The sequence below is a fragment of the Ambystoma mexicanum genome, chromosome 4q, assembly GCF_040938575.1.
Source record: "Ambystoma mexicanum isolate Mex_15411 chromosome 4q, UKY_AmexF1_1, whole genome shotgun sequence".
In the NCBI taxonomy this organism is placed as follows: domain Eukaryota; kingdom Metazoa; phylum Chordata; class Amphibia; order Caudata; family Ambystomatidae; genus Ambystoma; species Ambystoma mexicanum.
Window position 1 is genome coordinate 375,213,612 of NC_090928.1, and position 144,179 is coordinate 375,357,790.

The following is a 144,179-nucleotide window of genomic DNA, read 5'->3' on the forward strand; positions in this document are numbered from 1 at the left end:
TAACTTGTTTAAACACCTCTTTTCAATTTAAAATACTATTCTGTTAGAATTATGTATGTAGCTTGTTTTCCCCACTGAATTGAAAGGTTTGTGCCTCTGAAACTTTGGCCTCAACACCTTTGGGTTGAGGGTCCACTAGGAAAAGCAGGTCTGTTTCATTAAATCCAAAGAAATACAACAGTTTTAGATCGAAAGTGTGGAAGGGTCAGATAAGCCAGCCAACATAATTGACCTCTTGGACTAGCTGGACCCCAATAAAGTGCCTCTCAGAGCCACTAAAGGATCTTCAACGTTAGTGTAGAAACAGAGCCTACTGATAAGCAGATGGCATTTCTCCCTGACGAAAACGAGTGTGGAAAACGAACGCTCATATCGAAGGGCTCACACCAGTTGGCTAACGCGCTTCCTGGAGGAGGCGGAGCTGGGTTTGCTCACGTGACCTGGCACGTGACTTTTTGTGCCTAGAAAACATCAAGGCCACCAGCACAGCGGCGCATTTCTCCCTGACGAGTGTGGAAAACGAACGCTCATATCGAAGGGCTCACACCAGTTGGCTAACGTGCTTCCTGGAGGAGGCGGAGCTGGGTTTGCTCACGTGACCTGGCACGTGACTTTTTGTGCCTAGAAAACATCAAGGCCACCAGCACAGCGGCGCATTTCTCCCTGACGAGTGTGGAAAACGAACGCTCATATCGAAGGGCTCACACCAGTTGGCTAACGCGCTTCCTGGAGGAGGCGGAGCTGGGTTTGCTCACGTGACCTGGCACGTGACTTTTTGTGCCTAGAAAACATCAAGGCCACTACCCTTGCGGCGCTAAGCCCGTCAGGAGCAAAGGGCGCCGACTGTTCTACGGCTGTTCGACGGCGCGACCCGTGATCAGGAGTCTGCGGAGGACAGCCATCGAGACACCTTACTTAGCCAAAAACACAGGGTAAGTAGACACGGCGCAATAATTGTTCTTCTTACTGTACTTTCCTCGCCGCGTATGGATGAGGATATGCGCTTGCGAAGCTCTAAGCAAGGGGAAGAGTGTCCACTCAAAGAAGACCTAAGATCTTTAATGAAACATATCTCACATCCTCACACACCATGTGGAATCAGTCCACAAGCGACGAGAGCGGAGGGTAGTCTCACCACCGCAATCACCACACAAAAAACCTGTCTACCAAGAGACCTTACCACGAATTCAACATGCCCATTGGCGGCTATGGACACACTTGGGGAGAAGGAGAAACAGGCTGTTAATGAGACAATACAAGTCATAACACCATCCGACGCAACACACGGCGCAGTGAAACTGGCCGAGTCGCAGTCTTCCGGAGGGGAGACTGGACAAAGCCTTACCCGCGACCCTGTACAAGTTAGGAAGTGTGACAAAGACCTAAGCATTGCACTGGCCTCCAGCAGTAATGCGCTCACGAAGTCCAAACTGAGCACAGTGTCCTCATCAACAAGCACCGATGGTCACAAAGACAATGCTGAGTGCATACAGCAGCAGCAAAACACAGGAAATAAATACATTTCAGTTTTATCAAGCAATGCGAAGGCACAAGGCCATGTTCCCACTGACGAAGACACGGCACAAGTCTTGTCAGATCAGATAGGGACACCACCAGAATCATTAACATCTATCGGTGAAGCCAGCAAACCTCTAACAGATCAGAATTGCAAAAAGAGATCAAGAGACAAATGCATAAAAAGCACTAAGAAAAAGCCACCACTATATAAAAAACAACAAGCTATCAGAGGCAGCACGACTCAAAACCTAACATACACAAGACTGCGGAAAAATCATTCTCTACGAATTTTGACTGACTTTTTCGAATTTCAGCCACACACAAAAATCAATATATGTGACGAAATCTCTGACGCGGAAATGCTCGCAGTTGAGACTGATTTGCCACCCCCGGCAAAACAAAGAAAACGCGAGCATACATGTAAAGACTTCCCCAACTTACCAACAACGCCTGACTCTCACCATGTAGAAGCAATGGAGCCGCGAACTACGGAGAAGCCAGATGAACTTAACAATAGAGAAACACCCTCGGAAACGTCTGCTCATAGTGGAATTCAACCTCTGAGCAACATTCAGAATCAACAAGACACGGAAAAACAAATCACAGATGAGCAGCAAACAATACAAAGTCAGATTGGGGATGAAAACACCGCACTGAGCAATGATCTCTTACTCACCAAAGACACCCACACTAGGGCTCCTTTGGCACAAGAATCAACACCAATGATCACACCGTTAGGACAAATGGATGGTGCACCAAGAAAAACAAATTTATCCCACTTCCCAGGAATTGATAACGGCGAGAAGCCCACAGAAGGCGATCGACAACATCTAGCAACCCCCAAGGATTCAACAGAAGCACAGTCCAACAGCCTAACAGATGCACAAGTGCTTGTGCTCAGAAAAGTGACCACAGAAGTAAAGACAACCACAGACGGACATGCAACACAAGACTATTCACTTACGAAATCAATCGCCTTTGCGAAAACCAACAGCACTCCTAAAGATAGGAGGGCGTCGTTAGCGAAAGAAATCACATCCAATACACAAGAATTAAACATATATCGACCACTGATAAACACCATAGCACCCATAAACACAGAGAATGCTAGTCATTCAACACAAACACCAAGCAAGCGGTACTCTGCCTCCGGGTTAATACATCACGAAAACATGAGTCAGCAAACAATACACACATCACAAGAGATGAACACAAAGAAAACGGATCTTCAAGGCATAATGTCAGTGATAACTATTGCCCTGAACCCTTTCTGCAAACTTTACGAAACAATGCAAGAAACAGTGAAAGATCAGCAGGTGATGTTAGCTATGATCCTCACAAAAGTATTGTACTTGGAGACCTATATAACAACAAAAGAAAACGTTCTAGAGCCAAAAGACAAGTTGGACACGCAAGGTCCACTAAAAAACAAAGGCGCAGCCTCACATCTTCATGCTCAAACACAAACAAGGAAAGAACATACCGCATATGAAACTGGAACACAAACCAACATAGTTATTGACCTCACAGAAGAAAAGCGCGCCAGTGACTTGAGGGCAACGCAAGGTTCAGTGCAAAACCAAACTGACGAACTCATTCTTAAAGGAAAGTCGCCGTTATATTTAACACGCCAGGCCTCCAATACACTGTTCGTTCTAAACAAGACGCCTGTAAGTAATCAGGTTGGGAAAGATAAAAATGAGCTTACCTACTCTATTTTTGACATGACCAACGGCAAAGACAAACTGAGTCTTGAAAACCCGATGGCAAACTCGAACCATAACCCCATTACGAAAACAAACAACAATGCATCACAAAAAAATACATCAAATAACGACAGTGCGCACAGAAGACAAGTACAGGCAAAAACATCGGCCACCGATAAAAAAACAAGCCAGCAGGCTACAACCAGTAACAACATCAAATATTCTAAGTCGAATGAAACAATTGAAAAACACAATGTCAGAAGTAGCTCAGCGGCAAGAAACTATTTGTCAGACTCCGACCCAACAGACGCATTATTAGATCTTAGTGTCTACTCTGCTGACGACTCTTGCTCAAGCACAACACCTGACCAACTCAAAAATAAGGCAAGATCTCACCATAAAAATCAGCATACTTCCGTACCCCCGGGAGCAAGCAATAAATCTGACAAGGAGCGTGACTTCGAAACCCTAGAAGAAAGGCGTAATCGCCTAGAATATCACTTCAAATCTAAAGAGGCAGAAAAACGCACGGAATCAACAAATAAGACACCGAAAACGGCAGACAAAGAAATAACCCAGAAGAAATCAAAAACTGACAGCTATAGACAAGAGAGGGGCAGGGAATGCAGAAAAGAGCAAGCAGAAAGATCTAGGCAAAACAATAAAATCTCATTAAAAAAACAAAAAAAAAAAATCGGAACCGTCATATCAAGTTGCACGTTCGGTCTCCTGTGGTGCTCAAAACAAGGCAAACAATAGAAACACAACGATAAAACACCAAACGAGGGATGCAGACATTAGAAATGACGGAAAAGAAAAAAATAGATCAAGTCCCTGCACTCAGGCAAAGCACAGGACCAAAAAACAAGCCTCTGGAGAGACGCATTATAATCCTAATAAACGCATAAACTACAGATGGATAATAAAGTTGTCACAAAGACGTTCAAATACCGAGGACCTCATTTTGAATAGAAGAACTGTCCTGACCATATTCAGTAAAATTGGCGAGTTACGCGAAATTCACACGGCAGACATAAAAATTGTGGAGCCATGGCACGACAGGTCGGGAGCAATCACTTTACTCCATGTAAATTCGAACACAATATACACAAAAATTTTAAACCAAAAACTTGACATCTATAGACAGGGATTCCACACCGAGGATGTCTCAGTCCAGCTCCCACATGGAAGTCCTAAAGCTCTATCCCGTAGACGACAAAGTACCTCAAAAGATAGACATGAGAACCCCAGACAAAAGTCTCCCCTAAACCTAAAGGGGAAAAAAGAAAATCAGAAAAAGTCACAAATCAAAAAAAAATTAGTCAACCGAGAATCATACTCAGATAAGGATCAAAACACCATACGTAGGGATGAGCAACAAAACTCAGAACGTACTCCGAAAACCCACTACCCAAAAGAGAGAAGTCGGAATAGAAAAGAACAAAATTCAGACAATAGTCATAAGCTAAATAATGAAAAGGAACACAATCAAAGATCGAACAATCCAAGGGAGGGAAGTCGAGATAGAAAAAAACAGAGACCAGTCAATAGCCAGAAACTAACAAACACAACGGTCCCAAAAACACCGGAGCCGCAGAAGTGCGCACAAACAAAGTTAGACACATCTCGAAACATCAAAACAGGGCTATGGGCTTGGTTGCCCAAAATGCTCGCAAATCATCGGACTCAATAGCCACCCATGAAAGGAGATCCATCTACTTGCGACACGTTAAATGAAAAGCCGATACGACTCACCCTATGCTCCTGGAATACCAGAGGTCACTCCCACCTAACGATGCCAGGTGGCCCAAATTTAGGGGAATACGACATCATTTGCCTACAGGAAGCGTGGCTTCAAGCAACCCCAAGATTGGAAGGATATCAAATCATTCTAGTCCCGGCCATCAGAGGAAGTAAGGGGCGCCCAACCTCAGGATTGCTGATAGCATGTCGCATAGGAACAAGAATGCAAATTGAAAAAATCTTACTGACAAATCAATTTCTGCTAGCAATTGTAATCTCGGTGCAGGTTCAGAACAACCAAAATGCACAAACCAGAAACGTAGTCATAGTTAATGGCTACTGGAACCCAGCGGCAATAACAACAAAAACATTCATCGATCTGTGTGAGAACCTATTTGTAGCTGCATTAACTGACCATCCCGCAGCAGATATCATCATGTGCGGTGATCTAAACGCCACTTGTAATGAGACAAAAAAATCAACAACAGCAGCACAACAGGCTTCAGCACACAGAGTGAAAGAATGGCTAAAGTTCTGTGAGCTACATGGTCTTTATAACCTAGACGCTGCACTTCCAGCATTAGACAGGCCACCTACGTGGGAGCGTCCACCCGCAACAGCCACTATTGACTACATATTTGTATCGCAGTCACTATTACCAATTACTGAAGCATTCACGATACATCGCACGTCCATGAGTGACCATAACCTACTTGAAACAGTTTGGTCCTTACCCAGCAAAACAAACATGTATCATAACACCCAAATCGAAGCCAATCCGCAAGGCCTAAGACTAAGAATAAAGCCTGCAGAGATCTGCGAAGTAACAAAGAAATACATTGGAAACAAAACTTTAGTGGTTGCTGATGGAATAAATTGTCAACCATTACTGATTCCATACATGCATCAAAAACGAGGAAACGGATTAGCCTTTGACCAAAGTTCCAAACACGTCTTCAACATGGAACTAGTGAAGACAAGGCGTAACTACAGAAGAGCGATAAGAGAAATACGCAAGTCCCCGAATACTGACATCATACATGCCACAAATGCCATAAAGAAAAGGTACAAGAATTGGGTGAAATTTCATCGACACAAACTATATCAAGCGAATGCTGAGAAAATAACTAAAGCTCTCGTCACTAACAACAGCCGAGAATTCTGGTCTCTAATAAAGGACGCAGATAATACATCGAATAATCAGATCCTAAATAACATCAATCAAGCAACTTGGATAATGCATTTCACCAAAGTTTTTCAATCAGCCTTACGCACACCTGACAAAGAACAATAAGTATCTACAGTCCCTTGGGTTGAATTAGAACAAGAAGATGACATCGTGAACATCATCACTAAACTAAAAAACTCCAGGGCACCAGGCCCAGATGGGATCTCAAACGCAGAGTTAAAAAGTCACCCAAAAGAATGGGCAAGGCTAATGAGTGTCATATTTCGGCGCTGCACAGAAACTCAGTCCATACCTCACTCTTGGACCAAAGCGATAATTATCCCAATCTACAAGAAAGGCAACATGAGTAATCCCGAGAACTTTCGCCCGATTGCCCTACTGGATGTAATAGGTAAGGTGTATGCTTCACTCCTAATGTCCAAATTCCAAAAATGGGCACTAGGAGCCAAGTGCAATGACCCCTTTCAATCAGGATTCAAGAAAAGCGCAGGTACAACTTGTAACATCCTACTATGCAGCACGCTAAAAGAAAACACATTGCAAAACAAGCTACATCTATATGTTGTATACATTGATTTCACTCAAGCCTTTGACCGAGTGGAAAGATTAATATTATGGGACAAATTAAAAGCGTGGCAATGTCCCAAGGAGCTACTTGCTCCAATCCAAGCATTACATCGCGACACCTCAATGAAAGTCCGTTTGAATCACAATGGATTGCTATCAGACGAAATTCACAGCAATCGAGGTGTAAAACAAGGATGCCCGCTAGCCTCTGCACTCTTCTTGACTTACATTGAATCAAACAATCTGTTAGGTCTACGTCAATCTGGATTTCGGCCCAGACATGGGACCGAAACGGCCCTATTAGACCTAAAAACCCAGATCGAAGTCCTGAAGGACAAGGGCAAATTAGCAATGCTATTACTCCTCGACCTCTCCGCCGCATTTGATTTGGTTAACCACCAGATCCTTTGCAGGCACCTCCACTCTGCTGCCAACTTCTCTCCCTCCGCAGCGGCCTGGATCAAATCCTTCCTGAGCAACAGATCTATGAGGGTCTTTGCACCTTCCGCTGCCGCAGCTCCCTCCCCTATTCATTGCGTGTTCCTCAGGGTTCTTGCGTGTCACCTACTCTTTACAATATCTTTACGAAACCACTCTTTGATGTGCTTGATCATCTGGGTGTCTCCTACACCAACTATGCGGACGACACCCAGATACTCATTCCCATTTCTGGTGATTATCTTGCTGACACCAAGGCCCTCAATGACGTCTACTTGGTCATCCAAGCCTGGATGGCCCAGCACCAGCTATGTCTGAACGACGATAAGACGGAGCTACTTATCCTGGGTACTTCACAACGTCTGAGCAAACTTGAGCCATCCTATCAGTCATTCAACATAGACGGCAACTCCATACAAGTCTCGAAAGACACCAAAACACTAGGCTTTTACCTAGATTCCACCTTATCCTTGTCAAGACAAACTAATGCAGTCAGGTCCACCTCCGCCTACACGTGCAAACTCATTTCAGCCTGCAGACCATTCCTCACCACCCACAATAGCGTCACACTAGCGAGAACACTTATCATGGCAAAAATAGATTACTGCAGTGCTCTATATTTAGGCACCAGCCAAGAAAACCTATCCAAACTCCAAACCACCCAGAACAATGCAATTCGAGCGGCCCTGAACATCCCTCGTAACCACCACATCTCAGAAGCCAGAACTAGCCTTAAGTGGTTACCCGTGAAGCAGAGAATTTCCCTAAAAACGCTTGCCCTCACGCACAAATGCCTAGCCAACAAGGCTCCGATCTATCTCTGCAGTCGGCTTTCGCGCCACTCCACTGCCCGTCCACTAAGAATTGCTCAGACTCACTGCCTTACTATCCCCAGGTTTAAGCTCCAAAAAGCGGGAGGCACTAGCTTCCCTGTCCTAGCCTCCAAACTTTGGAACACCCTCCCCGCTGCCATCAGAGCTGAAGACTCCTTCAACACCTTCAAGAATAAAACCAAATCTTGGCTCTTTGACCAGCAATAGTTGTGTTAGACATCTGTCCTACTTACCCAGCCCACCTGTTCCCTTACATGATTTCCGATCTGCTACCCACCCAACTACCTCAGGGATACTCCCTCTGCGGAGCCTAGGGATACTGTACCCTGTTGTAATATTTGTAATTATGAACATTGTATTATGCTGCTTTGTTATACTTTTATTGTAATTTATTTCCCTGTATGTTTCTTTTCTTGCAACCTTGTACAAATTGCGCCCTGATGCCCCCGGGCCTGATGGTCTGCGCGTTATAAATAAACAAATACAAATAATACAAATACATTGGTGACATTAACTGCATAAATGAAACAACTAGAGCATTTCCGCCAAAGCTGGGGCAAACGCAGATCGGACACCTTCTGTACGCCGATGACTTAACCATATTCGATGCGCTCCAAATCTATGCCACAAAAAACCATTTGGAAATAAATACGAGTAAAACCAAAATCATGATTCTCCAAAACAATGGTAACAAACGAAGAAATCAACAAAGAAATAAGTTCAAATGGCATTTGGGTGAAATCAATCTCGAGACCGTTGCCCAATGCAAATACTTAGGAGTACTAATGGACAGCTCTCAAAAAGAAACAGCCATGCAGACAGAACTTTATGCAAAGACCAAAAAACTAGCTGCCCAAGCCAAATTTGTGGACGGCAAATTTGGAAAATTCTCCCTAGTACCAACCATCAATTTCTATAAAATGAAAGTGGTACCGACAATCACGTATGGTGCAGAAGCAATGCCCACCTTGCCAACAGGCTTGTGGTCTAAGTTGGAAGCGCTGTTTTGGCGCACAGTATTACATCTTCCACCGTCAGTATCAGGGTCAGCAATCAGGCGTGAACTGAGCCTACTATCGTTAGAATGTACAGTCCTCTGCAACTCCCTTATGTTGTACAGAAAATGTCTAATTGCACACAATAACGAAGTCTTTAAGCTACTAAAATGCGAAATGAACAGCAGAAAATGCAAAATGCTAAACGACTGGCAAGACAAAAATCAACTAATTCTGAAGATCATCGCATGTGAAGATCAGGAGCTCATAAGCAATCCGTGCAGAATACTAAAAAAACTAAAAGACAATGATTGGGCTACGACAATAGATAACGCATCCAAACTGAAACTCACTTTGCATCTCCCAGGTAACACTCTAAAAAGGAACGAGTTACAAAGATTTGTCAATCAATGCCCAAGTAAACATATACGAAATGCAATCCTGCGTGCACGGCTAAACTTGTACAAAACAAGGGAGATCCTACACATTCGCGGACAAGTTACAACAAATGGATGCCGCTTCTGTAAAACCAATTCTGACCCTCCAAAAGAAACACTAAGACACTTAATCATGAGCTGCTCAGCCACAGCTAGTATCAGATCACAATATCTTGCACCTATGGCAGGGTTTGATATTTTGGCAGAAGAAGCGACATGGTGGGCGCGACTAATAGGAGGAGAAAAATCAACATGGCAAATTGCAATGGCACAAATGGTCCGACACATCGAAAACAATTTATTAAATGAAAATGAAAAGTAACAGATAACCGAATCAGATGAAACGAACGCTGTAATAGAGACTAACTGTGCGAACCTAACAACAAAAGAGAGAAAAACCCTGACAAAGCTTCTGACGACAACGATGATGATAGAACCTACAGTCTGTATTGTAAAATCTTATTTTTTGATCAAACAATAATAAAAAAAAAAAAAAAAAAAAAAATAAGCAGATGATCCGGTCACATGTTTCTGAGGAAAACAGAACTGTGTTCATTTGCTTGGAATAGGAAACTACAACTTTTTATATGAATTGATGGCCATTTGATTAACATTGGACTCCTTTTTGCTAAATAACAGGAGAACTGTGGGTCACAGTGAAATCATCCAGTACTCATACTAAAGATCACAAAAGCCTGTCAATTCTATGTATCTCTTAATTTTATGTGATGTATAGAATTTGAGTTAGGAAGAAAATCATGATCCTGACCTTCTCAGAATTCAGAGGAATTCAGAGGTTGGTGACCTGATAGAATGCAAAATTAATGTTTTGAGTGTGGTGTGGCATATTTTCACAATTTCAGCTCAGGAGCAAACCGAGAAAAACAATAGATCCTCCCAGGAAGGGCGTGCCAAAGTGAAATTAGTGTTTCCCGATTCGCCATAAAATGTAGAATTCAAAAATGTACATGTTCATGCAGTTATCTAAAAAATAAATATAGTTGCCATGTAGGGAGATTTTAAGAACACCAAAATTATAAACCAACATGTCATTTTGGGGTGATACATTTTTCTCCTCCCTTCACTCTCCATAATCCACACCTCCCAACTCCTTGTCCTATCAGCAAGCGGAATTGGTGGTGGCGGTAGGAGAGAGGTAGCCAATCCATACCGTGATAATTTTGATAACGACTAAGTGTAACCAGCACTATATAAGCACTATATATTAGAAATTTCCTATTTGAGAGGGGATTCTAGCTAGCAACAACTAACCTGAGAGGCATGGGCAGCCTCCAAAACCACTGGGGTCACACCTTGCCAGGAGAAAAGCAGTCTACCTGGAGAAGCATTAAACCTTGCAGGGGAGGCAGAGAAAGGGAAACTTGACGCTAACCAGGCCTGACATTGGAGGAGCCAGATGAGGACTGTGTGCTGGTGACTATCCTTGGCAGAAGCCTTTGACCAGATCTGTGATTTCCCCACATTGAGCCGTGCTCTTTCCCTGAGTGCCCAATAACCAAGACCAATGACACAAAAGGTGTGGGGGTTTCTGCCAGCCTTCATCTCCTTCTTGCATAGTGGATAGGAGGGGCAAAACTGTGTAAACCCTGGCCATATTTGGCGCAAACAATAACTCATCTAATTTCTCATAGAAAAAACCCTATCCATTTAAATTGAATTGTATTGGGAACCACCTGCCTTAATCCTGTCCATTTAATTGTGGGTGAGGGGGAAAAACTGTGTAGATCCTTAGCACATTTAATTAAAACTAATTCAATTAATTCCCATATAGAAAAGATCACAGGATGAGTTTTGTTACAATTCGAAACTAACAAATTGCATGCCTACTGTGTTACAGCCAGTATAGTCAATAAAGTACTTGGGTAACCCTATTTTCCTGTTAACCCTGACTTCCTTACAGAAGAGGGGTGTCCTTAATCCCAAAATAAGAATTCCTAGAAATCTGCCTTTCAAGTGAATGTAGTGTGTGCAAAACACATTTCCCATTTATTTCCATGTATTCCCAAATCAGAAGCCCAAAGCTCTGCATTTTGTCTGAATGAGTGTTGAAAAACGATTTTCCCATTGAGCTCATTTCCCAAACCCTGCCTTTCTACTAACATGCCAAAACAATGTTCCCACTGCATTCCCACTCACTGTATCCTGCCTTCAAACCAAAGGGGTCATATTTAATTGATACCTGGAGGGTTGCTGGGAGAAAAGAGCATTGGGATAAACTAAGCAATCACTGTGTGTTTTAAACGTTTTCTCTTGGTAACTTTGCAAAGAAATCTGATGTAAGTTGTGACTGAAAATCTTTGAATTCTACCTGTGTTTTTATAGTAACTGAAAGTCTTGGAAATACATGTTCATCAATTGATGCAAGTAATTTGAAGTTGTGATATTGTATTGTGCGTCGGTGGCTGCAATTTATTTCTTATTCATTGTTGTAAAAGTTAAATAAAAGTTTAAGTTAAATAAAAGTTAAATAAATATATATATTATTACTATACACCAGCCTGGTTCCTAGCTTATTGGTGGTACAGAGGGTATCTGCTGAATGGTATTATATAGGTTGGAGGCCTCACTAAAGTTGAATATGCTAAGCACTTTGTTGTGCACCACCTTGCTTGTGGGGGAACTCCCTGAATTGAGAGCGACAGTCCAATAAACCGTGACAAGGTAAAGTATTGTGATTTGTGTTTTTCCCAACCAACTTGGTGATTTATTTGTGTAACAAGAAGTTTAATTGTGAGCCACAAAGAAGGTGGCGTGTGTCGTTTCAGTGTTTTCTCTATAACCTATCTTCCAAATTAAATACAAATATAGTTCCTGTACCCCAGCCTAGTTCTCAGCTCACTGTGGGCACAGGGGACGGCGGCAGATTTGCGTGTCTTTATATGAGTCTTCAGTAAAGCCAGCGCTATAAAAACATATGCAAGTATTGTAGGGCTCCTTGATTGGGAGTGGGAAGGAACTCCCCAAGTTAAGGGTGGTCTCAATATAAGACAACAGAATGGTACTCCAAAAACACTAACAAATGTAAAAGGAAGTCCCATGGTTTGTATGTATATATGAGGCACATACCAAGCTTCATATTCACGGGTGTAGGTTAATGGCGACCCTTGAGTGGGACACATTGTGAGGCTTCATTTTTACAAAATAACTAACGGCTCCCAAGGTACAAGTCAGGGCAGCCCAAATACACATTTTGCCTGGTCCGCTCATGGGAAATCAACATATCACTCCAGAGGTGAATCTTACTTGCCAAAATGTAAAGTTTCAATCAGACACCAATCTGACTTTGAAAGGCCACTAGGTCTGGGGAATTAGTCACTCACCTGCCATGCCAGGGAATCTGTTCCAGCAAGGAGGGTGATTCGGAGGCACAGTTCGGTTAGCAAACCTCCAGGTGTTTGTATGAGCCATTTTCCCTCAGGCAGCTTTCTTACGGAAGTGTATTTCCTTTTGGAAAAAGGCTGCTGCTGTGCTGAGCACAGTAAAGGGCAAAATGCCTCAATCTCTCTCTAACCCTCCCTCTGTCTCTTTCTCTCTCACTCTTTCTCTCTCTTACACACACATGGCAGGTCCTCTTATCCTTTCCGCATCTTAAACACCCTGTGAATATCAGTGTGGACTTAAAATGGTGTTTGCATAGGTCAGTGTGAAACTAATGCAGCATGTGAATCTGAAACTCGACAGTTAACATGTGACGCTACAAAAGAGAAGAAGGGCCTACTTTTCCAAATTGCAAAGCTTTGATCAGGACACGTATCAGTGGCTGCATCAGGAGAACATCTCTTAGCTGCATGTGTGTTGTATTGTAGGAACGTGGCCTGCTTCACACAGCATCTTGCACATTACATTATGTCCGCTATTCCAATCATATATTGAGCTACAGGAAGCAGGGAGACTGTGCCAGAGTCAACGAAGGAACAGGATCATGTGACTGATGACTAATCTAACTATATGAAAAGGGGGTTTTCATTAAACAACATTTACACTCTACTCTGGATGCAACTCGGTCAGTAAAAATAAGTATTTTTTTTCAGCCAGTAGAATGTGCATTCTTTCCTTCTATGCTATGTAGAATTCGATCAACAAAATGTTGTTTAATCATCAGTAAGTGCAATTCAATACAGGATTTATTTATTCACATTTGTTGAGCGCACAGCAGCCGGAGGCATTGTGGTGCTGGTTACAGACATTTTCTTAGTTACCGATAAGCATTGACATTTGCATTGACTATTGCATATTTTTTGTTTTCAGTTTGTTTTGTGCCAATAAGGGGGGAGAAGTAAGGGTAGAGGGTTAGATGAAGAGAGTGGTTTTGAGTTTTTTATGGAAGGCAAGGAGGGAGTTTTCAGCTCTGATGTCTGTGAGTAGGGAGTTCCATAGCTTGGTGGCTATGTGCGGGAAGCCTAACACTCCAGCTCTGGCTTTGCTGATGTGGGGTGTTTGTGGTAGGTTGGTGTATCGAGTCCTAACTGGTTGTGTGGAGGAACATTTTGTTATGATCTCAGATAGATATGAGGGTGCTGTGAAAGAGAGGCATTTATGGGTGAGAGTGAGGATTTTGAATGTGATCCACTCTTTTACTGGGAGCCAGTGAGCTGCTTTTCTATCAGGGGTGATGTGGTCTCTTTTTGGTATGCTGAGTGCAGCTCTTAGTGCATTGTTCTGTGTGATTTGGAGTCAGTTAATATTTTTTGCAGAGGTACCTGCCAGGAGGGCATTACAATAATCCAGTTTGGCACTGATGGTTGCTCTGGCTATAGATAGACAATTGGGTTTGGGGAGGTATGGCTTAATTGCATTTATGAGTTTGGTGGTGTGTGCTGAGGCGGCTAAGGCGGCTGTGATGGCGCTGACCTGCTTAGTTATGGATAGGGTGAAATCTATGTAAACTCCTAGAGTCTTCACAGAGGTGGATACAGGGATGATGGTTTTGTCTATGATGAAATAGGAGTAAAGTTTGTCAAGTTTGGCTAGTGTGGTTTTTTGACCTAGTATAATGATTTCGGTCTTGTCCCCATTGAGTCAGAGGCCGTTGACTGCCATCCAGGCCTGGATGGTGGTGTAGATTGTGTGAAGGGCTTCAGTGTCTTTGTGGTATACGCCAGAGAATGGTAGGCCTACCTGGGTGTCATCAGCGTAGTGTGTATACGCGATACCCAGGGCATTAAGCTTGTTGAAGAGAGGCTTTGTAAACAAGTTGTATAGAGTGCTGGTAGTGGGGGCTGCGTTAGCTATGTCAGAGAAGACCTTCATGGCCCTACCCTCCAGAAAGGAGGGGACCCAAAGCACTGCTTCATTGGAGAAGTTGGCTGATTGAGTGAGATTTGAGGTGGGAGTCTTGTGGTCAACCAGATCGAACACAGCCGAGAGGTCTAGGAGTAACAGGAGGGCTGGCTTTCCTTTATCCATAATTTAAGTGATCTGTTTTTTTAGTTCTACTAAGGCAGTTTCATTGCTGTGTCCTTTGCGAAAACCGGATTGTCTGGCCCCAAAGATGGAATGGGCTTCAAGGAATTGTTGGATCTGGCAGTGGGTGGCTTTGTCCAGTCTCTTGAGGAGGAAAGGCACAGTGGTTATGGGGTGGTAGTTGTTAGGTTGGCTAGGGTCTAGCTTGGGCTTTTTCAGGAGGGGGCGTACCCATGCATCTTTGAGGCTGCAAGGATAATGCTGGTTCTGAAAGAGGCGTTGATGAAGGTTGCTAGTAGTGGAGCCAAGCTGTCTGCACAATCCTTGATGAGCTTCGGAGGACAGCTGTCCCCTTTACAGATAGAGGGTTTTAGGTTGTTGAGGATGTTGGTGACTTCAAGTTCTGTGATGTGTCTAAAGGAGAAAAGAGCTTTTGTGGTAGATGGGGTGGGGTGGTGCGACTGTTTGGCCCCTGTATGATGGGGTAGTGCATTGTAATGGTCCTTGATTTTTTTTGTAGGAGATTAATTTTATTAAGCACTGCCGCTTGAATGCTAGCACACCAGGCTTCATCTTTGATGATCTCGCCTGGGATGTTTGTTAGTGATGGAAGTAACTTCCTTAAATATGGCAAAGATTTCCTTGGATTGAGAGTTTGCATTAGAGATTCGAGTGTTGAAGGCATTAGCTTTGGCTTTAGTGATAGCTTCTTTATATTGGTGGGAGGTTAGGTTGATGTCTTTCTTGGTGTTGTCGCTAGGGTTATATTGCCAGTTTTTTAATGCCTCCCTCTTGTGGGAACACATGGATTGTAGTTCATCCATGAACCAGGAGTTAGATTGTAGGGTCTTTTTTTCTTTTTTTTTTCTAGTGGCGCTATGGCGTTGATAGCATTGGAGAGAGTATCTTTGTAGATGTGCGCAAGAGTGTTTGGATCATTCGAGAAAGGGCGGGGTAGTGCTGGCATGGTAAGGTACGGGCGCAGGTTATTTGCAGTGAGTTTTTTGGAGCGTCTCACTTTTGAAGGGGGGTGGGTGGGTGCTTTTTAGAGCTAGAGGTGATGGGCAAGGTGAATTCAATACAGTTATGGTCGGTCCATGGCAGCGCTGTGTTTGAAGTGATAGTGGTAAGACAGTTGTGGTCTGCCGCCCAGTCAAGGGTGCAGACCTTGTTGTGTGATGGGGTGGAGATGTTTTGGGAGAATCCTAGCTCTTTAAGTTCTCTAGCGCGGGTGGCTGCAGCTTTGTCCTTTGGATCGTTTAGTCCTAAATTTAGATCCCCAAGTAGGAGAGTCTTGGTGGAACCTTTGATGTTGGTGCTGAGTAGGTGGGTGAAGTGTCCCTGGAAGTCTAATGGGAGGCCTGGGGGACGATATAGCGTGTATATATTGACAGTGCTATTAAGAGACAGTGTCAGCTTTACAGTGAGCATGTCAGAGTTGCTCGGCCATGGGTGGCTAAGGGATATGATGGAGAGCGTTTCATTGAAAATGAAAGCTACTCCTCCTAAGCGAGCTGTTCTGCCTTGTCTGAGTATTGTGTAGCCTGCTGGGAGTGCAAGGGCAATGGCAGTGCCAGATGCCTCATGCAGCCATATTTCAGTGATGGCTAGTAAGTCTATGCTATGATTGGTGAGGAGATCATGTATTTCTAAGGCATGGGCGTTGAGAGACCTGACGTTGAGGAGGGCACATTAAATGTTAGGTGGTGGTAATGTTGTGGTTTTGGTAGCACTGTGGATGCTGAGTGTGTGGGAGGTGGTGGGTGTCTTAGTGAAGTGGTGAGATTGGAGTGGACTAGGTGTGTGATTGGTTGAGAGAGGGTGTTCGAGGTGTGGGGTGTATTTGTGTGTGAAGTAAATGGAGATTTCGAGAGGTGATGGATGAAGGAAGGCAAGTATGTTCTATTGGATGTGTTCGTGCTCTGAGTCTGGTGCGTCTGCTGGTATTATCAGTAGGGGTCGGCATTAGGTATGTGCTAGTAGCGAATAGGAGGGGGAGCTTGTGAGTGGTGCTGTAAGTGAGTGGAATGGTATATGGGGGTGGAATATGGGATGTATAATGTCGTGATTCAGTGTTAGAAGACTTAAGAGAGTCTTTCAGTGGGCTCGCATATAATGAGAGTGTGATGGCCAACGCTATAGTGATGGTGGGATGGTGGAGGCTGAAGAACTTGTATAAGACCTTGCTAGTGATTGTGGGCTGCATGGTGTGAGTGAGATCTGGTGAGAGGTGGCTGTGTGCATAGGGTAGGAGGCACAATGCAAACAGTCAATGGGGCATAGGCAGTAATCAGTCAGTGGAAAGTGGCACAATGCAGGTAATCAAGGGGCATGTGCAGTACACAATTATAGGCAAAATGGCACAGTGCGGGCAAAGGAGCATGTGCAGTAGACAATTATAGGCAAAATGGATATATGTACATTTTATAATGTCACATACGTATTTCAATATTTAGAACATTCAATTCACAATATAGTATATCATTATCAACACAAATTATATTTTCAATAGTGAGAATAAACAACTCAGAATTTGAAATATTGCCCTCACTTAGTCTATTTCATTTCACTATATAACATATGAATTTCTAAGCTATGATATCCCTATTTCACTAAGCAATACTATTGTTTTCTTATATGATATACACATTTCATTGTGTGCTATATGTACTTTATTTTTTTTTAAACGTCACTTTTCAGCTTTTTACATATTGTTTTTTAACAAAAATATGGGTTGGAATTGCTGAATTATATCCCTAAAGGCCCCTCACAATCAGCTGGTTTCATAAATGGTCTGACTCAGATGTTTGCATTTGCTTTACATTCTTAGCTGGTAATGACAGCATAAATATGGAAAAACAAAACTCTAATGAAACATGTGCTTCAATGTGTCAGGGCGGGTTTGTCCGCATTAGGGTTATACCGCAGTAGGGTTACCTTATGTTATGTTAAAGGATAATTATACTGTGCACTAACACCACCAGAGTGGTCACCTGGCACTCTGGCGCATCTGAAAAGCAAGAGGGTAGGGTAAGTTAGTAGGACTGAGGGAGAAAAGTGCAAACGAGCTGTGATGTGTGTTAGGAAAGATTTCATATTTGAATGTAATTTTCCCTCCATGTGTCAACCCCCAGTCTTTTTGCTGCTGTGTTACACCCTGATCTAACCTTTGCCAGAGAAGCTCAGCCCTCAGCCGCACTCCTCTGGGCTTTCACTCACTTCTTATGGGGGAACTGACATGCCCTTAAGACATTCAGTACTGGGAGACTTTGTTTCCCTTAGTCCTTTCCTCATGTTGCAGCTTTTGTGCAACAAGTAACAAGAGTGCAATGTAACTTACTTTACCGCACTCTTGGGTCTCTAGTCATTCCAAAGTCTCTAGAAACTCTCATTGGACTTATTATGAACTGTGCAGGTGTGTCACGGACAGGACTGGTGGCAGCTATCGTTTATCTTATGTTTTGAACCCTTTTTTGCCATGTTATCCGCGCTTACCGCGTTTGGCACGAATAGGTGGCCTGGCTCCAAAATGGCCATGCCACGAGGTTCTTTGGCCATCTTGCCCATTCACCTTCCCCAGGTCGAGCTGACCCGGGTCAGTCCTTATTTGGTCATGCACTTTCCCGTGAAACCCAAAGCTTTTGTGGGTTTCTCCATGCCTTGTGTGTGTGCCTCCAGGATGTGGGCTGGGATGTCTGTTCCCAAAACACATCTTGGGTGCCAGAGAGTCTGGAGTGTCCTGAATGCCTGGGACCACCGTGGTCTGTGATTGGTCCACGTATGGAGTGAGTGTTTGTGAGCAGATCTCCCATTGGGTCCTCTCTGTTTTGGCGCGAAGGGAACTTTGGATAAGAGGAGGCCGAAAACACCACTACCATGTCGATCTCCTGAGTTCACACGAACAATGGATAAGGAGCCAAGTATCCTGCAACAAGAAGCTGAGTCAAGGAAGCGCTGGTGACCCGCTGGAAGGTTTGGCACCCTGAGCCCGCTGTCGTCCTGCGAGACCCCTCTGCATCTGATCATCCTAGAAGGTCTGCAAAGGAACTTCGACCCATTGGAAAAGTGAGACCAACTATTTTCGGCACCTTCATCAAACCCTGCAAGTAAGCCTCTTCGGAAGTGTCCCTGGGCCAACCACTGGGCTGACTAGCTTACGCAGATCATTTGCTCTGTCATCGCTGCGGTTTCGAGGAAGCCCTCAATACTTGGTAAACTGCTTGCTCTGTGTCCACGGCACCCTCACACCGAATTTCTTACACTTGACATTCCCAGGTCTGAAGTCAGACGAGTGCGCCCGGATTGGAGTAAACGCGGTTACCGTGTTGCCCTGCTGTGGCAACGACCTGTGCAAGTTCGCTGCACTTGTGACCCTCTTGACCCTGAAGCCTGCTACCGTGGAAACTACATGGTGTCGAGACGTCCTGATTGTCGTATTCGAACCTGCCAGCGAAGTGGACTGAACTGGCAAAGACTGGGTCTGCCTGCGTCGGGGGCCGGTGAGTAGTCCATACCCCGACTGGTGGCCCTAGTGCAGGAGCCCATTTCTTTTCTACCGCTGTTGCGAAATAGCGACTCTATCCCGCACTCTTAGTCGCTCATGCTACAGACTTAGCAGACGTTATCCTGGAAAATGACCTTGACTTCCTCGCCATTACTGAATCATGGCTCCACGAGGCAGCAGGCCCCGCACCAACTTTAGCAGTCCCTGACAATGACACTATCCTTAGAGCTGATAGACCAGACGCATGAGGTGGAGGAATAGCGATTATCGCCAAAACCAATCTCTCCATGAGAATCACCTCCACACCTATCCTTACTTCCTGTGAGTTTCTTTCCATCAAACTACCTACCGCCAATTCTCAAACATTAAACATTCACCTCCTCTATAGACCACCAGGCCGTATCAGTACCTTCAATGAAGATATTGCCACTGTTATCTCTGAGAAGCTAAAAAATTCCTCACAAACCCTTGTGCTAGGAGATTTTAACCTAGGGTACAATGATATCAATGATCATCAGGCCATTGCCGTAGCCAATACCCTAACAGAACTAGGCTTCACGCAGAAAGTGAATGTATCCACCCATACCAAAGGGAGAACTCTTGACTGGATTGCCAGCCACAACTGTAATCTATCCATCATAACTATTGCCCCCCAAATCTGGACAGACCACCATTTAATCTCCTTTACAATCAATACTAAAAAACCCATAGCTCTAACACCCCCCTTCACCATAGTCACATTAACCAGAAACAAGAAAAATATCACGGCGGACAAAATCCTGCCCCATATCCTACCCAAACCTAACTGTTTACCTGACCATGCTGATCCTGGCCTTCTAGTGGAGGAATTCAATAATGCTATGACCTCCGCTCTCGACAGCATTACTCCGCTCAAACTTAGGAACAGTAAACCAAAAAAGCACCTGAACTCCTGTTTTACACCCCACCTAAAAAACCTAAGACTTCAGAAAATAAAATACGAAACGGCATGGAACTTACATCCCACTGCGGAAAATAAAACCAACCTAATAAACATCTCAACGCAACACAAAAAGGATATCCTGGCCAAACAAGAAACCTATAATAACAGGATTACCCAAGCCAATTCCAGCATGAAGGAGCTCTTCTCCATCATAAAAGAACTAGAAACTCCTATTGTAGTACAGGATGACTCCATCAAAGATAAAACCTGGTGCACAGACATACAGCTGGCACTAACTAACAAAGTGTCCAACCTCCAAACCAAAATTGCTCTAAAGAAAGCCTCACTATCAGCCCAAACCCAAACTCCCTTGAACAAAACTCCCACACCCAAACCTAAAGAACCTACCCAATTCAGTTTCTCTAAGCTCTCAGTGATCGAGGTAGAGAAAACTATTCTGAGTCTTAAACCATCCAATTGCAAAGGTGACCAATGCCCAGCACAACTGATCAAGGACGCTGCTAGAGATCTAGCTCCCTTCATCACCAAACTTATCAATGCCTCCTTTACTAAGGGCACCATTCCACGCAACTTAAAGGAAAACTGGGTACTCCCCATTCTGAAAAAACAAAAACTGGACCCCAACATTCCCACAAACTACCGGCCCATCACCACGGTGCCTTTCTTACTAAAAATACTAGACAAGGTAGCCTATACCCAAATCCAGAACTTCCTTGAGGTGAACCAGCTCCTTGGTGTCCGCCAATCCGGTTTCTGACCTCAACATGGAACAGAGACTGCCCTTATCGACTTAAAGGCCCAAAGAGACTCACTCTGAGACGAGGATAAATTAGCTCTCCTCCGTCTACTATACCTCTCAGCCGCCTTTAACCTGGTGGACCATAGAGTCATGTGCAATCACTTGGACTCTGCGGCCCACTTCTCAGAGGAGGCCATAGCCTGGATTCAGTCATTCCTTAGTGACAGGTCCATGAGGGTATTCTCCCCCTCAGCGGCAGCAGACCCAATACCCATCACCTGTGGAGTGCCCCAGGGATCTTGTGTCTCGCCAATACAATATTTTCACCAAGCCACTCTTTGACGATCTTGACAATCTGGGTATCACCTTCACCAACTACGCAGACAATACCCAGATTCTCCTACCACTTACCGGGGATTACGGAGAAGATCTGGCTTTGGTGAATAGAGTTTATAGCATCGTTCAGGCATGGATGGCCAACCACGGCCTATGTCTAAATGATGACAAAACAGATCTCATCATCATGGGCACCGCAGCTCGCATCTCTAAACTTAACCAAAATTACTCAGCATTTATCATCGATAGGAACACTATTAAGTTCACCAAAGAAGTAAAAACCCTAGGTTTTTACCTTGACTCGACCCTTTCCCTTACCAAACAGGTGAATTCACTGGCCTCATCCACGGCCTATACATGTAAATTAATACGAGGCGGGAAACCATTCTTATCAGATGACAGTTGTCTTATTCTAGCCAGAGCCCTTATCTTATCAAAATTAGATTATTGTAACTCCCTTTACATAGGGTCTACCAAACAAATAATCAACAGAATATAAGTGCTCCAAAATAATGCACTTAGAGCGGCCCTAAGTATTCCCAGAAGAGCACATGCCTCCGAAATAAGACGGAAATACAAATGGCTATCTACCCAAGAATAAATCAACCTCAAAGCTGCATCACTCATCCACAAATGCTTAAATAACAAAGCCCCTTGCTACCTAACAGAACGATTTAATAGAAAAAACCTTACTAGACCTACAAGAACAGTTAGCCCCAACGGCCTCTTAGTGCCCAGATTCAAACTAACCACCATTGGAGGATCTAGCTTCCCAGTTAAGACAGCTCAACTATGGAACTCCCTACCCCATGCACTTAGATCTGACCAAACGTTCAACAAATTCAGACAGAACACAATAAAATGGCTCACTGAGAATGCTATGTAACCTGCACTCTCCCATGTACCCACCACTTGTCCTGTACCTGATGGATACTGACCTGCTACTATGTAACGCTAGCTCTGTGATGATGATTGTTTGGCTGTGCATCGTCTTTACTTGTTTTTGTCTCACCCTGTGGTGCCATGTTCTGTAAATGTGTAACTTCTAGAACTAAGCTGTAAACCTACTTGTTCTCGTGCGCCCTGCTACCTCAGGGTCCGGCGCGCACAATAAATAAACAAACAAACAAACAAACAAACTCTCAACCTGCCTCTGGCCACAAGTGGGGGTCCTGCTTGAATAGTGGGGACTTGCTCTTCATCGACCGCTTCCACCTTCCTGAGCTGCTAGTGACCCTTGAAGACACCCTATTTTGTCGAGTGGCGCAAGTGTTTACATGTACTATTGAGCATAAGGCTCCTCTCTTCGTAGGGCTTGGACTGCCTCTTAGTTAGGTGTATTCTTGATCTGGAACTGGGTCTAAAGATTACTTGCACTGCCTGTTTTCCTCCCGATCTAGGTGGTCTACATATTTCATGCTTCTTAATCCGTTGGACCCCTCTGGTCTTGTATATATATCGTGTTGATTGTGATGTCTTGGTTTACTTCAGTATTATTGTGATTCTTTGCTATGGTCTATGTTACAAAGGCCTTGTAATAAATATGTCTATATTTTTAACATAACACCTGTCTGGAGTAATTTGTAAGTGTCCTTTCTTTGTGTGCTCATTGAGGTCTTTCAGTCACCCTCACCCCTCTTGAGACTTAGGGCCTCATCACGAGTTGGGCGGTAATGCTGGCGGTATTACCGCCGGTGGTATTAGCCTTACCGCCAAACCCCCCGGCGCTATTAGCCCCGGATCACGGGTTTGACGGTAATTGAATTCCCCATTCCCCACTGAGCCCATTCGGGAATGCCCCATTCCCCATTGGGCTCAATGTGGAATTTTTACGCTCTTACCACCGGCAGATTTCCCGCAGGTGGTAATAGCGTGAATTTTTTGGCGGATTTCCCCCCAGCTCAGAGCTGGGGAGAAATCCGCCGAAGCCCTGATTTGGCGGAACCTTAAATCCGGTGGTAATAGCGCGACCGCCGGATTTAAGGGTTACCGCCAAACTTGTGATGAGGCCCTTAGTCTTGACCGCCTGCCATAGCTACCCTGATTGGTCTGGCTTTCCAGAGGTTACCCTGTTCCAAGAAACTAGGTTGGCCTTCTGAACCTCTGCCCCTCCAGGTCAGAGTTCAGAAATCCATCTTAACAATGTGCTGTTGGCAGCTTCAGTTCAGTTTACACTGTTCGCTGAGCGTAGGTGTGATATTTCAGTCAGTAGTAGTCATGTGCTAGTGTGGGTTGTTTCATTGTTGCAGTGTAGTGAAGTGCGGGCAGGTTTGTTGTGCAATATAGGTATGGTTGTGTTTTGTTTAGGGTTTGAGAGGCTTAAGCAGAGGGATGAGCTTTTCAGTGGGTTGGTTAGTGGTGGCGCTCCATCGTACCTCCTCCACTTTGGCCACCTGTGGTACGCGTCCATGCCAGTGTTCCGTATTGTGGTGTGATAGGGGGTTCCCCCTCCTATATTCTGTGCAGAGTTGTGGATTGTCTGCAGGGCTATTTAGTTGTGATGCCTCCTCCACCCTCTGCCCCGTGTTAAGACTGATTGATGTCTACACCACTTTGGCCGCTGGCATATCCTGGTGTCCAGTCACCATCACCTCCCTGGGCCCATTGACGTGGGGGGACCTCTTCCCTTCGCCCTTGAGCTACCTGGGCCAGACTGCACTTACCATGTTGCAATCGTTTTCTGTGTTCCATTGTTTTTAAAAATAGGGCAAACGTTGCCCTAGAGCCAATATCGTGCAAACTTTGCATTTGCACTGGTGCAAAGTTTCTGTAATCTGGCCCCAAATGAGCATTTTTCACTTATATGTTTTTGTGATAGGTGGGCTTTGTAAAAGGTAAGGATTGCACATTGCTGGACTGTCCAGCAATGAGAAATCCTTACCTTTTACAAAGCCCACCTATCACAAAAAGGACTCCAGCAGGGACGTCATTTAGGGGCCGCCAGGAGTCACAACTGCGACCCCTGCGGTTTCAATTGCTACCCCTGTGGTCTCCCTTGCTACCCATAAAATGCAAGATCATGGCCTGTGGCCAGTGCCATGTGGTTCTTTGCTTCTGGTTCAGGCCTCTTAAAAAAAAGACAAGAAAAGAAGAGGGGTTCCACAAGACTAAAACTTTCAGCAGTGACCCTAAATAAGAAAGAATAGGAATACCAAATAATTTGCCTTTCTGGACTTCTACACAATAACTGCTAGACTCATTAAAGGTTTATTTCAGGAACACTCCAGGGGGTGAGGCACTGAGTTGGTGTGCTCTTAAACGCCTCAACTCAGCCTTTCATCCTTCTGAGGTCGATAAATGAGTACCACCACAGGTTAGGTGAAATTGTATGTATATTTGTTCTATATAAAGCGCTAAAGCGTAAGCGCTATGTTATAACACATCATTCGGCCAAGGACGTCTGCTTGCATTCACAGTAATTTGGTAATATGGGCCTATACACACTGATCTTAAGGATACATATGGCGATCCGCTCTTGTACGAAATGTATATCACATTATAGTGATATCGTAACCATATTTATCGTACTGTATTTAGGAACAATGCTATGTGATGCCACTTCCTGTGTTGTCAAGTGGTGAAAGGTCATGTTGCATTGCTTCCCGTGATATCACTATGGCGTGGGGTCAAATGACATCACTTCCTGTGGTGTCAAGTTCAAGGGCCATATTATGTCACTTCCGCCACCCCTGGCATTTTGGTGAAATGACGTCCCTGGACTCCAGACTGCTCCATTTACACTTAGCCAGCAATGTTCAAGGAACATCTCCTTTCTTGGCAAATTCGTATTATTCGTGAGCACTTTCTTCTACTAGGAAACATTTAATTACATTGGCATATTTTACTTCACAATATGTTTTTGTGATAGGGTGGCCTTGTAAAATATGTGGATTTCACATTCCTAGTCTGTGCAGCAATGAGAAATCTTTACTTTTTTAAAAGTCCGCCCATCACACAAATGACTCCAGACTACTCTGTGTAACCATTTGCAACCAGTGTGGGCTGTGCACACAGAGAATAAATGCAGCATGGGGAGCACACGTGTGTGTACTATTCTTTCACACACAACTGTTAAGGGGCCGCACAGACCTACACAATCACAGCCACAAACCACTATTCTGTTGCTTTTGCCTACTTAAGTGCCCTTTTTCTATTGAATGCTACTATTCATGAATACATTATGACATGTTGTGATAGGTTGAGACTGGGCCGTCTTGCCTTGCTTGACAACATGTATCCACTCAGAATCTCGCAAGCTATTATTGTACAGTTATCAAAATGTTTTTTGCGTTTTTACTCTAAAGTTATTTCTCACGCTAAGTACATGCCTCCTTACATGCATGCTTGTCCCTCATGCTTTATAAGTAATTGTTACATTGAACATAGGCCCTTCGCCCCCTTAAGAGGTTTGGGGTTACAAGCTGAGTACTGTAGTAGCACGCCTGAACATTTCATAATGCTACTTTATGTTTGTATGGTTAGGAAAGCCCCTCCAGTTATGTTTGTGCCTGTGTGTTAATGCCTACAACTATATTTAGAAATGTGAAGTTCAATTTTGCGCAATTAAACATGTGAGTAATATTGGGCCCGATTCATAGAAAAAGTGCAAAGTCCCCGCAAAGCACTTTGCGCGTAAAACTACTTTGCGCTTACCTGCACGCAAAAGCATGTTTTGCGCACACACGTATTCATGGAATTTTAACCATATAGTAACCCCAGGTGCAAGTAGCAGCTGGAACGCCCACGATATGCCCTCACGCAAAGCAAAGCCAACGACAAATAACCTTTGGACCTACCTTTACCCCACCTTCCAGCACCCCGGCGGAACTTCATACTATCCCCCATGCGCCCCTAACTCTAAACTATGTGCAATCACCCCTAACTCTGAACTAAGTGCAGTCACCCCTAAATTGTTACGTTAACCTGACATTTGCTCGTTGGATCCTATGCGCACAGTGCTCTGCGCTTCCTGTCATGTGGCAGTGAGACCACAAGTTTTGAGTGTAACTTTTCCCGACTGAAGTTGCACGTTGGATTCCATGAATTCAGTTAGGTTTGTGCTTGACAGGGCGTGCGATTTGACTGCGTGGCCCGTCCCCAACACGCCTACGTTATTCCTTGTTCTACCTCATTTTGCACAAAGAATGGGGAATATGCATGTTCAGCCCCCTATTTATTTCTTTGCGTCGGTATGTCTCACACAGTCTCACACTTGACTGCGCGGAGAGACGCAACGGACATGCGCAAAGTACCTACAAGGTCCTGGAAATACATGCAAAGTGAGTTCCATTAATCACTAAACATACTTTTGCGCACTGAAAAGTGTGCAATGTCACTATTCAGTGCTAAAAAAAAATCCACAAATCAGGCCCATTATGTTTAATGGTTGTGATAATATCAGACCCAAAAAAATATTAAACTACTTAAACTATTTCTGTTGCATTTTTCTCCATGTTATATGTATTTGCAATTTCTGTGACCTGTGCACCCCTCACGGCTCAACTGTGAGCAACTGAAACAGTGTGGCAGACTGGCATTAAAAGTACGAAAAATATACTAGTGATTACCTGATGAGCAAGAACCATTTCACCATACAATTTCTGCCCTTTCAGATAATGCTTAAAGGCCCGCCTTACTGAGAGTTGGAACAATGCATATATATGCCAGTATCGCATGATAAAAGTATTATTTTAATGTACAATTAATTTATTTGTGAAGGCAAAGTTTTAGCACTGGCTGTGCTCAAAACAAGTTTCGTTAAAATACGGCATTGCACTTGCACATGTCAGAATAAATTACCATAAAAACTGCTTTACTGGCATTGTTTGTGTGAATTTGTGCAGTAAATCACATAGTTTGGAAGCGGTTTGGGGTTGCGCTACGGTAATTAGCTCCTTCCCCATTCCCATAAAGCCCTATGGGGGCTCAAATGGGAATAGGGAATGGTATTTGGAATGGGGATTTACCGGGTCCTCCATGGTCGGAATGATCCGGTAAGTCCCCATACCGCCTACCCGGACCCGGTATGCGGTAAGGGAATAGCCATGCCGCTAATTGTAATGAGGCCCAGAGTCTTTGGTACAGTCTTAGGTGTTGCCGAAAGGGCAGTTACTAGTTACTAGTGCCTAAGAGCAAAATAAAAATGGCAATGGATTAATTACAAGTTTTTTAAAACCACTACCAGTTCCATGAATTCTCGTCTACTTACTATTCACTACAACGATAAAAAGGAAGATCCGGATCATCTACTAAAACATGCAGAATAGGGACAAAGGGCATCCGCGGCTACAAACGTTTCGATGGTGGAATCGCCAATGGGACTGCCTACGGGTTGAGTATCCCTACCCCCAAGTGCAATGCCCTTTGTGCCATCAATTGAACAATCCTGCCCATCAGACAATGTTTTCCCGCCTTTTCTCTCATTGGAGGAAAGAGGGAAAAAATGAATTGGTCAATTAAGTTCTCCCGTTAAGGGTACCTCCCAGGTGACTGTGCAATTAGAAACAAAAACAAAAACTCAATTGAGGCTTGGCAGGTTGGCAACTCACCACCTGAGACATTACGACCCGGGCGGTAAGGGATTACCAGTACCGGTAAGGGCACTGGTACCGATAATCCCTTATCGCCCTACTACGAGTTCCCTTTGCGGGTCCTCCCTTAACGCCTGGTTTTACCAGGCGTTAAGGACAGGACCCGCAAAGGGACCTTAGAGCTAATAACGGTACTGCAATTTGCGGTACCATTATTAGCGCCTTCCCCATTCCCATTGAGCCCTAGGGAGGGCTCAATGGGAATGGGGAAGGGCCCTGGTGAATGGGGAATTGCCGCCCCCACCAACCTTGGAATGGGGCGGTAATAGCTCCATTCACCAGGGCGGAGTCGGTGAGGTTTTGGAGGCAGCCATGGTGCTAATAGCGCCATGGTTACCTCCAAACTCGTAATGACCCCCATTGAGGCCCAATGTCCAACTTGCTGAGTGGTGGGGGATGGGGGGCATGTTGGCCTATGTTCATTTGAAATGTCTTTTTGCTGTAAGAGGCGTTTTTCCCTTAAATAAGCAATATGTTTTAACCTTTTGGGGGAATTGCAAAGGCTAAAATCCATAACGTCTAAGGACTTAGCGCAAGTGGAATTTATTGATAACGCCAGAGTTTTAGATTGGGATTCTATTTGTTTGTTTATTTATCTCTGAGCTGGTGAAGAATATCGTCCTACAGGAAAGGTCGAGCTGGAAGCAGCGGGGCTATGTAGTTTAACACTCTGTGGCCTTCCCAACTTTAACGCCCACTACAGACCCCCTTATAAGTAAACAACTGCCTATTCCACGAGGCCCTTTAGTTTTTACTGTCAAATCGGGATTGTCCCGAGGGCAAGACGGAGTCCCAAAACCATCTGATGATTGCACAGTGTCCTATGATTCGGCTTTCATTTTGAACACATTGGGCCTCATTAGGACCCAGGCGGAGTGGGTTTCCGCCAGCGCTAATCGCGGCGGACCCGTCCGCCGTACTACGAGTTCCCTTAGCGCCATGGAGGTTTTCTCCGCCTGGTTTTACCAGGCGGAGAAAACCATGGCGCTACGGGACCTCGTTGTTAATTACGCCACCGTATTTTACGGTGGCGTAATTAACTCCTTCCCCACTCCCATTATACCCTATGGGGCAAGAATGGGAATGGGGAAGGGCAGAATGGGGATTGGGGATTTACCGCTCCGCCGAGGTCGGAATGGGGCGGTAAATCCGCCAACCCCCATGGCGCTATCGACGGCTTTCCGCCGTGCTTCGCGGTGCATTTAGCACCGCGAAATCCGCCTGGGTCCTAATGAGGCCCATTATATGATCAAGGGAATGCAAGACAAACTAATAAGTGAAATCAACAAAATAAATCTGGTCTCGTGGAACACGCATGGTTTTCAGCATCTTGCCTAAAATGATGATGTATGCTCAACGTGTGACCAGACATATCTACACGAGACATGGTTGACTGACATTGCAGTGTTGGATGGCTTGAGCCAGTGTGTAGGGGTAAAAGAGGGCAGCCTTATGGGGGGCTGCTCTGTGCGCTGCATCTGTCTAGTGGTACACTTATGACAAACTTGGACCTAGTAGAAGTAATGTTTTAGGTGTAAAATTAGACTGGCTTGATGCCACCCACCTTGCTCATAGGGTGTGTATCACCTTGAATGGCTATTATAATCCCACATCCACCAACTTGTTGGAATTTTGGGAATTTCTTTTGGAAGTCCTGGGGAATTATGGACCGGAAATAGGGACCAGTGTTATAGTGGTGGGAGACTTCAACAGTGAGTTCCTGGATGAACACTATTATGACTGGCGGGAGCTCGAAAGGTCTCATTTGTGTTAAGGGACAGGGGGAGAATCAGTAGAAGAATCCTAGAGTGGCATATGGACATCCAGAACGGTAGTCAAATGGACGACATTCTACCTCAGTGCACTTGGTTTAGCTCGGTTGCCCAGTTAACTCTTCATTATATATTAGTATGAAGGTATTTGGCCCTTATGCGTAGAAGCCTGACTGGTGTGACTCAACAGTGAAGTGATCATTGCCAAGTGATTCTGACGACAGTCTAGAGCATTAGCACTGAATATAGGGAAGCTAGTAATTTACGCCTGGAAATAAGAATGATGGACCATGCAATGATATGGCTCCAGTCAATGACAACAAGGTTTAATTTGAAAATAAATGAATGGTATCAAGGAGGAAAGCTTGCTGAGGTGGACCCTTGTGGGTTTGTACCTGTTTTGCAAAATGTGTTAAAAGGACTAGTATCAACTAGGAAACTCAAAGTGGGATCTAACTCAGGCAATCACCTCCATGAATGTAACAGTCTGATGCTTCAGAAAAAAAAGAATTTAGGAAGCAAGTATGGCTAGCTATGAAGCTGGGTTTAGTCAGTAAACCAGCTGTAAAAAAATTGAAATGGACACATACTAAATGGGCTAAAGGTTATCGATACATATTGTATCAGAAGGATGCTGAATCAATTTTGAATTGCCTGAAAACGAGCGATGGGTCACGATTTTTGTCTATGCTAAAGTCCATTGACCAGCAGGGCTATATGCAAGAATGGGTGTCTTATTTTCAAAATCTCTATTCTAATGCTGAGGCACAACATTTTGTAGCATTAAAATCTGCCTCTTCGTCCCTGGATATCCTTGATATAGACTTACTTGACATTTATTCTGCAATGATCAACTCTAAGATCTTCAACGCGCAAGGGCCAGATGGCCTTTCAAATCCTACTGTAAAATCTGACCCAGGGGTTTTGTTTGATCTGTTTTACAATATAGTGTGACTTCGCTCCTTTCCACCCTCATGGAAGGATGCAACAGTTCTAGTGATCTTTAAGAGCGGGGATCGGTAAAATCATGTCAACTATCAGCCGATCTCCCTCTTGGATGCGTCCTACAAAATGATCTCTACTTTGATTCTGAGGACCCTTAACATCTGGGCTGGCAATCGCAGTCACTTTGCCCCAATCAATAGTGATTTAAAAGGGGAACCAACAGTTTCCTTAATTGCCTGGTGTTGCACCTATTGGCCAAACAAGTGTTGGAGGCAAAAAGACACATTTAGCTCGTTTTTTCTGAATATCAGCAAAGCATTTGACTGTGTCATTGGAGTAACATTGTGGAAAAGAATTGAGAAACCAAGGTTGCCCTGTTCCCTTACTAGCCATGCTGGAGGCACTTCATTCAGACACTAGACTGCAGATTAAGCTTGAACAACGTGGAACTCTTTCGGACTGGGCTATTAGAAAGTAGGGCCTATGCCACGGTTGCTTATTGGCCTTGTTTCTATTTAATATGTACGTTTTGGACATTGGAGACTATCTAAAGGGTGTTGGTGTGAATCCTTCTAAAGTGGGAACCCTTAACAAACATGATCTGCTCGACAGAGATAACTTAGTCCTTATTGATTAGACGCTGGTTGGACTGCAGGGTTCGCTGGCGGCGGTTAATAAATATTTTCAGTCCTTGGACATAGAACTGAATATTTCAAAATCAAACATTTTTATTATCAATCCCCCGAAAGCAAATTTGCAGAGAAGGTTCAACAACTGGAATCATCGAAAATGAGGGATTGTTAAAACCTTTAAATATTTGGGTATTCGTATTTGTGACAGGGGGTCTCGAGGTGATTGCGAGGTCATAATCAAAGCTGCCTCGGCAACCGCTGCAGCTCAGCTGTGCCTTTTGGACAGGAGATATGGACGTTTCTGCTTGAAGCCGGTCGTAAGATTGTACCACCAGAAAATAGTACCAAGGATTATTCAGGGTGCTGAGACACTGGGGGAAGGATGGAAGGAGGCAAAGCTCAAATTCAGAATTTGGAAAAGGGTCTTGGGACTTCCCTTGGGTGGCCCGATGATGGCAAACAGACATGAATTAGGGCTTATTTTCCCTTCAGGTGTGGATAGAGTGGTGACGTTTACAACTACTCTGATCCATACTAGTGCCGCCAGAGGGTAGATTGTTTGCCTGGCTGAATGGCCTGTGGGTAAACCGCTCGGATAAGATTTCTACTACATGGGTTCGTCTAACAATTCTGGCAAAAGCTGAATCGACAGAGTCTGAGCTAGAACATTTTCCTCTTAAGGTTAAAAATACATCTTTGAAAATGATTGGATCATCAATAGAGAAATATTGGCTGGCCATAGGATCTAGGACCATTTCCAATGGGATGTGAAATTATACAATATTGTGCAGCCGGGCTTTCAAAAACACCTATGTAGGAAATGTAGAAATGTCCTTCTTAGAGTGCAATTGATTTTGTTTCCTACTAACGACGTGCTAGGAGCAAGAGCAAAAATTCCTAAACAGGAGAGACTATTCCGCTTTTGTAAAGTTGACATTGAGGCATTAAAACATCTTATAATCGAATGCATGGCAATTCGATTATACTTATTTGGCAATTATATAGTAAAATCAGGAACTCCTTCTTGGGATTGGATGTGACATCGCCTTCTGGCAAATCCAGAGGATGCATTATGTATAGCTGCGATGAGATGCGCAAACATGATCTTTATGGAAGATGAGCAGTACTGGTGTGAGACCCTTATCTTGCTTTTTTCTCCATATACACCAGGGGTGTGCGATGGTGTGTGTACATAGCTCTCATGTTTATTCCAGCTGGAAAACGCCTTTGTGGTAGGAGACTGTTACCATGTGTCTCTTCTGGCAATGTTAAACCTGGTCCTTGCACCTCAATTTAGTTATAGTGAACCTGGCTATTTTTGATCGCTTTCTTGGAAAGCAGTTAATGACTGTTATGATTTATCATTTTCCATTTTCAAAGTGAGTTGCACGTCGTTTTTGTATATTGTCATTGGTCCATTGAAAGGTTTCTTCATGTTAATACCATGTTTCATGAATTTTGTAGCATTGTAGGAAATTATTGTTATGTGTTTCCAATAGTTTGTCTCCTGCATTTTAATCTAGCTATGGTATAATACATTTTCACAAGTTGCCAGTGACAATATGAGTGTTGTGACTTGTCACTTCTTAATTATAAGGGGAGCCTTATCTCGCCTTATGCTGATTGTGTATACTTTTTCATTGGCAGAAATGAAATGAAAACAACTGCAACTATACACTTTAACTCCGTTTTTGCACTTTACTTTTCACCTCTTAACTTCGAAGTGAGTCCTATGCTGTTTTTGGACACTTTGTTGCTATATATAGTGTTAGGAGAAACTGCTGCTGCGAGTTACACTTTGCACTTAAACTCCTTTGTTGCACTTTACTTTTCACTTCGCAACTTCGAAGTGAGTCCTATGCTGTTTTTGGACACTTTGTTGCTATTTATAGTGTTAGGAGAAACTGCTACTGCCAGTTACACTTTGCACTTTAACTTTGCTGCTGCATTCCATGTTTTCATAAGGAAATTGATAGTGTAATGTTTGTTCTCCTTTAAGGTTACTAGAAACTGCTACTATCAATCTTGCATTTTAATCCGGGTGCTGTGTTTTATATATTTTTTATATTCATAAAGAAAATTGAATTTATTTTTTTTTATGAGAAAGATCCCTTATGGGTCGAAATGTCCTTGAGACACAGTAGACAATGTTTTCATGATCACTTTTAAATGAGACTGTGGGCCCGATTCATAGTTTTTTTATTTTTTTTTGCAAAGTGCAAAGTGACTTTGCACTTTCGACATAAACCTTGATTCATGGAACTGTGCAAAGTATATTTTTGCTGTGTAAAACCAGTGCAAAAAATATATACTTTGCACAGTTCCATGAATCAGGGTTTGTGGCGGCAGTGCAAAGTCACTTTGCACTGTGCAAAATAATCTATGAATCAGGCCCTGTATTACTATTATTATGATGGAGAGCAATATGTATTATGGAATGTTCTATTTGTTAGAGATATATACATGTGTATATTTATATATTCATATATGTATTTAAGCAATGGTTGTATTTTGTGCTGTATTAGCGTTTAATGTGTGTGAAGAACTTTTAAGTCGTTGTTTTATCTGTTCTTTCTTGTTTTCAAACGATATCACACAAAATGAAATAAATAAATACAATTAAATTTAAATAAATGGGGACTAACACTGCCATACAACCACTTTTAATCCAGTGGTAATTCCACCGGACCCAGTGGCGGTAATGGTAATTCCGTTTGGCTGTATTCGGTCGGATTTACCACCGGAATATAGCCAAACTTGTAATGAGGCTGACTGCATTCGTCTGGAGACTAATAGCACAAAATTATTCAGCTGGAGCCCAGTAGTAATTTACAGCTGGAATTTGGCTGAATACTTGGCATTAGTATGTGAGAGATAACACAGGCACTTCTCCTGGAGTGCTGGGCCAAAAGCTGTATCCCATATTAATAGAGAACTACTTGATTTCAAACATATTTTCTTTCTTGTAATGCTGCTATAGTTTCAGTCACTTAATATATTGGGGTTATGGGATTTAATATTTTTTTTGTGGCGAAAGCCTAAATGTGTGGTAGTGAACAAGAGATTTGTGAACGAAGGATAGCACAGGGGCAACAGGCTGGTGTTGAAAGCAAGACCACGCAGAACAAGGCAGATTCGAATCCCAGATCCGCGCTTAGAAGCGATCTCAGGTGATAAAAAACAAATATATAAACGAACACACTGAACAATGCATATTACACATCACTCTTTTGTGGGAGGTGTCACATCTCTTCGGCAATTTCGGAGCATCAGTATGTTTGGAATCTTTTTTAATCGATTGCTTTGCACGGCAGCACCGACTCCCAAATGCTCAAATAAAACACTTGTCTACAGTGAGAAACGAAATGAATCTTACAAATCTGACTAGGCACGTTCTTGCCGCTCTCCGAAAACACATCGTAAATGTGGAGCAGACGGACAACGTTTCATTTGATGTGCGCTGCTGCCCTCCTGTGGCAGGCGCTTGCCTCTGCACAGTTGGAGATCGGTTAAAACGACTTCTATTAACAGTGCATTCTGAAGTTGTGCTGGGGCTTTCTGTGTGGCATTGGTTATGCCAGATTCCAGATCATCTATCCTGCTACATTTCTGGGCTTCATTTACATTTCTAACTAAAAATGAGGGCATATTATTAGAGCTTAATATGTTCTGCAGGGTGATAATCCTAAAAATGAATCCCTTTATAAACATAAATGTCCGGTTGCTGCTTGTTTGTGCAGCTAATGCTGACATGTCCCAGAGGTCACACAGTCCTTGAATGTATTTGCAGTCGGTGGTGCATCCTGCACCAGTCCAATACATCACCCCACGTCTGCCTGTCAGGCGGCGTCAGCTCAAACCTGTCGATGGGGACATGGTCGGTTGCTCCAGGATCTTGCTCGTCACCTTCCACATTCAGTATTTGTGTGCAGTTCCACATTCATTTGTTCATTTGTATTTCATCGCACGCCGGTTCCACGTTAGATTCGTGCTTAACAATTACACATCCAATAAACATAACGACAGGAAGTAATTTTCTGTTGAAATGAGACACCAAATGGTTAAATGCTTCCTTAAATGCATCATCTTCGTCATCAATGTCTTCTGATTCTACAGGTGACAAGTGGATCATCTTGATCATCGAGTCACAACCAATAGAAAACAAGCATTGGCAAAGCCAATAGTTTTGGCGTTTACTGCTGTTCTTTGCATTCAGCATTTATAGGCGCCAGGGTGCAAGGAGTAGGGTGCAAAGTTTCAAAGGAGAATGCAATGAGGGGCACAGGTGTGCAAGGGAATGAGAAGGAAGGAGAATAGAGCAAGGGAGGAAGCGATTCAGAGAGGATGCCATCGATGATGAACAAGAGGAAATATGAGTGAGACAAGTTGCGTGTGAGAGAGTAAGAAATGAAGTGAGAGTGTGAGAGGAAGGATGAAAGGGGGCAGAGAGTAGGGGTGGGGTCAGTGGGGATTAAGAGATGTTGGTGGGGGTTGAGAGAGTGGGGGAGGTTGAGTGGGGGTAGAGAGAGCAGGGGTAGGGTGGGTGGGGTAGAGAAATTGCCAGTAGGGTTCGTGGATGAGGGAGAGAGAGCAGAGATAGGGTGGGTGGTTGGGGTAGAGGGAGAGGGCGTAGAGTGGGTGTGTGGGGTATAGAGAGTGGGGTAGAACATCTGGTTGTTGAGAGAGTGGGGGTAAGGTGGGTGGGGTACAGAGCATGGGCGTAAGGAAGGTGGGTGGGGGTAGAGCGTTTGGGGGTAGGATAGGCATTTAGGGGTAGAGAGGGGCAGTAGGGAGTGTAAGGGTAGAGAGAGTGGGGATTTATTGGAGTGGGGGTAGGGTGGTTGGGTTGCAGTAGGGTGTAGTGGTAGGGTGAGTGGGGGTAGAGAGAGTGGGGGTAGGGTGGTAGGGTGGGGTTACACAGAGTGGGGGTAGGGTGAGTGGGGTTAGAGAGAGTGGGGTAGGGTAGGTGGGGTATAGAGAATGGGCGCAGGATGAGTGGGGTAGAGAGAGTGGGGGTAAGGTGGGTGGGGTACAGAGCATGGGCGTAAGGAAGGTGGGTGGGGGTAGAGCGAGTGGGGGTAGGATAGGCATTTAGGGGTAGAGAGGGGCAGTAGGGAGTGTGAGGGTAGAGAGAGTGGGGATTTATTAGAGTGGGGGTAGGGTGGTTGGGTTGCAGTAGGGTGTAGTGGTAGGGTGAGTGGGGTAGAGAGAGTGGGGTAGGGTAGGTGGGGTATAGAGAATGGGCGCAGGATGAGTGGGGTAGAGAGAGTGGGGGCAGGGTGGGTGGGGTAGAGAGAGTGAGTGTAGGGTCGGTGGGGGTAGAGAGGGGAGGTAAGGTGGCTGAGGGTGGAGAGAGTGGGGGTTGGGTGGGATAGAGTGAGTGGGTTTAGGGTGGGTGTTCGGGGTAGAGAGGGGAGGCAGGGTGGGTGTACGTAGAGAGGGTGGATGTAGAGTGGTGGGTGGAAAGGTAAAGAGAGCGGAGGTAGGGTGGGTGTGTGAGGGCAGAGAGAGTGGATTTAGGGTGGGTGGATGTATGCATAGAGAGTGTAACTTGCACTGACTGCACCATCTCTTGAATGGCCTCTTTTCTTGGTCCACGGTCGGCCAGAGTGGCCACTGACAGATTTTAGTCACCCCCTGAGATGTTGTCTTGTGGTGTCCCTCAGGGTGCTTGCCTTCCTTCCACGCTATTTAATATATACACCTGTATGCACTTCGACCTCCGGGATGGCATCAGTATTAAATATACCAACTATACCGACGACACCCAAGTGTTCATCGAGATGACTGGGGATTATGACAGGGACAGGGCTAAAATCAACCACACATACAGTTTGATTCAGGTGTGGATGACCACCAACTCACTGGCCCTCAACAATAACAAGGCACAACTGATGACTGTGGGCTCTGATCAACAGGACTCAGGCCTTACTATGAAAAAACATTCCATGCAAATAAAAGCATCATGCGCTTACACTATAAATCTATTTCATGTGTTGCCCTGATCCAATGGTACGAACATTTCGATTATATATAGGAAATTAATCAATTGGAAGTTAGGGCTACCTATGGACCACATTGGAAGTTATCTTTATCCCAACGATACTGTCGTATATGTAAAATGTCAGATAACCTTGACACATCTAGGCATGTATTAACTGCTTGCCTGAAACTGTATGACCAAAATGTGCTTCAGTATGGACGCTACGTCCATGATTGTGCAACGATGCATGACCATTTTGGCATTTTTGTCTGAATACTACCTCAGAACGTATGCACATTGCACTTTATAGAGTGTGGACCGATGCGGTATTAGCCTTTGAATCTTCATGAATTTAGGTGCACCTAGTTCAGAGACCATGGTACGATAGCCCCACAAAATCTATTAAATGGTTCAGGATTCTGTTTTAAGATCTTCGATGGTAAAGTTTTGTGTTGATTGTTAGTGTGATTCGTTATGAAGAAACCATTTTTGAATCATCATGCATTAACTATGTTGGAATGTATTTGTTTAAAAATGTGTTTATGTCTATTTAAATGTTATTTAATTATTATTTGATTTGTAGCTTATGGACGGTAATTTAAATTGTAACAGTTGCATGCGTTCATTGAACTAAACACAACTATAATGATACCTAAATAAATAAATATATGTGTGACGAACCAAACATTTTAAGGAAAAAAAAGAAGAAAAAAATGCTGGTTAGGCAAATCAAACCCTACTTGTCTGCCTCTATGCATCATTAGTGACACTGCATTAATTAACATTAGAATCGACTACTGCAATAGTCTATTGGTCGGTACCTCTAAAGGTAACTGTGAACAGGGGATAGCACAGGGGCAATGCACTGGTCTTGGAAGCAAGACCACGGAGAGCAACAGAGGTTGGAGTCCCGGATATGCCCTTAGAAACCAAACTCCGGTACACTATTAGGCGCATTATAAAAAAATAATTTAATTCAATGAACGTAAAATCACTACAGATAACTCAAAATGGAGCTGTGAAGAACATATCGCATTTCCCAGGCAAGCAGACCCTTGCACTGGCTGCCAGTCCACCATTGCATTTCCCACAAAATCCTCTCTCTCACATATAAATGTCTTACAGGGAAAGTGCCTGACTACCTACTTCAGCGGTTGCACAAGGCCCCCATCACCTGCCTTCTTCACTCCAGTGCATCCATCAAACCTATTTGGCCTAGTTTTAAGCTGGAACCTGTTTCAATGCCTCTGCACCGGTTCCTTGGAACTCTCTCCCATCCAGCATTATAGACGTGCCATGGCTCAACATCTTCAAGAAGGCCATAACGTCCTACTTCTTTAATTTCAAGGCTTAGGCAGCTGACAAGCTGGTGGCTCTTATTGCTGGATCTTGGCAACCCCGTGGACTGTATTACCTTTAATGCTTGTGACTATGTATGCGCCCCGAGGCTTAGGGGCGTGCTGCGCGTAATAAGAATGCAATAATAATAATAATAATAATAATAATAGGACATGGGTAGGTGGGGTATAGAGAGTGGGGGTAGGGTTGGTGGCCATGGGTAGCGAGAGTGGGGTCAGAATTGTTGGGTGGCAGCAGAGAGAGTGAGGTTTGGTGGTAGACAGAGTAGGGTTACGCTAGGTGAGGGGTAGAGAGATTTGGAGTAGGGTAGGTGTATGGTGTATGAGGGCAGAGAAAGTGGGGTTACAGGGGTTGGGTAGGAGCAGAGAGAGTGTGGGTATGGGTAGAGAGAGTGGGGGTTGGTGGTTGTGTGGGGGTAGAGAGAGTAGAGGTAGGATAAGTGGGCGGGGGTAGAGCGAGTGGAGATAGGATGGGTGTCTGGGGTAAATGGGGAGGTAGGGTGTGTAAGGGTAGATAGAGTGGCAGTAGAGTGGGTGTATGGGTTGAGGCAGTGGGGGTAGGGTGGCTATGTGGGTCAGAGAGAGTGCAGGTTGATTCAGTGCAGAGAGAGTGTGAGAGTGTGGGTATGGGTAGACAGAGTAGGGATTGGGCGGGTGGGTGGTGGTAGAGAGGGGATGTAGGGTGGGCTGGTGTAGAAATAGTGTTGTTAGGGTGTGGGTGGACAAAGAGAGAGAGGGGGAAGAGTGGTAGGGTGGGGTTAGAGAGAGTGGGCATTGGGTGAGTGGGGTTAGAGAAAGTGGGGGTAGGGTGCATGTGGTCGAGAGATGGGCTAGGGTAGGATGGATGGGGTAGAGAGAGTGGGGGTATGGGTAGAGAGGGTGGGGATTGGGGTGTGTGTGGGGGTAGAGAGAGTAGAGGTAGGATAATTGGGTGATGTTAGAGTGAATGGAGATAGGCTGGGTGTTTGCGGGTAGAGAGGGGAGGTAGGGTGTGTTAGGGTACAGAGAGTGGCAGTAGAGTGGGTGTGTGGGTTTGGATAGAGAGAGTGGGGATTGAGTGGGTGGGTGGGGGTAGGGTCGGCCGGGGTGGAGAGGCTGTTGGTAGGGGTGGGTGACCATAGAGAGAGTGTGGGAAGAGTGGTTGGGTGGGGTTAGAGAGAGTGGGCACTCAGTGAGTGTTGTTAGAGAAAGTGGGGGTAGGGCGCAGGGGGTAGGGTGCATGGAGGTAAAGAGATGGGCAAGGACAGGGTGGGTGGAGAGTGGGGGTAGTGTGGGTGGGTGGACAGGGATAGAGATTTGTGGGAGTAGGGTGGGTGGGGGTGGAGAGAGTGGCGGTTGGTTGGGTGCATTTGGGTAGCGAGAGTGGGGGTTAGATATAATATAATAGGTTATTTGTAGCGCACTTAATACCCAGAGGTTTCTAAACGCGGACCCGGGGATCGAACCTGTGTTGCTCCGTGCCGTCTTGCTTCCAAGGCGAACACGTTGCCCCTGAGCTATCCTCCCGAGAGTATGATGGGTCGGTGATGGTAGAGAGAGTGGGGTTAGGGTGGGGGTGGTGGTAAAGAGAGTGGGGTTAAGGTGGGTTTGGGGTAGAGAGGTGGGGGTCCTGGGTGGTGGATGAGAGAGTGTGGGTATGAGTTGATTGAGAGTGGGGGTAGGGTAGGTGGGTGGGGGCAGAGCTAATGGAGATAGGGTGGGTGGTTGGGGATAGAGAGGGGAGGTATATTGGGTGAGGGTAGTGAGAGGGTAGCTGGGGGTAGAGAGAGTGGAGGTAGAGTGGGTGGGTTTGTGCAGAGAGAGTGTAGGTATGAGAAGAGAGGGTGGGGGTTGGGTGGGTAGGTGAGACTAGAGAGAGCAGGGGTAGGGTGGGTGGTTAGAGGGGTCGGGGTATGGTGGGTGAATGAGTGACAGTAAAGCATGGGGGTAGGGTGGGCAGAGATAGAGGTGGTGTTGATGGGGGGTGGGTGGCCATAGAGAGTGGGGGTAGGGTGGAGTTAGAGAGAGTGGGGGTAGGGTGAGTGGCGTTATAGGAACCGGAGGTAGGGTGGATGGGGTAGAGGAAGTGGCAGTATGGTGAGTGGATGTAGAGAGAGTGGGGGTCAGGGGTAGAGAGACTGGAGTTAGGGTGGGTGGGGTAGAGAGATTGGTGGTAGGGTGGATGGGTTGGGGTATGGGTAGAGAGAGTGGGGATTGGTGGGTGGGTGTAGAGAGAGTGGGGGTATGGTGGGTGTGTGGGGGAAGAGAGAGTAGGTTTAGGGTGGATGGGTTGGGCAGAGTGAGTATGGCTATTGGTTCAGAGAGTGGGGATTGGGTGGATTGGTGGGGGTAGATAGAGTGGGGGTAGGGTGAGTGGAGTTAGAGAGAATGGTGGTAGGGCAGGTGGGTGGGGGTAGATAGAAGGGGGTAGGGTGGGTCAGAGTAGAATGAGTGGGGGTAGGGTGCGTGGGGGGGTAGAGAGAGTAGGGGTTAGGTGGGTTTGTGGGGATAGAGAGAATGGGGGTAGGGTGGGTGGTAGAGAGAGTGGGGGTGAGTTAGGTGGGGTAGAGAGAGTGGTGGTAGAGTTGGTGGGGGTAGATAGAGTGATGTGTCAGTATAGAGAGTGGGGTAGGGAGAATGGGGTAGAGAGATTAGAGGTAGGTAGGATGGGTGGGGGAAGAGAGAGTGTGGGTTTGGGTTGAGAGGGTGCAGGTTGGGTGGGTTGGTGGGGGTAGATAGAGTACATGTAGGGTGGGTGGGGGTAGAGAGAGTAGTGGTAGGGTGAGTGGGTGGGGCTAGAGAGAATTGGGGTAGGGTGTGTTAGGATAGAGAGAGTGGGCTAGAAAGAGTAGGGCTAGGGTGAGTGTGTGGGTGTGTGGGGGTAGAGGGAGTGGGGTGGGGAGGTGGTGGTAGAGAGAATGGAGGTGGGGTTTGTGGGGGTAGATAGAGTGATGTGTCGGTATAGTGAGGGGGTAGAGAGGATGGGATAGAGAGAGTGTAAGTAGGGTAGGATGGGTGGAGAAAGAGAGCGTGGGTATGGGTTGAGGTATCAGGTAATATTATCTCCATATATATGGTCGCCGTAAATAATATTGCCGGGAAAAAGTCATGGCGATATTATTTGGGTGACCATATATATGGGGACAGGGGCAGTGGGGGTGGGTGGGAGAGAGAGTGGGGGTGGGGCAGTGGTAGAGGGAAGGTGTTAGGGTTGGTGGGGCTAGAGAGAATGGGGTGTTAGTAGAGAGAGTGGGGTTAGGGAGATTGGTTAGGGAGATTGGGGTAGGGTGGGTGGGTTGGGGTAGAGGCAATAGGGGTAGGTTGGGTGGATGGAGTAGAGTGAGTGAGGGTTGGATGGGTAGGTGGGGTAGAGAGAGTGTAGGCATTGTAGAGAGAGAGGTGGTAGGTAGTGTGGGTGGTTGGGTGGAGAGTGTGGGGATAGGGCGGGTGAAGGTAGAGATTGTGGGGGTACGGTGGATGTGGGTAGGGAGGGTGTAGATTGAATAGGTGGGGTAAAGAGGCAGCGGGTAGGGTGGGTAGAGATGGGTGGAATTAGGCAGAGTGCAAGATGGGTGTGTGGATGATAAAAGTTGGGTAGGGACAAAAAAGAAGAGCGCAGCCTTGGGAGGACTTGTCATAAGGAGCCCAAAATATCCCAACAAAAAACAACCACCTCACATAGTGGTGGGTGGGTGGAGGTAGAGAGAGTGGGTGTGGCATCCGTGGTTGTAGAGAGAGTGGGGGTGGGTCAAAAGGTACTCCTGAAAGTAGTCCAAAATAGTCCAAATATCCACAAATAAATAGCCCAAAATAGTCCAATATGAAATCACTGTGCAGCTGGGAAATGGAAAGCCAGGCACCCGACTGATTGGAGCAAATATAGTTAGGGAACTTCTGATTGGGTAGTGTGGCAGGGGAGTTTGGAAAAAGAGATTTTAGTGATTTGGCAGATTCATGCCATGACATTGCCCGTTGCTATAAACAGAGACAAAAATTACAACATACACCAATTTTTAGATATCAAACTCTCTGTATTTGTCCAATATGTTATGTGGTTTTAACTGATTAAGTATGAAACTTAAGGTGCAGGGGAGAAACACTGGTCCTGGCACATGGACCATACAAATATGCAATACAAGTCAAAGTTCCCAAAGATATGGGAACTCCTGTCCCCTGCACACTATCAAAGGCCGGATGTCAGCCAGATAGCAGCCAAACCATTACTCTATAGATTTACAAATGTATATATTGAAGCAATTTTTATTACTGATTTTGCAACTTTTCCAAAAATAGGAAGTTAGGACACAAGGTGGGCATACCAGTCTGGGGTTTACTGGCGATAGTGAAATTTGACCAACCCCACCTGTTTGCCCTGCACAGGGGTGGAGCGGGGTCCGGCTTTGTACTATCTATATAGGTGATTTTTGTAGATTGACGATTTCACGACTTTTCCAAAAAGAGGAAGTTAGGACACAAGGTGGGCATACCAGCATGCGGTGTACTGCTGATAGTGACATTTGACCAACCCCACCCATTCGCCCTTCAGAGGGGTGGAACAGGGTCTGGCCCTGTACTATCAGTATAGGCGATTTCGGGAGATTGCTGATTTGTCAATGTTTCAAAAGTGGGTAGTTATGACACAATAAAACATACACAAGGATATATCAGACCCCCCACATGCACATCAGCTGCAGACCCAGGCAACGCCAGGTGGTACCGCAAGTATTTATAATCATCCCAACCAAAGTTGATACTCATTTATCGACCTCAGAATTATGAAAAGGCAGAGTTGGTTTGGCTGGGATTGGAACCTGCGACCTGAAGGTCACACATAGATCACAGCAGTGAGCACTCATCCCGCTGAGCCATCTTAGCAGCTGTGCCATACATGTGCCTACCCACCTATGCGCTGAATTATTGAGCTGCGCCTGGTTACCTTGCTGCCCGCACTACACATCAGAGTCCCCCGCCTTGCTGCGACAGTGCTGTCAGTTATTACAGTAGTGGTGTTGCACCAATGTCATGTAATCTGACTAGAGCAAGGATCTGGAATGACCAGTGTGACACCCATGCTGTAACCTTCTGCCACATTGTTATTCAGAAAAAATGTTTACCTAGAACAGTAGCGCTGTGTGGCTCACACCATTGCTGCATGTTGTATTTTTGTTTTGCATTTTTTTTAAGTACTCACACAGCACACCAAGGCGCTGTTACAGGAATATGTCTCAGTTGCAAATTTATAAGTGCTTAATACCCAGAGGTTTCTAGGCTCGGACCCACGTTGCCGCTGAGTTATCCCCTGTTTGACTAAGACTGGCTGACATTTATTTTAAAGCAAGCATTGGCAAAGCCAACCATTTTGGCTTCCATGTAGGCATGGGAAAGGCATTTTCCAGGCACTTCCATTATAGGTTTGGCTGGCCAATAGACGGAAACAGCTGGAAAATGGTGTTAGCACCTTAGAATAATAAGATCAGATTGCCCTTTTCACTGATGGTTACACATGAATACAGATGGAAAGCATTGTATCCTTTCAGTATTTGTTTGTAAAAAACGAGAACAAATTAAATTGATGTGTCTTGAGTAGCTCTTCAGATTGTCAATTATGTTTTGCAGACCAATGGCTTTGCAAAGTAACACAGTGGAGCGGCTAAACACGTTATTTATTTCCTTTTGACATTGTTTAAAGGGATAAGAGATGTTTACTACATCATCACGGCAGTGCAGTTGTTTGTTTTAAGGTGACTGTGGATCTTGGCTTGATGTGCAAGAATCCAGCTCTATGAACTTCCCATTTTCGGCATTGAAGCACTACATTTTTAACTTGAATACATTTGGAAATGCACTAATGGCAACATATTCTTTTTAACAGAGCAAACATAAATAAAACCAGACTTAATTATGGCAGTGCCCGGCAAGCAAGAGCGATAGACGGGGGAGGGGAGTGGCGTTTCATCTCATTAAAGAAAGGTGTCCATGACCGAGAAGCACTTCCGATGCCCTGGAAAATCTGTACTTCCAACCAGGACTGGTGTTGCCCAGGTATGAGATGCAGAAAGGTAAAGACCATCTGGGGGCAGTTCCCAGAGCCCCCGGAACCCGTTTCTCCCCATTCCCTGTGGCCAGTCCCAGGTACCAGCTGACTGTTCCAGCCTATCTGCCTGCAGGCAGGAGCCCATCCCTTCATCCACAGCGGGGGAAACACACCAGAATGACAAAGCATCTGCATTATGTCACTATGATGTCACCGAAACTATCTGGGCTCTGTCAATACTGCCTGACAACCAACCATAAATGTAACAACCATAACAAATCGATTGACATAGTACACAGATAAACAATTACAGAGTAAAAAACATAGGGTTAATTTGATACTTTAAGTGGCGGAACCATTGAAGCACCGGGTAATAATCCGTAAACAAACCGTAAACCATCTTGAATGAATATACTTTTCACACTCTCATATTAAACAATGCCATCAAAAGCTACTGGGATGGGAAGAAGGGAAAATGGCACCTGGAGGGCACATCGAGGCAGGACAAAGAGGCTGATGACGGGCCCTTTGCCCTTATATATGAGGACATATCAAGTCATGTAATTTCCGGGCCAACTGCCCGAAAAAGGGTGACGCCTAATGTCTGCCGCCCCACTATGGAGTGGTGTCTTCTTTAAGACATAGACGTAATCACCTTTGTAAAGCTACCACTGTGCAAAGGTCCCAGTTAGCACAGTAACAGCCCTGAGTAAAAATGAATTATTCGCTTTATATCGTTGATTATCTAAACCACCATTCAAAAAAGGCTTGGACCAATAATTACTAAAGATTTTCATATAACCAAGGTTATGCATAAATAAGACATTTTGATATTTCATTGCATACAGCTTATTTATTGAGAAACAAAGCAATGGCGGCCAAATAAATGGCAAGAGGAAAAGAATACATGTACTCAATAAAATGTAATGATGGTGTGTAATGGGGACCACTGGTTTAAAGCGGTTCATAAGCAATCACAAATCAGAAAATGTTCTTGTAGCCAGAAAACATGTATGGATCAGCACATTTTAAGGCAGGGAATCTGCCTGTTTAATAGTTAAATAAAATGACATCACTTTACAGATAACATACTGTCCCGAGTAAGGCATAAGAAGCCTGAGAGAGTCTGATAAAACTGTTGCCTTTATCAATGTTTGTTTTTAACAGGAAGAGATATAAATCAAGAGGCTGAGGGCACACTCAGTTAAGACATTGTACAGCTGCAATTAAGGCATTAACTCTGAGCAGACAGCTTAGAAATAATACGGACAGGCCAATGTTTGACAATACAGCTTGACAAATGTAGCAAAAAGAGATCCTGGGAAAATGTGTTTTGGGTGGGATGGGGCAGGTACTGGGTAGAACATGGGCATAGGAATTAGAAGGGCAATAGTCAATGAATGGGTACGTTTGCAAAGTTTGCAAACAACACATATAAGCTGTGTGTCCTTTCTCACATGCCATCTCCCGCTTAGCTGTACGCCAATGAAATAATGTCATTTTATAGGTGGTGCTGAAGTGCCATCTGCCACCCAAAACTAATAATAAGGTTGGCAAAACATTGCCTCATAATTAAACTGTGCGTGAGACAATAAGTGCCCGTGGTAAACATGAAGTCCAGGGGTTCAGCCCCGGCAAACACCCTCACAAATTAAACACTGGTTCCACAATGCTGATCTTTCAGCTGCCAGTCACTCCTGCTCAGGACCAGCGGTGGGCAGAGATACTGCGGATGAAGCCAAATAAGCGGAATTTGCCTCTATTTTTGATATGCTGGAAGAGCAGATTTTGTTTCCCTGAATTGCCACATTTGGGCGAATTTAGTTGGTTTGAATGCCCACAATGTCAGCCAATTTGTTGGCTAAAGGTTTTGTGGTCCTCTAATTGGCTGGCATCTCACTCACCCAAAAAGAAAATCACAGAAAAAGTGCAGGTGGAGAAACAGCCTAAAAGGCCATGTTTCCTCCACAGATGAAATTGGCAATGTTCATAGATTTTGCCCAGGATTCTCAATTTCTGTGTGGTGCAAATTTCAGACATGTTGCCCACCCCTACTGGTGACAGGAGTTGTCTTTAGCCTCTTTATTCTTGGGTTCAATCTTGGATGACCACAAATTGCAATGGTATTAATGAAGGAAAGACATAGCCAATGTTCACCATTTTCTGGTGCGGATTGCCAGGCTGTACGTCATCCCTCAGAAGGAAGCAAAACCCTGAGATATTGAAATTATCCCACTGTGACCAGGGCACCCCCGCCGGATCAGTTTAGATCAGGCTCTGCTTAAAAATGCCTTGAATGATTTATGCACTTCCCACTTGATAACTCCACTGCACCCAATACTGAAGCAATTATCCGCTCTGAAACAAGAATGTGGTAATTCTGTGTTGGGTTGGGAACTTGCCAAGCATATCCATAAATTCCAAGAACTAGAAAATTCACTTACACTGCTGCCAACTTGTTCAGCTGGAAAGGGGGAACATTACTCCAGTTCACAGGCCCCTTACAAGATTTCTATTAATGTACTAAGGTGGTCATTTTGGGTTTGGAGGTAGAGTAAAGAGGAATGAAAATGCAGCAACTATTCATACTGCATACAGCAATTAAGGCTGGACACACGTCTGCCAGGCTGATCTTTCAAGTCAACCTAATAGCCCCGGCAGGGATTTGGCTGTCCAAAACATCAATCAAACTTGCATGCAAGCTCAGAAGGATGGTTTCCACTTGGGTAGGCCAATCTGAACCCCAAATCTCTGGCTGACAGTTAGTGGGTAAATCCCAGCCCGAGATTGCCCAGTAGAGATGAGGTGACCAAATAAAATGACCAGCTAATGTTCCCTTCCTTTTGTGAATTTTGCTCGGCTGTAACAGTAAGCATCTCCAGGGCAGACTCAACACTTGGTTTAGAGGTGTTTGATAGACTTTGGTCAACTCAGTGATATTGACCTCTACAAAAAGGTTGCACTCTAGGTAAAAATAAATAAATAGATATTTTATATTGTGCCTCATGCAGCCTCAAAGCTCAGGACCTTGAATGGGTATTGAACCCACCCTCCTCAGTTTGGTCTTGTTTGCAAGACTAGCGGGTTGCCCCTGGGTTATCCTCGACCACTGGATGTAATATGCTCCTTTTAAACAATTGTAAGGGTTTTTCCTTGCAACTGGTATTTTGTCTCATCACAAACCAGAATGTTGCTCACCTATCACAAAATGCTCACATACATAAGAAAATGACATGAGGTGATCACCACTGTGTTTCCCTCTTAAATTATTCTTTATATAGTTAGATTTCCAATTTTTATTCCTCATATCACAATGGTGAAGTTCCCTTGGCACAAGGGTGTAAAATATTATAATAAATTCCACGGTCAACCTTAGAAAAACCATGTACTCTTGCATCGCCCTAAATTGGGCGGCAACAATTACATTTGTAATCAACACACGTGTCCTGATTTTACAGTGGTTTAAGTCATTCAAAACAACACCACATTGATGATTAATTCACACAGTTAATTTCTAATTCTAAATTGAGGCAGTGCTTATACGTGGGTCCAATCTTGCAAATTAATTTCGACATTGTCCATCTTCGGGGCTGAATCCGTCTGATATAATCAATATTAACAATCACAAATATAGATTTAAAAACAATGAAAACAAACAAAACAACACATCAAGAAATAGATTAGTACTGGATTACAGTTGTGAAAATCAAAAGCAGATTACTTCCAGTTTACATAACATAATACCTCTGCATCAACACTCCGGATAGGACCTGAAAAGATAATGGGGGAAAAATACTATATGTAGGAAAATTACTAGTTACAGTGTCATTCATAATTGAAAAACAAAAACGGATTAACACTTCCTGTGCGTATATAATGCGTCGCCTGTGTCTTCACCTACTCCTAGTAAGTTTCCAGGACAATGTTTTACAACCTCCTACAATGAAAAATAAATGTAAAATAAACACAACCTATTTTCTCTGGGAGTATTACCTATCGTTTAACTAGCGTATCCTGTTTTCGTGATAAGGTAGTTCTTACCTGCTTAGAAAGGGTCATGCTCACAATAAGTTAAAAAATGCATCCTGCAATTACCTTTGCTCACATATACTGAGTCCCTTGCCCCGTGACGTCACCGGGATGCTGGCAAGCGTGGTGACATCACTGGGCATGAACATTTAACACACAAGCACGTTCAGATTAACAAGCAAGCTCCTGCAATAAAACGGTGCTGTGTGGTATTATGGGCTTCGATCTAATCTACCAGGCTGAATACACATTAACAGTGCATTGGGCATTTTAGAGTCAATCTTTTCATGCAATCCTGTGAATCCTGTGCATTACCATGTATAATGGGTCACATTGAAGTACAGCCCAGAGGAGCAAATTACTCCATGCCCCAAACTTTGTTCATCATGGTTAGATGCTAATCTCTACGTTGAAGCAATGCACGTTGCTCCTGGTCTAGTAAAATTCACAGAATAGCGTTTGTATCATAAAGGCCTATAATTCAGCCTGTGCTCAAAATAATGCCAGTACATTTTAATCAGTCGCAGGTAGTACTAATCATATAAAGGATACGTTCTAGTACCTACATATGGCTTGAGATCATTGTATGGTGTATGCTGCTCAGTGACCCTACACTCCAGAATGTTCAGAGGTGTCATTACAAAATGGGAAACATCATTCATAATGTTGTACACATCAATGTGCATTCATCTGTGTGGCATAAACCTGGGATCAAAATTCTAAAACAAACAGTTACATATACCACTATTGTAATCTCCATCTTTTAAACAATTGCTTATATGCATATCTATCATGCACGCTCCCACATCATTCCTTGACCTGTGTTCCTTAATTCCTTGACATAAAATGCATCTAATATAAGAGCTCACAATCCCTTTACAGGAAGCATGGTTAATGAAACCCCTCAGTAATCCCATTGTGGGCCATTGAGTCCACTTCTCTGTCCAGAATCTTTCGCTGTGACCTAGTCTTCAGGCCAAGTCTTCAAGGGGCCTTTTTTTGGAAACTACTTCTACCACTTGAAATCGTATTTGTGAAATGTCTTGTTGCTTCTCTATCCAATTATGTGCTACTGCTGAGTTCATATGTTTTGTCCTGATGCATGATCAGTGCTCATTCCAACGTTGCTTGAATTGTCTCTTCTATTGTCCTACATAATTCATACCGGACATTTTATATTATAAATCACAGGTAGCAAAGCTATGGATTTTTATATTTTCGCCTGGTCTCGGATGGTGTACAACATTGCCTTTGGTTACAAACCCACAGTTTGCACCGTGCAAACATGGGAACGTGCCTGTTCTTTTGGTTTGGGGCTGTTTTTTAATCAGTCCGATCTTGACCAACAGTCTTTCAAATGAGTGCTTCTCTTGTAAGCAGATTTCGGTGGATCGTGAAAATGATGTTCAACACGTGTGTCGCACGTAAGTGTTCTCCAGTTTTTCTGAACCATAGACTTGATTTGCCTGCTCTAAATGGAGTATTTAGAGACACATACTAAAGACAGGGCTTTCTTCTGAATACAGAAAGAGATCAATAGGAAATTACATGCCATAACATTAGGTAGATATTATAAGAACAAACGAATACCCAGGGGAATAAGGATCCCCTTAAGACCAACCCTTTGCAAAGAGAGCAGAGAGTTTGTGAAGAAATGGTAAGCAATACTAAACAAGTGCTCACTTGATTTGATTTTATTGACCAAACAGAAGTTATCTAAAAATCTAGGGTTAATCAAGACAGACGTACAAGAAACAGAGAAGGAACTTAATAGATTATTAGGACAAGGTGAATTAGACACCATACTACTTGACATCAACCAGAGACTAGAAGATTATAAGGGTAATTGGAGGCAAGAAAAATGAGAAAACTTAGACGTGACAAGTATGACTACCTTAACAGGAAAGTATATACATGGATGGATAAATTCAAGCTGTTACATTTAGACAAGGAAGCTCCACAAACACCTCTAGCGCAGACTCAGAACCCACTCGTGAACCTGACACTCAAGAGAGAGGGGAAGCAGAGACAAGAGAGATAGTAGATGGCAATATAGCGCAAGCTTCAACATCTACAGTTACTTTTTTAGAAAGAGCGAGAGAAGGCGAAGAACGAGGAGGAAAAGCGGAAACCAAAGACAGGAAGGAAGAGTAACCAGACAACAAAAGAAAACCTAGTGATTAATCCATCCAATAGGAGGCAAGAGGACATTCATGCCACCAATCAGTGTCCCGTCTGTAGATATTTTTCACAAACCGGTCTTGAAAGATCTTGAAAAGATATCTTATTAACATCCTAAAGTTAGTAACCTCAAGAGTTGCGTCTTTTAAGAAATCTGTATGGGGACAAGAATGTGACAATCTGACCTGCCGATAAAGGCAGAGCATTAGTTATAATGAACACAACTGTCTATTGGAATGAATGAATAAGGCAATCGGGTGACAACACAGTTTATAATTTGTTAGAAATGGATCCCACACCATCTATTATGTTGAATCTCACAGAGATCTTAAACAAAGCTGAAGAAGGTGAATGGATTAACTCTAATACTAAGTTGTTTCTACAGGCCACCCATCCCAGAGTACCCAATTTCTACACATTACCAAAGATCTATAAGCATCCCACTAAACCACCATGGAGACCAATAGTGGCTGGCATGGACACTGTGCTACAACCATTAGGTAAATACATAGACTACTTTCTACAGCCCATCCTCCAGAAAACCAGAACTTACATTTGTGACACTTTGCATTTTCTACAGTTGTTTAGACACATCACAAACTCTTCAGGATATATTATGTTCAGAGGAGAGGTGAAAAGTGTGTACACCTAAAACCCACACGACTTAGGCATGGAAGCGTTACAGCGGTTCCTTCTTATTTTCAAAACAATTAACATTATTATCTTCAAACCTTTGGGACCTCGATAGGGGCCACAATGGCACCCACGTACGGTAACTGCTTCATGAACACTTTTGAAAAAGACCATGTGCTAGAACATCCACTTTGGCAGAATTATTTAAGTTCTAGGTACACTTTATTGACAATATCTTTGGAATATGGGAAGGGACTGTAGAAAGCTTACAAGGGTTTCTAACTTATCTTAACACCATTGACTCCTGAATACAGTTCACCAATGAAACGTCAGAGAATCATATCCATTTTCTTGATTTGGTAATAACACTCAAGAGCGATGAATATACAACTAACATCTATCAAAAAGAGACGGATAGGAACAGCCTGTTACACCACCTCTCTTGTCATCAGCCACTTCTGATTACAAATGTACCCTATTGTCATACGTTGAGAGTGAGTAGGATTGTAAGTGATCCAATAGATTATGATGATCAGATCAGAAAAATGGTGGATAGGCTTTTGGCCAGAGGATACAAACCTAAGGAACTCAGTGCATGCAAGGAACGATTAGCCGACACCCAACAAATAGATGTACGGAATGCAGAATGGAAAGAGAACCTGTCTTTAGTATATGTCTCTAAATACTCCATTCAGAGCAGACAAATCAAGTCTATAGTTCAGAAGAACTGGAGAACACTAACCTGTGACATATCTTTTTCACAAACCACCAATATTTGGTTACAAGAGAAGCACTAATCTGAAAGACCATCTGGCCAAGACCGGACTGATTGAAAAACAGTTTCTAAGCAAAAGAACAGGCACGTTCCCATGTTTCCCAAATGCTGACTTTATTTAAAAACAATATACCCCTCTTTCACAGGATATATATGTGAGGGGAGACCCACTGCAACCCCCTCAAACTCCTCTCAACATTAATTATTTACTTTACCCCATACCCCACATATATATGCAGAGAAGCAGTGGTTGAAAAAAAATGGACTTTTCGGCTGGTGCAGTAAACTCTGCGTAGTAATTGTATGATCCCAAGGCAATCTTGTACACCATCTGAGATTAGGAGAAAAGATAAAAATCCATAGCTTTGCAACTTGTAATACAAGCAATATGATATATACTATAATATGCCAGTGTGGAATGTATTACATAGAACAATCGAAGAGGCAATGGAAGCAATGTTGGAATGAGCACCGATCATGCATTAGGATGAAAAATATGAACTCATCAGTAGCACGTCATTGGCTAGAGAAGAAACATGACATTTCACAAATACGATTCCAAGTGGTAGAAGTAGTTTACAAAAGCGGCACCTATAAAGACTTGGCCAGAAGACTGGATCAGAGGGAAACAATCTGGACAGAGAAATTGGACTCAATGCACCCCAATGGAATTAATGAGGAGATTAAATACCTATGTTTCCTGTAAAGACATTGCAAGCTCTAATATGATGTACATGTTAGGTTAAGGAATTGGGGAACACAGGTCAAGTTATGAAATTTGGAGTGTAGGGTCACCGCCGAACAGCATATATCGTAAAATGATCGCAGGTCATATGTAGGTACTAGAGCACATCATTTGTATGGTTAGATCTTATTGTTTTGCACAGTAATTGTCACACATCTGTGACTGATTAAACTATAGTGACATTAAATTAAGCACAGGCTGAAATATATGCAGTTTATGTCATGTGCATTGTGTTAGATCAGGGGCAATGTTCATTGCTTCAACGTAGAGATTAGCAACTAACCATGATGAACGAAGTTTGGGGCCTGGAGTGATTTGTTTCTTTGGGCTGTATTTCAATGTGACCCATTATACATGGTCATGCTCGGGATTCACACACGGTTTTGTTGCAGGAGCTTGGTTGTTAATCAAATGCACTTGCACGTTAAATGTTTATGCTCCGTGACCACACCATGCTTGCCAGCGTCCCGGTGATGTTGCGTGGCAAGCGACTCACTATATGTGAGCAAAGGTAAGTGCGGGACGCATTTCTGTATCCTCGCGGCTCCGAGCTTTAACTCTCAGCAGGTAAGAACTACCTTATCAAGAAAACAGGATTGTTAATGACTCCAATCAAGCATTCCCATTAAGTCAGTGCCTTGTCTGGGATTGCTCAAGGGAAGCCCTTATTTATATATTTTTATGACAAGTTATAATCTGGATGATGAACCCTTGTATAACGCCCCTCTCTGACCCCACTGAGCCAAGAAGTAGATTTGTTTTGCAAATTAAAAAGGTTTATTTGAAAAATTAAGCAATAGATATATATCACACTTTTATAATAAATTAATATTTGATAATCACACTTATGAGTATAATGTCGATCAACAATGGGTAATGTTATACTAGCACACTTATTTTATTACTTAGGAGTAGTATAGAGGATAAGGTAGCTGAGAATGCTTTATGGTTTCAAGGAGATGCAAAGATGAATAAAAGGCAGTACAGAAACAAACTTTATATGATTTCAGCAAAAGATAATATGATCACTTTTTCTCTGACAATTCACTCCCCCCCTTATGCAATATAAAAAGATGGAAAGAAGAGCACACAGTTCTCAGGAATACAATCAAATGTAGTTCAGTTCCCCCTTAGCAAGCTTAGATCACAGGGATGATACTTTAAATGTGGTTTGCAAAGAAGGGGCAAATATGCTAAAATGGTTTTTAATTCCCTATAAGAGATTCAGGGTGGGTGATAGCTACTTTAAATTAGTTCAGGATCACTTTAGCAATGCTCTATGAATGATTTTCAAGTTGCAAACGAATTTCAGCAAAGGAAAGCAAGAAGCTGCTATTTTGACAAGTGAAGATATTTGAGCCAAATCGCAAATCGAAGCACTTTTTCCAAGTGCGTCAAGTGCGATTACGGAATAAGTATAATGAATAGAAAGTCGGTTCTGGGTTCGTTGGAAAGCCTAGAATCTTAGCTTTAAAATTGAACTTGCTCCTAGCACAAACGGTTCAAGAGATACGGACGATTTCGTGAAGGTAGTTTTTCAGAAATGAAATCATGATTCAAAATGGCAAATGACACTTTTACAGGCTTAAAATTGGACACACGATTCTATAATGCAGTTTTGGACAGGTTAAATGTTTTGAATCAGATTATTTTAGGCTAAGAGATTGGTTTTGCACAGTTCTGGCTGAGTACTCACACTATGAATTTGAAATAGGCCGTCAGGGTCTGGTCAGGTTGGGACTGGACTCCAGGCGGTTGGTTCTGAAGTCACAGCTATCTGGGTCAGCTCTGCTCTGCTGGTCTGGTCTGTTCTCTCTGGATACAGCACTGCTTTCTGGGTCTGCTACCGGTTCTGGCAAACGTTCTTTGCAAAGAATCCAACAACTCGCCCGGCTGTAGAATAGTTTGGTTGGATTGCTGGATTCTGAAGGCCTGCTGAAAAAGGATTTAGCTGGTGGTCCAGGCCTCTCTGCTTTAAGTTCTGGAGTGAAGTTCTGGATCAAGTGGATTCTGGATTCTGGAGTTCTCCATCAGAGTGCTGCGCAGGAATTAAGTTGAAGGTTGGAAAATGAATGTCCCTGTCTGGCTTCCAGTGGCTCTTTTTATGTCTTTTGAAAATAGATGTGGATGCTAACTTTCTGTGCTCACCCCACTCATGATTTGATAGGTCAAGGATTTCTATTTCACCTGATTTGAGAAGGGAGCAGTGAGTCATCAGGTGTCATCTTTATGGCATACAGAAAGAGCACTCCCCTTTGCTTTTACCTTAGAAAATCATTTTCATAACTAACAGGTTTCCCATATACACACGTCGTTGACATTACATGTACATATCATATTTCACATAAGGTAGTCTCTGTTCCAACTCTGATGTTTCTAAGAGCTTGGATTAAGAAATGACAACATTTTGCGCTTTTTGGTTGGTTTACCAATATTGGATTTTTACCAAAAATGACACAGATGTACACTGCCTTTCTACACATATTCCAGTAAATTTTCATTTTTCTAGCGTGAACCCTGTGTCTGCAATCTCCATAATTCATGGGGTTTTGCCTCAGAACATGGTACAGTGTTCTAACACCTCTTAAAATGTGCACAGAAAAATCACAAGAATAATGATATTAATTATATAATTTTGACAAGTCCGTACTATGAATTAGCCATCTTTTTAAAATGATGATCTGGCCCAGAGGGGTGTGGTTTCCCATAGCACATGGTGGAATTTCTGATTTGTCCATTTCCTCCAGCTCAAGTTGCTCACAAAGGCACTGCCCTTCCCCGTTTCTCTCAAGAGGAAGCCATTTACGACCCCCCCTAATTTAACATTTGCCTGAGCCAAGGAAGGCTCATTGTTCAGTTTCCTGCAGTCCCCAGCTGCTCCTCCCCTAATCCAATCAGAGAGGTGTCATCTCCCTTTGGTGAGGGCAGGAGAATGCAGGCCAGGCCTGGGAACATTTGTTGAGCAAGTTTCAACTCCCGTCGGGGGTAGTTGTCAGGCAGAATTCAATCTCTTTAAGCCAGGCTTCATCTAAATGTCACTTTTGTTCCCAGTTTTTCTTCATCCAAATCAAACTTACAATTTTTACTCATGCAGCTAGAATGCTGATTCTAAGTTCAAAACTATGACATTTAACAGTTGCAAACTATGTGACACTCAACAGTAGGTCACTCATTTATTTTAAACATTTAGATTTTAGTGTCTTTCAGTCCAATTTCACTTCAGCTGCTGACATCCACAGCTCAGCCAGTTTCATTATGAACATTATTTTGGGCTCTTTCTCTTTCCAGATTTTGTATGCACACAAGTCTACCTTCTGCCAAATGTCTGCTGGTGTTCATTGAGATTTTTGAATATCTTGCAATGTTTAAAATAGGCATTTTTAGCTTGCATTTCAGAGAAACAAAGGTGATTTCAAAGCGCTTTCTGAGCTAACCGGCACTGCTGCTTTTCCTTTGGCACACATTTCACCCATGGCACTCCTGGCCCATCACACTCGCACTGGTGGGTGGTAGGTCAGGGGAACATTTTGGTGTGCACCAAAACTGCGTGGTTTTCCTGGATTCTGGTGCAATGTGGGCTTTTCCGCCATCTTGGATTTCCTAAGCCCACAGCATCAAATGTTGCAGCATAATAGTCCAAACGTGGGTCAATACCCCTGATAGGATACGCTACTTAAACGTAAGGTAGGTTGTAGACCTTATCCTAGAACTTACCAGGAGCAGATGAAGACACAGGGCACGCCTCATATACACACAGGAAGTGTTCATGCGTTTTTGTCTCTCAATTAAGAGTGACAATCGATCTAGACAATTTCCTAGCTATTCGTTTCTCCCCCATTATCTTTTCAAATCATAGCCAGAGTGTTGATACAGAGGTACTATGTTATGTAAACTGGTAGTAATCTGGTTTTGATTTTCACAACTGTAATCCGGTACTAATCTATTTCTCAATGTTTTGATTTGTTTTCATGTTTTTAGATATATGTTTGTGATTGTTAATATTGATTATATCTGAAGGGTTCAGCCCTGAAGATGGACAATGTCCGAAATGCATTGGATAGATTGTACCCACGTATAAACACTGCCCCAATTTAGAATTAAAATGCATTGCTGTCGTGTTCTTTTAACCACGGTAAAATCAGGATAAGTGTGTTGATTACAAATGTAAATGCTGCAGCCCAATTTAGGGCGCAGCGAGAGCACGTGGTTTTTCCAAGGAATGTATTACTATAATGTACTCAATTAAACCACTGAATTTAATATACTGCCTACAAACTATTCTCAAAATACTTCTTTGCAACAACTACTTTGCCTTTTCACAACTTTTCATAACTAGCATGCTGTCTAGTTTGCCACAAACAGTTGGCATACCCTGTAAAAAAAAAAATTGTATTTATTTCCTTCTACATTTCCTTTGTTCCTCTCACGCTTTCTTCAATTAATTTGATCTTCTTTCTTTCTTTCTTTCTTTCTTTCTTTCTTTCTTTCTTTCTTTCTTTCTTTCTTTCTTTCTTTCTTTCTTTCTTTCTTTCTTTCTTTCTTTCCCTCTTTCTTTCTTTCCCTCTTTCTTTCTTTCTCCAGCTTCAGTGACCAGGTCAGAATGAACACTCCAACTAAGACCTGATTACCAGCACAAGGAAAGTCGGAAACCATTCCGTATTATCACTAGGGCAAAATTTGCCCAGGTAAATATGGAGTGAAAATGTATTTTTCTTGCACTAGGGCAATTTTATCCCTGGTTCTTATAACATGCCAGGCTGAACTTGTCGTGGTTTTCGAATTTGTGAGAGTGTTTTTAAAAATGGGGCAAACATTGCTCTAGGGCTAATAGCGTGCAACTTTGCACTCGCATTGGTGCCAAGTTTCTGCAATCTGGCCCCTGATCTTTTCTTTACGTGGGTCTTCCTAGAACGTCTAGCATGTACTCAAATAATGTGATATTGAGCTCACAGGTTATGAAGGCATAACAGTGCAGCCGTTTAAAGACTATTGTTCCATTATGTGAAGGCCCCCAATCAGCTATAATTGATGGAAGCAGAAAAAGAAAGTTTGAGAGAAAGGCGTGTTTCTGCTTCCTGTTCATTATCCGTGTTACTGCAGTTTCCGAGTCAATGTTAAAAGCGCCAAGGAAGCTCCCAGCACCTGAATATGTCACTTAAATGTTCTCTCTTTTTGGAAAATAGGGCAGCGGACGCTTGGCAGAGGGGGTCCGCGGGGAGCAGGTTATGAGAGCCCTGGGTGCAGTCATCTGCCTCAGCCAATGGGATGCAGCTCTGCTGAGCATATGCTGCCCGAAAGGAGGCATCAAATGGGTTACATTACCGCAAGCCAGGAACATGAGGGCTGCGACACAAATCTACACCTCCCTGCACCACAATAACGGGAAAGCAGGAAGGCCATAGCTGGTACAGAGTGGTTGCTGTGTTTTCTGAACAGTAATCAACACATTGCATGTTAAGGCACATGGTTCAGAAAATTGCATTCCATTAACCTTAGCACATTTATTTAGAAAATGGTCTCTCTTTGTTTTAACCAAGTAAATTACTTTGAATTAGTTTGAATATTTATATATGTGGTTGTGGGTTAAGGGTTTAAAGTGGTCGGTGGAGGTATTTGGTGGTAGGGGTGGCTGGGAAGCGGCAAAGGGGGCTTGGATGAACTCCCCCCATAAACAGAATAATTGTGAAGTAAAAATTCAGGTCATTACAAGTAGGGCGCAAAGGGATACCGGGCACCGGTAATGACACCGGTGCCGGTAATCCATTTGCGCCCTATTCCGAGGTCCCTTTGCGGGTCCTTCCTTAACGCCTGGTTTTAGCAGGTGTTAAAGACGGGACCAGCAAAGGGACACCGGGGTCAATAACGGTACAGTAATTTATGGTACCGTTATTGCCGCCTTCCCATTAAATGGGAATGGGGAATGGCCCTGGTGAATGGGGAATTACTGGTCCCTGCGACCTCGGAATGGACCGGTAAATACTCCATTCACGAGGCCGAGGCGGAACGATTTTGGAGGCAGCCATGGCGCTAATAGCGACGTGGTTACCTCCAAAGTCGGAATGAGGGCCATTTCCACAAAGTAAATTACCACAAAGTCATTTATTGCCTTGAAATTACATGGAACCAGAAAAACATATGGGGTTTGGCCAGGAAAAGGTGTATCATGTATGTAGGTTTGGTTGGAGGTGTGGGGGGGGAACAAGGGACGTGGGGGTTCCCTCATGTTGGCAACTTCAGAAAGGAACTTGTGGAGAACATTTGTGAAATGCAGGTAGGCTTTCTATGGGTTGGGCCTCCACCCCTACCTTACCCATGGAAATGATATGAGTTACAATGGGGGTGCCTTCCCAGAGAACATGCTCACGGGTTGACTATGCAATGACATGAGGGGAACGAGGATGCATTTCTTTGTGCATATTTGCACCAAACGAGGGTCAAACTGTGCTTCCCCCATCACGTTCTGTGTATCAGGGCTTCGCATCGTCCATGTACATGCACATATGGAAAGAGTGGCTAACCTCTTCATTGTAGGGCGTCCATGTTTACCTATTTAAAGAAGAGAGTATGTATATAAATCCTCTACACTGACAGTATTTTTTCAAAACAGCCATCTGATCTCACTGGTTCTAAAAAAGTGCCCACACACTGCATTTTCCCTCTGTGCTGCATTGCTGCAAGTTGCGTGTTTGCCGTGCGACTGCAGGACTTCACCGCAGGCGACTGACTAGTTTTGCTGCAGTATTTGCATTAATTAACTTCTACATTCTCAACCATGGCGCAGGACTTAATTATTCAAACATTGCCTAGAGGCTTCGGGTGGAAACACTTGCCAATATCTCTTGGAGCACGTTGATATGTTACAGGCATTTAAAAAAAATAACAATCCTAACGGGTGTTCACTGTGTGCAACAAAAAAAACGGAATATTTTTTAAAACCTTAAAACTTAAAATGTGTCTTCTGAAAATATTCCGTGCCCCTCAATATTAATATATTTAGATGAACCACAGCTGCCCTCTCCAATTGATGCAGCTGCCAGGCTGCTTTCATGATGAGGAAGATTTTTGTTAATTTTACCATCCTGAACCGAGCATTTTTCGTACACACTTCTGTTGCGCGTTCAGTTACTATTATCAAATAATTGTCTTTTTTAAATTTATTTATTTGTTTAATTATTTATTTGAATTTATAAGCTTTCTTCCCAGAGTTGATGGATGTGTAACGAGGCCAATGGTGCGCTTGTCCTCAGCTGCTCTGGCCTGATTTTCCAGGCGGTCATTTACTGCCAACCCCTGCGAGTGAGTATTTACAGGTGTGTTCCCGAATTTCAGCGGTGGTGCTGGATGCAAGGAGTGCCTTTTGGCAGTTTTGAAATTAAGATGGATGCACTGAGGAATCTCTGAGGCTATCGCTTGTGCCTCACCTGCTACTGGCTAATGTATCACTGGGGCTGCAGATGATTCCGCAACAAGTTTGGCAGGTGTTGGAACGGAAAAGGGGCTAATCAACGGAGAAGCCCATGTTCACTATAAGTGAGAGCATTTTACATAATCTTATGAAAAGCCCAGCTGTTGGGAACAGACTCACCAGCAGGGTACACTGTGAGGATTGCTTAAGACCCTTCAGTGCTAAGGGCGAGTATGTTGGTCCTGAAATCCCATAGGCAATCATTGTAGGCTCTGCCCACTCCCGCAATTAAGCCTGGTGACTCGGTAATGACCAGAGTGAGCAGTGAGCTTACATGGCTTTCGTGCCCTGGCAGGAAGGCCTTTAATGGCCCGCCATCCTGTGCTAAGGCAGGCCCGAACGAAGCGAGGGCCTCAGCTCGAGCTGTGGGCCGTTAAAGGCGATGTCCGCCCATTGGCAGGCCGTGAAAGCCATTCGCACCCCGGTGCTAGCCCAGGCTGAGAATGGCTTCCTTCATTTTTCATCGGGATAGCCGCACTACTTCCGCAGCCGATCTCCCAATAAAAAATGAAAAAATGAAAAGAGATGGCCGCCGCCCTATGGAAAAGGGACTAAGTCCCTTTTCCAAGTCTATGGCGGCCAAATGGGAGGAGCGCTGGGACCGCAGGTAAGTGGGGGAGGTGGCGAGGGGGGCTCGGGTTATTTTGTGGGGTGGGGAGGAAACAGGGAGAGGCTCCCTGCTGCCTCTCAGCAGTGTAAGGAAAAAAATGCCACCCGGGGAAGGGTCTAGGGTGGCTGGACGGAGAGCGGAGATTGTGTATTCTCGCCCACTGTTCCAGCCACCTGATTGGATGAGCACCCTTCCCTGGCTGCGTATATTCAGTATATACGGTCTTTAGAATCCAAATCGAATGCTCTGCATACCTCTCAATACATCTCAGTAAGAGAGACTTTTATTTAATGAACTCTTTCGTGTGCCAGACTGCATGTATGCCCTAAAAAGTATTCTTGTTTTGCTCCACGCATAAATAAGTAAGAATACACTTTTGAATTGGTGGGAGTCGAGGGAAGTGCATCACAAGTCCTTTGCCTCACCCCACTAAGACACACAGAAAACATTGGGCCTCATTACACGGTAGGCGGTAAGGGTTTACCGGTACCGGTATTTTACCGGTACCGGCAAACCCTTACCGCCTTACTACGAGGTCCCTTTGCGGGTTGGTACATTAACGCCTGCTTTTAGCAGGCGTTAAAAAACGAACCCGCAAAGGGACCGGGGTGCTAATTACGGTACCGCAATTTGCGGTACTGTAATTAGCGCCTTCCCCATTCCCATTATGCCCTATGGGGAAAAAATGAGAATGGGTAAGGGCAATGGAGGAAGGAGGAATTACCGCCTTCCCAACCTTGGAATAGGATGGTAATTCCCCTTTCCTGCAAGGCGGTACCAGTAAATTACCGGCATGAACCATGGCGCTAATAGCGCCATGGTTTACCGCCTACCGTTTAATGAGGCCCATTTTCTTTTCACACCCTAGGGGAGAGGCGGGCCCTCAAAGGGTAAACAGGAACGGACTTTGCACTTATGGAGCGCGCGTTCAGTTCTGGTAGGACGTGTAGTCCTTCTTATGCCCTAGCAATGAATAACATAGGACATACTTTGGAGGACATTGGAAGCCCTGAAAGCTTTTCCATCGCATGCACTTTCAGCTCAGGGCACCCAATTGCTAGTTGTATGTATGCCCGCCAGTGGTGTTCCTAGGTCTGGAAGAGATCCGGGGCTACGCTAATTCTGGCACTGTCGGGACTGGGGTCTAGCTAGCCTTTTTGGTTGTAACCCCTGAGCTTCTATCAGGGGCTACAACCAAAAGACCCAGGGATATAGCCCCCTCAGCCCCACCTAGCAACGTGTGGGATTTATAAGTGCCGACCTAGCTGATGAGCAATGGAGCGCTGTGTATAGGGGATGCAGCTGGGGGGAGGGGGTAAGAGTAGGATAAAGGGGTAGTAGAGTAGCTGGGGCAACTAGCTGGGTCTCAGTATTCCTTGGCATGATCCATGAAAAACCTCTGGCCATGGCTCAAATGTACTCTAGACAATCGCTCTTTTGTGTAGGTGGGCGGAGGCAGAGGAGCAAAGGGTGGCAGTGAAAACTGCTGGTGAACTTGGAAGGCCATGAGCATCAATGTGCCACTGCTAGAATGCAGCAGACAGTCTCCTTTTTGGGCAGATTGTCACATGTAGAAAGAAAGCATGAGAATATCATGCATGAAGAGTGCAGAGCACAGTTTTCCTACATTCTGACCATAAACACCTTATATTATACATCTACTCTCTTTCAGGTGGGGGGCCTGATTCACAGAAGTGTTCTATAATGGCTCAATCCCATTGACAAACGCTCTCTGAATCAGGGGGGCCTGATTCACAGAAGTGTTCTATCATGGCTGAATCCAACTACTTATGCTTTCGTAAGCTAGTGAAAACGCACCTCTTCAACTGATACCGCCACCGTTGACCCTCTGATCTTGAGATTCTATTAGGGAATTGTCCTGTCTCATTTATGTTCTGTCTTTCGTATCCCTGTCTCTGCGTCCCGAAACTCGCGAGTTACCAGCGCATTACAAATAAATAAATAAATAAAATAAAAAATCCCATTGAAAAACGCTCTCTGAATCAGGGGGCCCTGATTCACAGAAGTGTTCTATAATGGCTCAATCCCATTGCAACACCACTGTGAATCGGGGGCCTGAGTCACAGAGGTGTTCTATAATGGCCCAATCCCATTGCAACACCACTGTGAATCGGGGGCCTGAGTCACAGAAGTGTTCTATAATGGCCCAATCCCATTGAAAATTGCTCTGTGAATCAAGCCCTCTGCCTTTCCATGTGTTCTAATAAAACCGCAACAAAACTACTTCACAATCCCACAATCCGTTGTTATACAGTGGTTCAAGAAGTTACTAAAGGGCCATTAAAAAGACCTCCCACCCAACAATCACAGATATCTGGTCCGAAGTTGGAAAGCAAACATTTCTGAGTGAAGGAGAGTCAATGAACATGTGGGCCAGACCGACTCCCAACTGGGCACAGCGAAAGCAACATGCAGCGAGAGGCTACTATGAATTTGAAGTGTTGCTGCCTATAGTTCTAAAGCTAGTACATATTGCGTGTGCATTACAACATAGACGGATATTTGTAATCACTTCTTCCAACTGTAGCTCAAAGCATCCTTTAATTTTGGAGCCAATTTTTTATTGTCGAAATCGCCATACTCCATCAGAGGCCTTGATGTGTAATGCATGTTCACTTTTCTGCTATTATTTCAGGGATGGAAACTAACAAAGAGAATCGAATCACCCCCCCACACTGCCTGCGTGCTTCTTTCCCAGGCATAGCAATGGATGCAGAGTTCCAAAGACACCCCTGACTTCGTTGTACGTGCCCGCAACAAGGCAGACCAGATATAGTGACGCATGCTTCAAAATGAGTGCACCCCAGAGTGCATACACTTGCAAATAAGGTGAACCTCTGGGTTGAATATTCACACCGCCAGCAAATCAACAAATTGCATACTGTGCTAAAGGGCAAAATTGTATGGGGCAAACGCTTTAAGAATCACCCCTCAAGCAAAGGAACAAGTTACTTACATCTAACTCTTACTCTCCAGCATGGGTCTTGTATGAATTCACATGCTCATGAATATTCCCCGTCATCATGCTGGGAATCCTCGGTAACAAAATTCAAGCAGTTCAGCTTTAAGCTAAAACTGCTTGTCTCATCTATAGCCTATCAGTGTCACTTTCGGTCATACTGCCCCAGCCCATGACACTCGTCCTCCTAAACTCCACTGATGGTGGCCATCTTCAGATTTGGTTTCACACGTAAAGTGGCGGTATGAACCATGAAGAGTCAGAGAGGGGAAGGAGGGAGGGTTCTCATGTGAATCCATGCCAGACCCATGCTGGAGAACAAGAGTTACAGTAAGTAACTTGTTCCTTCCCTAGCTCGGGGTCATGCATGGATCCACATGCTCATGAATACGATTACATAGCAGTACATGTACACAACCACAGGAGATGGCAAGGCTCACAGAAGCAATACACTTACCCCTGGAACAGATTCACCTAGAAAAAAAAGCAGGTTGTAGAGCACTGCTTGACCGACCTGGGACTCCTCCCTGGAATCCCTGTCGACATAGTAGAATCTTGTGAAGGTGTGGGTAGACCTCCATGTAGCAACCCTGCAGATGTTGAGCAAGGGAACACCAGAGAGAAACGCTGTCATCACTGTGATGCCTCTGGTGGAATGGGCTCTCAGCCGGCCTGGAAGCAATCTATTGGCTAGACGATGGCAATGCATGATACAGCCGAAGAGCAGCCTGGAGATGGAAGTCTTCGAAAGGGCCTTCCCATATCCCACATGTCCAAAATTGATGAAACGTTGAGCAGTCTTTCGAAAGTCCTTGGTGCGGCAAATAGAACTTCAGGGCATGCGCCATATCCAGCGAATGCAACAATCTCTCCTCAGGAGAAGAAGTATTTGCAAAGAAGACTGGCAGAACCAAAGGCTTTTTTAGATGAATGTCCAATGGCACCTTTGGCATAAAGGAGGGAGGAGTTCATAGAGCCACCTTAGCTGAGTGGAACTGTCAACGCTGTCAGTTTCGTCACTCAAACTAGACAAGAATACTATTTCCTCATCTGAGTTTTCTGGGCTGCTGTCAGACTCCTTATCCTTTCCCTTCTTTTTTCCAGTACCTCTGTTCTTTTTGTAGAGATATGGCCTACCTCAGAGGGAAGCCACTACTCCTGCCTGTTGAGCTGGCATGCTATTGGCCCCTTCCTCAAGATAGCCAGGTAGGGGAAAAAGCCTTGTGAAGCAGAAAAAACTTACACGGCAGTGATAAGCAATCCAAGACCAAGCAGACTTCGGGAGAATCCAAGGGAATCTTTGTGAGACATGAAGCAATGGGAGTCCAATGTGGCATGGAGATGCCAGGGAACCAGGGAACCAGAAGTAAACACAGGTGAGAGAATCCAGGGAAGGGGAAGTAAGCAGGGAGAAGAACGGCTGCCAGGAGCTATGGAACAGGGAGCCAAAGGGAAGCGCAGCAGTGCTGATGCAGGTAGCGTAAGGAAAGGGAGACTCCGCCTTCGCAGAGCGGAAAGAATGCAAGCTGAAGGTGTGGCGTAGTAGGCGCTGAGCCAGAGTAAAGTGGAGAGCAACGGGAGTGGATAAACGTAGAACAGCGGCTAACCCAATAGTCAAGAAGCATGAGTTGCACTGGCTTCCAGACTCGGAATTTACATATGGGACACAGCAGTAGCCATCTTGGAAAAGACAAGACCGCCACATCATGTTTCAAGCTAACGTGATGTGCTGGTTCAATGGCCACAGAGAGTCCATCTGTCCCACAAGTGCCAAGACCTGCAGTGCATGACAGGAGCAAAAAATATGGAGGCTTACTGGAGAGGGCCTGCATTTCCCGGACCCACCTGGCCAAGGTGAACACCACTAAGGAAGCGGTCTTCCATGACAGAAACTTCAAAGGGGCTTGATGCATTGGTTCAAATGGCACCATATTTGGCTCCCACACAGGGGCTGGTGCCTTCGCTGGAGGGAAAGTTCTGAAGAGGCCCTTGAGAAACTCCTTAACAAGCCTGTTTGACCACAGGCAGAGCTTTCCTGTAGTCCCCGTGTAACGGGATATGGTGGTCTGGTTGACCTTGAAAGAGGCATGGGCAATGCCAGCCTTAGGCAGCAAGAGCAGTATGGGAGCAGCTGTGGCACAATACCTTGCAGTGGGGACATCTTCTGCGTCCGGCACCACACAGTAAAGAGCTTCCACTTGTGCCTGTAGCAAGCAAGCATGGAGGGAGCCCTGGCCTTCTAGAATCTGCTTGCATTCCAAAGGCAGTGAATAGTGTCCAAATTATAAGGCTGCATGAGACAGGCCGTGATGCTGGGTCATGGTGCAGGATTGACCCTCTTTCTTCTTTCGAGAGGAGGCCTGGAAATGGAGGCAGTCTTTTGGCTAGGACCACTGACAAATGGAGAAGGTCTGATTACCAGATCTGCCTGGGGCACGCTGGTGTTGATCACTTGTAGCAACAACCAGGGCCATCTTAAGCTTTTTTGGGGCCCTGGGCATGGACATCTTTGGGCCCCCCCTCAATCAAACCAAAGGAATTAAGTGATCAAGTACGTCTGGTGGCACCCTACCCCCCCACCACCGTGAGCAAACCCCATAGGTAGACGTGCCACCTCGCAGCATTCAAAATAAGCATGCTTACTCCCTTGAAGTCCCCTTACCCTCTTCATTCTTGCTCTAATAAGATTGATAAACAAGTAGCATTGGAAGGCCAACATTAGCAATCTACGAAGAGGTTACTTCTGTTCTAGTATAGAAAAAGTATACTTTTTATCAATAGCATCCGGGAAGGTATGCAGCCTGTAGTATTAATGCAGGACTGTATGTAAAAGGTACATGTAACCCAGAATAGTCACATAACTCAATTTAGCTGCCTCAGAGAATGCAAAAGTGTTCAAGCATGGATAGAGTAGACACATTGTAAGGAAGGAGAAAGCCATTCGCACCCCGGTGCTAGCCCAGGCTGAGAATGGCTTCCTTCATTTTTCATCGGGATAGCCGCACTACTTCCGCAGCCGATCTCCCAATAAAAAATGAAAAAATGAAAAGAGATGGCTGCCGCCCTATGGAAAAGGGACTAAGTCCCTTTTCCAAGTCTATGGCGGCCAAATGGGAGGAGCGCTGGGACCGCAGGTAAGTGGGGGAGGTGGCGAGGGGGGCTCGGGTTATTTTGTGGGGTGGGGAGGAAACAGGGAGAGGCTCCCTGCTGCCTCTCAGCAGTGTAAGGAAAAAAATGCCACCCGGGGAAGGGTCTAGGGTGGCTGGACGGAGAGCGGAGATTGTGTATTCTCGCCCACTGTTCCAGCCACCTGATTGGATGAGCACCCTTCCCTGGCTGCGTATATTCAGTATATACGGTCTTTAGAATCCAAATCGAATGCTCTGCATACCTCTCAATACATCTCAGTAAGAGAGACTTTTATTTAATGAACTCTTTCGTGTGCCAGACTGCATGTATGCCCTAAAAAGTATTCTTGTTTTGCTCCACGCATAAATAAGTAAGAATACACTTTTGAATTGGTGGGAGTCGAGGGAAGTGCATCACAAGTCCTTTGCCTCACCCCACTAAGGCACACAGAAAACATTGGGCCTCATTACACGGTAGGCGGTAAGGGTTTACCGGTACCGGTATTTTACCGGTACCGGTAAACCCTTACCGCCTTACTACGAGGTCCCTTTGCGGGTTGGTACATTAACGCCTGCTTTTAGCAGGCGTTAAAAAACGAACCCGCAAAGGGACCGGGGTGCTAATTACGGTACCGCAATTTGCGGTACTGTAATTAGCGCCTTCCCCATTCCCATTATGCCCTATGGGGAAAAAATGAGAATGGGTAAGGGCAATGGAGGAAGGAGGAATTACCGCCTTCCCAACCTTGGAATAGGATGGTAATTCCCCTTTCCTGCAAGGCGGTACCGGTAAATTACCGGCATGAACCATGGCGCTAATAGCGCCATGGTTTACCGCCTACCGTTTAATGAGGCCCATTTTCTTTTCACACCCTAGGGGAGAGGCGGGCCCTCAAAGGGTAAACAGGAACGGACTTTGCACTTATGGAGCGCGCGTTCAGTTCTGGTAGGACGTGTAGTCCTTCTTATGCCCTAGCAATGAATAACATAGGACATACTTTGGAGGACATTGGAAGCCCTGAAAGCTTTTCCATCGCATGCACTTTCAGCTCAGGGCACCCAATTGCTAGTTGTATGTATGCCCGCCAGTGGTGTTCCTAGGTCTGGAAGAGATCCGGGGCTACGCTAATTCTGGCACTGTCGGGACTGGGGTCTAGCTAGCCTTTTTGGTTGTAACCCCTGAGCTTCTATCAGGGGCTACAACCAAAAGACCCAGGGATATAGCCCCCTCAGCCCCACCTAGCAACGTGTGGGATTTATAAGTGCCGACCTAGCTGATGAGCAATGGAGCGCTGTGTATAGGGGATGCAGCTGGGGGGAGGGGGTAAGAGTAGGATAAAGGGGTAGTAGAGTAGCTGGGGCAACTAGCTGGGTCTCAGTATTCCTTGGCATGATCCATGAAAAACCTCTGGCCATGGCTCAAATGTACTCTAGAGAATCGCTCTTTTGTGTAGGTGGGCGGAGGCGGAGGAGCAAAGGGTGGCAGTGAAAACTGCTGGTGAACTTGGAAGGCCATGAGCATCAATGTGCCACTGCTAGAATGCAGCAGACAGTCTCCTTTTTGGGCAGATTGTCACAAGTAGAAAGAAAGCATGAGCATAGATCATGCATGAAGAATGCAGAGCACAGTTTTCCTAAATTCTGACCATAAACACCTCATATTATACATCTACTCTCTTTCAGGTGGGCGGCCTGATTCACAGAAGTGTTCTATCATGGCTGAATCCAACTACTTATGCTTTCGTAAGCTAGTGAAAACGCACCTCTTCAACTGATACCGCCACCGTTGACCCTCCGATCTTGAGATTCTATTAGGGAATTGTCCTGTCTCATTTATGTTCTGTCTTTCGTGTCCCTGTCTCTGCGTCCCGAAACTCGCGAGTTACCAGCGCATTATAAATAAATAAAATAAATAAATAAAAAATCCCATTGAAAAACGCTCTCTGAATCAGGGGGCCCTGATTCACAGAAGTGTTCTATAATGGCTCAATCCCATTGCAACACCACTGTGAATCGGGGGCCTGAGTCACAGAAGTGTTCTATAATGGCCCAATCCCATTGCAACACCACTGTGAATCGGGGGCCTGAGTCACAGAAGTGTTCTATAATGGCCCAATCCCATTGAAAATCGCTCTGTGAATCAGGCCCTCTGCCTTTCCTTGTGTTCTAATAAAACCGCAACAAAACTTCTTCACAATCCCACAATCCGTTGTTATACAGTGGTTCAAAAAGTTACTAAAGGGCCATTAAAAAGACCTCCCACCCAACAATCGCAGATATCTGGTCTGAAGTTGGAAAGCAAACATTTCTGAGTGAAGGAGAGTCAATGAACATGTGGGCCAGACCGACTCCCAACTGGGCACAGCGAAAGCAACACGCAGCGAGAGGCTAGTATGAATTTGAAGTGTTGCTGCCTATAGTTCTAAAGCTAGTACATATTGCGTGTGCATTACAACATAGACGGATATTTGTAATCACTTCTTCCAACTGTAGCTCAAAGCATCCTTTAATTTTGGAGCCAATTTTTTATTGTCGAAATCGCCATGGTCCTTCAGAGGCCTTGATGTGTAATGCATGTTCACTTTTCTGCTATTATTTCAGGGATGGAAACTAACAAAGAGAATCGAATCACCCCCCCCCCACACTGCCTGCGTGCTTCTTTCCCAGGCACAGCAATGGATGTAGAGTTACAAAGACACCCCTGACTTCGTTGTACGTGCCTGCAACAAGGCAGACCAGATATAGTGACGCATGCTTCAAAATGAGTGCACCCCAGAGTGCATACACTTGCAAATAAGGTGAACCTCTGGGTTGAATATTCACACCGCCAGCAAATCAACAAATTGCATACTGTGCTAAAGGGCAAAATTGTATGGGGCAAATGCTTTAAGAATCACCCCTCAAGCAAAGGAACAAGTTACTTACGTCTAACTCTTACTCTCCAGCATGGGTCTTGTATGAATTCACATGCTCATGAATATTCCCCGTCATCATGCTGGGAATCCTCGGTAACAAAATTCAAGCAGTTCAGCTTTAAGCTCAAACTGCTTGTCTCATCTATAGCCTATCAGTGTCACTTTCGGTCATACTGCCCCAGCCCATGACACTCGTCCTCCTAAACTCCACTGATGGTGGCCATCTTCAGATTTGGTTTCACACGTAAAGTGGCAGTATGAACCATGAAGAGTCAGAGAGGGGAAGGAGGGAGGGTTCTCATGTGAATCCATGCCAGACCCATGCTGGAGAACAAGAGTTACAGTAAGTAACTTGTTCCTTCCCTAGCTCGGGGTCATGCATGGATCCACATGCTCATGAATACGATTACATAGCAGTACATATACACAACCACAGGAGATGGCAAGGCTCACAGAAGCAATACACTTACCCCTGGAACAGATTCACCTAGAAAAAAAAGCAGGTTGTAGAGCACTGCTTGACCGACCTGGGACTCCTCCCTGGAATCCCTGTCGACATAGTAGAATCTTGTGAAGGTGTGGGTAGACCTCCATGTAGCAACCCTGCAGATGTTGAGCAAGGGAACACCAGAGAGAAACGCTGTCATCACTGTGATGCCTCTGGTGGAATGGGCTCTCAGCCGGCCTGGAAGCAATCTATTGGCTAGACGATGGCAATGCATGATACAGCCGAAGAGCAGCCTGGAGATGGAAGTCTTCGAAAGGGCCTTCCCATATCCCACATGTCCAAAATAGATGAAACGTTGAGCAGTCTTTCGAAAGTCCTTGGTGCGGCAAATAGAACTTCAGGGCATGCGCCATATCCAGCGAATGCAACAACCTCTCCTCAGGAGAAGAAGTATTTGCAAAGAAGACTGGCAGAACCAAAGGCTTTTTTAGATGAATGTCCAATGGCACCTTTGGCATAAAGGAGGGAGGAGTTCATAGAGCCACCTTAGCTGAGTGGAACTGTCAACGCTGTCAGTTTCGTCACTCAAACTAGACAAGAATACTATTTCCTCATCTGAGTCTTCTGGGCTGCTGTCAGACTCCTTATCCTTTCCCCTCTTTTTTCCAGTACCTCTGTTCTTTTTGTAGAGATATGGCCTACCTCAGGGGGAAGCCACTATGCCTGCCTGTTGAGCTGGCATGCTATTGGCCCCTTCCTCAAGATAGCCAGGTAGGGGAAAAAGCCTTGTGAAGCAGAAAAAACTTACATGACAGTGATAAGCAATCCAAGACCAAGCAGACTTCGGGAGAATCCAAGGGAATCTTTGTGAGACATGAAGCAATGGGAGTCCAATGTGGCATGGAGATGCCAGGGAACCAGGGAACCAGAAGTAAACACAGGTGAGAGAATCCAGGGAAGGGGAAGTAAGCAGGGAGAAGAACGGCTGCCAGGAGCTATGGAACAGGGAGCCAGAGGGAAGTGCAGCTCTGCTGATGCAGGTAGCGGAAGGAAAGGGAGACTCCGCCTTCGCAGAGCGGAAAGAAAGCAAGCCGAAGGTGTGGCGTAGAAGGCGCTGAGCCAGAGTAAAGTGGAGAGCAACGGGAGTGGAGAAACATAGAACAGCGGCTAACCCAATAGTCAAGAAGCATGAGTTGCACTGGCTTCCAGACTCGGAATTTACATATGGGACACAGCAGTAGCCATCTTGGAAAAGACAAGACCGCCACATCATGTTTCAAGCTAACGTGATGTGCTGGTTCAATGGCCACAGAGAGTCCATCTGTCCCACAAGTGCCAAGACCTTCCGTGCATGACAGGAGCAAAAAATATGGAGGCTTACTGGAGAGGGCCTGCATTTCCCGGACCCACCTGGCCAAGGTGAACACCACTAAGGAAGCGGTCTTCCATGACAGAAACTTCAAAGGGGCTTGATGCATTGGTTCAAATGGCACCATATTTGGCTCCCACACAGGGACCGGTGCCTTCGCTGCAGGGAAAGTTCTGAAGAGGCCCTTGAGAAACTCCTTAACAAGCCCGTTTGACCACAGGCAGAGCTTTCCTGTAGTCCCCGTGTAACGGGATATGGTGGTCTGGTTGAGCTTGAAAGAGGCATGGGCAATGCCAGCCTTAGGCAGCGAGAGCAGTATCGGAGCAGCTGTGGCACAATGCCTTGCAGCGGGAACATCTTCTGCGTCCGGCACCACACAGTAAAGAGCTTCAACTTGTGCCTGTAGCAAGCAAGCATGGAGGGAGCCCTGGCCTTCTAGAATCTTCTTGCATTCCAAAGGCAGTGAATAGTGTCCAAATTATAAGGCTGCATGAGACAGGCCGTGATGCTGGGTCATGGTGCAGGATTGACCCTCTTTTTTCTTTCGAGAGGGGGCCTGGAAATGGAGGCAGTCTTTTAGCTAGGACCACTGACAAATGGAGAAGGTCTGATTACCAGATCTGCCTGGGCCACGCTGGTATTGATCACTTGTAGCAACAACCAGGGCCATCTTAAGCTTTTTTGGGGCCCTGGGCATGGACATCTTTGGGCCCCCCCTCAATCAAACCAAAGGAATTAAGTGATCAAGTACATCTGGTGGCACCCTACCCCCTCCCCCCACCACCGTGAGCAAACCCCACAGGTAGACATGCCACCTCGCAGCATTCAAAATAAGCATGCTTACTCCCTTGAAGTCCCCTTACCCTCTTCATTCTTGCTCTAATAAGATTGATAAACAAGTAGCATTGGAAGGCCAACATTAGCAATCTACGAAGAGGTTACTTCTGTTCTAGTATAGAAAAAATATACTTTTTATCAATAGCATCCGGGAAGGTATGCAGCCTGTAGTATTAATGCAGGACTGTATGTAAAAGGTACATGTAACCCAGAATAGTCAGATAACTCAATTTAGCTGCCTCAGAGAATGCAAAAGTGTTCAAGCATGGATAGAGTAGACACATTGGCCCTCATTACGACCCTGGCGGAAAGCGACTGACCGGAGCGCCACAGCGTAAATAGCGTTTCCGCCATTGCACGAAGGAGCAAAGTGCGGCCCATTCCGACCCATCGGGCACGAGCACCACGGCATGGCGGAAGTGCAAGGTCCGCGATGGCGGAAATGACCCCAAAACGGCCCACACCGCCGCCGTACGGCGCCCTAGGTGCAATACCGCCACCCCTCTTAGCGGTCACCGCAGTGTGCGCCTACCGGAAAGTACGGTGGCCGGAAATATACGGAAACGGAAGTTAAAACATGGGCCCGGAACGGGAAACATCCCGGCGTACACCTATAAATACACTAAAACCACACAACCACTAAAATCACTACCCTGAAACACACCCCAACCCGTCAACCACCCTAGCGAAACCAAGAAAAATGGGAAAAGTAGCGAAGAAAGCGTGCGACCGCAAGCGGCAGGTCCACTTCTCCCGTGAGGAACTCACCGTGCTAACAGAGACCCTCCAGGAGAATGCTGCCGTCGTCTTCTGCACGCAAATGACCAGGACGGCACTTGCAAACAAGAAGGCCATATGGGCTCTGGTGGCACAGCGGGTAAGTGCGGTGGGGACCGCACCCCGCACCCCACAGCAATGCCGCAAGCGATGGGACGACCTGCGGATACGCGTCCGCAGCATACTCTCTGCCAACCGCAACATAGCCACAGCGACCGGGGGAGGTCCTGAATCACCCATCAAGTTGACCCCCTGGGAAGAAATCTGTGCCTCCACCATCGGAATGGAGAGCATAGAGGGAGTTGGAGGGATGGAGAAAGGAGTGCAGACATCCGAAGATTCAGGTAGGTGGGCCAGATAAAACAATGCCAAATCCACACAGTCCATCCATGTGAAGTACCATGCGTCCACATAGTGCAACAGAAACACATGTCCAGGAGAACGTCCACACACATCGGCCTGCAAGCGCACGTTAAAACCCACAATAAATACATAAATAATTAAAAACCCCTAATACACGCACTACACGTGCAGCAGGCACACCCTAACTGCAGGCTGCCAGACAACTGCACCCTCACTCCACACACAAATCAAAGCACCTCCAAGGCCCCGACCCAAATCACCCTCAGGTACTACCCCAATGCATGTGATACAATGCCATTCCAATTCCCACAGACCCATCAATAACCCTCGCCCTCCTTTACTCCACCACAGGGTCCGATCCAAACGACGAGCTACAGGACACCCCTACCAGCACACCTGCAAAGAGGGCCAAGACCAACGGCCAGAGACCCTCCACCTCAGCTGCACGCATCAAGACACGGCAGCAGCACAAATCAGGTGGCAGCACAGAGGAGGGAACATCAACAGGCACCCCAGCAGCCAGCATGCCCACAACACCACCACCACAGGTCCCCCCAATGGATGCCACAGAAGGCACTGCCTCTGGTGGCAGCAGCACCATAGGTGACACCCCATTGATGGCAGCATGCTCGGACACAGAAAACGGGGATGCCGAAGTCAGATCCATCCATGACCTGTCCCAATCCCCCTGTCTGTTCCATCCCGTACAACATGAGGATACCACGCAGGGGCACCCACCAGACGACGACTGGCCATCCCCCACAAGCCCTGTGGCAAGGCAACATGAGGACAACAGCCCCTCTGTGACACCCCCGCAAATGGCCATGGCCCAGCAGAGGCAACAGTCCCTCGACCAGTTGATCGAACAACAGCAGCAACTGGCCACACTCCTCAAGGACCATGCCGATGAATGTGGGGGCACTAAGGCAGACATAGAAACATCAACTGAGACACTTAGGGCAGAAATGGCGAGAGGTACAGAGACGCTAAGGGCACAAATTGAGAGAAGCACCGAGAGCCTGAGGGGGGAACTGCATGCGACGTCCAAAGACGTATGTGCCGAACTTGCCGCAGTGCGCCGTGTGCTCACTGAGCTCTCGCAAACCCTTAGGGACATGCATGGACGTGAGCAGGCAGACACATCATCCGTTGCAAGTTCCGTCCAGGGCAGCCCCCAACGTAGATCTGGGAGGAACCTGCGCTCCACAGGCAGGGGTGCCCCTGATACCCGCAGAGGGGGCATGCAATAGCGACAGCCCACTTACAATGAGCATCTCTGGACACTGGTGTTCGGGGGGGAGGTAGGAGGGTGGAGGGGGTGTGTTGGGCTCACTTGGGTGGCGGGTCGATAGGGTGTTCAACATGATATCACATATGCCATAAAAAGTGCACGATCAACCAATGAGAAGTGTGGACATTGATCTTTGTGTACTAGGCCATCATAGGCGTACAGTCCATATTGTGCATGTCCCAGACACACGCAGTGCCACGAGTCCCGTGTCCATGTATCAGCCACCAGGCGTGAGTGCTAGAAGCATACATCAATGAGATGCTGACGAATGTCACGGGCCTCCGGTGCCTCGCAGACTCCATGAGGTGCTGCCACATCCCCACCCTCATCATGACCATCATCAGGTGCTTGCAGTTCTGCGTCAGGGGGCATGGGCACATTTCTACGTACGCACATGTTGTGGAGCATGACACATGCCATCACCATCTTTGCAACCTTCTCATGGCGGTACAGGAGTGCCCCGCCAGACCTGCTGAGGCAGCGGAAACGGGTCTTCAGTAGGCCGAATGCCTGTTCAATGACTACACGGGTACGTGAGTGGGCATGGTTGTAGTCCTCCTCATGCTGGTCCCGTGGGTTCCGGACTGGTGTGAGGAGCCATCTCTTCAGTGGATATCCAGCATCACCTGTATGTGGACGAGAAACGTATGATGTGGAATGCCATTGATACGTACGCACTCCCCCCCCCCCCCCTTCCTGGCAGGTCAATGCCAATTCACATACCCCACATCATCATGCATGTAATGAGACTCACCGAGTAGCCAGGATCTGTTCCCTGCGTGTCGCTCCATGTAGCGTGGTATTGTAGAGTTCCTCAAGACCATCGAATCATAGGTTGATCCAGGGAATCGGGCACAACAATGTGTAATGATCCTGTTGGAGTCACACACCATCTGTACATTCAGGGAATGAAATTGTTTTCGGTTGCGGTACTGGGCCTCCATGGCATGTGGGACGACCAATTCAACATGGGTGCAGTCGATGGCACCAATGCAACCCGGTATGCCGGCAAGTGCATGGAATCCCACTTTTGTGTTGGTTATTTCCTGCTCCGAGCGTGGTAGAGAGATGTAGTCGTCTGCGTGCTTCAGGAGGGCATCGAGCACTTGCAATAGTGTCCGTGAGAACAGTGGCTGAGAAATGCCATGCAACTGTCCGACTGTGTGCTGGTAGGTGCCTGTGGCCAGGAAGTGGAGTACAGACACCACCTTCAGTAGGGGTGGGATGGCGGTTGGGCTATCTATCATGCTGACAAGGTCAGCCTGTGTCATGTCCACAATGGCGGTTATGGTGTCCCGGTCCAGACGGTAGAGGGTGTGGATCTGCTCATCAGTGAGGTTGAACGGATGTGCTCGGAGGCGTGGGATTGCGGGCTGCCTGCGTGGTGGTAGTGGCTGTGCTGGCAGCCCTTGCTGGCCCTGCCTTGGCCTCCTCCTCCTCCTGCGTCTCCTCCGTGCGGCTGGTTGTAGTTGGTGCTCGTCTTCTTCTTGGAGTCGGAGCGCTTGCAGTGCTATCAGGTCCCCCAGGGCCAACATCGCGAGTCCTGCCGGTAGCATTTCGGTGTGGTTGTGGGAGGAGACTGGCTGTGCAATTTATGTGTTTTCAGGCTGTATGGCCTCCACCTGTGGTGATTGATTCCACCTGTGCAAACTGCTCTCACCTTTGGCCGAGCACGTCCCGCGCACAACGCTGCAATTCGGGGAATTGTATCTTGCTATTGCAATCATGTATTTGTACCCGATGGCCGTGTAAGATTGGTTGATATGTTCATTCTGCTGTGGTCCCATTGTTTCACATACTATCTGTGCAGTCGCGAACTGACTTGTGAGGGGTCAGTGGAACGTAGTACTCGAGTAACGGTGGACCCTCATGCATCACTGCACCGAGGTTCAACGACGGGCGGGGCGTCCCATTCGTGGGTGAAGGCAGTTGCCATTTTCACACACAGCCGCACTCGATGGAATAATTAGTGATTTCAAACGGCCACAGATGCCTTTTCGACGTGATGTTGCAAATGAGGAATTCGAGGGGCGGCGCTTTCGGTTTCCAGCTAGCGGCGAGGAGATGCCCACAGGTCTGACTGCAAATGTAACGTTCTATTGTTCTATGTCCTTGAGACAGGGCCCATGGCGAGGGAGCAATGATTGATATGAATAGTTTGGGATGCGCAATAGCTACGTGGGCGATGAGGCCGTCCGTTCCCAAAAACATGTTACTTCACAACACTGGAATTACGGGCTGGGGCACTGTGGATTTAGCAGGCTGCATAACGCACGGACTCAATGGATGTTTCTAATGTTATGTGAGTAATTATTCAGGCATTTTGATCCCGGGATGAGGGAATGATGGATGGATGCATGGGCAGGTGATTTGATACAGAGTTTGCCATGTACAGGGCTTCTTGGGATCTATCCGCCTCCCCTACGCTATGTGATGCAGGGCTGCCATTGTGGGACCATCGTCCATCTGGCCTTGTTGAGCCCTCCCTGTCTCGAGGCGCCCTCAGACACTTGTGTCCATGCACGTTAACATTCCCATCTGATGGAATCTGTTTTGACAGACGCATGCACAGGTACACTCGTTTGTGATGGTGTTTGCACCTCGATATAGATGGCTATGAGTCGCAAGTGGTTTTGGGGTGGTGATGATCCTTTTGGTTGGGCTAGCATGCATATGGCTGTGGATTTCGTGTGATCATTGAAGTGAGTAGTTGGAATGTAGTTCTGATGGCCATTCTGTTCTTTTTCTTTTCTTTTGGTTGACAGGTATCTCCTCCCCTTTTGCCACTGCCATCTGTATGCCACTCCTGCAGATGGATTTTACTCCCGACACCTGCTGCTTCGTGTTAATCAGTGGAGCAGCATTATGATCTTATGGGACGATCGCCAATGGGCCACATGCCCTTACGCAGTACTGGTGGCTCGGAGCAACATTTCGGCCTTTCAGCTGGACTAGTGCCTCCCCATTGGGACGGGCCTGCGGTTCTGTGCGCTTCCATGTTGCCTTTTCGTACGTGATTGTGGCTCTGTGTACCATGGGGGAACAGGGCGACACACAGGTAGTGGCTGGTCATTTCTTGCGGAAGCAGCCCACAATGGTGATTGGTGTTTTGGAGTTCATGGCCTGATGGCTGTATGGGCTTGGTGATTTTGATGTGCATTAAATTTCTATTCGGATTTGGCCCGTGTAGCGTTTTTCTTTGCAAGTGATGTGGCATATGCCAATTTGGGGGGCGATGTATTGTGAGGAGATCTGCATCGGGTTCCGGCTTCGGGGTTTAGTTGCGTGGTACTGTACTGGCCGCGTTTGCCTACGAAGCCCAGTGAGGTCAGGGATGGGGGCTGGCAATATGACAGTTTGAATGTTGTCATGCTCAGGGGCGGGGGATTGGGTTTTGTGTGACAGATGCCGGTCAGCCAGGTGGACTGGTGGAATGATGTGATTTTCGGAATATTGCTGGTCACAGGTGCCTGTGTTTGCGTGCGTTTCTTGGTGGGGGACTGTGGTCATGTCCATTGGGATGGCTTCTGTATTCGTGCCATCTGTGCCCTGCAGCTCCCATTGGCCCCTGTTGTGTTTCTTTTGTTCGTTGGCATGCATGGGTGACTTGTACATTTCAATGGTTGCATTGTGGCTTCATTGCACCTACGGGGAGTTGTACTTTGTGGGCAGGGAGCGGTGTACAGGCACTCAGTGGGGCCGTTTACGGTTGATTCGCGATGCCGTACTTCTCGCCATGGCGGAATGGTACATTACGCCATGCCTGATGGCGTTAGGTACATGTCCGCTAGGGTCGGAATTGGCGTACCGTTGCACCATGGTGGTGTTTGCGGTTTGGCATGGCACGCGCGCGCGTGCTTGGTGCAGTTAGCGTTGGCGTTCACTACGGTGTCGCTAATGGCTTCGTACTTTGCGGTGACGGGTCATAGTCGCACCGAGCGCTATTCGATGGCGGTATTGCATTTCCGCCATCGTTTTTCGATTTCCGCCAGGGTCGTAATGAGGGCCATTGTAAGGAAGGAGAAAGCTACACATACCATAGCATAGATAGGGGAGGCAGATTAGAAGCTACCAGGAAGGTGCCTCTATCCAGATAGAATGAGATTAGAAGTGGGACATGGTTTTCAAATAGCGTTGCCATTAGAGATTAAGGGAACAAGTGCCTGTGGTGTGTAGTATACCAATGTTCACTATTATAGTGGAAGCAACCCTATAGCCAGTGAAACCATGAGTGAGGCTTTTATGAAGATCATACCCTCAGAAGGAAATCACATTGAGGGGCTGACATTTTTGAAAGGTTTAGGCACTGGCAACACTGAGAGGTTAGGCAATACAAGATTAAATAAGATTCCTAGGATCACATATTGCTTAAGGGGTGAAGCTGGCATTTGTGCCAACTCTGCAATTTCTGCATTTGAACACTTTCTTTTCCAGCTGTTATCATGTACTAAAACAATCTCATTTTATAAAACTGACTTGCAAAGTACACAAATCACATTTCCAAACCTGACAATTTTTAAAACCTAAATATTACAGAAGGGTGTTACGTAAAATGGGTATGATTCAAGCTACATTCTCTCCATCATAAAGGGAAGTAATAAGTACTAGCATGCTAATCAATGTGATTTAACAGATTTAATCTAGGTATGTCCTTTGTACTTTTAAGCTTTAAATGCTTCCAAAACAATTGCTTGTGAAATTGTCATTCATAAACGTGCAGAAAAACCTTTGACTTTTATACAAAAAGCAAAAAGTTGCTTGCCCAATGCCTACACCATCTGGTCCGCTCTCTTCTGACTACCGCCCCTTCCACTCAAATGGCCTACATTAGAAGAAAGATCAAGGAATGAGCTAAACAATGCCACCAGCATGCAAGAAGGCAAACCTCACAGAAGACAGCACAGTATATGATTTGACCAGGATCAATGTATCGTCTGCTGTCAAAGCCAGGATACAAGTATGAACACTTTGGTTTCACAGTCTTTTATTCACCTTTTCGACTAATAGTTTATGTTCATCGTTGGAGGGGATTGCCTAGGTTTTAGAACGCCCCATCTGAACAAACCAATTTCTAGACCTTCACCATACGAATGGCATGTTCGTTTTTATAGCAACCCCTATCTGGTGCAGGAGCATTGCTGATAATAGCACCTCTTATGCTGCACAACCAAGTACATATGCAGGTTTGTTTATAAACTTCAGACATAGGAAAGATTCAGCCAGCCTTGCTGCAATGTGCTCTTCTAATCTTTCATATGAACACACATCTCTGCTATGCATGCTTAACACACTGAGCTAACGTATGAACCATTGTGGCACTCAATTTATCAATATGGATTTCAACTTTGGCTATTGCACATGATCAACATAATTCCCACAAGAAGGAAAGAATGCTACAGAAGTTGTGCAGTACAGGAAACACAAACTATGTATTCCACAGTGAACACAGAAAGCATTACATGATTAATTGATCAAGGCAGAATGTACTTGTCAAAACAGACCGACAATAGGTTTAGCACCTCAGCAGCATGCCATAAAATCACCTGGCATGTGCTATTTAAGGGGTGAACAATGGAATCTTACTTTAGATCAGGCAGCCTTGTGGGGGCCCTCATCCAAGGTGGGGGCCCTGGGCAAGTGCCCCTTTTGCCCTCCCATAAAGACGTCTCTGGCAACAACGAATTGGTGGGATGGTATACAGGAAGAGCCCCTCCCAAGGGAATGAGAAGGCATCCCCCAGACTCCTTAGCTGAGGATACCTGCTGGCAATCTTTGGATACTTGGCATTGGCTGCTGTCGCAAGAGGTTGATTTGGGGAGACCCCACTTGTTGAAGAAACAAGACACTTGCGCTTGCTGTAGCTCCCATTCCTTTGAAGACCACAGCTCCCTGCTGAGAGAGTCTGCGATGGTGTTCTGGACGCCTGCCAGGTGAAATTAGTCGGGGAACATGCATTGAACAATGGACAAGTGCCACAGATACTTTCCTTCCAGCAAGAACGTGGGGGAACATATCCCACCCTGTTTCCTGATGAAAAACATAGTGATTTGTTGTCTGTGAAGACTTGCACCACCTTCCCCTGGAGCTGAAGTTAAAAAGCCTTAGGGGCCCAGAAGACTTCTTGTAGTTCCAGGACGTTGATGTGCAACTCCTTTTCCTCCGGGAAGAAGAGTCCCCTGGTCTGAGAATGTCATGTGTGGGCCCCCCAACCTTCTATGAAGGCCTTGGTTGTGACTGTTGCCTGATACACAGGGACCTGAAAGGGAACGCCCTACGTGAGATGAGGGTGAACTGACTACTATTGTAGGGCTTGACGGAATGCCCGATTGAGGGCGATCTTATCAGTCCATGTGCCAGTGACCTGCTGCCATCTGGCATCCAGAAATTCCTCAAGAGGTCTCCTCTGCAGTCTGTAAAAAGTGACCAGATGGATGCAGCAGGGACTTTATGGATTGGACTGTAGCAATGGAACTGTCAGACCTTTCATAGGATGTCCTTCACCCTCTCTTCCGAGGGAGTCACCAGACACTAGTGTGTGTTGAGTTGGGCGCCCAGGAATAGCGCGTTCTCAAATGGCACTATGCAGGACTTTGGATAGTTGATTGAGAATCTTAGCGAAGTCAGAATCTTGATGGTCTCTTTGGTGTGATGAACTGCCAGCTCGTGAGAGCGGGACCGGATGAGCCAATATTCTAAGGGTAGACATGGATTACTTTGTGGCACAGATGTGCTTCCACCGGAGGCAGGCATTTGGTGAATAACCTTGGGCCGATTTCAGGTCAAAGGGCAGGGTGTTGAACTGGTAATTGTGACCTTGAACGATAAAACGCAGTAATGTCTGGTGCTTGGGATGAATGGGGATGTGGAAGCAAGCATCCTCCAAGTCGAGGCTCACCAGGAAATCCCCTTTCCTGCAGCTGGTCGAGCATGTGCTGCAACATGACCATCCTGAACTTTTGGGATTTGAGGAACTTGTCGAGGCATCACAAGTCTAGAATGGTTTATAGTGATTGCATCGAATGCCAAAGCATTGAATGCCTTAGCACCTAAAAAAAAGCAATGAAAAAAAAACATTGAATGCATTTTTTTCTGTTTTTTTAATGGGGAACCCCCCGCAACCCCTGTTTTTTTACCCCTTAAAATCCAGTATAATTAAAATAAAACCTTTACCTTTGAAAAAAAATGCATTCAATGCTTTTTTTGATGCATTTTTTTCGATGATTTTGGCATTCAATGCTTTGTATTCAATGCAATGACTGGATACCGTCTAGAATCAGTCACCGCCCTCCAGACTTCTTCTTTACCAGTACACGCCGGAGCCCCGGGGGCTCTGAGGGACTGGTTCTATTGCCCCTTTGCCTAGCATGGCGAACCTCCTTTTGCCGCTTTACCTGAGCAATGTGAGGGCATTTATCCTGGAATTCACAAATTGCGATAGTCAGCCTGGTTCAGGCCTGCTTCAGGTTCTGCATTCTGACTGGAGCGGGACAACAATACTGTGTGCCACTGCCGTAGGCCTAGGAGCAAACCCTACAAGCATCCTGGGTGGTTGAGTGGGAGGGCTGACTATATGAACGAAAGGACAGTCTCCTCTGATGAAGGGTGCCGAGAGAGCTTGCCATCTCTGTGCCGGTCTTAATGGCCTCCAGAATTTTATCGACCACCTTTCCAAACAAGTTGTTGCCATCGAACAGCATGTAGATTATCTTGGTCCGCACATCTGTGCAAAGGTTGTTGGGCCTTGAACCAACCCTGGCGATGGAGGGCCACACCATTGCCCATCTAGTGAAAGCCGGAATCCACGATGTCAAGGGTGATAGTGATCTCGTAATCCTTCTTAGCATCAGGGAGGAAGTTGAAGAGGAGCTCCAACTTAAACCATAACTTCATGTCATACCTTAAGAGGATGGCAAGAGTGTTGACGGCCTTCATTCTCAATACCGCTTTTGTGATGATGTGTTTTCCTGCTGCATCCAGCTTCTTTCCCTCTTGGTCTGGAGGGACCATAGACAAAGAGGAGGGGTTTGAAGACTTCTTCCTAGCGGAGGCTGAGACTGCAGAGTCCGGCGAGGGCTGTAATCTAAGGCACCTAGGGCCCGAATCTGGATCCCAGTACTTCTTCACCAACTGATCTCTTTCACAGGAGTGGTACGAGGTGCCTTCATGATAGCCAGGCCATCCTCCCATATGTCATCCAACAGGGGGACTGAGATGAAGGTCTTAGAGCACTCCCATTGTTCAAAAAGGAAACCTTCCTTCTTCTTTTCTTCTGGCCCCAGGTTAAACAGTTTAGAAGCTTTAGATATGATGGAGTAGAACGACCCAATCTCGACCGGCGGAGAGGCCCTGGAGGGCATATTAACATCAGGGGGTTCCCGATCCATGGGAACGTAATCATCAAACTCATCCATATGTGTACTGATTGTGACAGAATTTGTCTCTGTGTTCATCTGAGCTGCTTCCTCCACCACAGGTGACATCAACAAGGGTAATAGCTTAAGGGTAATAGGGGCTGTATGAGGCAGCATCAGCTGAGCCCAAGAATGCCTCAGAGGACTCCTTGCCAGAACAGATGGAGCAGGGGTGGGAGCTGGTTGTGTACGGTGGTCAAGATGTCCAACGACACATCCCTAGGTGCAGGAGCTGGACCTGAGCCCCAAGTTGCGGGTGCTGGTGCAGGAGCTCGACCATTGAGGGCTAAATGGATGGAAAAGGCTGGAGGGTCGGCAACCCCTGATGAGGCTTTGGCATAATGAGGTCGGGTTCCCGTTGGCCCCTTTCCTGCTCAGAATAAAAACCCTCTGTTAGGTCTTCTTCAGAGCTGGCGTAGCTGGCTGGAGACCTCCTGAGGGATCCCAGAGGTACCAGAGTGAAGAGAGGTGCAGTCTTGGTGGGCCTAGGGAGGAAATCCTGTACTGGAGGCATATCCCTAACCAAACCAGAGCCCTTAGGGAAAGGGGCAAAGACTGGTGCCAATGGAGCAGAAAAAGGCACCTTTGTTGATGGGACTGTAGTCAGAACTGTCGACAGAGGTCTAGGCGGGAAGGAAACCCTGGGTGTAGTAACTGTCTCAATGGTAAAGGTGATGGTTGTAGATGAACCCTTCAGTGTTGCAGCCGTCGAAGGAAGTGCCGTCTTCATAAATGGGGCAGTCGTCGACGTGGCAACTATCCTGGCGGATGAAGTCATCAACGAGGCTTGTGTCGACAACAGAGTTGATGACGGTGGAGCCAGTGACAGGTCCTTGGACACATTTTCTCTTTGACAAATACCTGTGTCTGCCCAATGGTGCCAGCAACTTGATTTGGGGAGACCCCACTTGAAGAAACAAGACACTTGCGCTTGCTGTAGCTCCCATTCTTGTGAGGACCACAGCTGCCTGCTGAGAGAGTCTGCGATGGTGTTCTGGACGCCTGCCAGGTGAAATTAGTCGGGGAACATGCATTGAACAATGGACAAGTGCCACAGATACTTTCCTTCCAGCAAGAACGTGGGGGAACATATCCCACCCTGTTTCCTGATGAAAAACATAGTGATTTGTTGTCTGTGAAGACTTGCACCACCTTCCCCTGGAGCTGAAGTTAAAAAGACTTAGGGGCCCAGAAGACTTCTTGTAGTTCCAGGACGTTGATGTGCAACTCCTTTTCCTCCGGGAAGAAGAGTCCCCTGGTCTGAGAATGTCATGTTTGGGCCCCCCAACCTTCTATGAAGGCCTTGGTTGTGACTGTTGCCTGATACACAGGGACCTGAAAGGGAACGCCCTACGTGAGATGAGGGTGAACTGACTACTATTGTAGGGCTTGACGGAATGCCCGATTGAGGGTGATCTTATCAGTCCATGTGCCAGTGACCTGCTGCCATCTGGCATCCAGAAATTCCTGAAGAGGTCTCATCTGCAATCTGTAAAAAGTGACCAGATGGATGCAGCAGGGACTTTATGGATTGGACTGGAGCAATGGACCTGTCGATAACTGTCAGACCTTTCATAGGATGGCCTTCACCCTCTCTTCCGAGGGAGTCACCAGACACTAGTGTGTGTTGAGTTGGGCGCCCAGGAATAGCGCGTTCTCAAATGGCACTATGCAGGACTTTGGATAGTTGATTGAGAATCTTAGCGAAGTCAGAATCTTGATGGTTTCCGTGGTGTGATGGACTGCCAGCTCGTGAGAGCGGGACCGGATGAGCCAATATTCTAAGGGTAGATATGGATTACTTTGTGGCACAGATGTGCTGCCACCGGAGGCAGGCATTTGGTGAATAACCTTGGGCCGATTTCAGGTCAAAGGGCAGGGTGTTGAACTGGTAATTGTGCCCTTGAACGATAAAACGCAGTAATGTCTGGTGTTTGGGATGAATGGGGATGTGGAAGCAAGCATCCTCCAAGTCGAGGCTCACCAGGAAATCCCCTTTCCTGCAGCTGGTCGAGCATGTGCTGCAACATGACCATCCTGAACTTTTGGGATTTGAGGAACTTGTCGAGGCATCACAAGTCTAGAATGGTTTATAGTGATTGCATCAAATGCCAAAGCATCGAATGCTTTAGCACCTAAAAAAAAGCAACGAAAAAAAAACATTGAATGCATTTTTTTCTGTTTTTTTAATGGGGATCCCCCCGCAACCCCTGTTTTTTTACCCCTTAAAATCCATTATAATTAAAATAAAACCTTTACCTTTGAAAAAAAAATGCATTCAATGCTTTTTTTGATGCATTTTTTTCGATGATTTTGGCATTCAATGCTTTGTATTCAATGTAATGACTGGATACCGACTTGAATCAGTCACCGCCCTCCAGATTTCTTCTTTACCAGTACACGCCAGAGCCCCAGGGGCTCTGAGGGACTGGTTCTATTGCCCCTTTGCCTAGCATGGCCTGAACCTCCTTTTGCCGCTTTACCTGAGCAATGTGAGGGCATTTGTCCTGGAATTCCAGAGTGTGCCCCTGCTGAAGGACATTGAGACCCATTTGTCTGTGGAGATGCTCCTGCATTGTTCGACAAATTGCGATAGTCAGCCTGGTTCAGGCCTGCTTCAGTGTCTGCATTCTGACTGGAGAGGGACATCAATACTGTGTGCCACTGCCATAGGCCTAGGAGCATACCCTACAAGCATCCTGGGTGGTTGAGTGGGAGGGCTGACTATAGGAAAGAAAGGACAGCCTCCTCTGATGAAGGGTGCCCAGAGAGCTTGCCATCTCTGTGCCGGTCTTAATGGCCTCCAGAATTTTATCGACCGCCTTTCCAAACAAGTTGTTGCCATCGAACAGCATGTCGATTATCTTGGTCCGCACACCTGTGCAAAAGTTGTTGGGCCTTGAACCAACCCTGGCGATGGAGGGCCACACCATTGCCCATCTAGTGAAAGACAGAATCCACGATGTCAAGGGCGACAGTGATCGCGTAATCCTTCTTATCATCAGGGAGGAAGTTGAAGAGGAGCTCCAACTTAAACCATAACTTCATGTCATACCTTAAGAGGATGGCAAGAGTGTTGACGGCCTTCATTCTCGATACCGCTTTTGTGATGATGTGTTTTCCTGCTGCATCCAGCTTCTTTCCCTCTTGGTCTGGAGGGACCATAGACAAAGAGGAGGGGTTTGAAGACTCCTTCCTAGCGGAGGCTGAGACTGCAGAGTCCGGCGAGGGCTGTAATCTAAGGCACCTAGGGCCCGAGTCTGGATCCCAGTACTTCTTCACCAACTGATCTCTTTCACAGGAGTGGTACGAGGTGCCTTCATGACAGCCAGGCCATCCTCCCATATGTCATCCAACAGGGGGACTGAGATGAAGGTCTTAGAGCACTCCCGTTGTTCAAAAAGGAAACCTTCCTTTTTCTTTTCTTCTGGCCCCAGGTTAAACAGCTTAGAAGGTTTAGATATCATGGAGTAGAACGACCCAATCTCGACCGGCGGAGAGGCTCTGGAGGGCATATTAACATCTGGGGGTTCCCCATCCATGGGAACGTAATCATCAAACTCATCCATATGTGTACTGATTGTGACAGAATTTGTCTCTGTGTTCATCTGAGCTGCTTCCTCCACCACAGGTGACATCAACACTGATAATAGCTTAAGGGTAATAGGGGCTGTATGAGGCAGCATCAGCTGAGCCCAAGAATGCCTCAGAGGACTCCTTGCCAGAACAGATGGAGCAGGGGTGGGAGCTGGTTGTGTACGGTGGTCAAGATGTCCAACGACACATCCCTAGGTGCAGGAGCTGGACCTGAGCTCCAAGTTGCAGGTGCTGGTGCAGGAGCTCGACCATTGAGGGCTAAATGGATGGAAAAGGCTGGAGGGTCGGCAACCCCTGATGAGGCTTTGGCATAATGAGGTCGGGTTCCCGTTGGCCCCTTTCCTGCTCAGAATAAAAACCCTCTGTTAGGTCTTCTTCAGAGCTGGCGTAGCTGGCTGGAGACCTCCTGAGGGATCCCGGAGGTACCAGAGTGAAGAGAGGTGCAGTCTTGGTGGGCCTAGGGAGGAAGTCTTGTGCTGGAGGCATATCCCTAACCAAACCAGAGCCCTTAGGGAAAGAGGCAAAGACTGGAGCAGAAAAAGGCACCTTTGTTGATGGGACTGTAGTCAGAACTGCCGACAGAGGTCTAGGCGGGAAGGAAACCCTGGGTATAGTAACCGACTCAATGGTAAAGGTGATGGTTGTGGATGAACCCTTCAGTGTTGCAGCCATCGAAGGAAGTGCCGTCTTCATAAATGGGGCAGTCGTCGACGTGGCAACTATCCTGGTGATGAAGTCATCAACGAGGCTTGTGTCGACGACAGAGTTGATGACGGTGGAGCCAGTGACAGGTCCTTGGACACATTTTCTCTTTGACAAATACCTGTGTCTGCCCAATGGTGCCAGCAACTTGCTCGCAGGCAGAGGTTGCCCGCCTGCTGGTAGGCTAACCATCGAAGGCGCCGGTGATGGTGATTGACATCATTCTGAACTAGGTCCCAGAGCCGTCATGACCGTTGACGAGGAAGAAGTTGGAACGTGTGACTTCAACTTCTTTCGAACCTTCACCAAGGAAGCATCCTCAAAGGGCCCCAACCTCGTTTTATCTGAGGGAGCATGCTCTTTGGACCGAATGGGCCTGGAAGTGCCATGACTATCCCTGGAGGCTGCGTCAGAGGCCTTACGTTCTTCGATCCACACCACCAAACTCTGATGCTGGTCCGTCCCGGTCTTCGGGGAAAAGGATTGGCAAATCGGACATCCATCCGTATCGTGTTTTAGATGTGGACAGTAAATGCACCTGAGGTGCCGATCCTCGATAAAAATATTCTTCAAGTTGCAGTTCTTACAGTATCTAAAAAGACTTTTCTTTGTGGCATCCACCATGGTGTTGAAGTGAAGGCCCAATCCTCGAACTGTGGCACCACGAGGTGGAGATCCTATGATGGAATGAGGATATCCTCCAGCCACGGGTCCCTGCCACAATGTGACAAAATAAAACGAAAAATTGATGAATTCTAGCAAAAATAGTAAAAAACAGCAAAGCAGTTGTAGGTTTTTGAGAAGTGAAACACAAAGACTCACAACATGAGAAACATGCAGTAAATATCTGAAGATGCACACCAGGGTTGGAGCTTATGAGGACGAGTGTCATTTGCTAGGTCAGTATGACCCAAAGTGACACTGATAGGCTATAGAGGAGAGAAGCAGTTTTACCTTTAAAGCTAAACTGCTTTAATTTTTTACAGAGGATCCCCAGCCATGAGCATGTGAATCCATGCAAGACCCCTTGCTGGAGAACTGCAGCTTTCTTCTCTTAGTTTAATGCCCATTTCGGACAGGCAGTATGGGACAAAACCTTGTGGATTAGCTCTAGTACCTTCTGGTTTTGTAATGACTTACTTTGTTTCGTCATTCAAGGGCTGCCTAGTTACTTTACTTTAATGTTGAATCTGTCTATAATCTTTTTTTTGTACTTCAATGTGATTGTGGAAGTGATGCATTAAAAGCGAGGGAAGAACGAGAACTCTCAGACCGAGCAAGAAAAGCCATTTTACAGGCCATTCAGGGAGGCCTGCGGGCATAAGGCGCTTTACAAGAATTCTAAATAAATAAATAAAATATACAGCTCCCTATAATTCCAATTGCCACATGGCCCCATGGAACCAGGTGACAATTTTCCCATTCCTGGCCTTAGAAAGCAATGCACGGTTGGAGCTCTTATGAAGTACAGTACCTGAGCACACTGCTTTGTAAATGGAAAGCCCTGGCCTGGATTCTGGCAGAGAATACAATGGCAGTTTGCCCTTTGTGTTCCTGCATCCACAGTTCCATAGTTGTCATCTCACGAGTCCCTGATTCACAAATAGCCATGTCAGTTGTTGAAGGGGCAGGCTGCAGGTCCCCTGCACCCTCCACTAGACTTGCAATGCATATGTAAGTTCAGTTGTTTTTCCCTAAGACTGGGTATGCAATGACTGACTGAATACATGGGTGTGTGCTAAGGCCAATATGAATCAGCATAATATTAAGGCTAGCACCCCTGTGGAGCATGGCGAGTAAAAGAAAGAAGTGAAGGCTTCAGTGGGCATTGCTGAAATGCACACTGGTCATTGGTGAAAAGTGACTTGCAGGTACATTGTCATTTTGTATTTTTGTATTTGTATTTATTTTATTTGTATTGCGCACCTGGCCCTGGGGCATCTGGGCGCATTTCTTAGGAAAGTACATGGTTACATAGTTACATAGTAGATAGAAAGAAATTGCTGGAGCATGTACCAAAAGCATTAAATGGACACATGATGTGGGTGTTCAGTCATTTTAGCTCAATAAATTCAGAGTGCTAAGTTTTACCAAAGTAAAAAACACTGACCATTTTAAATAAATATATATATATGGTAGTGGGGTAAGGGGTTAAATGGGTGGGGATGGGGATAAAAGTGTAGGAAAACAAGGGGGCTGGGTTACCCCCCAAAATCTAAAAGAAATCAGTATTTTCTGGGAATTTTGTACCTCAGTGAAAACTTACCACTCAGAATTTTACTTTGGTAAAATCAAATATAACCATGATATGGTGCACATAAGCACATACGTGGAAATATTTCAATATATGGTGTGCTACCTAAACCACAATCTTAAAAGATTCACTAGGGGCAGAGTCTTTTTGCTATAAAACTGGACAAACAGACCGCCAGCACTCAGCTAAAAAAAGTATGAAATCAATCGAAATGAATTCAGAAATATTGCAATATTGCAGAGCTAATCTCATATTACAAGTGGATGAGCTTACATTCATGCTAAACCAGGGGCCTAGAACCTGTGGTTTTCAAGCTGTGTTGGACTACAACTCCTAAGATCCCTCACCATTGGCTATGCTAGGTAGGACTAATGGGAGTTGTAGTGCAAAACATTTGGAGAGTCAAAGGTTGCAGAGCCAGTGCTAAACCAATGAAGGTCAAGTGGTAGACACAATATAATCAAGAGACTGGCAAGAGCTGCAAAAATCTGGTAACTGGAAGGCAAATTCATCTTATAGCAACTCTGTTGAAGACTACACAAAACAATTAAAACAATTGGGGCCTCATTACGAGTTTGGCAGCAGCCATGGAGCATTTAGCTCCATGGCTGCCGCCAAACCGGGCTCCTTTACTGGATTCCCTGAATGGGGAATTACCGGGCCATTCCGGGTTCGGAGGGCCCAGTAATTCCTCCCTCTGGGAACCCAGACCCGGACCTTCCCCATTCCCATTTGAGCCCCAATAGGGCTCAATGGGAATGGGAGAGGGAGCTAGCAACGGGCCGAATACGACCGGCCCGTTGTTAGCTCCCTCTTTCCCTTGCGGGACCCGGTAAGGACGCCTGGTTTTACCAGGCGTCCTTACCGGGTCCCGCGAGGGGACCTCCTATTCAGGCGGAATGGTGTTAACGGGCCCGCCACCATTAGCGGAGCCCGTTAATCCATTCCGCCTGACTTGTAATGAGGCCCTTAATAAGGCACCAGCAGGGATACTATCACTGATGGTAAATCTCGCATTATCTCTCAGTACAACGCAACACACACACTCTAACTGTGACAGTAGAAGAATCAAAAACCAGCAATGGATGTAATATTACACATGGTAGAATGTCCTTTCATCGCCAGTTATTACAACGCCTGGCTTTTAAACATGTACAAAATTATGAAAATGCTCAACGAAATTTTTAGGGGGTGGGAAAGGACAGATAGGGGGTAAGTGGGTAGGAAATAGGTAAAAAGAGGTGGGAGAGGGGAAGTTTGAAAAAAATATCGATTACCATTTTCGTAATTCTGTACAAGTTTAAAAGCCAGGCGTTGTAATTACTGGCGATGAAAGAACATAGAACCTTACACATTACCGACACAATGCATGACCGAAGTGGAGTTCAGGGGCAGAAACAAATTTAAGCTCAAGTACAATGCTGGAAACTATTTAAGACTCAATGGAAAATGGTGATCTTGTGCCAAGAAACGACTGAAATCAGAAACAGAGAGAGTATAAGGTTTTTGGAAGGTTGAAGGTGACAATGTTGCACACACCAAAGTGATCATGTACGGTTCAGATTCAGCCCCAAGACAAAAGTGAACTGCCCTGACCATGTAGGGCCTAAAAAGGCAGAGCATTGAACACATTGGGGACTGTCAGAGAAGAGGCCAGCAATTCATTTTCAAACTGCAAAACAGGAAAAGGCTGTTTCCTTGGATAAAGCAGAGAGGCCACGGAAATGTGGGCCTTCTGCAGATTGAAAACCAGCAACATGGAATATAAGACTACACTGCATAAGGGAATTCAAATGCACATGGTTGGCTGACAGACAAAAAGGCAGTGTTTCAACTGCCAAATATCAGAATCCTTTTTGAGAGCAAAAAGATACAAATAGCAAGTGGCATTGCATTTGATTGACTAGGCCAAAGGCCTGAAACTACTTTCCATCACATCTGACTGATGTCTAGAGTGCAGCCCTGCTGACACAGAGAGCAAAGAATAAAGGGTAACTTTAAGAAAAAATTAAAACAGTTACGATGGACAGGTGTGAATTTGCAGCTTAAAACAAGGAACACATGGGAAATGGATGTTGATTGCCAGAGTCATGTGAATATATATATCCGGATATCCAGGAATGAGGAGGAAAAGATGAACCACACTCCCCACGGGCCACATGGTTCTCCGAAATCAAAAAAGGAAAAAACTCACATCATGACAGAAACGAGTATTTTATTGGTTTAAAAACGCCAAATGAATAGGCACAGGACAACAACAGACAGAGGCAGGACGCCAACTGGCAAGATCTGCAAACAACGTGTTTCGAGCTACACTGAGCGCTTAATCACGTATCAGGATATATAGATGAACATAGAAGGCATGCTGTGAGACATTCAAATGCCTTGTGTGGATTAGAAATTGCAATATTTAAAAACATCTGTTCTGTACATGAAGAAACGCTGTGTTTAACCCAAAAAAAATGTTCTCACGAGTTTTACAGAGCCATGACTGCACACACCCCATATCTTCTATACATCCGAAACATCTTTTTGAAACCACAGCAGTGGCCAGGAAGGAATTTATGGAGGTTTGGGGCCAGCATCTGGGTAAATAATGGCAGACTTTAATCGGTTGACCTCTCTAAACTACTTTGAATTAGAACTTGGTCCCTCTTCTCGAATTGATGACATTTGACAGATACCAGAAGGTGCTTTATGAGTATGTAGGTGGGGCTTGTTGCTCTGCTCTCAAAGATAAGGATCGAAATAGGCATGTGCTCTGGGAGAAATAATGCAAAAGACTTTATATCAGGCTTGAGTAAACAGGTCAGAGGCCAGGTCTGGACATAGATCTTGGGAACAAATATCTGCTAGTTAATTGAAGGTAAAATATGCATGTCAAATATTGTTACAAAGAAGTGTATGCAGGATCATATTCTGTTCATTTTGTCAGAAACCATAAGTCATACAATAATGGGACCAATATCACTGTAAATCTTAGGAACAGTGTTCTAGCTCCACAGAAAATGTCATCAAGCAGGCGATTTGGGCAAATGATAGCTTAATGAATTTGACATCTGCCTAGGACATTTCATATTGATAACTGTTATATTTGGTGAATAAATCAGGAAAACATACATTCAAACCTGCAATATCATGCCGCGATGGGACTTATTTCAATAAGTCCGGCATGATGAGAAGAACCCAAATATATATATGTGACTCCCTGGTGCCACCGGGACATTACAAGTCCGGCAGCCCGAGAAGTCAGTGTTGAGTCCACGGGAATGGGTTCACAGAAATGCCAGCAAAATTGCTAATGTTGCTGGTGCCTCTGTGAAGAGTCTGCCTACATAGCCGCTGTGCCTGGCAGGGTCAGACTTGTCGGGCGCAGCAGCCCTGGCAGGCAAACTCATACTTTGCTGGTACAGAAACAAGGGTGCCGGTGAGCTTACCGGCACCCTTATTTTCAGATCGGCACACTCATAATGAGGCATTATCTAAAAAAATGCATACGCTGCATCCTAATGTTGATCCATGAACAGATGCACCATCCGAGCAATTTTGTAGAAAGATACCATATGCGCATGAAACAGTCATCCAGTATTGTGACATAAAGTGTGGGTTGGTAGTTGAATGTTCTGCATCTTTGCTCTATATCTATAAAAATGCAACTTTTAGACTCAGTTCATAATTGGTTTATTTCCAAAAATACATGGTATGTCACGTGTTTCAAGAAGTGGCAACATTCTCCATTTGGAGGCATGTACAATTGTTTTGCCGATACCTGGGCTTTCTAAAGGCACAATGAATTACACACAGAAAAACGATTAGTTTTCACTCGTATGCATTCAGTATGTCCTTGCACAATTATCTCACATACACATATTGATCAAACATAGTATTGGATTTTTTCTCCAATATAGTAGTTGTGCCTGTTGTCATAACAATTGTTACTGTTTCTTCACAGTATCATGATATACACAAATGAATACACATTTTTTTGGCTTCTTAAGAGTGTATAGTTAACCAACAGTTAGTTAATCGATGGGGAGAAATGAGAAGGGAGAATAGAAAAAGTACGATGTTAAGGGAGGTTTATAAATTGAATATTAATTAGTGCTTGTGTGTCAATTTGTTTTAACAGTGTTCAGGTCCTATTACCTATCAATACTGATTTGTGTTAAATAACTTTTTCAGAGTTTGGGACCTTGTCTCATTCATAGTATCTCATCTATACATAATCTTGTCACAAGATTTCTGAAATACATTCGATATTGAGGATTTTGTGGTTAGATTATGCTAGTGTTGGTCATATCGAGTTATAGAATCTGGGTTCATACATGTGATTTTTAAATCAGTCTATTTAGGGTACCTTAATAATTTTGCCATGTTAATCCCTATTGGTCGTTTTGCTCTTTTGGTTTTCATAAGGTTCATCACCTTTCTACTTCCATTACTATGAATATACATTTCGATTTTAATCTACTGGATTATTGGTTCTGTGTATTTTAGGATGGATGCCAAACCATTTTTGCATTATATGATATGGCTGTGGTGTCTTTAGTTCCCAAAATGCTCTGCTGCACCCAATCATGCTGTTTTTTGTCTTTTTCTACTTAACTAGTTGTTAAACCTGCAAAGCAAGCAGAGTCAAGATGTAGTCTAAATTATTGCAGTTTCTAACAATTGGAATCGTATTCACTCTGTTTTAAAGGAAGATCCTTCGACTTACCTTAGAAAAGATTGTCTTTCATAGGATTGTGTCTTTCAGGGTGGTAGCGTTCCACATGTGTTCAGGAGCGCTGTCACCTTAAAAGTGAATTATATACATTTTGCGTGGACATCATCTGTCTGTGCGTGATAACATCATCAATGCAAGTGTCCATACTTTGCCGTTTGTTGAATTCAACTGTTAACATTTTCTCAATGTGTATTTGGTCTTGTGCTTATTTGCAGTTTGCCGCTATTGATTAATCCATTAATATAATGTGTCCTGATATATTAAAAATGTATGTGCACAGTTGCCCATCACTTCTTGATTATGGTTTGTGTCTCTGATTGCTGCGATTGCTGCCATTGGCTATTATTAGTGATCTATGTCTGCCAAAGTTTAATTCATTACGGGTCTGGTGGCTACCTGCCGGTTTTACCAGCACAGTTACTGCCGGACCCGCAATGACCCGCAATGAGGCCCTATGTCTTCTGTATATGCAGTATTTCTTCCTAGATAGTATTGCCATATTGATTCTGACTATTAATTGTCCTCTCTGCATTTATAAGGGGTTTGATATGTAGTCTATCTAGAATTGGACATACAGGCCTTTCATATGTCTTGGGCAATGCATTCTTGTTTTATATTATAGTTCTCCTATTCCTATGGTCATTGTTTCTATAGGTATTGATGTATCTCCTTTCTGTTTAAGCTGTTTAACAGTCTGATACTTTTTACCCATCATTGTCACAATACATTTGCCTCCTATGGCCAGTATATTACCTTGTCCTGTACTTCCAAGATATAATTCCTTGAGTATGGAACCATCTGATTATTGTTGGAACATTGTGTAATCATTCTAACTTTGTCAATATTGTAATTCATTCCCTTATGTTTCTTTGGTGTCAACAGTTCAGTGCGTTGTTTGGCATTAACTTTGTCGCTGGCCTTAGTGATACATAGCGTATACTCATGTTATAAACCTGTCTTCTATGAGCTCACATTCTTGATCACAATTGATCCTTGCCATGGTAAATTCTCCTATCAGGATATTGTGAATTGTGACTCTAAGATGGCAGCTGTCTGTATGTAAAGTTGCATTTACTTCAGTTTTCTTTCGAAACATCCAAGTGTTTAAGGATCCATGTAAATGTATAAATCAATAAAGTTAACTTCTGTTTGACTTTTTTCAAGTGTGAACTATAATCCAAAAGCATTTTGATTCAAATATTCACATAGCTATCTAAATCTTGTTCACTGCCATTCCATATGATAAAAACTTCATTGATTTACCTTTGCCATGATCACTTTTTTAGACAGATTTGGGTGTGCAATTGCATGTTTTTGTTCGAACTCACCGACAACTAGGTTTGCTATAGCTGGCGCAAAGCATGTGCCCATTGCTATACCCCTAGTTTGCTGACATAGCGTGTCACTGAACAGAAACACATTATTGTTTAAAACAAAGGTCAGGAATTCCTTTAACATTTCTACATACAGATAATATGAAGCTGATACATTTTGATAGATATGGTCTATGGTGTTAAGTGGTAGTGCATGGCCTATTGATGTGCACAATGCCTTAACATCCATGGTTGCCATTAGGTATTGTTTTTTTTTCACTTGACTTTGTTTAAATTTTCCAGTGTGTGCATAGTGTCTCTGGTATATGAGTCGAGTGTATATACTTCTGGTCTAAGAATGTTGTCAATACATTTGGACATGTCTGACCTCTAGTAAATGTAAGTACCCCTTATGAATTTTAGGGCGGAAATATATTGTGGGTGTCTTGGGTTTGTCTGTGATTGGGAATGATTCCTCATCACCAGTAAGTATTTGCTCATGATGCAATTTTTTTTACTGGTTCGTTCATATCGTGTATTATGTTGGTTATAAAATGTCTGCTGACTTCTTTGCAGCACCCTGGTGTGTTTAGGTGTTCATTCACCATTTTAATGTAGTCTGTTTTGTTCAAAACTATGATGTTTCCACATATGTCTGCTTTTTTGATTATTACATCTTTATAAGGTGCAATTTTGTTGATCACTTGTTGTTCCTTCATGTCACAGGTTTTTGACCACTCTTGGAAATGGGGGATTCTTTGTCAATGTGTCTCTTTTTGTCCTTTGCTAGTGCTTTATGGAAAGCGCCTATGCCATTCCCTTATATGACAGGTATACATTTAGATTTAGGTTTTAGATTGCTTTCTTTTAGTGTGTTGGTAGGAATAACTAAATGATAAATGAGTTCAGTACCTGGAATTTTCCAATCTTCTTCTAATGACAGAGGTGTGTGTGTATTCACAAGGTTTTTTAATGGAAAAAGGACTGATAATTGGTGGTTCCTTCTCTTCCTCTCCAGACAGTTCTAAATTATGAAAGAACCTCTTCAATTTGAGTTTTCTTACAGGTTTGAATGTATCAACGTGTAAATTAATGTAGTCATCACCCACATTTGGTGCAAATGGTAGGGCCTTGTTTAATGCATGTATATCACTTTTGTCTAGTTGTCTGTCTGATAGATTAAGAACCAGGTTAATCTGCCTTCTGTCCGTTCTTTTCTGCATTCTGAGCGAGTTCTCACTCTGGTTCCCTCTTTCTCCTCTGTCTTCCTCTCCCCCCCCCTAAAACCTCTGGCATGAACCTTGAGGTTGAAATATTTTGGTCTACAGGGTCTTGGAATCTCACTTGCTTTGTATTCATTATCCTGTTGCTGCGCTGCTATTACCTTATTTGTTCTAAAAAACAATTTTTGTTGTTCTTAAATTATCTGTCAGGTTACTGTGAGCAGCTGGTAAATTCTCTCCCTCACTAGCTACATCCAAGCTAGTTGGGGATACTACCGATGTGCTGGTTCATGACGATGTTTTGCCCTTATAGACATATTTCTGTTGAAATGTGCAAACCCTATCGTGCCGGTAATCTCGATCATCCCTAGATATTTTGTGGGTTTTGCTTAATTTAACTTCATCCTGATGTATCATGCCTAGTGATTATGTATGTGTACAAATTATGCTAACTAATAAGCAGTCATATTGATATTGGTCGCAACAACCATATGATAAATGTTTGCTACTGCACACTGTTGCGAGACGACATTGACAGATTATTTGAATTGACCTCATGACTGCATAGTAGGTCTATAATATAGCCAGATCTTTACTTGAAACACTGCATATTAGGACCTACAAAAGAATGTAGCACCGCAACTTCACATCTGCACATAAACAATATTTCAACCCCTTTAAATGTATTCACCCATAATTCTAGTCACATGCTTTTTATGCTTAAATATTAGCCATACATATCATGAACATTGACGTTACTAAGCTTGATGTTAACATTGCTCGCACAAATAATAGGGTACCAGACACAATGTCGCACTTTACATCCACAGAATTGCACACCTTTGTTATTCATTCACCCCTCTATGGGGTTTCTTGAAGTTCCAGGAATTTGCCTTGGATGCCCATACATTAGTTATACACGTCATGAACGGTGATGTCATCACGTTGAATTTGACGTTACTCACGCAATACATAAGGTGGCCATTTTGGATCGGAAGAGTTGCTGCTCCTCGTTCCAATAAGGCCATGGACATGAACCAAAGGTAAGTTATACTATGAATTCATAGTTCCTACAAAACACTGCCCAACTGACGGTTGCATAACTTTGCGAAATATAATTCGGTTTTCTGCATCTCCTTATTGCAAAGACTGCAGTTGGTGTATAAAACATTTTGCTATCTTGATGTCAAGTAGATAATGACAGCACCAATGGGCTTATATTCCTTGCAACATTGATAAGAGATCCAATACCACAAAAAGTGCCACTTCAAGTGATGCTAGGATTAGGAGAGTAGTCCTCACTTTAAATTGTCCGGATCATTTAAAGAAGGATTTGTCACATAGAGAATGATATGTACTGAATTGGTACCCAACATTCATTTTTAATACAGATACAATATTATATAAACTGTGTTTAATAGCTTGGACCACTGACCTTACCTCAAAGTGCTGTGACACAAATTTGATCCTATTTCTCACCAGAAGGTATGATTCCAGTTTTATTCTCCAAGTTCTCTATTAAACGTTTGTATGTGAAAAACATTACAATTATACTTAGATGACAGAATGTATCAATCATTACACCAGGTCGAGTGACACTTCGTCCTCAATCGAGCAATCTCTTGGGATAGAACTTGAAGAAGACTTCCTCAGTTTTACTGTCCCCGTGCAGTCATTGATGTGATTTTGAGAATATACACTTCTAAGTGATACTGTTAGAATGTTATACATTAGTACCAGAGTCACTGTTTGAATATCACTTACCTACTGAAACTTTTACTTGGTAGAAATCACACGACTCATGAAGTATGAAGAAATAACAAATATATACACATTTTGTATTAAATATTGCTGCTCCTGATGAAGGGTTATTTCACACAAAATGCGTCAAGCTCCCCGTTTTTGTTTATGAATAATTTGTTATTGAAAAATATACACTAAAACTCTCTTCATGCTCTAAAATGTACACGTATTATGACAAATGTTTGCAACTATTTATGAAGATCCTACATGTTGGACTGACTTGCTTCAGTGTCTATGGTGTGCAGGGGACGGGAGCTTCATGACTAAAGGACACTGCTCTATTCTTGATGTACAGTGGCAGCTTCCTGTACCAGAGCTGCATTCTTCTCCCTTGCAGCCTGAGTAAATACAAAGTGACCTAATAATCAATAGAAACTATCACTACTTACCGACCCTAAATTGGTGCTCGCACCATTGGACCAAATTCTTTTGCAGAATTCCCCAGCACCTTCAACTCAGACAGCTTTTTATCTCAGTTGCGGAACGAAGAAGAACATTTTGGACTAGTCAGTACATACGCTCTAACAAGTAAAAACTAACAGGGTAATTCAAAGAATTTCGCTGAAAAGTGTCGCAAGCGGCTGGCGCAGAGTGTCCGCGTGCGATTGACTGCGCCAGGCACGTGCGCTAAAACCGATTTCCGCGCACAGCGTATTCATGGATTTCATGCTCCCAAACCAGCCGTGGCGCAGAGTATCGCAGCGACCCTGCAGCAGCGCCAGTAACGCCCCCAAGAACGCCCTCGCGCAAGGAAAAGCCATCAAAATCGCTAAATCATCGCAAAGGGCTGCGCTAACCCTGGACCAGTTTACAGGGCTGCCAAACAAGGAACGCAAAGCGGGTAACGTGCATATCAGGGGTACGCGTGAAGTTATACACGCGATTAGCCAGGGTACGTGTATTACAGGGGTACGCGGGAAGTTTAACACGCGATTGGCCAGGGTACGTGTATTACAGGGGTACGCGGGAAGTTTAACACGCGATTAGCCAGGGTACGTGTATTACAGGGGTACGCGGGAAGTTTAACACACGATTGGCCAGGGTACGTGTATTACAGGGGTACGCGGGAAGTTTAACACGCGATTGGCCAGGGTACGTGTATTACAGGGGTACGCGTGAAGTTATACACGCGATTAGCCAGGGTACGTGTATTACAGGGGTACGCGGGAAGTTTAACACGCGATTGGCCAGGGTACGTGTATTACAGGGGTACGCGGGAAGTTTAACACGCGATTAGGCAGGGTACGTGTATTACAGGGGTACGCGGGAAGTTTAACACGCGATTGGCCAGGGTACGTGTATTACAGGGGTACGCGGGAAGTTTAACACGCGATTAGCCAGGGTACGTGTATTACAGGGGTATGCGGGAAGTTTAACACGCGATTGGCCAGGGTACGTGTATTACAGGGGTATTCGGGAAGTTTAACACGCGATTGGCCAGGGTACGTGTATTACAGGGGTACGCGGGAAGTTTAACACGCGATTAGCCAGGGTAAGTGTATTACAGGGGTACGCGGGAAGTTTAACACGCGATTAGCCAGGGTACGTGTATTACAGGGGTATGCGGGAAGTTTAACACGCGATTGGCCAGGGTACGTGTATTACAGGGGTGCGTGGGAATCATCACACGCGATTAGGCTGGGTGGGTCCTCACAGGTGTTCCCTGTACACCCTCCACGGCCCCTGCAGGCAGCCTACAAAACAGGGGACTACCCTGCACACCTGCTCATGTCCCCCTGCACCCCCACCCCCCAGCAGTGCAGGGGCAGCCTCCACCAGGCCCCCACTCATGTCTCCCACCACCCCCACCCTCCCGCCACCAGGGGCAGCCTCCACCAGGCCCCCACCCATGTCTCCCACCACCCCCACCCCCCCGCCACCAGGGGCACTCTCCACCAAGCCCCCACCCATGTCTCCCACCACCCCCACCAGTGCAGGGGCACCCTCCACCAGGCCCCCACCCATGTCTCCCAACACCCCCACCCACCAGCACTGTGGGGCACGTGGACAGCAGGCAGTCAGGCAGCAGCAGATGGCAGGTGGGAGCGTCCTCAGGGCTCTGGGGGGCAGTAATTTGGCCTCCTGGCCAGGAGCGTGGTCTCTCGTGTGTGAACGCGTGGACAGCCTGATAGGGAGTGAAATCCCACACGTCAGCAAAGGCCCTTAGCGCGTAAACCCGTCAACAGCATATGCGCGCCTATAGTCACCTGCACGTGCAGGAAATTGTTGCGTGACACGTCCCAGTGTCAAAGCGTGTGATTGGTGAAAATGGATGTACACGCAGAAGTGTCAAAGCGTGTGATTGGTGAAAATGGATCTACACGCAGAAGTGACAAAGCGTGTGAATGGTGAAAATGGATCTACACGCAGAAGTGACAAAGCGTGTGATTGGTGAAAATGGATCTACACGCAGGAGTGACAAAGCGTGTGATTGGTGAACGTACACGCCGCGTAAGTGACGCTGTACGTGTGGGCCTGTATATAAGGTACATGTAGAACACCATTTCCTTGTACGTGCTTTTCGTGGAGAGCGAGTGGGTGAATTCTGTACTTCTTGTCGTTTCACACGCGATTTACTTCACGGCGTTTCCAGTTCGTATTCCCTGTTACCTCTGACAGCTTTTTCTCTTTTTTCTCTTTTACTGGTTTACCTGGGCCTGTTCCCTCAAACAGTGTCCCCTTCTACTGTTGTCCTGTCTTCTCAGACAGCGTACACATCTTCTTTTGGCGGGGGTTTAGCCAGCCAAACGCGCTCATTCTTCACGCTCTTTTACCTGGCAGACGGTGAGTCACGCACGTATCCAACTTCTGTGCTTGCCCCGTGTGTAGCCTACCCCTTCAGAGGTCATTCTAGGCTGCGTGTGACACGCATACGTTCATTCTTGTGTTACTGGGTGCCACAGAGTAGTGCAGGTTTTTCTTTCTGCACACGTGGTCTAGGAGGGGTTGCGTGCACGTCATCTCCCTTTTTTGGGCCTCCTGTGCGTTGCGTGACCCGTCATCTTTCCCCAGGGGTTACAATCAGCCATGCTAGAGCACTAGGGTACAATTACCATCTGGTACCCAACCCCTTTGACCCCCAATTGCCCAGGACAATTGTCTACAGCCACTCCCATACGCACATTAATATCAGTGCCATGGCTGGGAGGCGAGGATTCCGTAAGGGTGGCAAAGGTGGAAGAGCCACAAGTGGTGGCCGTGGTGGATCCGGTAGGGGACGTGGTCGTAACTTGCAGGGTGAGCCTGTCCCCCCATGTGTGGAGGACCAGTCAAGGGCACCCATCATTCCCCCCCTCCCCCCCCTCCCCCCCTCCCGTTGAGGCTGAAGTGGCTGACACCATCCATGCTCAGCCCTTGTTGGACCAGCCCATTGTGGCACCAGACCTGGCTGACTCCATGGCTGACTTCCAGGTCAGCAGGGCTACGACACGTGCGCTGGTGCACGTTGATGCCATCATGCCACGTGGATCTGGGGCAGCAAGGTCATCTGCTGCACCAAGGAGGCAGGGCGGAGTGGCTGCAGGGGCAGCTGCGGCTCCATCCACCCCAGCCCTCACACACCCAGCCAGGACAGTGTCGGTCCTAGTCCATGCTGCTGACATTCCCCCTGACACCATCACACTAGAGCCAATGCCTGCACCAACTCCCATGCTGAGTGTGCAATCCCACACTCCTGATACAGAGTCCACCAGGGCTCCTGCCCCTAGTGTCCAGAGCGGCGCAGGACACTCAGGATCACCACCACCTTCCAAGCGGAAGAGGAAGAGTGCTCGTCCGGCACAGGCTGATGCCCCAGACACGGCTACACAGTCCGGCCCGTCCAGGAAGCCCAGCTTCACGGATGACGAACTGAATGCACTTGTCGAGTATGTGTCCGGACATGACAACGAGATGGTCATTGTTGCAGGATCCAAGACCACACCTGCACAACGCCAGGCACACTGGCAGACCGTTGCGGACATCGTAAGTGCCCTTGGAATCGTGAGGCGCACAGCCAATGATTGCTATAAGCGCTGGAATGACCTAAAGCGCAGGGCAAAGAGTAAGCTGGCCTCAAGTCATGCCGCAACTCTAGTGACTGGAGGTGGGTCTCCAGTAGTAGACATGGAACTCACTCCACATGAGTCAGTCGCTGGGACCTACGTCACGGAGGAACAGATCCAAGGTGTGGGAGATCTGGCTGATTACGAGGCATTGTCCGGTGAGTGCACATGCATGTGTGTGTCATCCATGTGCATGGTGTGTGTGTGAGGGCTTCTGTTTGGGTGCCAGGTGAGAGTGTGTGCGCCTCAGTCGTATGGGTCAGCCATGTGCTTCATGCAATACTTCCTGCGCAGCTGCATTTGGCCATAGCAGTATCCCTTCTGCCAACAGTAGACATCTAGCACAACTGCACGCCAGTTGCCCTTGAAGTGTCACCTTGACACAACATATTTGCTTATTTTTCACTGTTCATTCAGTCAGTTTGTTTGCATTCCACCACTTTCACTAGGCATGTCGCTGTCCACTAGTCACATGTCTGACATGGGTATGGTAAAGTGGAGTGACTTTGTTACCTGGATATCATTTGTACACACATGTCCCTGTGCAATTTGACCATTTCAGACTGGCAGCTCCAGGTGAAAAATCTGACCTGTTAGAATCAGAAAAGCTATTACATGCGGGAACTGGACTGAATGAATAGGTGCTGCCCTCCTCTCCATCTTCACTCAATAGCAATGGTACATGCCATCTGTGTGATGGCATGTGTGTTTCACCTGGCAATCACAGGCCAATGTGTGATGCCACTGCCAGGCAGCATGCAGAAAATTTGTTCATCTTCCATCTTGGTGTCATCAGTGTGTGTCATTTGCCTGCACTTCATACGCAGTGAGGGTGCATGCATGGGAGGGTTTTAGTCATGTGGGACATGTGTCAATCAAGTACTGGTTCTCTTGCTTCTCAGCCCTCAATGTGTGCCATGGTGCTAATGCCTGTTTCCATTACTTTGTTTTCATGTCTTTGCAGGGGAAGACGCACCTGATACTGCTGGGGTTGTGGAGATGGTGCAGACCCAGGAGGTGTCCCAGGGCCGACCAACCACCAGTGAGGGACGTGGTGTGGTGGTGGGGGAGAACCCACAAGTGCTGCAGGTCGTGCTCTCAAGGGGTGTCTCTGGCTGCACCTCCCCCGAGCTGTACTCAGGTGTTGATTCGGATGAGACCTACGTGCCGTCGCAGGTGAGTGTTCCAGGGAGGGATTCTGTTCTGTCTCACCCACCTGCACCAGGGTCAGTACCCTCCATGGGGATGTCAGTGTTGGCAGCTACGCCTTCGGTGGTTACGGATGCAGGGTCACACTCCGCGACATCTGATCCTGTTCCTGGGCCAGCAGATCAGAGGGGGAATGCAGTCCTGCAGCCTCAGGCAGTGCCGGCACAGCAAGGCGCAGTTCGCCTTGCCCCAGACAGGTGTGGTGCCCGCCGACGTGGTGGCCGTACGCCACCCGGCAATACCGCATGGGAGCAATCCATTTACGGTATGGCTACCCAACAGGCTGCATCATCCGAGATGATGGCTCAGGCCATGGATAGGGTGGCCACTTCCATTGTCCCCCCAGAAAGGCTGATGGAGCGACTAGAGCAGGCAACCGACTCCATCTGCCAGTCACACAGGGAGGACATGTTGGGGTCCAACAGGGACAGGCGGGCGGCACTGGCGACTCTGCAGGAGGCCATCTCCATTGAGTCCCAGGGCCACAGGGAAGCCCTGAGGCAGGAGCTCCTACACCTCAGGACGACTCTTGTTGAGCTTGAGGCTTCAACACACCAAAGGACAGAACAGCAGCTGGAGCGTCTCACCCGTACGCTCTCAGCTGAGATGCAGGCAACGAGGGCGGAGGTCCGGGCATCCCGTGAGTTGTTGCATGGGGACCTCCGCACACTCATCCTCCAGAACCAGACCTACCACACCCGCATGCTTGCAGCCATGGAGGAGCAGACTAGGTCCTTGCGTGGGCTGCCTCCCATAGTGCAACCACCTCCGGATGCAGCTGCACAGGGTGATAATAGCGACAGCAGTGATACTCCCACAATAGGGTAGCCGTGTGGGCCATGAGCCCATGGAGGTGTTTTATCTTCCCAGGATCCACACAGGTGGGTTCTGGTGTGCATCCTGTCCTCGGACCTCCTGGGTGGCCTCCCCAACCCCCCCGGGCCCATCAATGGCCATTTTTGATTGTTTCTTATTTTTATTTTTATTTTGATTTCTTTTATTCCCAATTTTTTTGGGACGATCTGTTGGCTCCGATGTGTTGGCTTCGATGTGTTGGCTTCCGTGGTTCCTGTGGGCATACGCTGCATTGTGGCTGGGCACATGCAGGCTTGTAATGTATTTGGTTCAGATGCTTGGGTTTGAGTCACACACACCCCTCCTGCTTCCCGTTTCCATGGGCTTGCAAAGGGTGTGCCCAAGTGACAGTGAATTACACAGTGACATTGGACTCCCATGAGCTGTGTGGCCAGTCTGTAGTCAATACTGTGTATAGATTCATAGTGCATATTGCTGTTGTGTTGTACATGTGTCTACCTCCCAATTTGCAGGTCCCTTCCTCAAGTCCACACAAGGACCTCTAGTCTGGCGATGGGGACCATGTTGGCAGCAGTGCACCTACAACTCTACATGGCGCCAACACTGCACAGTTGGTAGTGGTGGGAGTGCAGGCATTTCCAGGTGGTGAGACTACTAATATGTAACATTTTTGATGTCATGTTAATGGTACTACGTGCTCAAGTATGTTGTTGGTCCGGCATTGCTGTGAGCATTTCAGGTGTTGCAGGTTTCTAATAGTGCCACTGTACATAGTGAGAGTGATGTCATGTTGTGGGGATTACTTTGTTTACCTGCAATTAGCATGACATGGCACGGTGTGTCGTGTGGCAGTGCTGGGGTTGGGTTGGCTGACATGGCACTGTCCTCTTGTTGCATTTTGCAAGTGGGTATTCATTTTAGCTGCTTCAATGTGTAACTTCACAAAACTGCATTGGTGGTGTCTGTGTGGGTAGGGATGCACACATTGTGACACTTCCAGGTGAACAATCTCAGGCTGACATGGAATTCCCGGTTCATTCTCCACACATTCAGGATCAGTGTCAGGTTGAGTCATCATTGATTGTCAGATGGAATGTGCCAGGGCAGTGTGCACTCCACAGGGGTGTGATTTCTATGTGAAGTAATTAGCCACTAGCTGTGTACGGGCTGCCTCCCCCCGTGCCCTTTCCCCTCCCATGCGCAGCGGCTGTGCATGTGGTTGGGGATGTGGGGCCACCACCATGTCCACGGCCAGGCCCCGGCGTGTTGCAACGTTGTGCAGGACACATGCTGCCACTATGATCCTGCACACTACTGGGGGAGCGTATAACAGCTGCCCGCCAGAACAGTCAAGGGAGCGAAAGCGTGACTTCAGCACTCCGAATGTGCGCTCCACTATGCCCCTGGTTGTAATGTGGGCTGTGTTAAATCTTACCTGGGGTGGCGTGGTGGGGTTCCGAATTGGCGTCATCATGTGGGGGCTGAGAGGGTAGGCACTGTCCCCTGTGGAGGTGGGGATTGGTATCATTGGTGAGGTTGTGACCTTGCTCAGTATCCAACATGCATGCATGTGCAGTGGCATACATACTCACCAAGCAGCCATGTATCGCCATGCCGCCCAGCTTCTAGGTCCCGGCTTAGGGTGGACATTCGGTAAATGAAGCTGTCGTGGGTGGAGCCGGGATAGTTGGCATATACTGAGGTGATGATTCCCTTGGCATTACATGCTACCTGCACGTTGATGGAATGCCAGTGCTTGCGGTTCCTATAGATGTGCTCAGATGCCCTGGGGGGACGTAGAGCCACATGGGTGCAGTCGATGGCACCTAGCACTTTGGGGAATCGTGCCACTGCGTAAAAATCCAGGGCGGCAGCATGCCTTTCTGCAGGTGTTCTGGGCAGGTATATGTGCCTGCGGACTGATGGGCGTGCAGTCATGATGTTCAAGACCTGGTGTAGGCAGCGTGACTGGGTGGCTTGTGACACCCCACCCACTATGGCACTTGTCCGCTGAAATGATCCAGTGGCTAAGAAGTGCAGTACATTGAGGACCTTCTCCAGGGGGCTGAGTGCTTGGGAGCACAGGGTGGGTGATGTGAGGTCATCCTCCGACTCACTCACCAGGTCCAGTATGATGTGTGGTGGAAACCTGTACCTCCCATACACCTGGTCATCAGGCATCCCGAAAAGGCTGGTTCTGGGTGTGAATATTCTGGCCCTGACTATCCTCCTCCTCCTCCTTTGGTAGCCCACTGCCACTGCTGCTAGGAACGGTATGTTCATCCTGGCGTCTGAGCTTGTTATTGTTAAAGTCCGCAATTTATGCTTAGCGCGTGTTCTAGGCGAGCGTGTGACCCGCGCACCCCTGGAATCCAGTTCCCAGTCCAATAGCGTGTGGAAATTCACACGCACCACGGGATACAGCGTGTGACCCGCGCACCCCTGGAATCCAGTTCCCAGTCCAATAGCGTGTGGAAATTCACACGCACCACGGGATACAGCGTGTGACCCGCGCACCCCTGGAATCCAGTTCCCAGTCCAATCGCGTGCGGAAATTCACACGCACCTCGTGATACAGGTTCGCTGACGTACTTGCGTGTGTAAGTGGCCGCGCACCCATTAAATACACGTACATAGGCCAATCGCGTGTACACGCACTTTTGTCCAATTACACGCGATGACACTCTGACGTGCAGTATCTCCACGTGTGCCCCGTCATCACGTGCTGAGTGGGGAACACCCGTGCGGGTCACGTCACGGACGCGCTTACGCGCTGAGGGACTCTGGTCCAATAGAATCGCGTATGCGTGCTGACGCGCTTACGCGCTAAGGGCCTTTCCTCGGATTTCACGCTGACGTGCAGGATTTTCACGTGCCAAATCACTCCGTATCAAGCTGGCCACGCGAAAACACACGGAAGTCCACGCTCCTGCCCAGAAGGCCGAGTTACTGCCCCCCAGTGCCCCGAGCAGCCTCCCACGTGCCATCTGCTGCTGCCTGCCTGCCTGCCTGCCTGCCTGCCTGCCTGCTGCCACCGTGCCCTGCCATTTGGTGCCTGCACATCAGCCATCTGCAGGGGTCCAGTTGCTGTGTCCACCCCTGCTGGAACTGAAGACTCCCGACTGGTATTACATCGCTCCACAGCCCAGCCCCAGGACCCAGTTGCCCACCCACACCTGCCTCTGGGGTTGCCATGTCGGGCACTTCCACATCTGGCACCAGTGGCAACCCCAGGCCAGAGGGGCAGAGGGGCACCAGCTTCACTGTCACCGAAGTTGGTGTCCTGGTGGAGCATGTCCTGGGGCAGTATGATGCCCTCTTTGGATCGTCCCGCGCCAGCAAGGAAGGACGGCAGAGGATCTGGGCCGACTGTGTGGTTGCCATCAACGCGGAGGGGGTGGCAACCCGCGACGTCCTGAAGATCAAGAAGCGCTGGGAGGACTTGAGGTCCAGGACCCTTGTGAAGGCCCGGCGCCTCGTGGAGGGGGGCCGGGGCCGCATGAGTTCCATCCAGATGAGGGTCCTGGAACGCGTACGCCCAGCGCTCCACGCCCAGATCCTTGAGAGGGAGGCCCGTCTGGAGTTGAGCGGTAAGTGTCCATGCATTACTGTGTGAGACAGGGCATGTTGCGGTGTGCTGGTTCTATGATACTTGCCTGTATGTGTGCCATAGGCCATGTATGCATGTATGTGTGCAGGGACATCATGGTAATGCATGTGCGACCAGTGATGTGTGATGCACATGGTTGTTGCATGTGTTGAAATGCCGCATGGGGAGCCCTATTCAGATTTTGAACATGAGAGCATGCCAGTCTCTGTACCTGGACATGGGTGGGGGTGAGGGATGGGTGCTGATGCCAGGTACATATATGGTAGCCATGTCTGTGTGCCTGACCTGCGTGTCTGTGACTTGTGCATGCCATGGATGCATGACACATGTGTGTGACAATGCAGAGATTCAGTAAAGCAGCCAAATTACCCTTGTAACCGCTGTGTTTGGTGTGTTTGGGGCCAGATGGATGTGACTGAGGTGAAGTGTGTGCATGTGATGGGCATGAGGCATTATGCATGTGAGTTACATATCATTGAATGTTTCAAGAGTCCATTGGACATGCATGGAAATGTCCATGGCATGCACCATGCCTGTTACTGTGTGTGTTTTGCCTGGACTGACCCATGTGTTGTGGAGGGACATGATGGAAGTGTACTTTGACAGTGGTGCTCATCTGCTATTGCTTCCTGTCTAGGGGACCATTGTACAGTGCCCTGATGCTTGTGTTCTTTGTCTCCCTCTACGCAGCGGCTAGTGAAGAAGAGGGCGGAGACGGCGCTGTGGAGCAAGGCGGCGGGGATGCCCCCACGGCTGCAGCGGAAGGGGTGGGTGAGCCCCCACAGGGGCCTGCTACGGTGGGAGACGGTGAGGAGCCATCCAGGTTGGTGGTTTGCACAGAGGAGGAGGAGGCCGCCACTGGGGCACACATGGGGCCTGGTGGGGGCATCCCTGCTGGTGCAAGTGGTGCAGTCCAGGGCCAGGGGCAGGAGGCAGCACAGGTCACCGTGGAGGGGCCTGTGCATGTCGTTGTCCCTGACCCTGTGAGTGCACCACCATGCACCAGCAGGGATGCCCCGTCCCAGGCCTGTCCGCAGGTAGAGGGGATGTCCATGTCACCTGACTCCCCTCCACCTGCGGACGTGGGAACCCCTGGCCGTGCGGAGAAGGTCCTGATTGGGGTCGCGATGCGCACGGCTGTGATTCGTGATGCCGTGCGTGCTTCCCGGGAGGAGCACGCACGTCATCACGAAGTGCACCGTGCCGACGTGGCCCAATTGGGATCGGCCATGTTCGGGGGTTTCCTGCATGTGTTGGCCAATGTGGCGGCCCTCTCCTCCTCTGTGCAAGCTATCCACCAGTCGTTCTCCTTGCCGTCTTCCAGCCCAGATGCCACCAGGGCCCCCTGTGGACCTGCCCCGACCAATGCAGCCAGCTCGGTGGGGATCCCATCCCTGCCACAGTCGGGAGTCAGAGATCCAGCAGGGGTGGACACCAGAGCAACTGGACCCCAGCAGATGGAGGATGTGCCGGCATCATCGGGCAGGGCACGTGCACGACGGCGTCGGTGGTTTCCATCAGCCTGGATGCCGTCGTGCTGGCACAGGCAGTTGCGTCGGAGGCAGCAGCAGGCTCAACGTGGGAGGCATCATGGCTCGGGGCCATCAACATCAGGGGTGCAGGCATCGGCCGGAGGGCAGGAGAACCCTGGAATGGGAGTGGCTTCCGTGTGGGAGAGGTTGTGCCAACGGATAGGTGCGGAGCGGCAGCGGGCAGAGGAGGAACGGCTCACGATGGTCAGGGCGGAGGACTCCATGCGGAGGGCGCTGAGGCGGGCTGAGTGCCTCGAGGGTCTTCGCAGGGAGTTTGAGCTGGACACTGCGTTATCCCTGCGGGACCTCGGGGCCAGGGAACATGCCCGCCTCCAAGCCATTGACCAGGAGTTCGATGATGCCCTGGCCCATGACAACAACCAGTGAGCCATCCGAATAGCCCGCTGCCTTTGTATATAGTTGTATAGTTAGGGTTAGGTTTCCTTTGTTTTTTTGATTTTTTTTTGGTTGCGATTGGACAATGCACCACTTTTTTGTATATAGTTCACTTTTTAGTTAGTAGTCAGTTAGGTTTAATTTGGTAGGGCTCATGGACCCAGGATGATCTTCTTAATTGGCTTATTTTAATTTTTCAGAAATTTTTCTTGGACATTCATCTTGTTTTGTTTGATTTGCTTTGTGTTTTTTCTTATTTGCTGTTCAATACATATTATTTTTTTAATCTTCAATGTGTCGTATCATCTCATTGCTTTCAGGCATGTCATGTTGGGTGTTTTGTCATTCACTTGCAGCCATTGTGTGTGACAGACATGTGTTAAATTGCATTATTTACATTGGGGGTGTAACATGTAATTGCCTTTGATATGTGGGTGGGTGTGATAGTTGGTTGGGCCTTTTGGCAGGGGAGGATGGGCATTACGGACATGATTGGGGAATGTTGGGACCCAGGTGCAGGGGGGCATGGATTGGACATGGGTGGGGGCCTGCTGGCAGGTCCCACACAGTGCTGGGGGGTGGGGGTGGTGGGAGACATGAGTGGGGGCCTGGTGGAGGGTGACCCTGGTGGCTGGGGGGTGGGGGTGGTGGTAGACATGAGTGGGGGCCTGGTGGAGGGTGACCCTGGTGGCTGGGGGGTGGTGGTGGTGGGAGACATGAGTTGGACATGGGTGGGGGCCTGCTGGCAGGTGCCCCACAGTGCTGGGGGGTGGGGGTGGTGGGTGACATGAGTTGGACATGGGTGGGGGCCTGCTGGCAGGTACCCCACAGTGCTGGGGGGTGGGGGGGGTGGGGGACATGATTTGGACATGGGTGGGGGCCTGCTGGCAGGTGCCCCACAGTGCTGGGGGGTGGCGGGGGTGGGGGACATGAGTTGGACATGGGTGGGGGCCTGCTGGCAGGTGCCCCACAGTGCTGGGGGGTGGGGGGGTGGGGGACATGAGTTGGACATGGGTGGGGGCCTGCTGGCAGGTGCCCCACAGTGCTGGGGGGTGGGGGGGTGGGGGACATGAGTTGGACATGGGTGGGGGCCTGCTGGCAGGTGCCCCACAGTGCTGGGGGGTGGGGGTGGTGGGAGACATGAGTGGGGGCCTGGTGGAGGGTGACCCTGCACTGCTGGGGGGTGGGGGTGGTGGGTGACATGAGTGGGGGCCTGGTGGAGGGTGCCCCTGGTGGCTGGGGGGTGGGGGTGGTGGTAGACATGAGTGGGGGCCTGGTGGAGGGTGACCCTGCACTGCTGGGGGGTGGGGGTGGTGGGTGACATGAGTGGGGGCCTGGTGGAGGGTGACCCTGCACTGCTGGGGTGTGGGGGTGGTGGGTGACATGAGTGGGGGCCTGGTGGAGGGTGACCCTGCACTGCTGGGGTGTGGGGGTGGTGGGTGACATGAGTGGGGGCCTGGTGGAGGGTGACCCTGGTGGCTGGGGGGTGGGGGTGGTGGGAGACATGAGTGGGGGCCTGGTGGAGGGTGACCCTGGTGGCTGGGGGGTGGGGGTGGTGGGAGACATGAGTTGGACATGGGTGGGGGCCTGCTGGCAGGTGCCCCACAGTGCTGGGGTGTGGGGGTGGTGGGATACATGAGTTGGACATGGGTGGGGGCCTGCTGGCAGGTGCCCCACAGTGCTGGGGGGTGGGGGTGGTGGGAGACATGAGTGGGGGCCTGGTGGAGGGTGACCCTGCACTGCTGGGGGGTGGGGGTGGTGGGTGACATGAGTGGGGGCCTGGTGGAGGGTGACCCTGGTGGCTGGGGGGTGGGGGTGGTGGGAGACATGAGTTGGACATGGGTGGGGGCCTGCTGGCAGGTGCCCCACAGTGCTGGGGTGTGGGGGTGGTGGGAGACATGAGTTGGACATGGGTGGGGGCCTGCTGGCAAGTGCCCCACAGTGCTGGGGGGTGGGGGTGGTGGGAGACATGAGTGGGGGCCTGGTGGAGGGTGACCCTGGTGGCTGGGGGGTGGGGGTGGTGGTAGACATGAGTGGGGGCCTGGTGGAGGGTGACCCTGGTGGCTGGGGGGTGGGGGTGGTGGGAGACATGAGTTGGACATGGGTGGGGGCCTGCTGGCAGGTGCCCCACAGTGCTGGGGTGTGGGGGTGGTTGGAGACATGAGTTGGACATGGGTGGGGGCCTGCTGGCAGGTGCCCCACAGTGCTGGGGGTGGGGGTGGTGGGAGACATGAGTTGGACATGGGTGGGGGCCTGCTGGCAGGTGCCCCACAGTGCTGGGGTGTGGGGGGGGTGGGAGACATGAGTTGGACATGGGTGGGGGCCTGCTGGCAGGTGCCCCACAGTGCTGGGGGGTGGGGGTGGTGGGAGACATGAGTTGGACATGGGTGGGGGCCTGCTGGCAGGTGCCCCACAGTGCTGGGGTGTGGGGGGGGTGGGAGACATGAGTTGGACATGGGTGGGGGCCTGCTGGCAGGTGGCCCACAGTGCTGGGGGGTGGGGGGGGGTGGGGGACATGAGTTGGACATGGGTGGGGGCCTGCTGGCAGGTGCCCCACAGTGCTGGGGGGTGGGGGTGCAAGGGGACATGAGTTGGTGTTCATTAGTTCAAGGAGACATGTGCCTTTGCTGGGGGGCATGCCCATGGTGGGTGGGCTGCCTGCGGGACATGACCAGGGATGCAGGGTAGTCCCCTGTGGTGTGGGCTGCCTGCAGGGGCCGTGGAGGGTGTACAGGGTACACCTGGGAGGACCCACACTGTCAAATCACATGTGGAACTTCACGCGCACCCCTGAAATACACGCGCCCAGGCTGTTCGCGTGTGGAACTTCCCCCGCACCCCTGAAATACACGCGCCCAGGCTGTTCGTGTGTGGAACTTCCCGCGCACCCCTGAAATACACGCGCCCAGGCTGTTCGCGTGTGGAACTTCCCGCTCACCCCTGAAATACACGCGCCCAGGCTGTTCGCGTGTGGAACTTCCCCCGCACCCCTGAAATACACGCGCCCAGGCTGTTCGCGTGTGGAACTTCCCGCGCACCCCTGAAATACACGCGCCCAGGCTGTTCGCGTGTGGAACTTCCCCCGCACCCCTGAAATACACGCGCCCAGGCTGTTCGCGTGTGGAACTTCCCGCGCACCCCTGAAATACACGCGCCCAGGCTGTTCGCGTGTGGAACTTCCCGCGCACCCCTGAAATACACGCGCCCAGGCTGTTCGCGTGTGGAACTTCCCGCGCACCCCTGAAATACACGCGCCCAGGCTGTTCGCGTGTGGAACTTCCCCCGCACCCCTGAAATACACGCGCCCAGGCTGTTCGCGTGTGGAACTTCCCGCGCACCCCTGAAATACACGCGCCCAGGCTGTTCGCGTGTGGAACTTCCCGCGCACCCCTGAAATACACGCGCCCAGGCTGTTCGCGTGTGGAACTTCCCGCGCACCCCTGAAATACACGCGCCCAGGCTGTTCGCGTGTGGAACTTCCCGCGCACCCCTGGAATACACGCGCCCAGGCTGTTCGCGTGTGGAACTTCCCGCGCACCCCTGAAATACACGCGCCCAGGCTGTTCGCGTGTGGAACTTCCCGCGCACCCCTGGAATACACGCGCCCAGGCTGTTCGCGTGTGGAACTTCCCGCGCACCCCTGAAATACACGCGCCCAGGCTGTTCGCGTGTGGAACTTCACGCGAACCCCTGATATACACGTAGCCCGCTCCCCCAGACCCGATCGCGTGTGAAACTTCACGCGAACCCCTGTGATGCACGTACCCTGCTGAAATCGCGTGTTAGACTTCCCGCGCACCCCGGTATACACGCACACGTATTTTTTGTCAGCGGGTGTCCGTGTTTGTGGGTACCCCTTTGCACGTCTTTTTTCCTGGAGGGCCACAGTATGGGACATTCATCATGGCAGTATATAGGTGCGATTTGTTGGCGCACCTTTTGGCGCACATTTCTTACAGCCGCAGAGACGCTACCGCCTGCTTTCTTGTGGCGGTCGTGTTTGTGCCTGTGCGCTGGTTTGAGCGTGCGCTTTTTTCCCCTATTCTATTCCATGAATACGTGTTGTAGGCGAGCGTGTGGGCGTTCCGCGCACTTGTGCCCTGTACTTCCCCCGTGACACCCACGTTTTGGCAAGTTGTTCCCCATTCCGAGTGTTACGCCCGTGTTCCGCCTACTTTTGTTGCGTGCGCCGCGCTATGTGCGATTTTCGCTGTGGCCTGTGCGATTTTCGCAGTGACCTGGCGCACGCTGTTAGATGGCCTGTGCGCCAACGTGCGCCGCGCACTTTTTATCGCACATCCGCTGGTTTTCTCGCACACGGCCTTCCATGAATCGACGTGCGCTGCTTTTCGTGCGATTTTCGCAATTGCACTGCGATTTTCGCTATTCCACTGCGATTCGCACGTTTTTGCCCACTTGCGCCGCGCTAATTATTCCATGAATCGGCCTCAAAATATTCATTCAACGGGCAATAAGAAAAGTGAAAACAATGCTTCAACCACCTTAGGCTTTGCTTTGGAAAGGTCAGACCGGGCAAGTGCATATCATCACTTTTCACAAGGTGTGGTTTCAAAGTATGCCAAGTGCACATTGTCTTTAGATTCGACACACACCACCAAAAAATTTCAAAGATGCCCTCTCACAGACTCAATGAAGCCGATGCCTCTCCATCAGGGCAAATACAGGATGCTATATGCAAACCCACCAAGCAGAGTCACGTCCCAAAGCATCTGACAACATTGACAAGCACATTGGACATCGACCCCGAAGAGCCAAGACTGCGAGAAGGCTGGGTGAACTCTTCGATTCCACTCTTTCCCTCCTCACTCAAAATAAAGGGAAGCGTCAATGAACCCGTGCCTCGGAATACTGAACTAATCTTAGTGACAGTCAACTATTATCTTCACTACTGCAATGGCACTTGCACTGACCCCCAAATGAAATGCTTAACAAACCTACATTTGTGAATCTTGAAATCAAAAGGCCTGTTCTAAGCCAGACCCAAAAGCACTCTTATGGCACTAATTTAAAGAAGGAGTAGTATTCAAAACTGTGGCTACATAATACCTACCGGAAAAAAGAACTGACTATCTGAAACTCATACTTAACCAATATTTAGCTCCCAGAACTCTCTTCCCTAAGAATATGGCACTGCTCAAACCACACAGCATCAGAATATGGTGCATGAAAAGAAGGGTCTGACAGATTTGATGCACACTACTGTCGAAGGGCCTCCCTTCTAAGCCTATGACGTGAGCAAACATATCTGATGTCCAGGATAAATAAAAAATCACTCTTTTCAGGGTGGACTTTCCTATCAATCCCTGCATGCCCCATAACACCCAAGAACCAAAAACAAAGCTTTCTCTGATCATGACCATTGCCGTGTGTTAAGCTTCATTGAGTGCTAACAAGAGAAATCAAATAACAGGCAAACAAAAGACATTGAATTAAGATTTTACACACATTCCCAGAGGGAGGTACAATTGAAACAACCAGATATTCAGGGGTGAACCAAAGTGTTCCTTAGCTATTGTATTTCTAGAGTTTCTTGGTTATCAGTCTGATAATCAGGGTAAGGAATGGGCCTGAATACGATGGAGAGGAGCTTGCGCAATGTTTGTCTTGTCGGAGTTGTGGGTCCCAAAGCCGAAGGGCTAGCACAGGAAACTCCCAGCTTTTCTGGGGAGGTGAGCACTCACCCACAAGTAACAATCTCTTTAGAACATTGGGTACTGAATGCAGAAACAGCCAAAGCCTCACATCTTGTTCAGAAGCTGCCCAAATAAGTATATATGCCTTGCAATTTACGGACATGTTGTTGTTAGTGCGAGCGTTATCAACAAATGAAAAGAGAAGAGTCCAACTTCCATTACTCGTTGAAAAGGGGTTTCGTGCTCATTATCACAGACGTGCTTCTAATATACAATTGTGGGCTTTCTCATGTCCCCAAATTTCTCTTTGCTTGTATGGACATGACAAGCTAAGTTCTGTGAAGAGATACTGTGGTGCGTAACCTGGCCTATGGCCACACCCCTCGGCCTGCCCTGTGGCCCCGCCCCCAGGGAGGAGGGGGTTCCCAGAGTATTTTTTTTCTCCAATTTCAGCACTGCTGATAAATGTTCACATCGTCTTTCGTGACCCTCGGCCCGTTTTAAGTGTTGTGCTATAAAGGAAATGTGGCATTTTAGAATGATGGAAGAATCCACGAAAATGGAAGTGCACTTGAGAACGTGCATTACCGAAGGAGCGTTCTGGCTTGCAAATACATTTAAAACCAGTATCACATTGCAGCAGTTGCAAATTGCACTTCAGACAAGCTACAAGTTGCATCCAGGGGAGTTTTGTGAATTAAGAAGAAAAACAGCACTTTCCTCCAAGGGTGGACTGGGAACCAAAAGAGGCCCTGGAAATAATTTTCAAAGTCTCCCCATATTACACATTGTGAACAATCCCAACCCTTTTCCTATGCAAGAATGTGAAAATTAACTACAAAAGTGCCCCAGGGGACAGATGCCGACTGGGAAATCTCCAGAGTACCCTGTAGGCCAGTCCACCCGTTCTTTCCTCACATAGCCGGTCGGATAGCACAGAGAGTAGAGTACTCGCTTTGACATCTGTGCAAAGCCTGTTGACGGGCCAAACTCAGCCTTTCACCCTTCCGAGGTCGATAAATGAGCACCACACACCGTGGGTAATAATAAGCAGCGCTCAGATGCCTGAGGGTTCGTAGCGCTATATAAATGCTAAACTATTATTATTGTTCCCAACTGCAAGTCTGAAGCACAGAGCTCACATGTGGTGGAGTTGCAGGGGAATTGGATAATATTGTGCTTTGCAAACACTGGTGAAAAAAGGTCACATGCAGTGGGCTAGAGGATAAGGAGTTGGAAACCCTGTGAGTGGGCACCCTCTTCATGATCTGCTATCCTGGCACCAGCGTAATTTACAGGGAACCCCCCGAATTTCGTAAACCCATAGCCAAGATTTCCACCAAGGCCTGAGAAATGTGACCAGAATTATGAAAATCAAATCCGGCAGAAGTTAGAACTACCTGCCCAAACACCCGCAGATGTCTTGCTTCACGGACCACCTGATACTGACAGGGAGGTTCATCGGAGAGAGATGTCCAAGTCGGTTGGCGTCGCTCACATGTGTGGCCACAAACCCCATGTGCTAGAGCCTGCCGGAGACTGTGGACATGCAAGAGGGATTGGACGTGGTCCCCCAGTTATCATCAGGCAGCAGGGAGTGGCAGAGGCTTCACAGAACCCAGAGGTGTAGAGGATGCAGAATAATTCCATTATGACTCCCCGAAGTAGTCTCCTAGAAGGGCGGACTGCCAGGCAACCCGGCACACCTGGGGAGCTTAGTATGTCCTAGAGTGCACTCAAAGGGATCACAGCTGCTGAAGCTCTCACCCTTAATGCACCAATAGACAATGCTGAGGGAATGAGTGAGAGAATGTGTTGGAGTTAGGAGTTAGACAGCTAAAGTGCAGGAAAGGTGGATAATGCAGAGAAGAGCAGGGCCGAGTGGCAAGGCGTTGGAGAAGAAAATGGAAGAAACTGGAGAGAACGAGGAGAAGAGAAGGAGAGAGTGACTATGAGCTGATGGCGAGGATAAGGAGAGAGTGGAGAGGAGGAGGAAAGGAGAAGGAGAGTGAGTTGAGAGGAGGAGTGGAGCTGGAGAGAGCGAGCAGAGGAGGAGAAGAAAAAGAGAGAACATGAATAGCAGGAAGAGGTGGAGAGCAGATGATAGAAGGAGGAGGAAGGTGTGAAAAGTAAGAGAAAGGGGCAGAGGTGAAGAAGAAAGAGAGTACAAAGGGATTACAGGGAGAACGATGTGAAACATGTAGGACAAGAGAAAGCAAGACAAGGACGAGGAAGAACATCACAATAAAGAGGACGAGATGGAGGAGAGTGACGAAAGATTGGAAAGATCAACAGATGAATGAGGATACTGGAGATAAAGAGATGGGCCGATATCAGAAGGAGGGATCTCAAGGAAGAGTGAGGAAGGGCAAACCTGAGGAATAAAGGGCAGTCCGCCCTTCTAGGAGACTACTTCGGGGAGTCATAATGGAATTATTCTGCATCCTTTTACAACCTAGGTCTAAAAGGCTCTACTAAATTGGTGGAGGGTTTTGTTGCCCAGAAGCCAATTTTCAGGCAGAGATCAGCACCAAAAACAAAAAGGTGTAGCTCCCTAATGTCAACAGGGGGCGGAGGGGCTGATAATACCATGGGATCCATCTGTCTGAGCCTTACACTAAGCTGTACCATCATCGGAATCCATAACTGTACCAAGCGGGGGTACTTTGAAGGCGATTCCAGGAGGACCAGCACATGACCCGGATGACCTCAGCAACAATAGCACTAATAGTGAACCTCTTCTAATCCCTCAAGCATGGCAGGGGTTGTCTAAAGTACATCAGTCTTTATTTTATACATGGCCAGTGAAGCTTACAAGGAATAATACATTGGCCATCTTACCAAGTCCCACGGCAACTATTTATTTGCTGGTTTCACTGGATGCAACAAATGGACGGTGATGAGTAGCAATGCTCTATTTGTTACATGTGACAATTCCACGTTTTGAAGGCTAAACACAACAAAGGGCCTCATTACAACTCAGGCGGTAAGGGGTTTACGGCGCCGTAAACAGCGCCGACCCTTACCGCCTGAGTACGAGGTCCCTTAGCGCCATGGCGGATTTAACACCTGCTTTTAGAAGGTGTTAAAATCCATGGCGCTAAGGGACCATGGAGTTAATTACGCCACCGTAATTTACGGTGGCGTAATTAACGCCTTCCCCACTCCCATTATGCCCTATGGGGCAAAATGGGAATGGGGAAGGGTAAATGGGAAAATGGGGATTTACCGCCCCGCCAAGGTTGGAATGGGGCGGTAAATCCGCCAACCACCATGGCGTAAACGTAGTTTACGCCATGGTGGTAAAGTCACGGCCCAGGCGGTAACTTACCGCCTGGGTCGTAATGAGGCCCAAAGACTGATTTGTTTTGGCTGATTTTGTGCGGCCTTCAAATGTGGAATTATTATGTTTCTCCCAAATCACCCTCAACGCCACTGGGAAGCTGAACCCCATCCTGCCCACACCCCAACCCTCTCCCGTGCTGGTGGGATTATTTCATTTTCAGGGGTTTTTACCCTCGAGCTCCCCTTTGCTTCCTGGCTCTGCCCTTCCATGCCCAAAACATTCCCCCTCAACCTACAACCACACGCCCGCTCCCTTTGCCGCCACAGACATTTCCCCATCTCCCCTACACACACACACACAATCAAACAGACATATGAATAGACAAACATACACACACAAAATACAATAGGAAGCCCGCGACTTCCCTCTTCCTGCCCGTCACACATGTTATCCCTGTGTGCACACGTGTGTGTCCAGGAGCATGACCGGTCACTTTATAAAGACTTCTCTGAGCAGTCTCAAAGTGGTCATACTAAAGTGATTTGTTTTATTTTCGATAACCATAAAAACAGATGTTCGCCCAATACCGCTTTTTTGCAACATTTCAGCTCAAATTAATCATTTTCACAAGTATGTGCAACTGTTACAGTGTGGTGGGGTTGTCTCAAGCATTGCTGCAGTTGTAAGAGCAGCACTGCAATGCAGAGTGTGGTTAAGCTGTGTGCTTCCTCTGTGATAGAAACCAGGTCAAAATCACTTCATGTAGACACTGCATCATTAATTTCGACTGCCTGTGATTATCTGATACCACAAGCAGTGAGGGCGCCACAGATGCAAACAATAATTTCTTAGACGGCAGCTCTCGGTGCCGCGGACCAGCCTTTAAAATGGAGTCCACCTGTCCTTTCCAATTGCTGGCATTCTTCAAACTTAACAACAACTCTTACAGTTAAAGCAAAATTCCCAATCTCTATGTGCTTTTTGAAAATCTAAATCAATGGCTTATATTAGCATTTAAAATACTCGTATGGAGTGATCTATATTTGTGCTTTTAAGACTACAACGCAGTCCCTTCCTCAAAGACTTACAGCACAACCACACCTGAATTTTCATTTACATTAATGTTCAGTCTGAGGGCATGCCGCAGCGTGCGAAGGAACACAGGAAAAGCGGATTTGCATTTCTGTAATATGCATTCTCTCTGACTGCTTTTTATGGTGTATAAATGCATGTTTCATGAAACAGGAATTCGGTTGCTTGCATTTCCGTTTGATCCGTGCATTTTAATTGCATTTTGCAAGGTGCGAGACAGAAAAGAATATTTGGCGCACAGGAATGAATTTGCATTTGCATTTCTGTGTCTTACATTCAGTTGTTCTCCAGAGAGTTAATTAAAGAGATCTCTAGATTTGTTACCTGTTCCATGAAGAAAGACACATCGTGGGTAACAATAAACAGCGCTCAGATGCCTGAGGATTCATAGCGCTATATAAATGCTAAATTATTATTATTGTGGACCCCCTGACAACATAGTTTCCAAGCAGAGAGTGGGGGGCAGATCTCTCTCCCCAGCAGGTGCCAGCCTCTGGAATGCCCCCCCTCTCAAACTTAAATCGCATCTCCTTAAGTTCCAGAAGCTCTTCAAGGACTTCCTTTTCTCCTCTTCCTTCCCCTCCCCCTCCCCTGCTAATGTTCCATCTACCTGTGGCTGGCCAGTCTATTCCTGCACATATTCTGCCGTCCCTGCCTCATCCTGCGCTTGCCTTCACTGGCCCCACCGCCTGCACTTAGCTGGTTGGCTTGCACCCCTTGTAGCCTCTCAGCCCCTTATTTGCACTTAATTGTGGAAACCCCTGACTCTCTTCCGCCCCCTGGCCCTGACCCACTTGGCCTCTATGGCACAATACTTTGCATGGGCCCTTCCACCCAGTTCCCGCACTTCTCCACCTCCCTCCCCCATGCACTTCTCGTCACCGCACTGGCACGATCTGAATGTCGCAAGCCCTATTAGGATCGCTACCTTCCTGCCGCCCCTCCTGCCTTGCTGCGCCTTGAAGCACTTGTATAGGCGCATTACAAGTGAACAATAAATAAATAATACATTTCAAGGGAGTTCTTCTTTGCAGGGACATACAAACCATGCATGTCTGGTGTTCATCTGCTTCAAGAGCTGGCTTGGCGATCACCCGGGGGGCAACGGCGAGAGACTAGGTTCCGTCTGCCCAGGTTTATTGGGTGAACAGATTGAACGCGGGGCAGTCAGAGAGAGAGTGGGCGGTCACACACATCCAATTTGTAGAATCTTAAATGCTTAATTAATTTTGAATTCAAATATTTTCCTATTGCGTTGTGTCTTGAAACTCTCACTCAGCGTTTTCACAATTATTTTATAATGCTGTGCCCAGGTTAAAATAAATGTGCCCCAGTGCGAAGAAGTGGCGCGTGTTTATTGTTAGTCTCGGTATTGGCCCCGTTTCCTGAGCGTACACAAGGACGGGCGGCCATTTTGTGGGTGTGCAGGTGACAGACCCCGGTATATTGAAGATTTAGCGAGCGTGAACCTAACTAGAAGGAAGCAGAGTGCTGCACAAGTGGAGGGAGGGGTGCATGGTGGAAAACGACGGTGGCGTGAGGCTGGAGTGAGGCTGGGTTGGAAACGGGACAGCGTCATGGGTAAGCAGTCAACATAGGTTGGTTATAGTGTTGCTTAAAGAGGTGGGCCCTCCATGCCTTCCTGAAGTGCAGGAAGGGTGGAGGTACCTGCTGTTTTGTTTCCGGGTGCAGGAGAATGGTTATGCTCTGGTCTTCTTCTTGATATCTTGCGTCAGAGTGTTACTTGGATCTTTGGAGGAGGCAAGTTGCTCAGCAGTGAGGTTTGGTCTTGGTAGTTGGATGGCTGTAGGTGATGCAGGCGGCCATCAATCTGATGCAGACTTGGATATGTAACCAGCAAAGTCCCTTTGGCCCCAAGAGAAGGGATACAACTGGCATTATGTACAAATGGGTGCGCAATTACTCTCCATCCAACCGTGGTCATTACTGTCGGGGCCCGCACTTTCTCTACCAGGGAGAGACTTTCCAGCTGTTGGGATGATTTACTGCCATTTTGAAGACTAGAGACTGTCAATGCTCTCCCTCCATCATGCTTTTTGAGCCACAAAAACGGATCCTTTTTGTTGGTTATAGATCAATAGAAGTGGGTGCCAGTGATGCAAGCGGATCCAAAGGAGAGAGAGTTAATTGAATGCAAATATTCACGTAGATAGGTCGTTTTTATACTGAAGATACACATGCATCAGCGTTGCTGGAAATTCACTTCTAGTCTTTCTGTGGAAGGGATTTTGTTGGCACACAAGCTGAAGATACTATTACAAATACTTCAAAAATTGTTTATTCGTCTTTATTCTTTTCTAAACACTGCAACTTCTTGCTTGGAATGAGGAAACCATTATCCAGAAGTTAATGTTACTTCCCTTGTATTCACACATTCAGGTTCAAATGCAGCCCACCACGCACCATTGCCTGTGTGCGGACGCCTGGTGTCAGCATTGGCAGTTGCACTGTCAACTTAACCGCACCCACAGGATACGGAAACACGCACCACGATGCCCAAGAACAATGCAGTATGCCAACACAACAGGCTGCTGTTTAGCGAATGGTGTGGTTTCTTTTCCGTTGCCCGATCGGAGCTTCTCAATCCAGGTACATTTTGTCCTGTACCGATTGGCGTTTCCGTTCATTCCATTTCTTCCGTCCGTTGTGGATTTCCTGCTTTGGTTACTCCTACAATCCTGGTTCTTTCATGACTACAGCCTGTTCTATCCACTGCTCTTTCTTATCCCGTTTTGGCGATTTTCTGTGATATGATTATGATATGATTGGGTATTTATAACGCGCTTAATACCCAGAGGTTTCTAAGTGTGAACCCCGGGATTGCTCTGTGTTGTCTTGCTTCCAAGGCGAGTACGTTGCCCCTGAGCTATCCTCCAGAGAGAATCTATGCTCCTGTATACAAGGTTTTTCTGACTCCAACTTGGCATCTTGGACTGCTACTGCCTTATCCTCTTTTATTGGCTGTATTCTGAGAATATTTTTGAAACCATCTTCTCTGCCCTACCTATTGACATGCTATTTTCGGATCTGTTACCTGTGTTTTGGAGCCTATATTATTACAGCATCCTTGTCCTGTCGGGTTAGTGCCCTGCAAACAGTTTTTCTTGGGCCTGTTGCAGCAGTGTGCGCGGCTTGCTTGGGGATCGTCGGGCAGTTTCCCGATCCGTGGACCTGACCATTATACTTAGACATAGGGGGTCATTACAACCCTGGCGTTAAGGGTTTAACGGCGCCGTAAAAGGTGTCGGCGCCGTTAAACCCTTAACGCCTGATTACGAGGTCCCTTTGCGGGACCCGACCTTAACGGCTGGTCTACACCGGCCGTTAAAGTAGGGACCCGCAAAGGGACCTTGGTGCTAAGTACGGTACCGCAGTTTGCGGTACCGTACTTAGCGCCTTCCCCAGTCCCATTGAGCCCTATGGGGCGAAAATGGGAATAGGGAAGGGCCATGGTTCAATGGGGAATTACCGCCCTGCCAACCTTGGAATGGGGTGGTAATTCCCCATTGCAACATGGCGGGCCCGTTACAACACCGGCACCAACCATGGTGCTAATAGCGCCATGGTTTAGCGCCGGTGTTGTAATGAGGGTCATATTCTTTTTTTTTGGCTCCTTTTCCTGGAACTTGGTATCTGAGATCCCGGGTCAGTTTGATCTTTTAATAACCAAATCTTGATTCTAAGAGAACTATACTATTAGTCTTTTGGTAATCATGGGTTTTGAATTTTCTTCCCTCTGCAGCTGTGATAGACAGTTTGCTGTTCATGGTTCGTGATTCCCATCTTTTCATGCAGAACCTCTGGACAGAGTGTAAATCAGTTCGTTCTGGCAATTGTATTGATAGGAAAGCTTATACTGTTTCCATGGAAGCCATTAGAAGGCATAACAGATTGAGAAGCCGTACCTCCATCCAGACAATAGCAGGGATGTCATTTAGGGGTCGGCAGGGGTCGCAACTGCGACCTCTGATGTCTCCCTTGCGACCTCTGTGGTCTCCTTTGCGACCTCTAAAAAAAAAACTTTTTTTTTGTAATGGAAGCTCCTGGGCTGTGGCCAGCACCATGTGGCTCTTTACTTCTGGAGTGGCTGGCTTTCTTGTTTAGGCCCCTTAAAAAAAGAAGAAAAATAAGAACTGGAGTGCCACAAGTCCAACACTTTTAGCACTGACCCTAAATAAGAAAGAATATGAATACCAAATAATGTGTCTTTCTGGAATTCTATACAATAATTGCTAGACTCATTAGAGGTTTATGTCAGGCACACTTCAGGGGGTGAGTCAATGATTTAGTCTGTTCTTAAATGCCTCAACTCAGCCTTTCATCCTTCTGAGATCGATAAATGAGTACCAACACAGGTTGGGTGATAATGGGTGTATATTTTTTCTATATAAAGCGCTTAAGCATAAGTGCTATATAATAACACATCATTATCATTTGGTCATGGACGTCTGCTTGCATTCACAGTAATTTGGTAATATGGGCCTATACACACTGATCTTAACGATACTTATGGCAATCTATTTTTGTATGAAATGTACATCACACTATAGTGATATCGTAACCATATTTTTCGTAGTATACAATGCTATGTGATGCCACTTTCTGTTTTGTCAATGGGTGAAAGGTCGTGTTCCATTGCTTCCCGCAATATCACTTCGGGGTGGGGTCAAATGACTTCACTTCCTGTGATGTCATCAGGGGTGAAGGGTCGTGTGATGTCACTTCCGCTACCTCTGGCATTTTGGTGAAATGACGTCCCAGGACAGTAGCATAGAAGTTGGGGCTGATCCCGTAGGAGCCCTTGTTCAAGCTATCACACAGCTTCAAACAGACATGACTTCTGCTCATGTTCCCATTCATCAATGTCTTGACGTGTTTTGCAGAGTGATAGACTCCCTCTTCCCCCGATGAGGAATTCAGTGGTCAGTCAGGGGAATGGTCCAAACCTTGTGGGAGCAGCAGGTTCTACTGCTGTAGTAGTGACTGCCACATTTCCGATTGTCTTCCAGAAAGTTTTCACGGGGGACCCGGCCCAGTACCTCATGTTCGTAAACCAATCAAGTGACACTTTCTGTGTAAACCCTCTGCCTTTCAGGATGCCTCAACTAAGGTCGCTTTTGTGTTGTTTTACTTAGTAGGTTTAGTGGTTACTTGGGCCAATCCCCTTTTGGAAATAATCAACCCTGTGCTTTGTGATGTGGATGTATTGCTTACAGCTATATGGTGCATTTTTGACACCCAACACAAGAGCATGAGACATTGATTTGCTCGAGCTTTCCCACGGTAAGGAGCGTCTGTTGACATATGTGGCTCGATTGAATCAAATGATCACAGAAACCGGATGGCCTTTGGAGAAAAGAGCGCCCATCTTCTAGAAGGGCCTCTCCGGCGAGCTGAAAGATGCACTTTCCGTTATGCCAGCCCTGCCTGCAGATTTTCCTTCCCTTTTTGGCTTAGTTCTTTCTTTGAATTATTTTTTTAATTAATGTGATATGGTCACAAAATAGACCTTTCACATACAACATATAAATCATCAAGCACATAACATAATACATCATAGCAACTAAAACAAACATAACAATTGACAATTAATTAAATATTAAATAGATAAATACATTTCATCATAAACGGTATTCGTACATTAACGTAAAAAGGTCCAGAGACAGTGAGACGAAAAATCCATAAAACCATGATCCAGAAAATTACAAAATTCCGGGTGTCCAAGCTCACGAGAGCCCTAATAGATTGAAATAGAATAGAAACAATTGATAATATATTTTTCAACCCCGTTAACTCAAGTTGGTTTAGGAATTTTGCCACTTTTCATGTTAAAAGAACTTTGCTACCAGAGTTCAATCTAATCGAAAAATCTTCTGTGTTGAGCCAATCTTCCCAGTCGACAAATCTGCCCAGTAATTGACCCCTGATCCCTTGAAAAGGCTTACAGTTGATCACAAGATATCGCAAGGTTCAAGCCTTTTCATACCACATTCAAATGTTACAGAATTTTGTTAACATTTCATCTTTTGACCGAAAGGCCAGAATCTCATTGGTATACAGAAAGTTCAAACGGAACCTTAATAACTGATCTCACAGGAATGAATTGGGAAATGTAGTTAAGTACATTGGCAGAGGGCCCAAAGGTGTATCTATTGTAGACATCAGCCAATATAACTTTTAACTATGCATTTTTTCAATAGTCCCAATTCAGTCCTGCTGGAAAAGAGCCTTTTTGACTACCATAGGGATGGTTAATAAAGCATCAATCGACTGACCACATTCCTTCAAAATATCAATCGATACACAATGTAATTTCACCATTACTGGAGATTTCCCTGCTAACACTGTCTCTCTTCAAACATAAAACAAAGACTCCGAAGCTGATGATATTATTTTCCCAAACAAACCCAGAACTCTCCAGGAATGCCATCCTTTTAGATAGGCCATATCTAAAAGATGCTATTGGTAGGTCAGGAGGGAAGTTCATAAACTGTTTTCCAAAGGCGACACTTGATGACCGACCAATCAAATTTGAAGACCTGTTTTTCAATTTCCATTCCATATAATACGGAGGGGATTACCTTAACTTTGTAAACCTAAAATAATGGTATGACAGAAAATATACAATATTTCCGAGGGATTTTTCTAATCTGAAAGGCAAATTGACCTATTTTTCCCTTTAGTCTCTCCACTATTTCGGTCTTATTTGGAGTGGACCAGAGTTCAAACTCCAGATAGGTGACCCTTTTTTTTGCTGGGGCCATCTCCATCTGATCAACTTTCCAGGTATACTCATACAGTTTTGTCGTACTTTTATTAAAGCATATGAGTGTGGACTTCTTTGGGTTCAGAAGAAGCTCATTATCTCTGGCATAATCCTCAACTGCCCTCAAAAGACACTGCAGCCGTAGTGGAGAAGGATCCATCAGAACTATGCCGTCCGCATAGGCGAGCCATGCAATCTTAAGAGACCTGAGTTTAGGGCTAACAAACGCATCCTTTTACAAACAATCACCAATTTCTATGAGATATAGGTTGAATAGATATGGACAAATAAACAACCCTGGTGCAGCCCTTTGTATGTTGCTATGGGACCTAAAATGCTACAGTGTCCATCCAACCTAATCTGTGCTGTGGTGTTAGTTCTACAAGTTGACGTCTGCAGAACCAAACATTTGCAGGAGAGGAGACATGTGCCCTTGCCACTGATGACCAAGACTGGTGACAGTAAATATGACTCGGGGTGGCTAGGAGTAATCCAGTACCTATGCATATCATCATGTTTTGAGGGCCACTGCCTACAGAGGAAAGCGAGCATCATCAGTCAGCCAGTTTATGCCTTTATTGCGGTAAAGGGGTCACTATATCCATTCTTGCCCAAAACGTCCTCCAAAGAAGGCAGGAAACATCAAGATTCACTCATAATACGGCCCGCCCAGATGAGTCATTTTGATATGGGCTCAATAACTCCAAGCATAAACTCCCAGAGATACCACACTGCCTTAGGCAAATCTGTGTCAGCACCATCCCTAGAGGCGACAATCCTGAAGGCCATACTGGACTCTGGTGCTTCTGAAAACTACATGGACATTGAACTGACTAAACAGACCAGGAGACCTATGGTTAAACAACCTCACCCTGAGCCGGTCAGGGAGGTTGGCGGTTCAATTCTTCCCTCAGGCCCTGTGACAGAACAAACAATTCTGCTAACCATGAGTCACCAATAGGATCATCAGGAAGAGGTATCTGTCAATGTAATTGATGAACCACTGTCTAGGGTCATCTTGGGTATTCCCTGTTTATGCTTACATAACCCTGCAGTTGATTGGGCTCAATTAATTGTCGAGTTCTCTCTCAGTCATTGTCGCTTCCTTTGCTAAAACACGCCTCTTGTGCCAGATTCTCTGTTTCAAACAGTTCTCTCTGGTTCTAATGAGGTAGGGACTATAATGCAGAATATTCCTGACTATTACAAGGACTTCACTGACGTTTTCAGTAAATATAATTCACAGAAGCTACCGCCACATAGACCTTATGATTGTCCGATTGATTAATTGCCAAAAGTCAGAATACCCCACAGCTGTATTTACTCTCTTACCAAGACTGAAGACCAGGTCTTAAGGAGTATCTATTCCATCCAGCCTCGCCGAGGGTAGAGGGCAGGAGCCCCCCTCCCATCCCTGAAGCTGCCCCACGCACATGGAGTGCATTGCAGCACCATCGCCGGCACTATAGGAGGGCCTGCCTGACCCTGTCCTCTAAGGTGCCTGACTCCCGCATGCCGGGCGCCGCGCGGCACGAAAGCGAGGCTGATCCTCGTTTGATACCGTGTAAAACTGCATTTATCCGCCGGTAGGCGGAACCGCCGGTGGCCAGCACGAAGGCCACACAAAGGCCTGTTCCTGCGCCTGTGCCCCCATTCCATCCAGCCTCGCCGAGGGTAGAGGGCAGGAGCCCCCCCTCCCATCCCTGAAGCTGCCCCACGCACATGGAGTGCATTGCAGCACCATCGCCGGCACTATAGAAGGGCCTGCCTGACCCTGTCCTCTAAGGTGCCTGACTCCCGCATGCCTGGCGCCGCGCGGCACGAAAGCGAGGCTGATCCTCGTTTGATGCAGTGTAAAACTGCATTCATCCGCCGGTAGGCGGAACCGCCGGTGGCCAGCACGAAGGCCACACAAAGGCCTGTTCCTGCGCCTGTGCCCCCATTCCATCCAGCCTCGCCAAGGGTAGAGGGCAGGAGCCCCCCCTTCCATCCCTGAAGCTGCCCCACGCACATGGAGTGCATTGCAGCACCATCACCGGCACTATAGAAGAGCCTGTCTGACCCTGTCCTCTAAGGTGCCTGACTCCCGCATGCCGGGCGCCGCGCGGCACGAAAGCGAGGCTGATCCTCGTTTGATGCAGTGTAAAACTGCATTTATCCGCCGGTAGGCGGAACCGCCGGTGGCCAGCACGAAGGCCACACAAAGGCCTGTCCTGCGCCTGTTCGGAGCACTGTGGGCCTGGGCCACAGATGCTGCCCCTTAACTCTGGCAAGTGAAGGCCCGGAACACTCGCCACCCGTCTACAGAACTACCCTGGAACTCTGTTAAATACCTTATCAGCCAACAAGGCGTCACTGATGTGCCAATACTTTCAAACTTCCATATACCCACCTGGCCATGTAAGTAAACCAGTCTTAAGGGTTATAGCGTCTCACGGGGACTCTGATTCTAGGCGTTCTAGCTAGAGATTGCAGCCCACCTGGCCTTGGTTGCCAAGACGCACGATATATCTCTCAATCATCTACACTGTTTCCTTTTGTTGGCCTATCTATAGAGCCCAATACCTGCTTGGCTCATGAATACTTACTGACCTCACTGTCTGTGCTATGCTCTATGGTCAATAGCAGACCACATTTAGACTGTGTTGTGCCTTATGGTCAATAGCTGACCACATTTAGACTGTGTTGTGCCTTATGGTCAATAGCTGACCACATTTAGACTGTGTTGTGCCTTATGGTCAATAACAGACCAAATTTAGACTGGGTTGCGCCTTATGGTCAATAGCAGACCACATTTAGACTGTGTTGGGCCTTATGGTCAATAGCTGACCACATTTAGACTGTGTTGTGCCTTACGGTCACTGCTTTAGTCACTGCAGCTGCCCAACCATTATATAACAATTGTACTCAGAACTAATCCTCCGCACACACCGCTCACAGCTGCCCAACTCTCTCAAACCATACTGTGAAGCAATGCAGATACACACAGACCACTAGAGTTGTGTCATACCCTATGGTCGCTAACAGACCACCAGAACTGAGTTGTGCCCTATGGTCGCTAACAGACCACCAGAACTGAGTTGTGCCCTATGGTCGCTAGCAGACCATCCGATGTATGCACTTTACTCAATGTCAGGTACTGCCACATCTAGGTGCCCCTGCTGTATGCTCCAACCTCACAACTAGCTGCATCCAATCTAGAGATTATAATGCACAGGCTGTACCTGACCGATTCTACCCGACTCTAACCAGCCACCATCTATCATAGTCCAACCTGCTCCCCACCAGCACCACTAGACTCCACCGCTAACCACAGACCATGATCTTCTGGCTCGCCCTAACCATGTTCCCTTTCTGCTTAATACAGGACAATGTACCTTGTAGCAACAATAGCTACATAGCCCACCAGGACGGCCGGGCCAAACTAGGGTGCCCCAGACACCACCCCATCCCCTGCCCCACTCCGTTCCTACCCTCCCTTTCCCCTCCACTCACCACCACCCTCTCACCTCCAAATCCATCGTCATCCATGGCCTACCCACCAACAGCCACCACAGTCCCATTGCCAAGTCTAACCAAACCAAAATGACCTCCAAACCTCCCACCCGCCTTGAGCCACCCGAGCCAACCCCCCTCTCCCTTATTCCCAACATCACAACCCGCAACGACAGATTAGGCTCCAGGCTCCCCACCACAAATTCTAAACCTAACTCCAGACCTTACACCAAAACGAATACAAAGCACATTGCACCAAGCAAGCCCACTACTCCCACACTAAAAGGTGCCCTACTCAACGTCACATCCCTGGCTGCCCACCCCACAGAAATTGCAGACATCATCCTTACCAATGACCTTGACTTCTTAGCCCTAACAGAAACTTGGCTTCATGAGGCGTCCGGACCCTATTTATCGCTAGCCATCCCAGACAAATACACTATCCACAGAGCCGACAGACCAAACGCCAGAGGTGGAGGCATAGCAAACATCTCCAAATCCGCCCTAGGCCTTAGACCAACCGACACAGTCGCATGCACATCCTGCGAGTTACTCACAACCAAACTACAAACCTCCCCCACAACCACGATAACCATCCACCTCATATATAGACCCCCAGGTCCCCCTGGGACCTTCGAAGAAGACATCACATCCCTCATCACCAAAACTTCCAAACCAACAGCACAAATCATGATCCTTGGAGATTTCAACCTCGGTTACCAAGACCCAAACGATGCACCTGCTGCATCCCTAGCCAATATCCTAACCGATCATGGTCTCACTCAACTCATTGTACTCCCTACCCACCAAAAAGGCAGAACCCTTGATTGGGTAGCAACCCACAACTGCAACACAACCTGCAAAGACCCCCAACCTCTGGCATGGACCGATCACCACATGATCCCCCTTGAGGTTAACACCAATCAGGTACTGCCCAATAAGCACCCCATGGCACCAGCATGCCCCACCAGGAACAAACGCAACATCACTGCTGAAGCCCTACTACCATTGGTCTTACCTACCCTCAATGCTCTCCCAGCTAACGCTGACTTAAACCTGCTGACTGACACCTTCAATGATTCCATGGCCAAAGCAATGGACACCGTTGCCCCCTTGAAAATATGCAAAGCCAAACCCAAAGCTCATCTGAACCCGTGGTACACCCCTGAGCTCAAACTACTTAGAAAAGAGAAAGCTAAGGCTCACCACACCTGGAAGACTAACCCCACGGCGGAAAACAAATCCAACCTCACTAACCTATCCTCACTTTACAAAAGCGAGATAATCCGGACCAAAAAAGATTCATACAACACCAGGATCACTCAGGCAGGATCCTCCACTAAAGAATTATTCAAAATTTTGAAGGAACTAGAAAACCCTATTTCGCCCCCGGAAACCTGCCTGAAAGACAAATCCTGGTGCACCAACATCCAGAACGCCCTTAACAATAAAATTTTAGGACTCCAAAGTAAAATCGAAAACAAACGGCTACAACTCTTCAACAACAATGTCACCAACCTTAGCCTACCCACACCTAACGACACTAGCGCAGGCTTCTCGTTCAAAAAAGTCACCTACCCGGAAGTTCAAAAAATCATCACCTCCTTGAAACCCTCTAACTGTAAAGGAGACAGCTGCCCGGCTCAAATCATAAAAGATGCGGCCAGAGAGCTCTCCCCCTTCATTACCAAACTCATCAACCTATCCTTCACCAATAGCTCCATCCCCAGCAACTTAAAACAATCATGGGTTCTCCCTCTCCTGAAAAAACAATCCCTCGATCCGGCCACACCCACAAACTACAGGCCCATCACCACAGTCCCCTTCCTACTGAAAATCCTGGACAGAGTCGCCTACATCCAAATTCAGGAATACCTAAAATCCAACCAACTGCTAGGAATACGTCAATCTGGCTTCAGACCTCAACACAGAACTGAAACCGCCCTTGTTGATCTCAAAAGCCAGATTGATGAAATAAAAGACAAAGGCAATGCCGCAATCCTACTCCTCCTAGACCTCTCAGCGGCCTTTGACCTGGTCAGCCATGAGGTCCTCTGTAATCACCTTGCCACCGCAGCCCACTTCTCCTCCCCTGCCATCACATGGATACAATCCTTCCTGGCAAACAGAACCATACGGGTCTTCTCCACCACAGATGCAGCAGACCCCATCCCCATCACATGCGGGGTCCCACAAGGTTCCTGTGTATCCCCCACTTTGTACAACATTTTTACAAAGCCTCTATTCGACCAACTGGACCATCTGGGTGTCACCTACACAAACTACGCAGATGACACCCAGATACTCCTCACTATCTCTGGTAATTACCAAGAAGACTCCGCCCGGATCAACAAAATATTCTCCATCATTCAGGCATGGATGGCCTTCCATGGCCTCTGCCTGAATGATGAGAAGACAGAGCTCCTAATCGTCGGCTCCCCCAACACTCTAACTAAACTTGACCCTAGCTATAATAACATCACTATCGATGGTCACTCCATTCCCATAGCCAAAAGCGTAAAAACCCTTGGCTTCTATCTAGATTCCAACACCAACCTTAGCAAACATACCAATATGACCGCCTCAGCTGCTGCCTATACCGGCAAGCTCATTAGGGCCAGCAGACCCTTCCTATCACCCAACAGTTGCCTCACCCTTGCCAGGGCCCTAATACAATCCAAACTGGATTACTGCAACAGCCTGTTCCTTGGCGCTAATCAATCCATACTCAATAAATTGCAGGTAATACAAAACAACGCCTTGCGCGCAGCCCTCAACATTCCAAGACAAGAGCAGATCTCTGCCACTAGGAAAGCCTGCAAATGGCTCTCCGTACGCCAAAAAATTGATCTAAAAATCATCTGCCTCACGTACAAAGCCCTCAACCACCTAGCACCACCCTATCTAACTAATAAACTCACCCTGAAACCTGCCACTAGACTCACCAGATCCTCCAACACTCTTTGCCTACTAGTGCCCAGGTTCCACCTAAAAAGAGCTGGAGGGGCAAGCTTCACAGTGCTTGCCCCCCAACTCTGGAACTCCCTACCGCTTAACATCAAAACTGTCAAATCCTTCCAGATCTTTAGGAAGCAGGTCATCAGCTGGCTGCTAAACAAAGAACAACACCACTAACTCTAGACTCGCGCGATTACTGGCTTAGACACTGTACTTTTCTGAAAATTGTATAGTGTACGTACTACACATGTTCTATTTATTGACCTCTGTATATATATGTATATATTATAAACCTGTACGAAGTATGCAACACACAGATACTTCTCAACTATGTAACCAAATTCTTAAGCGCCCTTCTACCTCTGGGTTTGGAGCGCCATACAAATAAAACAAACAAACAAACAAACAAACATGTCCTTGCATAACGGTTTTATTCATGCTTCCCATTTGCCTGCCACCTCTTCCCCCTTTTCTGTGAAAAAGAAAGAAGGGGATCTCCACCCCATCTCGATTATTAGAATCCCAGGTCACCATGAAGAATCAATCAGTATACTTTTCCTCGGATCTCTGTGTTGTTGGATGCCTTTCATGCGGCAGTCATTTTCACTAAACTGGACCTCTGAGGTGCTTACAACCTTATCAGATCCACGATGACGATGAGTGGTAGACCACGTTCCCCACACAATGTGGTTGTCTCAGTATTTTGCAATGCTTTTTGGACTATGCAGCGCCCCAGAAACCTTCCACCACTTCATGAATGATGTGTTTAGGTATGTGCTGTACCAATTTGGCAAAGTCTACTTCAACAATATTTTGATATACTCGACCTCTTTGGATTCACACGTCCGCCATGTACGAAATTTCTTGCAACGTTTGTGCGACAGCACATTATATGGCAAACTCAGGAAGTGCCCCTTTCGTGTCACTCACGTGAAATTCCTGGGATTTATCCTCTCACAAGATGGGGTCCATATGAGCGATGCCAAGGCCATTTTGGACTGTCGTCCCTCCACGAGTCTCAAGGCTATGCAATCCTTTGTCAGGTTTTAAAACTTTTATAGGCAGGTCATTTGTGACTTTTCCTCACTTTCAGCCCCCTTAACTAACCTCACCAAACCGTCTGTTCCTTTTGCAAAATCTAAAAAGGTGAAAGGAGCATTTACTGCAATTAAGGCAGTGTTCACTACAGCCCTGTCTTGCAGCATCCCGATTCAGCCTGACCTTTCACGGTCAAAGCAGATGCATCCAATGTAGCTATTATGGCTATACTATCAGAGAACTGCTGTCAGCCCAGAGAATGCATCCAGTCACGTTCTATTCACAGCACCTAACTCATGCAGAATTCAACTATTCGATAATGGAGCAAGAACTACTGGCTATTAAGGCAGCCTTCAAGGAATGTCTCCCTTATTTATTAGGTGCACACCATCAGGTAACTGTGCACAGCAATCATCACAACCTGCACGCTCTAGCCTCACTGCGATGAATCAATGCACAGCAAGCAAATTGGTACCTGTTTTTCACTATGTTTGATATTGTGATTGTGAAGAGACCCGTCGCTCATCAGGGGAAAGCAGACAGTCTGTCCAGAATATCAGACACCAAGGAGGTCACTGACATGTCTCTTTATGTGTTATCCTTGTGTCATTTTGTGTGCCTATGTACCCCATGTCCCTCCTTACACTAAATGCAGGGTGTGTTTGGGCTGTACACCGTCATAACAAAAACGACAAACTCCAAGCAAGAATATTAGATGAGTTGCCATACATACAGGGGTGTGTGTTCATAACATTGTAAACAGAGGAGCAGCGGGCTATACAATGGTGACACGACTGAAAGACAGCTTGTCATCCCAGACTACAGAAGAACAATTAACTGTTTCAGAGATGGTGTTAGTGGCCAGGCATGAAGAAGACACTCACTGACTTTGTTTTGATGTGCATTATCTTGGCCCAGAGTAAGAACCCCAGGTGTAAACCAGTAGACTTGTTACAAAGAATGCCAGTACCCCAGAAGGCCTGGTTTATGGTTTCAATGGATTTTGTGAGAGAACTTCCAGATGCCCATGGTTTCAACATGATATGGGTGGGCATGGAGGCATTTACCAAGATGGCCATGCTTATTCCATGCAAAGGCCTCCCTTCATCTAGTGCACTTGCAGAGTTGTTTCCCTGACATGTATTTCGACATTTCAGTCTTCCCTCAATAATTGTCTCGTGCCAAGGTACACAGTTTACTTTCTGTTTTTGGAATGCTTTGATTTCTCTGATGGGCATTGATGCACAGTATTCTTTAGTGTACCATCCTCAGACAGATGACTCAACCAAAAGTATCAACCAGTCAATGTAACAGTTTTTACAATCACATTGCTTGCATTTCCAAAAAACATGACTGTTCTTATTACATTTTGCTCAATTTGCTACAACAATTCGGGACATTTGGCTTCGGCATGTTCTCCATTTTTTGCATTGCATGGGAAACACCTCTGCACCCTGCAGGAGAAAACCCTAATTCCCACATTGACCCCTGCTGCTGTTTCTACATATACAGTGCATTGATGCTTCTGTGGTACAACACCTAAGGGATACGCAAGAACGTATGAAGGAACAAGTTGACTAACATCACAAGTCTGGTCCTGACTATGCAGTAGGAGATTGTGTCTGGCTTTCCACGAAGCACCTGCAGCTTCCAGGCGTAAGTAAGTCACAGCCTTGTTTATTGGGCCATAAGTGGTGCAGTGTGTCTTGAATCCCATGGCAGTTAAACTGGTTTTACCCAGTTCTTGGCATACCCATCCGGTTTTTCATGTATCATTGCTGAAACTATGTAAATCCAGCACCCGTTTGGCCCTACGTCCTCCCCCTGTAATGGTGCATGGATCTGAGGAATACGAAGTGACAATGATATTGAATTCCAAGCTGAATACGGCAAAGGTACTGTACTTTGTTGACTGAAAGGGGTATGGGCCAGAAGACCGTGTATGGGAACCAGTGGAAAACACCCATGCCACGTTCTTGCTGCATGGGTTTCACGCACAAAGGCCAGAATGTCTGCATATCCCGCTGGCATTTGGGGGAGGATACTGTCAGGATCGGCAGGCACCACGCCTTGAGGGTTCAAACGCAGCCTGCACACCATCCCCTGCACCCCGACACCAGAGAACAACGCCCTACATCAAGAAGTCAGGCGGACGTTTAGTGAATGGTGTGGTTTCTTTAATGGCCGCCCAGAAATAAGTACCATCAGACACTTGTGATCAGCGCTGTCCAATTCAGATATATTTTGTCCTGTACCCAGTGATTTTTCCATTCGTTTAGTTTCTTATGTCTGTTGTGGATTTCCTGTGCATTTCAGGTTTTTCTGACTTTAGCTTTGTATCTTGGACTGCTACTAATTTATTCTCTTGTACTGGTTGTTTTTTGGGAACATTTCTGAAACAATCTTCTCTTCCCTACCTGTAACGTTGACCTGTTAAGTTGGGGATCTTCTACCAGTGTTTTGGACCCTATTGAATTATTAGAATGTCTGTGTGCTGTCGGGCTAAGGCCCTCCAAACTGTTTTCTTTGGACCTATTAGGACGGTGTGTGCAGTCGGCTTGGGGATCGTACAGGCGATTTTCCGATCTATGGACCCTACCCTTGTACTTAGAGATATAATTTTTTGGCACCGTTCCTGGAGCTTGATATCTGGGATCCCCAGTAAGTTCGATGTTATAATGACCAAATCGTGATTGTAAGAGAACTATACTATTAGTCTTTTATTCATCTTGGGTTCTGACTTTTCTTTCCTCTGCAGCCGGGACAGGCATACAGTGGGCACTGTTTCCTGTTTATGGTTCGTGATTCGCATCTTTTCGTCCAAATCCACTAAACAGAGTGTTAATCAGTTGGCTCTGACAGTGGTATTGGGAGGAAAATGTGTACAATCTCTGTGGAAGCCATTAGAAGGTATAGAGAATATAAGCATTATATTAAGCACCCTGGCTTTGGCCTCGTGCTAGGCATCAGGGTCGACCAATGCATAAGCCACCTGCTGAAGTAAGTAAATGAGGCATTAGTCAAACTCTCCTCCTCTACTGAGGAGTAAAGAGATGAAAAAGCCATCCCGGAGACGCGGAGTAGACACCACAGGTGAGCCAACGTTTCTGTGACTGGCCAAACATGACCATGAATCATGAAGGAGTGAGCATGAAATTACCTTTTGGAACGCATGAGGAAGGAAGCAGGAAAGGGAAGACGAGATGAGTGGAAAAGCGTACACTTATCTCTCAGTTCTGCAAGAGTGGCCTTTATTGGTATAATGTTTGAGCCCCGTGTTTACTCAAAATCACCATTCTGCACCCGATAACACCAGCGCTTCATCACATAGCGGCCAACATGGAAAGTATTCATGCAGTGCTGTCTGCTGTTACATTAGGATGACCACATGATGCCATCATTCTCTAGAAGATGTGGTTAACATCAGAACGAGTGCCCTTTTCCGCACTCGGCACCTGCCAGGATTCAAGATACGTCTCTTCCTGTGACTAAGTGCAGCTGTTCAGATCGTACGCATGGCTTTAATGTAGTGTTCTCGCGAGATCTCGGATAGAGATTCCCCACTCGCTCGAGAAGCATCAGCTTTCCGTAAATCACCTCTGATGTTTAATTCTTGATCGCTCTCATGTCATCTCAATGGATTTTGCCTCACAGCTTTTTTGTTTAACTGTATTTTAAAAACCCTTGTAAATCACCAGTGCTTGTGTGCCTCATATATTATCCTCATGAATCTGGCACTTTGCCCGTGTATTTTAAAAACCCTTGTAAATCACCAGTGCTTGTGTGCCTCATATATTATCCTCATGAATCTGGCACTTTGCCCGGGGGAGGTGGAGTTGGATTTTAAAATGCTTGTAGTTTTCCAAGTGTGTTTCTGGAGGCAAACTGCATTGCATGGACATATACTGGGTGCTGTATTCTAAAAACGCTTGCATCCGTATTTACACTGAGGTTCCTGCGAATAGGACTGGATTAAGTGGACGGCCCTACACAGGGTGTTGTCTCCTGTTGCTACACGCACGCTTTGCAAGTCAGGCAGTTTCTTGTTTCCTTGGGGTCCTGCACGAAGCAAAGGAGTGAATCATATGTGACAATGAGTGATGATAATATCGAACCATGCACACAGTCAAAGAGACTCCAGGTAGGGCACTTTATGTCTGTCACCCGGCAGGTGGAGGGAGATCCAGTGTACACCCCTAAGATGCCCTTTGGGAGAAGGCAAGTAGGGTACATAGCCACCCAGTGCTAGCAGACTGGCCAAAGAGGAGTGCAGATGCAGACTGCAGCCGCGTGGGGGTAGTCTCGCCCGCTTCCAAAATCTGGCCAGGGTGTCATATGTGCAAACATTTAGTGTGGTAGGACATACAGTGTCAGTGTTTGCATGTGTACAGTCTGCACCTTGACCTTAGAAGACGGTATGTGTGCCCGTACGTTGGTGTGGTCGGTGTGGGATTGCACAGACTATCATGAGGGCCGCTTGGCCCCCTTCAGGTTTGGGGCATGCAGGCACAGTGATAGAGTGGAAGGTTATTTCACAGAAACACATCCTGTGCTTGGCATAGACTGTGTAGGTTTGAGCATGGGCACACCAAGGTCACGCCTCATTTTTCTGATACAATCCTTGTGTATTTATTTTAAAATTACACAAACTTCTCAACAATCAGGCTTTAAAAAATGTGGGAGGCGTAACCAGCTGAGTCCCTTTTCTTCCAAGCTCTGCTGCAGGCTGAGCTTCCTGGGCCCTAACTCCCACCAAGGAGCAAATGAATCAATGTGCAAGGATGAAGGATGTTTCTCGAGGCAGGAAAGAGCAGCGCGCCCGTAGGCACACAGTCCTAAAGGCACTGTCAGCAGACAAAATACCAGAGATGTACCGCTGCCCATGTCATGCATTTGAGGACACAAAATGGTGGAGGCCTCTAGGCTGACCTACAAGGTGAGCGGCACCATTCGGATTTCTCCAGCAGGAGTGAGGGCTCGCATGCTGGAAGGAAGGTGGATGAGTCCCTCTCTCTGAAGACAGGTTTGAGAGGGGCAATGATGAGACTCAATGATTCACGTCGACAGGGTGACTGTGGGCCTCTGAGAGGTTCTCGGGGTTCTAAGAAATAACAAAAGGACCTCCCAATCTCCTGAACAGAGACCTGAATAATCAGGTTCCGCTGGAAGAACTGAAGATGTCCTCCAAAAGTAACAAGAAGAAACACAAAAAAGAGGAATTCCTTGCCCCCATAACCCCACACTAGGTGGAGAGGCAGCAAAATGGGTGGGTGTATCCACAGTGGAATCTTCACTACCCAATGGGGAATCCATACTGAAGGCAACACTCAAATACGTGCAAAATACAACAAATAGCATTGAGTGCAAGGTTACAGTGATGGAGAACAAATTTGAGAACCTACTTGGACATGTGGTCTCAAATGAGAATTACATGGAAAATGCTAATGCAAGGCTTGATAAAGCAGAACAGAGAGTATCCAGTGCAGAGAATAGTGATAATGAATGTACACAATTGCGCTACTGTGTGGTGTCATCCATCATGGACGAATAAGCCCAAGCAGAAAGGTCTAAGCACCAGGCCAAAGAAACCTAAGAATTCTTGGCCTGCCAAAACCTGTTGGTGAGTAAACCGTGAGAGAAAGAGTGAAGAGTGGGAGAAAGAATGTTTTGGAGTGGCTATGGGATCCATAGGTTTGCAGAGGTTATAGGTCAAAGTTTCGAAAACAAAAGGCACAAATGCCTTTTTTTCGACAGTAAAAGGACCGGAAAAAAGGATCTTTTTTTTTTTTTTTTGGGGGGGTTGCCCCCCGATCCCTCCTTTTCTCTTTATAAAAAAGATTTTTATACATGCTAAACTAAAAAAATATCTAAATAAATAAATATTAAAAAATTTCAATCCTTTTTTTTGGTTCTTTTGTTTTCGATCAAAAGGTCATTCGACCCTTTGCAGTCGAACCTTTGACCGGACACCATTTGCAGATACGGGTGACGATACACATGGTGTTCCATCTCCTACCGGGGGTCCAAATGGTAAACTTTCAGAGGAAGGCACAAGATTTGCAGAGCCAAACAATCAGAGGGAAAGACAAAATAATTTTGAGCGAATTGGCTTGGGCTAAAAATGCAGAGTTTCCCAAGAGAAAGGTGTTGGTCTTCCGTGTTAGTTTTCTCAGAATCTCATTAGGGAAGACAAGAACTGCAAACTATTAAAAATAGTGAATAATCTTAGGGGCTCAAGTCTTGTTATGGTCTCCTGCAAGGCATTGTGTTTCCTATAAGGGGAAGGACCACATGTTCACACAAATTGAGGGGGGAGTATGAAATCAGAGGGGAAAGAAAAATTATCATAGTGAGGATTTTTCTTTACGGCTACGGTGTAGGGTTTTGGTTAGTGGATCTGGGTGTCTTGTTATGTGCTACTGTCACCACCTTGGTGGCCTCCTGGTACTAAAGATCATCTGGGTCAGGAAATTATGCCCGATAACCAATCATTTATAATGGGGAGGTCTCTGCAAAAGGGAATTCTACATGTTAGCAACCAGCACAGAGAAAACCATGTCTCCCTTTTTGCATTTCTTGGTTGGACTATGAAACTGGTAACTGGGCAGCGACCGAGGAGATGATAGTTAAAGTTGGCCCTCAGAAATTGTGGACTCTGCAGTGCCTGATGGTCCATAAAGAGGGATTTAAAATGAAATGTGGTCAAATTTCCTAAGGCAAAGAAAGCGGTGGACAGGTGTATTCTTGCAGTCTGGCCATTGGGTAGTCCTCTCCACCCTTCTTGACAACCACAGTAACCTATAAGACCAACATGATTTTATCATCCATCCTCGCACCCAGGTTCTTTACCACTGCTGAGGTTGATAGCGCTGGTCCCGGCAGGCGAGGTCAGATCTCAGAAGGCCAGGTGTTCTTACTACTTGCAAATATCAGAATGTTGGTCTTGTAGAGGTCCAGTTTGAACAGATTTGGGCTCATCCAGTATGTTCACTGATAACAGGCCCACCGAGGAGAGACAATAACCTAATGAGTTCCAGAGAGATAAGCCTGTAAGACGGAAGCTGACCCATGGAAGTGCCCTTGGCTCCTATGGCCACAGTCCAGTTGAGCAGGATGGAATAGCTGATGGTTTCATGTGGACCAGAGGCCGAACAGTATCAAAGCCTCGGAGCCAGCTTCATCAGGTCGCCTTTGGAAATCATCCAAAATGGCGGTAATAAGCTCCTCAATTGCATACAAAGGTCGGGAATCAGCCTGATGCTGATCCAGTAATATACTGGATTCTACACAATTCTGGGGCTGTTTTACCAGCTCTCTCTCACTTTTTCTTGTTTTTAAAGGTTTTTAAAGGTTTGTAAAGGTTTTCTTTTTTTATACAGGGCTCTCCAGTTTGTCATGGTCAGATGCAGTTTCTTGTAGAGGAGCACTCTGGAAAAATCCAAGAAGTAAGGGATCCATTGATTGTGCCCATTATATACCCAGCAAAAAGCAGGAATTTTAGAAAGAATTTATATGGGCATGGGTCTTCGGGAGAGTAGAGCATTTACTTGTGTCTACTAGTCTTGTGAAACCAGAAATAGATGGGGAGAGTTGTAAGATTTTACACTGACTTGGTTTGTTCCCAAAATGAGGCTGATTCTAGGTTGGCCTCACATGGTCCACAACATCAGAATTTCCTCCATTATTTTATATACGTTTTCCTAAATAAAAATAGAATATTATTTTAAAGTTCATTTTAGAGGGTGCTGCAATTCTTTTTTTGCTCAAATATTTTTGTTGTGTGATATGTATGATATTTTGAAATCCTCTTGTGAAATTGGGAAGGATAATTTTGTCTTCCTGCCAATAGTGCAAGAGCTATTGTCTTTCCAATTGTTTCCTATTCTTCCAGGCCTCTATTAGTTCAGGCAACAATCATTTAAGCTTATGGCCTAATTCAGTTAGCTTAGCCTCAGCCATGATAAGGGGACTGCCCACACCCCCCAGCACCTCATCCGATCCAGTACAGAAGGATCTGACCAGGAATCCATGGATGACTGATTGTGCCATTGGGAGAGAAGATCCACCAATTCCTGGAGACGCAGCTTAGGTTAGTGATTTGTTTGTTTAAACAAGGAGGGATATATAGGATCTTAGCTTTGGAGATTTTTCAAAAAAGGAGATGAGCTGGACTAACTTTGATAGAGTGGTCTCCATCTAATATGACTTCCCGGGTGTTTCCTCCTTTGTTAGTTGAGCCTTTCACTAATTTTGTGAACTATACGTCTCCCACAAGAGTGGTCATGGTCTTATTTGGCCCTTGCTCAGAATCCTCCATCTGGAGGTCGAGATCTCCCAAAATAGACACGCTTTCAAAGTCTAAAGTCCAAGTACAGTTGTACACCCAGATCCATAGGATTGGTTAAAAGGGCCCTATCAGGGACTGAAGAGCTACACAATAGGAGGAAGATGAGATGACATTTAGATGGAAATCACTGTCAGCGCTCTGCTGGCCGCACTAGATATGAGCACATGGAGATAGCCTAACCTGCAGGCTGTCTGAGGAGATTACCACTCTTTTCAAAGTCTCCAAATGTACTATATGAATATTACAACTGGGGTGTAAGAGATTGCACATGACAGGCTCACAGTCTGATAGAATCTATGATTCAAAAATAAAAAGAAGGCCCTTCCCCAGTGTCAGAACAAGCTCTGAAATGTCAATCTATGGTTAATCGATGACCAGGTTCTGACTAGTACACAATTTAAAGCGACTGAACTCACCCCATCTGCCCATGAAAGATGTGCAGACTGGGCCCATTTTGGCCAGATATTGGACACACTTTCATTGGAGTCTCTCTTGAAACAATGTCTAGATCTGATAACCAATTGAATGGGTCCAGTGCTTGGCCCATAATAATGCAGTGTTTCGTAATTTCTGGAGTTGCACCCCGGCTGAGCAGGTTCCAGAAAGCATGCTGCTACTCCTAAAACGATGCAGGCAGCATTTCGAGCACCTGGCCCTGATAGACAGCTCACACAAT